The sequence below is a fragment of the Dipteris shenzhenensis genome, chromosome 15 (assembly GCF_047967505.1).
Source record: "Dipteris shenzhenensis isolate YYH24624 ecotype China chromosome 15, Dip_SZ_1.0, whole genome shotgun sequence".
Classification (NCBI taxonomy): Eukaryota; Viridiplantae; Streptophyta; class Polypodiopsida; order Gleicheniales; family Dipteridaceae; genus Dipteris; species Dipteris shenzhenensis.
Window position 1 is genome coordinate 4,943,520 of NC_141610.1, and position 128,384 is coordinate 5,071,903.

Consider the following 128,384-nt stretch of genomic DNA (forward strand, 5'->3'; position numbering starts at 1 on the left):
TAGTGAATGTAAAGGGGGAAGGAGTAGGAAGTGTGTGTGTGTTGTGTGTGTGTGTGTGTGGTGTGTGTGTGTGCATGCGTGCGTGTGTGTGTGTGTGTGTCTTTTTCTCTCACTCTCTCTCTCTCTCTATGTAAAAGAAGAGGGAGAGAGATCTACAAAAATGGGGTAGGATTGATGTACAAATTTGGAAAAAAGTGAGTGTAAGAATTGAAAGAAATAAAGTGAATTTGGACTAAAGTAACATAAAGAGTTCACATAAAGTGATCGAGGATAGGATTTCCTCCAAGTGGGTGCTGAAGTAGGAGCAGTGGTAGCTCACTTTCCTTCCCTCACTGTCCTCATTTGGCTACTTCTTCTTCCTAGATAGGGCCAATTACTACCCCGTACATTCCAAGAACTACAATTCTATCCTTAGATCCCTTCTATATGGATCCATGAAAGGAAAGTCCTTCCAAGAGGATATGTTACGAACTTGGTTGCTTGAATTGGACTCAGCAAAATTGGTGAATACTTCTAGCTTTTTTTTAAGTTTCATTAAATCACATAACTATTATGCTCATGAGCTAAGTTTCTGTACAAGATATGGTGGAGGCTAGATTTTATATTGAATGAGAAGGTGAGGATGAGAAAAGCGAGGAGCGAAAAGAGGAGTTATTGTGTGCTTTCAAGTTGGTGGAAGACTTAAAGTAGATGACAAGATTACAAACGCCAATCCAGGTTACGAATGGCTTGTGGATTTGAAGTCCGCTTGTTTTCATGAAGCAGTGTGATAGTAGGGACTTTGGAGGACTCATGCATTTTCTAATGGTGTAAGAGACAAAGAATGGAAATATACTTCCAAGAATGTATTTTCTACCCATTTTTAAGGGTTTTTGAAGATTTTGGCATCCGAGGATGAACTCTCTTTTTCTTCAAATTCCAAATATATATAGCATGATATTCATAATGTTTTGCTTTATCTTTAGTCCTTTTAATGACATCCTTACCTAACTTTAGCATTAATTCATATCTTCAGGAAAGTCTCTAGCTACTCAAATCATACATGCATTACTTGAACGCACTAAAACTTGGTGACACTATTATATACAAAATCTAATATGGGCAAACACTATCCCCAGTTAGTTTTCCTTTTAGTTACCTTAGCCTAAAGCACATTGTCAATGACATGATTGACCTTTTTGGTTTAACCACCATCACTTTGCGGATGATTCACAATGCTCATATTCAGTGAAGTTTCTAATATCATAAAACAAGCCTTATAGAATTGAGAATCTGTTATCCTAGCGACAATGTTGGCTAGTAGTGAATACAATCTTAAATAGGATTCACAAGTAGCTTTGCTAATTCAAGGGCTTGAAAATATTTTTAATTGGAATAAATTGAGCCATATTGCTCAATTAATCCACAATAACCCACATAAAGTCATGCCCCCTTTGTGTCTTAGGTAATTGAAAACAATAAGATCCAAGGAGATGCTTTTCATTTGCCAAATAGTATGTCTAAAGAATGTAGTAGATCACCTACCTTAAGACATTTAAATTTATTGACCTAGAATTTTGGACATCCATTTTATTTTAGTCCAAATGAAATACCTTTTATAAAGTGCATGTCTTTTAAATTGCGGAGTGTCCAACATTAGTACTACCATGATTGTCATTATTATGGACACATAATCTATCTTTATAGAGCAAGTAGCCATTTTTAATATTGTAATGAATTTATTTGACTCCTTTGTTAGCAAGCTTTAGTGTGTCACCTTTATGTGACTCCTTAATAAAAGCTCAACATCCCTCTTAATCGTTGTTTCCATATTTTATAAAAGTGACGTTTTTTCCACATTTTCTTTTTAAGGACTCTAGAAAGTCATTTTGGAATTGAGTCAATCTCAATCAGTTTACCATTGGCATCAACTTAGGGAATCTATTACCACATTGACTTTACCATTGAAATCAACTTAGGGAATCTATTACCACAGCTTACCAGTTAGGTACGTCAATGGGATGTCAAATACTTGCATTAATTTAGCCCATCTAGCTTTTGTTCCTCTTATTTCTAGCTACTTAGAAATTCATTTGATACTTTTGCATTCAAATATGATCTCATATTTAGCACCAATAGTTCTCTCTTTCATTACTACATAGACTATAGCATGTAGTTTCTTCTCCATATGTTGAGTACTTCCATTGAGCATGGTCTAATTTCTTCCTTTCAAAAGTTGATTGTGTTATAGAAGTACTACCCCAATATCAAAATCACTAGTATTTATCTCAGCCCATGAATAGTTTGTTGAGGTCCACTACCATTAAGACAAAAGCTGGAGAAAAGCTATAGCTATAATCATTTTCATTTTTCAAATATCTTCCTTTGAGGTTCATCCCAAAAGAAGATGTTCCTTTTGACATCTCCCCTCTTCTCCTCTCCCCTCTTCATATTTTGTCATGGTATCAGAGCATGGTTTAGCCTTTTGATGAGGCGCCATTCTTCTTGTGAGAGTGTGAGAGAGTGATTGAGAGATTGAGAGTTTCTCTTGAAAGATCTTCATCCATTCCTTGTTGAGAGAATATTTCTATCATTATTACGATTCCGTCCATGCATTTTGTGAGGGAGTTCTTTGAGAGCATTTCTTATTCATTTCATTGAGAGAGAGAGTGGTGGAGAGAAAGCGAGAAATAGAGAAATAGGTACTTCTGAGAGAAAGAGAGACCTATATTTTTCTCCTGGAAGATAGAGGGAGAAATTTCTAATACTATCCTATACCGAGAGAGAGAGAGAGAGAGAGAGAGAGAGAGAGAGAGAGAGAGAGAGAGAGAGAGAGAGAGAGAGAGCCTATTGGACAACACACACTCAAACTATGCAAGCAAGGCACACTAAAGCTAAGCTACAAGCAAGTCAAATGCCAGCAATAAGCGACTTCAAGGGAGGATCCCACAACTATCCTGTAGAAGTAGCACCTTCAAAGCCTTCAACACGTGAGCTCTAGATAACAAGAACAACTCACAAAAGCTCCACCAACTCTACGATCTCCTTAGCCAACTCTACAACTACATACTGCTAAAAAATCTAAAGGTGATGCAGAACGATGGCTCTTCAACAAGACATGCAACAAGCTCCTCTGCAGGTGACTCCTTCACGACGGTTGGCAACAAAGCTCCTCCATCAACTGCAATGGCTCTATATCCCAACAGCACATAACATAGCCTTCCATCCTTCCTTCTCAAAGGGCACCTCCACAGTGGCTCACGCATAGCTCCAGCACTCACAGCCATGTGCAGCACCTCAACTATGACCTACAACACCGAGACGTCCCAAGCAACCTCGAGCAAGGCTTCAGACTAGCTAGTGCCCAATCTCATCAGTCCAACTCAACACTACCACATGGTAGCACCCCTACCTGGTAGTCTTACCCCTCTACAAGCACACTGTGCACACACTACATGTGACCACACCTACCACCTCAGCACAAAGATCCACAAGCACAGTCCCTTCTAGGCACAATCACTACATGTGACCCCCTGAGTGCCACATCATCACTGAGCACATTTTCACCCTTTTTGCCCCTCTACCTAGATCAAGACATATCTCTTGATCTAGGAAGAATTTGAGGGCGCTTCAAAAAGAAAAATCGTTCAAATTTTTGTGCTCTATGCACTCATTACATCAAGCACACATTTTGATGCAAGTATCACTCACTTTTGAACCTCACCAAAAAGTCCACTTCTTTCACACACATCAGCCTCTACATTGATGCATCTGACCCAACACCTAAAACGAACAAAGAAAAGGAATTATTTGTTGTTCTTTCATCACTCAATGGTTGGTCTAGTTCTAGTTTAGAGTAGATTAGATCATCCATAGCAGAGAACTCCAAAGCAACCAATTGAAGCCAGGCCAAAAAATTTCTAAATAGTTCCTACTCGGAGTCAGTCCCAACACTCACATGCGGTTTCACATCATCACATTACCTAAAACTTGATGTTTCACAGTTCAGTGAGTAGAATTTAGAGTGTTCAAAGGTATTGATCAACTGATCAGTGGGCAGATAGCACATGATTTGATTTCACACACACATGCCATCATTGTAAAGCCTATTTGACTATTTTCGGCATTGTTCACATCATTTTCAAGCCTTGTAAAGCCTCATGGCTATACCCGAAATCATTTGCCACAAGCCTTGTAATGGATCAAATTATATATTACAGTTCTATCTTCACTGACAATTCAAATTTCAGTTGATACAGTCAATGTTTTGCAGTTGATTCAGATAGAGATTTCACAAACACTTTGAGTACATTTCTTGCACCATGTCTACGACTAGCAACCTCAATCTGGAGGCATCTGCTAAGCTATAAAACTCCAACTACGACACATGGAAATACCAAATGGATACCATTCTTGTACTTCAAAACAAGTGGGAGTATGTCGATGGATCTACACCTAGATTGTTGGATGATCCAACCAACAATAGCTCTGCTCCACCTATTGTCACAGTACCAGCAGTGGGATCTCCAACTACACCAACTGTTTTTGTACCTGTAGCAGATCCTGCCATTGCCCGAGCATAGGCAAAATGGGACAAGAAAGACAAGTATGCATATCATTTGATCAAGCATAATGTGCAAGATGTCATGCTAGGATAGCTCAACACTGTCAAGACATCAAAAGAAGCATGGGATATGTTCACAGCTCTCTAGGAGTCCAAGAACACTTCCAGGATTCTCAGTAATAGCAGTGAAACAGGTCATGCTTACGTACTTAGGATCAAAGATTACAACAATCAACTACAGCATTAGCAAGGGAGACCATGAATCCAACAGAAATGGTTCAAGTCATCGTGGATCAACTAGGAGAGAGATACAAGAATCTAGTCTAGAGTATTGCCATCCAATGGCAAATTTCAACACTAGAAGAACTTCAATCAGCCTTACTTGGTGAAGAACTCAGGACTCAAGCCAGAGGTAGATCATTCCTATTAAGTGGTCATCATTAGCAAAAAAAAATTAGCATCAAAGTCAAACTCAGCATCAACATCATCCTTAGTAACATCAGAATCAGCAAGAGGAAATTATTCCAATCGAGGAAGATTCCAAGGATGAGGGAATACATCCACTAATGTGTCAAACATTCAATGCAACTACTGTCATAAGCTTGGACACTATGAAAGAGATTGCCATAAGAAGCAGTATGACCAAGGTGGTCAATCCAATAGCAATCGAGGAAATTATTGCAGAAGAGGAAATCATCGTGGTGGACATTCAAGTCACAACCATTATGCAAATGAACTTTAGAACATGTTTCTTGCAAGCGAGAAAATGCAAAAGACTGATACAGTCTATCTAGAGTCTATCTAGACACTAATTGCAATTCAAAAGAGGATTTTAGCTATCAAGTCGACCAAGCAGATCAAGATTCTTGGTACATCAATAGCAATACATCATCTCATATGACAAAACATCAAGAATGGTTCACAGAGATGAAACCATTAGAAGGTTTGAAGAATGTCATCTACATGATAGATAATACACCAAATCTAGTTCAAGGGAAAGGCATTGTCCTTATGGACAATTTCACTGGTGCGAAAGGATTGGTGAAAGATGTACTCTATGTTCTGAAGCTCAACAAGAACCTTTTGTCAGTAGATCAAATGACGAAACACAACTACCGAGTCATCTTCGACAGAGATGAATGCACGATCAGAGACAAATCTTAAGGATTTTAACTAGTAGGAGAAGCAGTCAAGGAAGGACACTTGTTCAAAATGCTAGCCACAATACCAGATTTGCATGCCATGTCAGCTCAACCATAACAAATGCTACTTTCCACAAAATGGCACAAGAGATATGACATGTCAATTCCAAAAGCTTCATAGAGCTAAGAAGTATGTCAATTTCAAATGCTTGATTGAGTTTCTTGGAAGAGTTTGCGAAGCATGCTGCTTGGGTAAACAAAAGCAAACCCACTTTGGCAGAAGTACCTCTCGACCTAGTGGTATTCTTGATTTGATACATACAAATGTATGGTGTTATGCCCAGACCCGCAGCATTAATGGTTCACTTTACTACTTGACTTTCAACGATGACTATAGTAGATATTATTGGGTCTACTTTCTGAAAGAGAAATCTGAAGTCATTTTCATATTTTAAGAATTCAAAGCCATGGTAGAAAACCAGACAGGTAGAAAGATCAAAGTCATGAGATTAGACAGAGGAGGTGAATACATGTCTTCAGCATTCATGAACTTTTGTAGAACTCATAGCATTTGAAGACAATTCACTTATGCATGTACTTCTCAGCAGAATGCAAGATCTGAAAGGAAAAATGGTACTTTAGCAGACAGCGCTAGAGCAATGCTTAGTGCATCTTCCGAATTAGTATTGGGCAGAAGCAATAGCCACTGCAAACTACTTGCTTAATCGGTTTTGTACCAAACCGATTCAGGGTACGACACCTGATGAAGCATTCACTGGACATAACCCATGCATTGGGCATCTTCGTATATTTGGTTGCATAGCATATGCCCACATACATGATGACCATCGCAGAAAATTGGATGCAAAGTCACACAAATGCATCATGGTTGGCTACAGTCAAGAAAACAAAGCATACAAGTTGTATGATCTCATCAACCGAAAGGTCATTATCTCCAAAGATGTAATCTTTGATGAGGAATCAGAATGGAAAACCTCAAATACATAGGAGATAGACGCATCGATCTCACAATCATCTACAAACAAGGTTAATGAAGAAGAGCAAGAATTGCCAGAAGCACCCCAAGAAGAACCACAGGAACTCAGACAGGTCTACTAGGAAAAGCAGACCACCTCCCAAATTGACATATGCTCAAAAAGGCAAAGCAATTTAGGTTGAAACCACCAACTATGCTCTTATGACTAATAGCATGGCTATAGAAGAGCCAATGTACTTCAAAGACACAGTTGACAAGCCAGAATGGCAAACTACTATGAATGAAGAAATGAATGCTTTGTATAAGAATAATACTTCGGAATTATGCGACCTTCCACCAGGAAAGAAGGCCATAGCAAACAAATGGATATCCAAAGTGAAGTACAATCCAGATGGAAGCATTGAAAGATACAAAGCCAAACTAGTTGCAAAAGGATTTGCACAGCAATATGTTCAAGACTATGATTAGACTTATGCTCCAGTACACTCAGCAGATATGATGTGTACCAGCTCAATGTCAAGAATGCATTTCTCAATGGTTACCTAGATGAGGAAGTCTACATGCAACAACCAATAGGTTATGTTGAATCAGGTTTGCCATCTCAAGAAAAGTCTCTATGGCTTAAAGCAAGCACCTAGACGTTGGTACAACAAAATTGACAAATATTTTGCTGATTTGGGATAAAATCCAATGCAGATCATACTCTCTACTACAAAGTTCAAGGGAAAGACATTACTATTGCACTTTTGTATGGAGATGATCTGATTGTGACCGAAAGCAAGGATAGCTTCATCAAGAAATTAAAACAAGACTTATCTGCAGAGTTTGACATGAAATATCTTGGACTTATGTACTATTGTCTTGGAATTAAGTTATGGAGAGATTTAGACAACACCTTCATGAGTTAGCTGAAATATGTTGGCAGTCTCCTGAAGAAGTTTCATATGGTAGATTGCAATATTGGAGCCACTCCCATGGAACAGAGTTTGAAACTTACAAAAGATTCAGAAAAGCCTACAGTCAATGACAAGTACTACAAGCAGCTCATCGGATCTCTTATATATCTGACTATCACACGGCCAGATATTTGTTATGCAGTAAGCTCACTTGTACAGTTTATGGCAAATCCAGTCTCATTGGAATGCAGCCAAAAGAGTCTTGAGGTACATCAAAGGTACAAGATAGTTTGGGATAGAATACAGAGGAATTCATCCAAGGTTGCATGGATACTATGATAGTGACTATGCAGAGATCATGAGACCAGGAGATTGACACAAGGATATGCATTTTCCCTGGGTCAAGGTGCTATATCATAATTGTCAAACAAACAACCAACTATTTCTCTATCTTCAACTGAAGTAGGATATAGAGCACTCACTATAGGTGCATGTGAGGCCATATGGCTTAGAAGACTATTGTCAAAAACAGACTACTTTGATGAATCAAAGCCAACAACAATATACTGTGATAATCAATCGGCTCAAGCTTTGCCCAAGAATCTAGTATATCACTCTAGGACAAAGCACATTGATTTCACAGAGCACTTCCTCAGAGAAAGAGTGTTACTTGGTGACATCACACTGCAGCATTGTGATAGTAAAGAAAATGTTGTAGACATCTTTGCCAAACCATTCGATAAAGATCTTTTCAAGAAGCACCGACAAGCTCTTGGTTTGACACAGAGGAAGGGCATTCCCATTAAAGGGTGTGATGGAATGTAATGCTCAGTCCTTCTTCAATTCCCCAAAATCATCATCTTGAGGAAAGGCCTACTTCGTGATGTTAATCTTGAGGGAAGGTGTTGAGAGACCACGCTCAACATCATGTGATTACATGTGCATAGCACTAACACATATAGAGTGCTAAAAAGGAAAGGGTTAGATGCCCTAACCCTAACCCTAAATGGGTTTGTATATATTTTACATTTTCAACTAAATCTAGTGTACAGTTAGTCATTTGTGGTGTGCTCTCTAGTTGTGCCCTCTCTCCTCATCTCCACTCTTCTCCTCTCCCCTCTGCATATTTTGACAAGGGAAAAGGTTGGCTGCGAGGGGGAAACTAAGGCAGTAGAGATAGGGGAAGGGTTGCTAGGAGAGTTGGGCTCATCAAGGAAGTTGGTGGAGGTGGCTCAGAGAATGTCACCGTTTTGAGACCCAAGGTCAATGCAAAATGAAGTGATCAGCTTGAAGTCATCATCTGCAGATGCTTTCGACTCGAGCGTCTCATCAGAGCTACTATCATCCACATCCATGACTCGCGGGTCCTTCTTGCTATGTTTGGTCTTCTTCTTTAGCTTATGCTTTGAAAAATGCTTTCCCACCTTTGACGTCTCTGTGGGGTTTGCTTCCATCTCTCCGACTATTGGTGGCACTGAGAAAGGGAACTAGGATGGAATACACCTCCTGTCTAGTGCAACTTTGCGCATTGCGCTCAATGAGGCGTTTCACTTGATGTAGGAAGCACTCCATAAACATATGTGCCCATGCCATGAGTGTTTTTTCTTCTACCTGCATTAACCAAGAAGCTTACTCGACAATCCCTCGCATCCAATTTGTGTTCCTGAATCATCAGAATGTCCATGGGACCCCTAGTAACACCTGGATGAAGTTGGTTACGAATTAGTTGCCTGCGGCAACGGTGAGGTACACCCTCGAGGCCTTTAACATTCCAACTAATAATCCTCATCTACGAGAGGAGGAGGCCGGATGGAAGATCCTACCTAGCAGAGAAAGCCCTCTCATGCGAAAAATTCCTCCTATCAAGAGGAGGGAAATCAAGTGGGGAAAGCACACCCCCCCTGCTGAGGGGGAAATTCTGTCCTGGAAGATGTGCTCCCCAAGCCTGGAGGGTACAAACTCCTCCTCTATCTCAAACTCGGCCAACTCTGCCAGAAGTGAAAATGAATTCCTGCGAAGTACCTCTGGCGCTAGAGTGCGAAGGATCCTTGCGGAAGGAGGAGTGGAACCAATAATCCCCTTACCTCTGTCACGTGTAGGTAGACACATCTGCCTGATCTCAGCCACAATTCTGTCACTCCCCTCAAGTAAAGCACAAGCCTCTGCAGGAAGTTTCTCCCTAGATGAGCACTCCTATATTTGAGCAGGGTCAGGAGAAACCTCATCTGCACATGGAATCGGGACAGGGATGTCTCCTGCCTGAAGAGACGTGTCCGTGGTCCCATAAGTGGTAGCCTGAGGTACTGGCTCACCAACTCTGACAAGCATCCAACAGGCGATGATCGGAGCAGGACGTGCGTGCTGACTGTCCTGTACGCACTGTAGAAGTACCAGGATGAGAGGCTGAAGGTCTTGGCTATAAAGTCAAAGGTCTAGCAGCGCGTGAGGCAGTAGGAACTAGTCGTGAAGAAGGTCCACAGGTCGGGTGAAGCTATGAGGCGCACCCGTGGATTTTTTTGGTCTTTTCTTTTTCCTTGGGCAATCTCTAGCAAAGTGCCCAAGGGTCTTCCAAATCCTACACTGATCCTGACTCCCTACAATCTCGACTCTCTGTTTGAAGAAAGAGCCGTCTAGACGTTGAAGCATAATGTGGTCATCCGAGATGTTAGGGTCAGAGACAATGACCCTAACACACAGTACCCCATCAGACCTGACTGTCTCTGCTGCTAAAGTAGGCATCTCAGGGAGAGGGGGGATCTCAATAACCACTCCAAAGGCAGCTCCAATGGAATGTAACAGTTGATGGTACACCTAAGGAAGGCCTGGAAATCTAATGAAAAGTGGCATCGTCTGGCTGTCTTCCTCGATAGGATTAAACCCCAAAGAAAAAGGGGTCAAAAAAATCCTCCTGGAGCTCAGTGCTAACGAGCTAGCCTGCAGCACTATACGAGCTACCTTCGAGGAGTCAAAAAAAACCTGGAAGAAACCTCGCCCAAGCAAACGAACATCTATAAGGTGCCCTGCGAGGTCTCCAGGTAGAGTGGCGAGCATCCAGTCTGTAACCTAGAAGGGTGGGACCCATGGATGCGAGCAAAGAGTGATGTCAAGCTCTCTTGCTCAATATCTTTTTTGAGCTGCTGCACCTCGTCTTTTGAAAAAACAACTGTTTTCGCGGCTGGTGGAAGTGGACGGAGATTGGCAAAGCCATCACTAATCGAGGTGGGTGAGGCTGAATCGAACACGATCAAGGCTCCTTCCGCACTAAGCTACCCGGGAGAGAAGAAGGAGGAAGGTGAGCTGAGGAGGAGGAGGAGGAGGAGGGGCTGAGGAGGAAAGGAATGAAGGGGAGGATGAGGAGGGAGGATGAGTAGGAGGAGGAGGAGAAGAGGGGGAGGAAGGAGGGGCAGGGAGCGGGAAGAAGGGGTAGAGGAGGGGGGTAGAGGAGAGGGCTGAGGCGAGGGGGTAGGGAGCGGGGGAGAGGAGAGGGCTAAAGCAGAGGGTAGGGAGCGGGGGAGAGGAGAGAGCTGAGGCAGGGGGTAGGGAGCGGGGGAGAAGATAGGGGGGTAGAGGAGAGGGCTGAGGCAGGGCAGGGAGTGGGGGAGAGGAGCAGGCTGAGGCGGGGGGTAGGGAGGGCTAAGGCGGAGGGTAGGGAGCGGGGGAGAGGAGCAGGCTAAGGCGAGGGGTAGGGAGTGGGGGAGAGGAGGGGCCGGAGGAGGGGGAGAGGGCTGAGAGGGCGGGGAAGGTGGAGCAGGCTAAGAGGGGAGGGGGTGGGGAAGAGGAAGCGGGCTGAGAGGGGAGGGGGCGGGCTGAGAGGGAGAGGAGAGGAAGGGGGAGCGGGCTGAGAGGGAGAGGAGGGGGAGGGAGGGAGGGAGGGGCTGAGGGAGGTGGCAGGGGAGGGGGAGGGGCTGAGGGCGAAGGAGGGAGAGGGAGGGAGGGGCTAAGGGAGAGGGGCCAGCAAGGGTCTTAGAGGAGATAAGTTAGATCTTGAATAGGTAACACACACATTTCTATAACCTTGCATTTTATTGGTATTACCCACCATTCTAGAAATAGAATATATTATGCCTTCTATAGCCAAATTTTATTATGAGAAAGGACTCATAAAGACCAACATATTTGCTAGAGCCATGTGTGGATGAGATGGCTAAATGCTTGATCATACAAAACAAAATTTGCTATTATAATTGGACACACATTTTCAACAGTGTTAACCCCTAGGCTTTGTAAGGTTTAGATATGGGGGGTTTAAGTCTTTAAAAGACTAAATAAGTTGTAACTCTAAAAAAGAACCAATAGGTTGAGGCATAAGGGCAAGGGTTGGATATTTTTGTAGGATTACTTATTTATTTAATGTTATAGTGGCCCAATCATTTTGTTTAAGCCTTGTAAGCACCGTTATTTTACAAAAACAAGATACTACTAATAGGTATAACTCACACTCATGGAAAATGGTGGATTCCTCAACCCAAATGGTTCCCATCACACTTTATTTTACAATATTCTTTGGGAACGATTGTAGACTTTGACTTGTTAGAAGTGTTGCATTTGAAGAGGTGTTAGAACTATTGTAGACTTGTTAGAAGTGTTGCATTCAAAGAGGTGTTAAAAGGTATGCAAGCATTATGTCCACTTGTAGAGTCACAATTGTCATGTATACTTCAAGCCTTGCACACTTCTAAGACTTTACCTTACTTGTTAGGTAGTTATAAATGTTTGTAGTGTCCAAACATTGTGCACACTATTATTGTTAGAAACCTCCTTTGGTGGAGTTGAAATGCTACCCAACGTGGTGGTGGGTAACTACGTAAGACACTTTCTTAGCTCTTGATGACAATCCTTATAAGCCAAATGGTTAAATCATTCAATTTTTGTCCTTGGGGTCCTTATATGCACAGAATGTCTCTAGAAAAGCTCTTTTTTTTCTTCTATGTTGGCTCCAATGCATCCTTAGTTTGCACTGGCACTTGTGTTTTGCTAAGGCATAGAGAAGTAACATAACCATTAATATTTGTCGATCATGTAGGCTTGCCCTCTCCCTTCTTCAAGTGTTATATGGAAATGCTCTTTCTGGATACTAAGTAAGCTTAGCAATACTACAAGGAATTGAGCCACATAATGATAGAATATGGCTAAGCAAGGCTCCACCTAACAATAGCTCAAATTGTTTGTAATTCTACATGCATTGGTACTAGGAGAGCTCTCCAAAAAATATAGCCTATTAAGTAGAATGCTAGGCAAGCTAAAAATTGGATGGAAGCCTTTAGTTATTACAAATGTTTGTAGTGTGCAAACATGATGAGAAACCTACTTTGGTTTGGTAATTGAAATGCTACCCAACATGGTGGTGGGTGACTAGGTAAACCACCTTCTTGGCTGTTATGGATAATTCTTATAAGCGAGATGGTTTACTCACACTTTTTGTTCATGGGGTCCTTCTATGCATAGATGGTCTCTAGAAAAGCTCTTATTTTTCTACTATGTAGGCTTCGATGCATCCTTGGTTTGCCCTAGTACTTGTGTTTTGCTAAGGCATAGAGAAGCAACATAACCATTAATGTTTGCCGATATGTAGGCTTGCCCTCTCCCCTCTACAAGTAGTTATATGGAAATTCTCTTGTTGGATACGTAACATTTAGATGCTTAGCAAGTTATTCCTTGACTATAGCCAGTCGTAATCATGCGATCATGCCGTTAGTTCTGCGCTCTCCTTCCTGCTGCCATGACTTCTCGTTTCTGATCCCTCCGCGGCTTTTTTTACGTGCAGATACTAAGCCACGAAGGTTGTGTGTCCGTCCGTGAGCTTGGTAGTCCTTGTGGACGCTTCCAAGGGAGGAGTAGAAGACTCGGGACAATCCAGAAAGAAGGAATTACATACATCATTCACGTGGAGCATCCTGTGACTCAAATGTTGAGGTGCCACATGATGCACCACCATCCAAGGTCGATGTATTTTACCATTATAAATGGCTTATGATGTTGTGACATCAATAACAAGTGGAGTTATGCTGTGAAGCCTGCAATCCCACAAGTAAGGATCCTTGTTCTAACCTGTCTTTGTTGTGGATGGATGCAAGTAAGTGGAGCTCCTTCAATATCATTCGGTATTTATAATTTTGTAAATTTAATCCCTCCATGTAAAAATTGTCTTGTCATTGATAAGACTAAGATGTATAATATTTGTCTTGAAATGCACACACACTCACTCACATGTGCACGCACAGACGTGCGCGCAGACATACGCGCACACACACATGCATACATTTTTCCTTTAAATGACAAGTATTTTTTAATGTTTCTTTGGAAAAACCTAGAAGGTATACAAGTTTGATATCAACATTGACTTGGCTTTTTGCTTGATATGAACTTATAATGATCTTATTGGATTTACCTTTCACTTAGCTTCACCTTTTACTTAAATGTTTTTGATGTAATGTTAAGGACATTGGTAGAAGGGCCTGATTTGGATTTTTGCTTGATATGAACTTATAATGATCTTATTGGATTTGTCACTCACTTGGCTTCACCTTTTACTCAAATGCATTATCTTTGTTAGACCTACTCCTTGTTTTCTTTGGCTCGCTCTATCCCATCTATCCCTATTCAACTACCTCCTATTGACACCTCTTGCCCCTACAGTTTTGAATATTGTGTTAGGTCTATAGTGGGACTTCATGAAGACATGGAGATATTGTGAATCTCTTTGGTATTTCCGTACAAATCCAATGGGAGAAGTTTTACATGACCAACGTTTATTTAGACTTAGACCCTTCATCACTTTAACACTAGTTTAGTAACAGGACATAAAAGTGTCCAACTAAGCGACCATGTTTGAGGAATTTTGACAAGCTACATGCAATGAATTTTCTTATCCTATCTTCATCATGTCCTTTCTTATGATCCAAATTTTACAAAAAAAATATTGTAGGGTATAATTATGTGTCTTAGGATTAAAGTTTATAAAACTCTCCACCCTAAAATCTTGGTGGTCAAAACAACACCCCACAACAACAGGTCCAAGCTTTGTGAAAAGTGGGTCTTACAAGGCCAAAATGCATAATTTTTTGGATCTATAAAAATTATAATCATTGCTATATGGTTAAAAGCATCTTATTTGAATAAAAAAGTCCAAATTTTAGAATGTATCTAAGATTTGATTGCTATTTTCTCTTGTTTTTGTTGCCAAATAGGCTAAAAATGACTTGTAATCAATTATTTTTTCCCCAAAATAGGTATTCTATATATGGATGGTCACTTCTTTATATATCAAATGTATTGTTACTGTTTTGAAGTCCTTAAATTGGTTGAATGTAAGGGTTTTATCATCTTTTTTTTGGGCTTCGTCATTCAACTCATCATCTATACTAAACTCGCCAATCATGTTCTTCGTCATTCAACTCATCATCTATACCCAAAATACATAGTAAGAAGTTTGACTATACACTCAATTGCACAATAACACCAATCACACTAGCGTTGTCAGTATTAACTAATCATTATCCAAGATACCAAATAAGCTTGTTGGCAAACATAAGTCTGATCAGATGTCCCTAACTGAGCCTCATAAAACATGTCCTCTGGAACCATCACTTAAGGTGCAACAATCCCATGGATTACTATACCATAGTCCCATAGTGGATCTTATTAGAGCAAGTACATCAATATCTACGCAAGAAAATAATGAAAAATAATTGTCGCAACATGAAAATTATAAATTTTTATCGGATTTGTGTTAGTTTTTAATCATAAATAAATATGATTTGTTGAAAATTACTATGATGTCTCTTTTCTATCCATCACAAAGTTTTTGATTAAAATAAGTCTCATTCATGTCCTTTTTTTAGAGGAAGAACTTCAAATAGTTTCCTACCTACAAGTCATAATATTTCATCCTCCTCCGAGTATAATTCTAATTAAAGATTGTTATCAACGTCATCCTAGTACTTGTGCTTGATGAAGAGAGTTAAGATCTAGAGCACATATGGCATATGACTCAATAGATTCTCGTTTGCTCAAAGTAAGGTCAGATTCTTCTCTGACTTGCAACCACTCAGTATCCCATACTACTACCTTTGTAGGTGCCTCCAAAAATAGACTACTGGCCAGACTTAATGAAGGATTTGAATCAACAATAACCGACTTGGAATACCTCTATGACTTGACACCAGTTATCAACAAGATAATTACCATGAAGTTTCAGTGCTATCCTCCACGTAAATATTGGCAATGACTACGCCCTTTTGTTAAAGCTCAAAATGTAAAATTGTTTCTAGTCTTACCCTCTGGAGGATAGGATGCATGTTGCAGTCACTTACCATCAATATTATCATTCACACACCACAACCACTTGCTTTCTTGAGCGCTCAATAGGGACAATATTAGTAGTATTACCCTGTAGAGGGTGTAGTATGCACAATACAATGCAGACATTGATCAGGACAAGAAAGAGAATTAACTGATCATGCCCTACAGTCAGTTGCAATCATACCTACCTACCCTGTGGATTCAGGACATACGTTCTGGTGATTCTGAGGCTGCTAAGGACATAGCAACCAGATTCTTTGGCTAAGGGACGGCACCAAATCCTTCAATTACCTAGGAGGGTGTGAGTTGATTCACTCGCTAATATGTATGGATTTACTTCAGGATGGAGACTCGCCTATATTTGCTCTTCTATCCCATGTAATATTATCGATAGGGATGACTCAGTGATTGTATCCATATTCTCTTTTCTGAATGATGCAGATTTCTTCAATTGCTTGTTGACATTGAATTATTTCACACTTTAAAACATTTGGCAACTAAGATGAACTCTTCTACGCAAGCCACACCTGAAGCTATCATACAGTTTATGCCCCAAAAGCATTCCTCGTGGTTGCATAAAAATAAAGACCTGCATCGAAACACGCATACCTCACACACTTGGCAGCGGATCAGAAATGCATACACTTACATGTACTCATGCACACTCACAAGCAGACACGATCCATTTGTCTTAAATGTAAAACTACGGAAAGTGGACATAGATCTAATGACACAGCAATATCAACTAGATGCAAAATAAATCATCCTCTTTAGACATCAGGCTTAAGACATTTGCACACAGCAGAAACCATTTCATCTGTCGATCCCATGTGATCTCGTAAACATAGGATAAAGCACTCTTGATTCAGCCAAAATTTTCTCAAACCTTTCCCATTCTTGGTTCAAATCCTCCAATGCAGAATGACTATGATACAGCTCAAGAGGTTTTGTTTCCCCACTTTGGATATGTGTAGAGAAATGCCTGAGGGATGGCCCTTGCAACCTTAGCTGCTCTGCTGACAGGGACAGACCTGTACAATTCAAAAAATACCATAACAAGACAAACCTCAGTTTCTGCATGTCCAGTCCTCGCATCATTGACCACTATAAGATTGAAAGAGATGTTCTCGGGAGCCATGTGAACGTTACCATTTACTAAATCAAGAATTGTACCTGCTGCCTCTTGTCGTCGTCGCCGTTTAGAAGATCTCAAGATCTGGCATTCAGTCTCAATGCCATTGGAAAAAGAATGGCCAGCAACAAGGCTACTTATAATTTCATCACCAGCAACTCCCCTTCCAGTGCTTGACGTTTGAACTCCTAGTGACGAGGTAAAAGGCTGCACAGAGTTGACACCACACGAATAATCTGACGGAGTTCCACCTATCTCACAATGTATATTATCACAAGCAGGACTCGTAACCTTAAAACATTCTTCTGAGCTTCTGCAAGTTGGAAAACCTTCATGATCTTGCATTTCTGCATCTATTGGCATTGAAATCCTTGCTCTTGCTTCGAACTGTATGCTACCTGTGTCTTTAGTTTGCCTGCCCAAAGCATGTGCCGCTTGGTCTAGCAATGAGTTTTTCCTTTCAATGTTTGTACTGTCAATTAAGTGTTCTTTGCCTCTTGAGTCACCTTTATTTATAGTACTTTCCAGCTTACGTTCAAAATTTGGTCCCCCTTTTCTATTTCCTGTTGATCTGGAGTTCCTGTCAGATTGTCTATCATTCGTACTTTTGCTAGTAGGCTTCAGGGTTTGGCCTGAAGAGGCAGAATGCACAAATTTTACACCTTTACCACAGCTATCCTCTTTCTTGCAAACAGGCTTCATCCTTAGTTGTGTATCTTTATCATATTTTTGTCCACTGTTGGAAGCAGAAAATTCAAGCACAGTTGACATATCCTTATGCTGCCCCTGACGTCCTCTTCCTTTAGCTGCAGATTCAACTGGAGTTTGATACTTTACTTTAGAATGCTTGTCAGATGGACACTGCAAGATATCCTTACATTCATTGCTATCATCTCTTCTCTTTCCCCTTGATCTTGAGACAACCCACAAATCCTCATCCTCCTTACCCTTCATCACTACTCTTTCAAACTCATTTAATTCCTTACTTGTAGCTTCCCTCCCTGTCTTTGTTCTATTCTCCTTGTAAGTATGCAAACTTTTCCTTGATGCCTTGTCTCCCAGTAAAAGTCCCAGGCCAGGACTAACAGATGGCAAATTCCTGCTACTGTACCCAAAATCCTTGTCCGAATCGCTCAGACAGCAGCTGTCAAAGAAAGATTTGTATGGACTTTTGATAGTGTGTAATACCTGTCTTTCTTTAGCATTGTGCAGGAGAGAAGCCCAAGAAGAGTCCATGTTCAGGGTGGCAGCATTACATACAACCCACAATGCAAACCTGGCACGAGTCAGAGCCACATTCATCCTGCGAACATCAGCAACAAATCCAATACCTAAAGAATTCCGTGCATTCCCAGTTGGTGCCCGTACAGTAGAAAAAATAAGAATGTCAACTTCCCGTCCTTGGAATCCATCAACCGTATTGAACTCCATATCCTCTGTTGCTCTATGCCCAATCGATCTAATAAAACGGTCACGAAGCAGAGATAGCTGTTGTTGATAAGGAGTTATGACACCGACGCGTCCAGGGTATACTTCATCAGGATACCTGTAAATAGCAAGAGCATGCCATAATGATATTTTCACACATGGTAAATCCAACTTACAACTACTCAATGACATGAAAAATATCATGGCTTTTCATTCATTCACAATTGAAACATTCACTGTCCTTCAAAAAGAATCGGCATAATGGACTGAACAGTTGATAAAGAATCCGCCAAAGTAGAACAAAGATCAAGTTCGAATATGCTAGTCATACTACTAAGCGGGACTCATGCTCTTCCCTGTTCCGAGCCCACCAGGTTGTATAAAAGATGTGTCCATGTGGCTTGGATGAACTGCTAATAAAAAAAGAAACTAGACACACAAGAACTGTCTATTTCGCCTGTTGTAAGAACGCGAAAAATCTTCTATCAAAAGGACATCACATTAACGTGCCATATTCGGAAAGAGGGAGCCTAAGGAAATGTTTCTGACACATGATCGACTCAGTCCATCAAAAGAAACCTTGGTAAACAGTAAACAGTTCCCAATAATTATGTTCAAGCCTTGTGGTTACACGGTAAGATGCTTCCCCTTCCCAGGAACACTGAAAAACTAAACCAGGAACATCCAGGCAGTGCAAATATCCAAAGACACAAGAATGGATATTCGGAAGCAGTCTCAAAACATCATCTTGGATGTCTAGAATACCCCCATTTTCTAAACTTGACACTCACCCCTGCCACCTCCAGGGGGTTCCATTTTCCGAGTGAGAACCCACGAGCAGCCAAGAAAAGTGAGGGAGGAGGGTGTCAAATACCAATTCTAACTAGAATTTTACCACATGGAAACCATAATATTTTTTCAAGAATTATGGGTATCTTAATTTGAAACCAAAATTTTATGAAGCCTTAAGCAGCTCCCAGATATCCCTTCAGCATATTTCTCCAAAGGAATAGGTAATATATGATTATATCCTTTTCAACACCTTGAAAATTCTAAGTTCATGTATTTAATGACTTTTGATTTCGAATGTCCTTTATTTTCTTTCACCATTGGATAGATCATAAAATTTTGAGCAGCTTTCCTTTTTATAGCTCCTCCCCCCAAGCCACGGAGCAAAAGTTATGAACCCTTCTTTGAAGGCCCTCCGAGGATACTCCACCACTAGAATACCCTCGGAGAGAAGGGTTCATAACTTTTGCTCGGTAGCTCGGATAGGACCTATAGAAAGGAAAGCTGCTCAAAATTTCAGGATCGATCCAATAGTGGGTTTAAAAATATAATTTCAAGAGAAATATACTTTTAAAAGCTCCTCCCCCGAGCTACGGAGCAAAGGTTATGAACCCTTCTTTGAAGGCCCTCTGAGGATACTCCACCACTGGAATACCCTCGGAGGGCCTTCAAAGAGGTTCATAACTTTTGCTCCGTAGCTCGGATGGAGGAGCTATAAAAAGGAAAGCTGCTAAAATTTTCATGATCAATACAATAGTGGGCTTAAAAACACAAATTCAGAGATATAGACTAAAACAAGGGATTTAAAGATGTACATGTGAGTTGCAACCTCCCTTGACTTCCTCCATAATTTATCATATAATAGGAGGGGTTCAAGAGGCCCCCATTCCCTTGAAAAAGTGCTTAGGTTTGGAGCATTGGGAGTACTTCCAAAATCCCTCCCTTGCCTTTTCATATTTGATGATACAGTAGAGATGAATTTATAATAGATTACAATGGCTTTGGACATGGGGGTTTTCAAGCGCTCTTTCCTACTCATCCAAGGAATATGGTATAGATGGATACATGAGAGCTTCTTAATATGTCAAAAAATATAGTAGGGACGGACTTATAAGAGTTTCTAAAGGGTTCACTTTTTGTTTATATATAGATCATGTTTTCTAAAATCATGAGGAGTATAATGAGAAATAATTAAATATATGGTTCCATAAACAAGAAAGTAAGAAAGTATCATAGATTCCTTTGAGAAATGTTCTAGCATCCTTGGTGCCAAAATTTGTTGCTCGTACTCTGCTAATGGGTTTAGAGGAACCTTGGAGGATTGCTACCTCACTCCACAAAGCATCAAACAAAGGGCATTTTCTGTGCAATTAATGATCCTTGGGAGTAGAAGACTCAGTGCAAGTCTCAGGCCAAAATCTCCAGGGGCAGCAGCATCTTCTCTGCCTCCAAAAACATGTCTTCTTCAAAGCCCGACTGGTTTTTCTTTAGTTTCTCCTCATTCCCTTGACCATTTGTCCTTAAAATTCACCAGTAGGTGGCCCATAGGTTCTCCTAAAAGCACCTTAGACCATTTTTGAAATGGTGGCTCCAGCAAGCTAAATTTAAAGAAATGGCGTAGAATGGAGTGAGTCTTAGCACGGGCTGTAGAGGCAATATTCCTTCAATTCCTCTCAAGTGGAAGTGCAACTTAACTAGGGGAATCTACACCTGAAAGGGCTAGAGCAATGGTTCAAAGAGGAAAGAGAACAAGCACTTGGAAATTCCGTGGGAAGAAGAGGATAAAAAGCTTCAAAAACTTCATGGTGAAGAAGATGATGACATGGCACTCAAGGAGGTCTCAAGGAGAGTGAACCAAGGCTTTGATTAAACTCTTTTGAAAATCAGATGAGTATATGGAAAGAGTGGGCAGTAAATGGATTTTGAGGAGAGGGAAGGTTTATAACTTGCCAGAGGCTTTTTTTTTGTTAATTTATCTTTCTTGTTAGATGAAGGTTGGTTCAATATGGCTACATAAGATACCAATTTCCTAGCAGAGTTTTTGACTACTTTATATAGTGCATGTAATGAGGCCTAGTAAAGAACAAAACTTAATTGATCCAAAGCATCATCTTAATCATGTAAATAGAACCCTTCACATCCCTTTTCCTTCTTACCAGTGGTGCACATCCTGTAATTACTTTGGTAAAGTGGGAACATGAGAAAAATTATTCAATACAAAAGTAAGTAAATGTTGATGAGATAACGGAGCCTCTAGCTAAAGATTAAACCATTCATATTGATTTCATAGTTTGACATGTTTGTTAAGAGCGATTGTGAGGCATATTTGAATGATCGAATTTGTCTGTATGACCTTGAAAATATGTAACCAAGTATTTTGACAATCTTGTCTCATTTAATTAAAGGCTATGAACAACTACTGTAAGGAGTCATGTTATAATATTTCAAAACGCGCTTTATGGATCTCTTCTTGGAGTAGTGCCATATGAGACTTGTAGACCCTATGAAAACTCCCAAACATAGGAGTAGTCACTTTCATGGGGGAAAAAACAAGACAAATTCCCATTTCTATTGACAATGGTAGAAAATCTTGGAATATGAAGATCCCATGCTTGTCTGTCAGGACTCGGAACTATAGAATGATTTCTCTTTTTTTTTTTTAACTAGATAAAAATGTCTTCCTTAGAGATAGAGCTTTATGACAAAATTCAGACTCCTAAGGTGGTTACACCGTAAGGCTTAGAGTTTAAATTTGTTGTGGACTTCTTAAATATAGATGCTCCTATTCTAGAGATCTGAAATCATTCAATATGCACTATGATCTCTAAGAAGAACTCATTCTACAACTTTAATTGCCTGCTGATCCTTGAAAAACGACCCTGTGAACCGCGATCTCAAAGAAGAAATCATTCTACGACTTCAATTGCCTGTTGATCTTCGAAACATGACCCCACCAAGGCCAATGGTCAGTAAACACTTCATTCTTGAGGTGAGAGCAACGTTACTTTCTTTCGAAGATTTGAACTATTCCCCAATTGTATGTTTTGTTGCTTCCAACTTCATCAAGTGTGTCCAATTCATGTTTGCATCGAATTGCCAATGCTTGGGGCCATAGCAACTCACAAAATGGTTTATGATTGCCAAGACATTCTATCTAAGCATACACGGCTTCTTAGGCTAACATTGATTGAGGTATACTTTGGGGCCAAAATACCACTTTCTTGTGACCAGGTAGCATTCACCTCTTGAGTTCTTGGAAAGAATCTATCAGCCCTTGCACATATTAAAGCAAATATTATCCCATACATCTTTGATCACCTCTTAGCATGCCTAAGATTCTTCTTACTGATAAGCTGAGGTCTGTGCCGCATATGGAGTTCGATTTTACAAACATTAATGAATTTATGATGTTTTCGCCCAAAGTACGCTCCTAACCAACCACTTCATCATTTTGCCTAATTTGAATGTGATGGTTATTCTAGGATTGAAAGTCATTTTCAACAACAATTGCAAGCATTCTAGAAACAATTATTCCAAACCTTGGCTTCTCCAAATCTATTCTTGTTTTTCTTACTTGACTATCGAGAAATTTGGGATGTGCACGCATTGACCTAGTAGTAATGCCATGTTGACATAATAATTTCATGATGGTGTCAAGCGTTCTATTTTTATTTATTTTTTTCAAAAAGATTACTTCATTAAGTATGAATGAAAACCGCAAGAGCAAAAGTGGGAGTACATCATGGAATGCATGAGAAAAAAAAAACCAGCTTAAAAAGAGCTAACACAAATCCAAGGTGGAGGCTGAAAATGCCACCTCAACCTTGAAGGAGACTCAGAGAGAATTCTGCAAAAAGTATCTCTCTTGGCTGTAGCTACTCTGGAGAATCCCTGCCCATCAGTGTGTGTATAGTATCAGTCCATATACTAGCCATAGACTGGGAAGGGTGAATCTGGGAACTCTCCATCGCCTCCGTACATCTGGCCCTCCAAATATGCCAAGCTGCAATGCTAGCCAGAATCTCCCATGATGTGTCTACCATGGCGCTTACATGTTCCGGCTCCCTCTTGTTAGCTCATCCCCTCCTTTCCACCTCTTCTCCCAACTTTGTGCCCGCCTTTGTCGTCCCCATCTCCCTCCCTTCTTCAGACCATTCGGATTGTTACCTCAGCTCGTTCAAGGCTATGTCTCGCCATTTTACATTATGTCCAAAATCCATATCTTTGCTGCCCCACATGTGTTTGCTAGGTCATGAGATTGTTGAGGCTTTAAACAAGCCTCTGCTTGCTTCCATTGCACCTAGGGCCTACCAACACTAGCCAAGGGATGTCTCAGGGATCGTGATCTTGTTGGTGACTTTTTGAGAGGGACCTCCCTTGATCCCCCCATCCATTTGGATCTCCCTTTCCCCTACGGACAAGCAGCAACAAATGCAATTAGCCACACAGTCCCTTTAGGACTAAGCAGTAGTGGGCAGCATTGTGGGCTTCACGCCCACTCGAACTCAAGTTTGAGACTAGATTCACGCAAAGATTGACACTAGAGGGTGACCGCATTTAGGAGATCACCATCTATAGGAGAGGAGTCCTCCTCCAACTAAGTTTCCCCCTCACTACCCAAGCCCTTGTGGGTAGAGCCCGTCTTCCTTGGCCCAACCTTGGTCTTCCTTATACCATGGTACCACCGTTTTACAATAGGCAACATGGAGACGACACATCCTCTGCCGAGCTTTCCAATGATGTTACGCTTTGTTGGGCTTTCAAAGGAATATAGACCCATTCTGTCTCCCATCGGGGTCTGTGCTAGAGTTCCCACCCTTATCAACCTGGTGAGCACAAATGATGATCTTCCACAACTCACGGTGATTGCGGAGTTCCTAAAGTCCCTGCCCAAGGAGGTTCATCTAGAGACCCTAGACAATGGCGAGTTACAGAGGGTTGAGATCTCATGCCTCTCAGGGCATGCCTCAAGTGTAGACAGATGGGGCATCTGGCAAGAGCCTGCCAACACAACATCGAGAGACCTCCCCGCAGAGACAAACGTCAAGAGGAACCTTAGACCCCTTGGTTTGAGCTATCCGACGGGGTATGGATTCGCATGCACTGCAAGAAGCTTGGCAAGACCCAAAAATAACCGAAGAAATTAACAAACACGAGGCCCACACCAACCACTCCCACCTAAGAGGAGAAGGTAGAGAGGGCTCCCTCTGGATGCCCTCCGACACCTAAGGGAGAGGTCTTCTTTGATCTTCGAATAGATCCTCTCCCCTTAGCACAAGGTTACTAGCCAACCAAGGAGATTCTCCCAAGACCACGTGCAAGAGAGGCACTGCACTTGTTCCATGTATTACCATCATTACTCCCCTTCCCCAATCGCCTCGCTGCCCTCTTCTTCTTCTCCCATGGCCCATTCCACTCTCCCCCTCCACCCCCTCCTATTGCCCCTCAAGCGCAACCAATGATCACCCTTTACCACCTGCCCCTTTACCACCTGCCCTCCAGTCATTCTTCCCCTCCCCCCCCCAGGTCTAACTTCCACCCCCCTCCCGGCTTCTCCCACTTTACAACGCCCACACTTCTTCGTCTCACTTCTGGCCATCTCCTTCACTGAGCAAGGACACATCTCTCGTAGTGCCGGCACAAGAGACTCCCCCCCTTTTCTCTCGGTCCCCGAGGCCAAAGCCTTGCCTAGGGAAGCCCCTCTCGAAAGAGTTCTAGCGGTTGGAGCCTTGGTATTATCTCAACATCCCACATGATTACCCCACTGCACTAGAGATGTATGTTGTCATATAGGGGACAACTTTTGCATGTCCTGCTCAGTGCGCCAAGGCTGGCCAACTCATCTATGGTCAAGGATCTTGTTCACACAAAGTGCAAACAATCAAGAAGGAAATGATTGTAGAGGAAGATACAAAGGCAAATAAAACTAACATTCATACTAGAATCAAGGAGCATGAAGCCAAAAACAGCAATGCACTGAGGATAAAGATAGGGCCTTCTTGAAGGCTGGTTCAATGATGACAACAATTACAAGGAGACTCTAGCACAAATCAAAGCAGCCACCCTAGGAATTGGGTGGAGACGAGGATGGGACAGCTCCCACAACTAACATTTGTGACTCTAGAGGACATGCTATAATGATATTTAGCACACGAGATACACGAATCAAGCTTCTTCGCCAATCTGATAAGCTGAAAGGTACCAAGATATGGATAGCCGAAGAATGGCAATGAGCTCACTTGAACGGAAAGGTAATGGAATTAGCCAAGATCAAGGCTGCTAGGAAGGATGGGAAATGGGCAGTATATCGTGAGGGCATGGGCCTCATAAAGGAGTTCAAGTCCAAACCTAAAGACCCTCAGTATTAAACCAATGTATGACCATTTATTGTGTTCATTTTCAAAATACAATGTAGGTATCTTATTATAATGTGGAGTCACTTTATGCATTCCTTCTTTCTTCATTCCTCTTCGTGGCAAAGGCTTTCGGCTATCTTCTCTATTCTTAGGTGTCAAACCTCATAGGGATGTGCCTCTTGATCTTGCAGGCAAAGCTACTTGACTATAAGTTTATAGATGATATAACCCTTGTTGTGGCTGGCGGTTGGCGCTCAAGGCCAGAGGATTAACTATAACAAATCAGTCGGCGGTTTCCTCACGGCGACGATGAAGGAGACTCAGGAGGTCTTGGACTGGGGGACCTCCCTTAGCTTCGGTTGGAATTGTTCGGGCCAGGCGATCCAACACCTAGGTTCTTAGGTCAGCATCGACATTTCAACATAGCAGCAAATTGCCCCAGTGCTACAGAGTGTGCAACGCAAGCTTCCTTAATAGAGCTTGGCCAAAATCTCTTTAGCACAGAGGACCCTTGTGGCCAACAGATCCTCCTATACACAGCTTGGTACATAGCATCTTATTAGTGCTTTCATAGGGGATGCATGGGACAGCTCAAGCCCTTAGTGTGCAACTTCGTGCAGGCACAATCGGTCGGCGCATGGAACACTAGAGCCAAGGTCACTTGGCAAATGATGATTTTGCCCTAGTTGGAGGGAAGACTTGGCATCATCAATACAGAGATGTGGAGCCTTGTTGGGCAAGACTTATAGTGTGTGGCCTCACCCCATCTTCAAAGCCTTGGAAGCTCTTGCTTCGGCGGCAAGGGCTTCTTAAGAATACCCCTTGCAAGGACGGACAATGACCACAGTCTCATCATTGGATCTTCTCAACGGCTCTCCTCACACAAGGAAAGGGGTCATCCTTAATGAGGAGCTTACATAGGGTGTAGGGGAATCATATGAGTGCTAGCTCACAGTGTCAAGGGGAGTTTGAGTGCCAATCCCTACTCTGGCCTCGGCAAGTTTGAAATCAAGAAGGATGTATGGGGCGACGTATACACATCTCGTGGGCACAATGGGCTTGTGGCCCGGCTTGATCCTTTACAGCATAGAGCCAGCTTCTCTGGGACACAAAGTGAAACCAGCCTCAACAACGTAAAGGGTGGTAGGATCCACTTAATTACAGAGCATACACAGTAAATTGACAATTAAATATGCACCACAAAACAAATCACAAGGGAGCTAGAGCGCTCCTACTCAGAAACAAGGAGCCCCTTGCAGTATTTATTTAACATTCATTTGAAGCCAAGCGGCAGATTACAAAGGTCTCTGGGAAGCTGCACCACAGGCAAACCAACGCTCGCAGACTCCTCGTCCAACCCACCCTGTAATTCCCTGCACAACTTCAAACAGTGAATGGCATCCAATCACTAGACAATCCTGTATCCTTAGCCAACCAAAGTATGCAACAAAGACCCCAATAGCATCCACTGTCTGATCCACACCTGCACTCGCACAACCAAGTGCCCAACCAACCAAACACGGCTGAACAACTGCAAGACCAAGCCCTCAACAGCTGAACTCTGGTGCAATCAAACAACCAAAACACTTCCCAACAGGTTACCTCAATCTATAGCCTCCTTGGCCACTGCCCAACAGCATAAATCAACCCTTCTTCGCGAGGAATGAAACCCAAATGCAATAACTAGCCAGCAACCAATCAGGGAACGGCAAAAGCAAGCCAAAAAGCAAGCCTCCTTCTACCCAGTATCTACAGAGCTAGGTCACCGGGGCTAGAAAACCCAAGATCCTACAAAGAAAAGCTAATTCCGCCCTGGCACAGCCCAGAAGCAGCCTAGAATAGAACACCCACGCCTGGAAAGATACCAAAACCAGCCACAACACCCAGAAAGCTCCAGAAATCAGGTCGAAGCCTCCAGCAGAGCCTGAAATCCTGAAAAAGCAAGTCGCAGTTCACCAGGAGCAACCTGGTCAAATCCAGAACTGCTGGAACAGCCTTAGAACCAATCGCAGGCACCTAGAACAGCCTGGAAGAGCCCAAAATCAAATCGCAAACCGGAACAGACACCCTGGCAGAAATCGCCACCTGCAACATGCTCTTGGATCAATTGCGATTTGCTTTGGCAGGCCCTGGATCACCTGCAACTGGCCCCTAGGTAAAAACGAATTTCCCTAGCAAGCCCTGGATCACCTCAAACTGGCCCTTCAGTAAAAACGAATTTCCCTGGCAGGCTTTCGAACCTCCTGGTAAAAGCGATTTGACTCTAGCAGCACTTGGCAGGCTCTGGCAGCTCCAAACTGATGATCTGGCTCCACTGGAACTGATTTGGCCAACTGCCTCCTAAAAGAGGACTCCCCCCCCCCCCCCCCCTTTAAAGCCCTGTGCTCCCAAAAGCAGTGTTTTTTTATTGCACCACTCTTTTTGGCCCCTAAAAGCAGTTTTTTAATTGCACCACTCTTTTGGCCCCCCTGTTGCACACTTTGGCCCTAGGAATTAATTGCCTAGTAACTGAGCGCACATTCACTATTTCCAAGGGCCCACTAGGAGTTTTAATTCCCCAAGTCCCACCCCATGGCTGAACCCTCGCGTCCCAGAGGCTCAAGGCAGTCACGCGCAAATTACAGGAGTCGCAAATCAAAAGTCCCATAATTTCACGTCCTCGTGACACAAAGGCACAGGCATGTGCCCTCTTGTACCTGAGAGGGACAAGTATGAGGATGTTAGAGATAGATGCCATCATCCTCAGAGGGGTGGTTTGCACAAAGCCTCATATCTCTCAAGTTGGTCCATGATCAAGAGGCTTGTGGTGGTCGAGCACACATGCGATGCTTAAGTTTCAACACTACCCATCATGATGCCATTTGGGTAGACAAGAAGTTCTTTCAGGCTATGACCTTTTGCTCTGAATCTACAACCACCCTCTGCTGAGCAGAGCCTCTACATTCCAGCCCATACTACAAGCTCAGCCTGTGGAAAAACCTCTCTAGAGAATTTATTTCTTCTGCCTAAAAACGCCCATTATATTGATGGCTGCCATCCAATCCAGTCTGCTACTCCGGTCAGCCCCTATTTCTGAGATTCCCTAGGCAGTGAGCTCGGTTCTCTAGAATCAGGCGGAAAATAGCCAGCACAAACAATGCCACACAGATAGCTTGATTTGTAAGGCTGGTTCTCTCAAGCAATAAAGAGGTTTTTGACTTTGGGGGGGAAAAAGGGTGTTAGCAAAGCCACCAACTTAAAATGAGGCACTTAAAATAGTTTTGCTTCATATACCTTCTAGTGAAATCATTAGAGCTTGATTAAAGGGGATGGCAGAAGTATGTTTATAACTATGTGTTACCCTGAGGTGAAATTATTAGAGACGGAGAGATGTATCTTTATGGTAATTGGCACACGTTGTCTAGAAGAAAGATGAATTGAGGATGGAGACCCAAATTGATAAAAAAAATTACTTACTAACAGATCCTTGATATTGGATTTTAGAGATTGAGTGATGACAAAATTTTGACTAAAGCTCAAAAACTAAGCTCCTACTAGCATCTGAGCTTAGTGGATCAGCCTTGAAATGATGGAGAAACTTAAGGATAGATCATCCTAGACAATATATCAAGGACAAATGGCTCATATGGCCACGAGATTGGAAAAGGTACATCTCAAAGTAGGAGAATTTGTAATAAGCATACAGCTACACCATAGCTTGGTTATGCTTATATGGGAAGTTTACTCCAAATGTATTTCTCTTTAACCTTACAAGAAAATTTGATTGGAAGCAATTATAATTCATACGAAAACAGCACACAAGTGCAATAATTGAGCAAGAACTCATTTGGTTGGAGTTATCAAACATAGGTATCCCTGTCATTTACAATACCTAGTGACCAATAAATTTAAAGAATTGTGAACTTCCAAAGTGATCACTATGCAAATGTGTTAGACCTTAATCTTTTGCTCACTTTAGTGATATGGCTTATAGCTAAGAATTCTCTCGTCTTTTGCATTCATCTTATTTTAAGTATGCATTAGAAGAATAAATCATTTGGAAGACCTAACGTATATTATACATGAGCTTCTACCAGCCATAGGAGGTTTGCTTGCCTCAACATACTTGCAGGCATGGGAAGAGGACGATGTAGACACATTTGCAGTGCTCATTCAAACCACAAAGGATAACATGATTGCACCAATCCATTTGGGTACTAGTGCCCATGCTACGTGGGTCATTAGCAACGGGCAAGGGCAAAGAAAAGTAAGGGATTCCCAAAAAAGGACAGGCAACAGTTGGATCTCTAGATTCCAAGAACAAAAAGCAGGTCAAGTGCTTCTACAACAACAAGATGGGGTACTATGCCAAGGAGTGCACGAAGAAAGTGGCCCTCAAAAAGAGTGGCAAGGAGACCAAAAGCAGCAGATAAGCATGCAATTTTAAATTTCTCTTATACCAATATACCACAAGTACAATGATTTGTTTCCACATACCATCTGAACATATCGTATCCAAAAATGTTCCGAGGCATTGGAAAACTCAGTTGAGGCATTCATTTTCATTCAATTAGGTCATTCATCTAACCTCACAACTTTATGCATACCTCTCTTGCAACATACTTTAAAAAAAATTGGTTTCACAACATACTAATACTAATACTAGGTTCAATGCATTCATTCCCATTGGCTTAACTCATCTATTTAATTTCACAAACCTTCAATACCCAAAGCAATCTTGCGACTAAAAGATGTGGGGAATGTTGATAGTGGTTCACTAGGCACATGACTAACAAATGACAGTTGTACAATTCACTCAGACCGGTGGACCCACCTTCAATCACATCGGACGACAACTCAAATTATCAATGGCATAGGCATGTTCCTTTCAACAGGGAGAAACGTGAGACCAAGGCACTTATTGATGTGCTTCTAGTTCCCAAATTCTACACAATTCTTCTCTTAACAGAATAAACATAGCGTTTGATCATCAGAGCGTTAGGATTGTTAATAAGTAGAGAAAAGTGCACAAGGATGTCAAACAGGAATCCCTGCAAGATCAAGATAAGCGAAATCAGGAAGAGAGCTTCTAGTATGATGGGCACGAAAGCATTCGTTCCACTGTCCAAGAAATCCAACATTGAGACACATGGAACCCTCCAGTCTATACACTCTATTTTTTGGGTTACTTTCTCAGGATTGAGGTGAATCAAGAGGAAGATGTCGAAGGAATTATGCTAGAGAGATTATGGAGGCTTATCAGATGGAAGAACGCCTTACCAGCATCAACTCCAATGGAGGTGAATGCAAAGCTGTCCAAAGAAGATTTTATCTCTCTGCATGACATCATAGTATCAGAGGTTGATTGGCACTTCATCTCTCTCTACAATATAAGACCCAACATTAGTTTTGTACTCAAGTTGCTGAGTCAATTTTCAAAAAACCAAGGGAGAACCATTGGCTTCCTGCCATACAGGTTCGTAAGCATAACAGAGGATCTCAAATCATCAGATACAACTCAAGTGACATTCTCAGTGGTCTTTGTGACTTGGATTGGGCAAGAGATCTAGATACCTGGACGTCTACTTGTGGGTATTGTTTGATGCTGGCGGGGACTGTGTCTCATGGTTCAGCATGAAGCAACCCACATTTGCACTCTCTTCAAGTGATGCAGAGATACTTGCATTGGGACATACAAATCAACATGGCTCAAGCGGATGTAGGTGACATAGGTTCTGGCTAGGATGATGCGACGATCCTAAACAACGACAATCATAGTACCATTGTAAAAAACCAAAGATTTCCATGCTCGAGCAAAGCATAGTGAAGTTCAGTACATTTTGTTGGAGAAGATCATTACCATCCAACAAAGAAGAAGGCTTCAAATATCTTCAAGAAGATACTGTGTCATAAGACTGCTAAGTTCATGCTAAAGCTTCTTGGTCTCGGACCAAAGCAATAGTCTTGACTCTTAAGCGTAGACATTGAGGGGGTTTTTCAGTGTCAATGCCCCATCCCCTTTCCCCTCCCCTTTTTTCCAACCCTTTCTCCTCTTTACAACCTCCTTTCCCCTCCCCGTCTTCCCAACCCCTTTCCTCCCCCCCCCCCCCCCCCCCCCCCTCTTCTTCCCTTCTCCCCCTCCTCCCCTTTCCCCGCCATTCCTGGATTGAACCCCCCCCCCCCCCCCAACCCCTGCGGCCAAGGGCAGCCTGCTCATGTGGTAGATCAGACACATATACTGCTGATAGGTCAGATGGCAGCACACGTGGCACATCAGCTACATAGCAAGGGTCAGCAACATGCTACAAAGATCATTTCCTTTACCTTCATTTAGGCACTCGTGTGGCTACAAATGCACCTCTCACATGTAGTACAAATAGCTTTAAGCTAGCTTCTGACATCATACAAACGACTGAAGCGATAACTACAGATCCATCTCTCACATGTGGTACAGATAGCCTTAGGCTAGCTTCGGACACCATCCAAACAATTAAATATCAAGGCAGGGTGAGAGGCTACACAATAATTGAAAAATTCTTTTTGCAGGAAAAAAGAGCCATCTATTATATGCACAGAAAACAAGCTGCAATGCAGTCTGCTTCTCCCAAAACCCATCTCAATACCTATGGTGTCCCAACAATAGATGAATGGTGGATCATTGTCAATATGGGGTGTATGAAAATCTTGGTATGGAGTGAGAATTAATTGGGGATATGATATTATGAAAATTATAGAAAATAGGAAAATTAATTCGTATAAAGACGTAGTGTTCAGGTTTGTTCAGTAATGTAAAAGAGGCCACATGCTAGGTGCGTGAAAGAGTGTGGAGCCGTGTAAAGAGACTCCCACCATTAGAATGCATGTTGTTGTAGTTCTTACTTCCCTAAGTTTCTTCTATGAGCTTCTTGTACGCCATCTTCTGGTGGTTCTAGTGATGCCCTATAGGCCATGGTATGTGCCTTGTAGGCATAAATATAGGCACTTATAGGGTTAGTGCCTTTTAGGCCACATAGGACACTTAGTCCTATGTGACACCTAGGACACTTAGTCCTAGGTCTAGGTACTTGTACCTTGTACTGCTCTTTTTTCTATTATCCAAGTTTGACGTGACGGCTAAGACGATTGCTACCTGCACTCTCTCTCTCTCAAGCGATCCTACAGTGGTATCAGAGCAGCGTTTTAGATTCGTCTCCTGCACCCGGACTCGTATCAGCTCCCTTCAACTTCACTGCCCCTTCATCCGTACAGTCGTACGATACAGCTTCGTACATGTTTCTGTATTGCACTACGTACGTCCCTTGTACCTGTGCCGTACAACCGTACGGTTCTGTATTGCTCCACTCCATACTACGTACCTACATCGTACAGCCTACACACAAGATCTGCATCGTCGTACAGCCGTACAACAGGCGCCGTACACATTTCATACTGCTCTCTGTACCTGTGCTGTACTTACGCCGTACGATGTACATCTTCCATACAGTTGTACGGAAGGTCTTGTAACTGCTTCGTACTGCATTCCGTACTTGCATCGCCGTACAGCCACATGGGAACGTACCTACATCCATACAGCCGTACATGTTATTCTGTACACCAGGTTTCCGTACAGTAGACGTACCTGCTCAGTACAATCTCCGTACATTGTACCTGTGTCGTATATTGGATTCTGTACTGCGCTCAGTACTATCCGTACAGTGGTACTTGTCCCAAGAGTACCGTATAAGCTTGGCACGTGTGAATGGGGCTTTTGTGTTGGGAGCTCAATTTCAACTTGTGTTTGGGACAGTAAATCATACTTTTGCAGTTTAAGCCTTGAGGCTATACATTGGGTCAGATTTGCATACATTGGGTCACATTTGCAAAAATTTCAGCAAAATTTGGGGTTTTTTTGCATTTGCCCTCTTTTTGGCCTATTTGCCCTCCATAAATTTGGGGCTTTTGCCAGATTTGCTGTCTTTAAAGTGAACATTGCATGCCACAATCACATTTGGGTCAGATCTGCATTTGCCCTTTGATTTGGGTCAGAAATTTGCAGATATTTGCTGTCATTTTTGGACAGCCAGCTTTTTGCAGTGATAGCCTTGAGGCTTTTGGGTTTTCAGGTCTCTTTCAGGTTATCACATTTGCTATGGCTGGGAACAATCAAGATTTAATTTGAGTTCTTCGTGAAGATGATAAGTTGGATGGCACCAACTATCCGATGTGGTCTTATCTCATGAAACATATTCTTGTTGCAAAGCATTTGTGGAATATTGTTTCTGGGGTTGATCAGAGGCTAGCCAATGCTACAGCGGTTGCCTCTACTGCTGGTCCCTCTGCAGGGGTTACTCCTCTTGATGCCTCATCTTCTAGCACTCCTGCTACTACTCAAGAACAGACAAGATGGGATGCAAGAGATGCAAATGCACATTCATGTATTGCTTTATCATGCAAGAGAATCATTATTCCACACATCCGGTCTTGCAGGACAGCAAAGGATGTTCCAATAGTGGGTGTATACCATAGTATAAAAGTATGCTCTCACACATAGAAGTGCACACACCCACACACCACATTAAATGGACTGCCAAATACATATCAAGGGTTTGCTACAACCCTTCGATTAGTGGCCATGGGTAATCCAGACCACTATTCTTTTGATCAGCTAGTGACTTTGCTTTTGCAAGAAGAGCAAAGTAGAGCTAATAGACAAGCCATTATTCCTGATCATGCATTTGCTTCACAGCAGACAGGAAGAGGCAAGGCTTCCAAGCCTATGGGCAAGCCAAAATCTGCGCATAGCAGCTGCAATTTCTCCCATGCATCTAAAATACAGCAGATAAGTCAAAGAAGAAAAGATGCAACTATTGTCACAAGCCTGGACATGACATTTCAGAATGCAGGAAGCGCATTGCTTCGGAGAAAAAGAAAGCAGTATTGACAGTTAATACCTCTCATGCTATTGAATCCCATGAGCCAAAAGATGCTTCACATGCACATGCTCTTCAAGATGATTGGGCATGGGCTGTCCATTGCTTATTTAATCCCTCCAAAGCTGACGCATTCTTTACTGCTAATGATGCTCAGTCCTGGTACTTTGATAGTGGTGCTTCCAAGCATGTCACATCTTGCAGACAGTTGTTTCATTCTTTAGCTGCACCTCAAGGGGGGACTGTCACATGTGCTAATAATGCTTCATATGCTATAAAAGGAATTGGAGATGTGCAGCTCACATCCATTTCAAGCCATCCTGTTACTCTGACAAATGTTCTTTTTGTGCCTGGAATTGAATTCAATTTCAGCAATTGCCACTTCAGGTTTCAAAGTTATTTTTTATGGCTACAGATGCCTAGTTTATGATCTTCGAGATGACAATGCCATAGTTCTCACTAGCACTTTGCAAAAGGGGCTTTATCACCTTGATCATCACTCAACTGCACTTTCTATTGAAGCATTGGCTATTTCAGATTCACAACTTGCTGAAACTCATCTTTGACATGAGAGAATGGGCCATCTCAATTATAGAGCTCTTGCAAAGCTACATTCACAACAGATGGCAAATGATGTACCTCAAACTCACACAGTTTCCAAACATGTGTGTGAGGGTTGTCTTTTGGGTAAGATGCATCAATTTCCTTTTCAAAAGAATTGTCCAAAACTCTCACAAAGGAAATTGCAGCTAGTGCACAATGATGTCTATGGCCCAATGAGGACAAACGCCATTGGGGGGTACAAGTATTTCATGACTCTCATTGATGATTTCACAAGATATTGCTGGATATATCCTTTAAAAGCCAAATCTGAAGTTTTCTTATGCTTTCAGAGATGGCTGAATATGGTTGAGAATGAATCAGGATGCAAGCTTGTCACCCTCAACACAGATAGGGGGGGAGAGTATATGTCAAAGGAGTTTGATGGATTTCTGTCGTCACGGGGAATTATTCACTCATGTATTACTCCTTACACTCCTCAGCAAAATCCCGTTTCTGAAAGGAAAAACAGGTCCACAATGGAGATGGCCAGATGCATGCTTAAGGCCAAGTCTTTGCCCAATAAATTTTGGCTTGATGCAGTAATGTGTGCCAACTATGTGCTGAATAGATCACCTACACGGGCATTGAAGACTGTTACACCTTATGAAGCATGGAAAGGCAGGAAGCCTTCACTTTCACACATGAGAGTTTTTGGGTCTCTTGCATATGTTCATGTACCATCTCAGCTGAGACATAAGCTTGATGACAAGGCCATCAAATGCATATTTATTGGTTACAGCCAGGAGAGCAGAGGATATCGGTTATATCAACCAAATACTGGGAAGATTATTGTCAGTAGAGATGTAATCTTTGCTGAACATTCAGCTTCTCCTCTTGTGGACTGCAAAGCTAAGCCAGATGTTGACATGTTTGATGCCTTTGAATCTTGGTTACCTCTGCCATCCTCAAAAGAGGATTTTGACCAGCAACATGAGCCTCCTGCAGGCCCTCCACCAAGCAATAATCAGCCACTACCTCATGCTGATTTGCAGATTTCTCTTCCGGTACAAAATGATCACACTACTCATGATGCAGTCATTGAAGAAAGCTGCATCATTGAAGAAAGAGCTGTCAATAGACAGCAAAGGCAAGTTCCCATATGGCTTCTTGATACATTGAGGGATAGTAAACAAGATCAGCCTTTTGCTGCCCGGACAAGATCAGGGAATAGACAGCATGGTCACTTTCTTGAGTTTGCACTCCTTGCTACAGCTTGCAATGAAGAGCCTCTGTGCCATAAAGATGCTTTTGACAACAAAGAGTGGATGGATGCAATGAGAGCTGAGTTACATTCCATTGCTAAAAATGACACATGGGAATTAGTAGATCTCCCTCCCGGCAAGCATGCCATTGGAACCCGGTGGGTCTGCAAATTAAAAAGAAAATCTGATGGCAGCATAGATCGTTACAAAGCCCATCTTGTTGCAAAAGGGTATGCCCAACAACAAGGCATTGACTTTGAGGAGACATTTGCTCCCACATCCAGGATTACTACCATTAGATGTGTCATTGCCATTGCAGCCCATCATCATTGGCAAGTGCACCAACTTGACATCAAGACTGCCTTTCTTCATGGGGATCTACAAAAAGAAGTATATGTCACACAACCTCCTGGGTTTGAGGTTGTTAATTCTGAAAATAAGGTATGCCGGCTTGGAAAATCCCTTTATGGTTTGAAGCAGGCACCCAGGGCATGGTATGCCAAAATTCATGCACACTTACTATACCTTGGTTTTCAGAATAGTCCCACAGAACCCACTCTTTATGTCCATGGGAGTGGATCTGATTTTTTAGTGCTGATTTTATATGTGGATGATATGCTCATCACGGGCCCAAATACTCAGCAAATTGCAGCTTTCAAGGCTGATTTGCAGCAGGTTTTTGAAATGTCAGACATGGGACAGGTCCGCTATTATTTGGCATCAATTTGCTCATGTTGAGGGGGGTATCATGATGTCTCAGTCCAAGTATATTGGACAGCTCCTTGATCGTTTTCAGTTTGCAGATTGCAAGCCAATTTCTACTCGAGTGGACCTCGGCTTCAAATTCTCAGCTCATGATGGGAGCCCACCATGTGATATCACTCTTTATCAGTAGGCTGTTGGATGCCTTATTTATTTATGTCACACCAGACCTGACTTACAGTATGCACTATCTCAGCTCAGCAGATTCATGCACATGCCCAGTTCACAGCATTGGCAGGCAGTGAAGAGAGTCTTCAGATATCTCAGAGGCACTCATGATTTAGCCCTCTTCTATGGTGATCAGGGTTCACTTACCATGCATGCTTACACGGATAGTGACTGTGCAGGATGTTCCAACACCAGAGTGTCACATACTGGCAATTGTTTTTTGCTTGGCAATTCATGTATCTCTTGGCTCAACAAGAAGCAACCAACAGTTGCCACATCTAGCTGTGAGGCTGAGTACAGGGCAGCTTTCACCGCTACAGTAGAGTGTGTTTGGCTTCAACAGTTTCTTACAGATCTTGGTATTCGCCAGACATCCTCCACTATTGTCTACACTGACAGCCAGAGTGCTTTGGCCATTGCGTGTAACCCAGTGTTTCATGCGCGTACCAAGCATATTGAAGTTCATTATCATTATGTTCGAGAGCGGTTGTCAGCAAGAGACATAGAGTTGTCCTATCTTCCCACAGAGGACAACATAGCGTATATGTTTACAAAGGCACTTCCTCGTCCCAAGTTCAAAGTCTTTCGACAGACTTTACACTTGGTTCCCTTTGTTACATGATCTGACATCCCTTGTACATTCATAGGTGGCTATATCCTTTTGGATAAACATGTGCCACCATGACCAGAAAATACCAAGTATTCTGAGACGTTTCCAGAATACTTCAGCCCATCCCATGGAGGGGGGTTTGTAGGCCATCTTCTGGTGGTTCTAGTGATGCCCTATAGGCCATGGTATGTGCCTTGTAGGCATAAATATAGGCACTTGTAGAGTTAGTGCCTTTTAGGCCACATAGGACACTTAGTCCTATGTGACACCTAGGACACTTAGTCCTAGGTCTAGGTACTTGTACCTTGTACTTCTCTTTTTTCTATTATCCAAGTTTGACGTGACGGCTAAGACGTGTGCGACACTTTGCTACCTGCACTCTCTCTCTCTCAAGTGATCCTACACTTCTTCTCTCTCCCAAGTACTTCTTGGTTATAGGCTTGCAGTACTTCCTTTGAGTATGAAATCTCTTGCTTTTAGGAGATGAGCTCATTGCGTTTTGCAAGGCCTAGCCTGTACGTATCTCTTATATTTTCATAGATTGAGAAATTGGTTGGTCATGTTTTTTCTTGATGCCAGTTTGTTTCCATGTTATCCTGTGGTGCAGAAGAAAGGGCATGGGAGAGGTTCTTTGCGAAACTCCAATCATTCTTTCAATCGCTTACAATATCTTATACAATGCAAAATAAAGTAACAGCTGCCAAGCCGCTGCTTGATCACCCTCACTTCTGAATTTGCAGGTTTCCAATTTTCCCATGATTGATCTAATATTAGAAGGTGAAGCCTTCAAACTAGAATCCTTTGTTTCCTAAGAGTCAAACACCATTTTTCCGAGTTAAGACGTGGGTGTTGTAGTATAAAGTTGGAACTTCACATTCTTAGCTCTTTGCTTCGTTTCACTCCATAATGAGGGTTCTCTCACCTGTGACCTTCTCAATGACACAAACAAGGACACAACACTCCTCTCACATGGGTTAGGAAATGCAGTATTCATCCAATCTCAGTGTCAAAGAGGAGAGCAGTACTTTGGTGAAAGAAGATATTTCTGCTCAATAGTAAGATGACTGAGAGCTTGATGTGGCTGGATGGGTTGACTCAAGCAAAACATCGGAAGCCCTTCACAAATGCCTCTAAAAGAAACTCAAGATCGTCATCCAAATTGCCATCTTATACAATGAACTACAACTTCGTATACAAGCATCACCCTCACTTATAAATTCGCAACATAATGAGGTTTCCAATTCTCCCATGATTGATTTAATATTAGAAGGTGAAGCCTTCAAAAAATCTAGAATCCTTTGTTTCCTAAAAGCTGCCTTGCTCTTTGCCCATTGCCTATTCAAAAATGAGCTATCAAAATGAGCTATGTCACGCACTCATTTTTTGAGTCAATATCTGGGTGTTGTGATAATAAATGAACTTCACACACTTTTTAGCACTTGCTTCATTTCGCTCAGTAATGAGGTCTATAGCCATCTAACTCAATGCATTGGGTACGACACCATAGTTTCTTTCCTACTTTACAAATGTCTATTTCATGCCGACAATAGTATAGAGTTATTTCTCATATGCTGAATAATTTTTCTAAGCTAAGTCTAATTTGTTACTTTCAAGATCCATCCGTCGTCCACCTTGGATCAATATGGAGACCGCCAACTCTATTACTTGCATCACTTTCAAGTACAAACGGTTCATTGGGACAACCACCTTCAATACTGATGGATCAACCGCTATCAACATTACCAAGCAGAAAACTTCTTCCTTGTTTCTTGCTCCACGCAAAGGTACTTTCCTTCCCCTTAACATAGGCCCTAATACTAGTGTTAGATCACCCACAAGCGTAGGTGATAGAGAAGAAAGCATAATTGGAAGTGTCCACATAGCCTCGACAGTTCATACCATGACTCAATACTATAATGTCCTAGATGCGCAATCTACCGCCCCTAAGCCCATGGTCACTTACTAAATCTACACTATTCCACTCTTAGTACACTTAGGACCTAGCGCTAGCAATAAGTGTCCTAACTATTCTCACTAGGGACTACTAGACCGAAAGATCACTCTAATCCCACTAACTAGTGACTGTTGTCTTTACTTCCAAATCTCCCAAGACGCTCCCCCATGATACACCACCCTATTATCGATGCTGCTGCATCAGCCACAACTTTCCACCCAACCGGCCCTTAGGAGCCAAACAACAAGGGACGGAGAGTTCCATCCTTGCCTTAGCCAAACACATAGCATACCACAAAGCATTTGCTTAAGGCCGAACCAAAACCGAACGACGCAGATATCCATGACTCCTACCTTGCCTAAGCCGAACAATCAGCCCCTCCTCTATCTACCTCCAAAATCGAGACAATAGACTTTATTTTGCAAAGCATGCTAAACAAGACAGAGAGTAAGTCCGTGCCGTGTCTCCATCCAGCTCCAAAACTACTACAAATTTGCAAATTCCAAGAAGCAAAATAAGAATGGAATGGAAGCTTGGGGATGGGAATCAAAAAACATTTAAGCAACTATAACATTCTTCAAGGCTGTTGCAAAACAAGAATGAAATGAAATACCCACCAGCACCAAGTTTGGCTTCTTATAGGTTTCATTGTATTTAATCCAGAAGAGACTTAATCTACAATTGAGATATAGAGACACTCAATCTAACTTTCATAGATTGAGTTTTTTAGATCTCAAATATAGATAAATTGAGTGTCTCTATATCTCAATCTATAATTGAGATATAAAAACACTGAATCTATTCCCACAAGTCCTAATTAGCCTCCAATGGACACTGACAAGATTATCATTGCCCTCTCTCTCTCTCTCTCTCTCTCTCTCTCTCTCTCTCTCTCTCTCACCCGATCACACCAGCTGCAGATTGAAATAGGAGGATGGAAAGATATGCCAAAAGAGAGCAGAATATGCCAATTATGTGACCAGGGAATGGCAAAAACTGAAGAACACATGGTAATGATATGCCCTTACTATACTCACATCCGGAAAGCATTTAGCTCTCTTCTCGAGGGACATAACAGACTGGCTGATATGCTACATAGCAGGTCACCCCCAGCTTTAGGAACGTTTTTCTATAAGCTTTTCAAGCACAGGAACTCACCTAAGACATAAAGGTAGTTTCTCTTAATACCCTCCCCTCCAAGGGAGGAGTCTTTGTGTACGAGGATTTTGTATTGCTCAGGTCCCATAGGCCGATTTTTGGTCTTCAGAGGACGATAATATATTCTTCTTCTTCTTCTTCTTCTTCTCTCTGTGTGTCTCGGACACGACCGACATGGGTTACAGTGACTCTTATCAAACGTAGGGCCACTACCAAGAGACCACAACGAAACACAAGCGCAGACCACTGCCAGCACTCTATCACACGTTTCTTGTCATCCTAACCTCTCTCATCACTGCATCCTCCTTGAGCTTCCACCCTGGCCACACGTCTAGACTTCTCTCAGCTATTAGATCTGATTATGTTGTATTCCTTGTGGGTGATGATGCCCAATTAGAGGCTCCACCCTTTCAACTCATTGTATCAGGTTTCTCTCGGTCTCACACACCCTTCGGTCTTTCAAAGGCTTCTAATAAAAGCTCAATCTTAATCTCTCTCGAAAGGTACTATTCGAGCAAAAGATCATTAGGGTCTATGCACTAAATTCATTGCATATGGGATTAATAACCTAGCCCCGATCCTAGCAAAGCTCTTCAATGAAGTTGTTTGCCTTGGCTTCCCACGCACCTGGACTATTAATACTATCTCGCGCATCCACAAGACAAGGGATCCCATGAGCCTGGGGAACTACAGGACCATCATGATCGGGCATGTCATGTCCAAGCTTTATGCATCAGTGCTTGACGCCGAGGCAAGTTGATTTACAAAGATGCAGGGGCTTAGAGCATATGGACAAGCCGGATTCCGACAAGATCATGGGACCATGGATCACATTCTCACACTCAAATGTATTATTAAGAAGGCGAGGGAACGGAAGCAGAGGGTTTATTGTTGCTTTGCGGAGTTCCGCAAAGCCTTTGATACAGTTCCGAGAGCCCACCTCATCAAGCGCTTGCAGGATTTAGCTTATGATCAAGAGATTATTTGGGTTGTCATGGCACTTTACGAGAGAGTATCAGGCAGAGTTCGGACAAGGTCTGGATGGACAGGCGAGATTTTGAGTACTATTGGGGTCAAACAAGGGTGTCCTCTATCACCAACCCTCTTTGGCCTCTACATTGATGAGCTTGAGACAATTATGCAGACACTAGGGGGGGTTGGTTGCTCTCATGCAAGCACTCTAATTCACAACTTGCTATATGCAGATGATGTGGTACTTTGATCGTTCTCAACAGAGGGCCTCCAGAAGCACTTAGATGCGCTACAGTCGTTTTATGAGTCACATGACTTGAAGGTCAACCTTGGTAAAAACAAGGTTATGATCTACAATACATCTCAGTCACTATGCATCGGGAGCAGTTTACCTTTGAGGAGTAACCGGTCGAATTGTTTCATCATACACGTATTTAGGGATTATCTTCTCCGAACCTATTTTCACCCTGAGACCGGCAATGCAGGCTTGCTTGAGTAGAGGGAGCACCTCGTTGGCTAAAGTGGAGAGGTAGTGTTTCCGCTCACACTTTCAGGGCCCTCGGGCGGACCAAGTGCTTACTTTTTGACTCCTTGGTCTAACCAGCGGGGATGTATGGTAGTCCTTGTTGGAGGCAAGATCTGTCAGATACAGTGTGGGCTCGTCTGGAGCGACTACAAATAGTCTTGTTATCACGGATGATTTGCGATAAGCCATCAATTTCTCACCAAATCATCTAGGCTGAGTTTGGTTCATCTCCATTGCAACTCGACGCAGCATTTCAGGTCATCACCTACCTATATTGAGTTAGGGCATATGGGGATCGCACCTCGGGGCGCAAGCAAACTACTGGTGCCCTTTCTTCCCACAGTGAAAGCACTCATAAACCCTGTGAGGTCCAGGTCTACAACTGGACTTCTCCCTATCCAAGGACTTGTCTCTCCCACTAGACCTGCAATCCATGAGTGTAATGGAGCTCTCTGTAGCATCCACATCCCTATTCACCTGCTCAATGAGAAGACTGCTTTCTCCATAAAGATCATAGAGCTTTGACCATACGCCAAAAGCACTGCACTGATCCATGACCTTAAGACAAACTTCCTTTGTCAATCAGAGCATAATTGTAGAGCGGGCAAGCTCATTTAGCTCTTCCCATGCCTCTACATCCATATCCATAGGCTTTATCCCTTCGCATTTTATAGGCTCTACCTGCCTCTCATGTACCAAAACATGATACACCATTCCTTGCCAATAAGAGTAGTTGGTGCCATCCAACATCTCAATGTGGAACAAAGCATTCTCAGAAGTGGTACCCATGTTTGAAAAGCTGTAAATGCAATGCCAAAACTAGTGCCAACCAAGAAAATGAGGATTCCCCTCAACAATGCATCCAAAAGTGTAATATTTGTGCAACCTATAACCCTTTCACAGCATGTGAAGTATAGAGCATCAAAACCACATCAAATAGCATCCACAAATGGCACCTTTGGACATAAACCTTGCACTTACTGTTGCATATGGGCCAAGAAACCACTTTCTGTAATTTGTGCCAGGAAATTGCAAAATGGGCATATGTTGCCTCAAACTTTCAAGTATGGCATCAAAATTGCTTCCAAAAAATGTGCATAACCTTGTGCATCAACCGAGAACACTTGCTCTTTGGCAATTTAGCACAATCCCTTGCATCCAATGCAAAAAATTACTTTCTGTAATTTTATACCAGAGAATGAAATTGCCCTCTTTAGTGCATCAAAATGGCATTTACTACATCACCAATGTATCACCTCACGTGTGCAACCCTTTGGCATCAAAATCAAGCATTCACCAGTTGCCAAATGTGCCAAAGTGACTTGCCAAAATGCCAATAATGCCCTTGGACTGAAGTGAGTTCCCAATTCACTGTTGTGCAAAAGAAATTCCTACAAGAATACCTCACATCCACTTTGGGCAAGATAACATGCTGTCCCTGTTTTTGAACAGCGATATCTTTTCACCGAAAGACCGGATGCCAAAGCTGTAAACAGCAAAGTTGTAGCTTGTAGAAAGATCTACAACTTGTCAGTTGACCTCAAGAGCCAAATCCTTGTGGATTCTCAAATATTCTCACCTGAAAACAGCTTCCTGCACATTGGTCACAAATAGACAGTAGACTGCAACTTTCTGTGGTTTTGCAGAGGCTGTAACTCCTGCAGCGTATATCGGATCACCTTGCTTCCAAAAGCAAAGTTGTAGTCTGTTTTGCGAACTACAACTTTCCAGTTCGGCACAAAGTGCAATTCCGCACCAGGAAAGAGATATTCAGTCCTGAAAATGACTGTTTTGTCATAAAAACAGCAACAGCAGCTTCCTTGTATGCTTGCTGCCCTTTACAGCACTCATCTGCTCCAACAAAACAGCCCCAAACAATGCCAATCTGACAGGATCTCAGTACATCACCATACCACCGTATGTATCTAACATAGGCAAATAACCATGCATCAAACGAACTATCAATGCATCTCAACCAGGCATGTACCACTATCAAAGCATGTGTGAACTTTCAAGCATATGATCAAGGGCCTCCTACAGAGAGCACTCCTAAACTGGTGAGTCCCAATGCCGGCCTATTGTGGCTTGAGGTGCCTAACCATACCCCCGAGTCAAGCCAATCACGGGAAATACTGCCTATCTAGGTGTCCAACATGGACATAAGCACCAGAAAGATAGGCAACATGCCTCAAATGCACTGATTTGATTGCGAAGCTTTACCATGAGTGAAGAAGGCTCCAAGAGGCGTTAGGCACAAGGAACGTGCTTCTCCGTGTGAGCCATGGCTTGGAAGTAAACACTTAATGATTTAATCATTAAGGTTATTAAGGTTACTAATAACCTTATCTCAAACAACTGGCAACGTCTGCAGCAATGGCGGTGAAACAGGGGACATCCAATGGTGGTGTGAGGCGGTGCTGGACTGCCACAAATGCCAGCTGCTTAGTCGCCCCACTCGACTGTTGCTGGTTATCTGCCATGCACCCAATGGCTACTCCCAATGGCAAATGGGTGCTGCCACAAACCCATCTGTTGCTTGCATCCCCAAGAGCACAATGCTCAAGCACCTGCTCTGCTGCTCAATGGTATGCTGTTGCCATGCCTTTGCTGTCGGGACTATCGCCCACCAAGAGCTTGCTACAAGCTTGATTGACCTGCTCAATGCTTGCAGCCCGATAATATATACGATGTGCCTGTAACCTTTTATCAAAAACCTCTTGATATTATTATGCACACATGTTATAGCTGTCACCCTCACTGATGTAGTGATCAACTACTTCATACCTCCAAGTCGTGGTGATCAATCATACCTCTAAGACCTTCCCTACCAGGGTGTTTAGACATTAATCATCCTTACCACTATAATGACTCAATCACCTTCTTAGATGAGGTGAGCTAGACCACATGGTGAATCTCATTCCATGACATCGGGGCAATTCCAAGCTTCACTAGACTTTCGAGTCTAGTACTATCAAACAACCCTCCACCAATGCAACAAGACTGAAGCACATCCACAGCACTTTTGTGTCCATCTAAAGATGTAGACTAGAGGCTGATTAGATACCTTGATGAACCTTAGCAGGTATAGACTATTTCAACCTTGACCATTTCATAGATGTACTTCGTTAGCTAGAGCACTGACTTTGCCAATCGCACTAGTACGTAGTGGAAAATTTATGGTCAATATCTGAATTTACAACAGAGTTCACAAACTGTGGTTTTGAGTCAGAGAATTTCGGTAAAATGTACATTAACACCCTAGACTATAAGGTAGAGGGGACAAGTGGAAAACTTAAAGGACTGGTTATCTGTACCTCGATCTACAACCATAGATTAACTAGTTGTACGGTATAACCAGATTAGAAAACAATCAAAATAAAAGCAAGTTGTGAAAAGCCCTTGCGCATTCAAGATGGTGTAAACAACATACTCTAATCAAATGACAGCTCTAAGCAATGCCAAACAATTACTCCCATTGGCAGCGCCTTGAAACACATGCATACATACAATACTGTTCTGAAAGGGAAATTTTACTAAACAATTACTCCCATTGGCAGCCCCTTGAAACACATGCATACATGCAATACTGTTCTAAAGGATCTCAAAGCTCATCTAGTCATTTATTCATCATGAACGAGAAATAAGCTCATAAATCTTTTTAAGAGAAACTTGAATGAAACAATTGAAAGGCTGATTTCAAGGGGGGAGAATCGACAATCACCTTGATTTTAGGCTTTTGAAGATTTCAAAAGCGACTTCTACTTCAGCTTCATTGCACAATGATTGTGACGTGGATCGGTGTTTGACTTTTTCATAACCTTCTACGACATCAAAAACTACATATGGTCCAAAGTGCTCATTACCATGAAATACAGTGCTCCTGCTCCCACCTGTCACAGCTTCTCCATCTCGCAGCTGCTTATCGTAAAAATGTGCTGAAGGAAACAGGCATATTTCTGGGTGCATACGATACTGCAGCATAATTTAATTTTTTCAGATGTTCCCTTCCCAAAACAAATAGCCTCATTGACAAAGACCCATGCAGATTCACATCAAAAATTACTTCCATATCTTCAAATATTGCACCAGTAAAAATTATTATCAAATCAGATTGAATACAGAAGATTTATGGAAGAAACTGTGTGCCACTTATGAGAAGGAAACTGCCTCTAATAAAGTTTACCTCATGAAGAGGTTGTTTGAGCTGCAGATGAAGGAAGGGGTCTCCATTGCTTCTCACTTGAATGAATTCAATATTATTTTCAGCCAGCTTCAGGCTCAGAAAATGAATCTTGATGCGGAGACTAAGGCAATATTTCTCTTATGTTCATTGCCATCCTCATGGGATATCTTCCGTACAACTGTCAGTAACTCTGCACCTGGTGGAGTACTGATATTTGATGATGTTGTGGGTAGCTTGTTGGCCGAGGAGATTAGACGGAAGTCTATGGATGGCAACAAGCAGGATGCAGCCTTAAATGTGCAAAGGGGCAGATCATAGTTCAAGGGGAAGTCCCAAGAAAGAGGGAAGTCTCGTAGCAAATCCAGGGCACGGAACATTGAGTGTTACCATTGTGGCAAGAAGGGCCATATGAAAAAGGATTGCTACAAGCTGAAAAGAGAGCAAAAGGATAAGAAAAAGAATGCAAATTGGGGTGCAAATCAAAAGGAAGAGAGTCTAAGGGAGGACAAAGGAAAAGTGAAGATCGAGGAGATCAATGCAGTCACACATGATAGTGACAATGACGTTCTCTTCATGTCTAGTTTATCTGCAGAGTTGCTTACCACTTCAGATGATTCATATTCCCAGGATTGGATTTTGGATTCTAGTGCTTCATTCCATGTTACTCCCCATAGGGAATGGTTCTCCACTTATGACAGTGGAAAGACAGGTTGTGTGCATCTTGGAAATGACTATGCATGTGACATAGTGGGAGTAGGTGACATAAAGTTTTCTTTTGCAAATGGGTCTGCATTTGTTTTGAAACATGTGAGACATGTGCCTAAGCTAATCAAGAGTCTTATTTCAGTGGGTCAGCTAGATGATGCTGGTTTTCACACCACTTTTGGCTTTCAGAGTTGGAAAATTCAGAAGGGCTCTATGCTTTTGGCCAGGGGTGCCAAGTGTGGGACTTTGTATCCCTTACATGTATCAGGGGTATTTGATCATGTTGTTGCAATAACTGAGCACCCAAGCACTTCTTTGTGGCATTGCAGGTTGGGGCACATGAGCCAAAATGGAATGAAACTCTTATGCCGTTTGGGTTATGTACCGCATTTGAGTTTCTCTGATTTTGAATTTTGTCAGCGGGTGCATTCAGACGTATGTGGTCCCATGCCTACACAGTCATTAGGCGGGGCTGAATACTATGTGACATTCATTGATGATGCAACTAGGAAAGTGTGGGCTTATGCTATAGCTTGGAAGAGTGATGTGTTCTAGGTATTTCAGAAATGGCTGGCCTTGGTTGAGAATCAGTCAGGTAGAACGCTTAAATGCCTACGGATTGACAATGGTGGAGAGTATCTCTCTCATGACTTTCAACATTTAAGAGATACACGTGGGATTAAGAGGGAGCTCACATCCCCTCATACTCCAGAGCAAAATCCAGTTGCAGAAAAGATGAACCGTACCATTCAAGAAAGGTTGCAATGCATGCTTTCCAATGCGAGTCTTTCTGGTGGTTTTTGGGCTGAGGCAATGAAGACTGCAGTGCATGTGATCAATAGATCACCTAGTAAGAGTTTGGATGGTGGTATTCCTGAAGAGGCATGGAGTGGCAAGAAGCCCTCTTACTCTCATTTGTGTATATTTGGGTGTGAGGCATATGCACATGTGCCAAAAGAGCTTCAAAAGAAGCTAGATCCTAAGTCTAGGAAATGCATCTTTTTGGGTTATGGTGAAAGTGGAGAGATGGGCTATCGTCTCTGGGATCCAGAAGCAAAGAAGATCATACGCAACCATGATGTGGTCTTCAATGAGAAGAAGATGCATAAGGCACCCATGAGGGATGTGGAAATGAGGAGAATCACTTTTCAGGATGTGAATCCACGTGCCTATGTTGATAGACAGCAAGCTGTCCATGCACCAAATGTGCAAGAAATAGTACCACCAAGTACTCCCACAGGTATACAATCAAGGGTAGATGATGGATCATCTATTGGTGGAAATGATGAGCCAAATGTGGCTGATATGCACGTGGGACAGCAAGCTGAAAGGCCCTTGAGAAGATCTTCTAGAGTGTCTAGACCGCCTGATAAGTTTATTCCAGGGGTAGACTATGTGATGCTTACTATTTGCGGGGAGCCTTCTTGCTACAAAGAGGCTATGATGCGCGAGGATCAATGCAAGTGGGAGTATGCTATGTAATCAGAGATGAGTTCACTTATGAAGAATAAGACTTGGGACTGAGTTTCTTTGCCACATGGAAAGAAAGCATTGCCATGTAAATGGGTCTATAAAATGAAGGTCACAGGTGACGATGTGCCTAGGTACAAGACCCGTTTGGTCGCTAAAGGGTTCAAGCAAGAAAAGGGTGTGGACTTTGATGAGATACTTACATCATACAAAGCTATGCTATTATTTATACAACATCTATTTATATAGTAATAAATGATGGTTCATTGAAGCATGTGTGGGAACCATCATGTCACACATTATGGTGGAAAGCTTGTGCCCCATGGAAAATTAAAAGACTACAATGCAGAACAAAATCCCTTTGCCAAAGGGTAAGCAGCCTATGAACCAAGTTCCTCAGTGTGCAAGCATTGGAAAGTAAAAGTCTTCCAGCGCACACCCTTCACCTTGATTTAAAACAGGAGGAAAAGATCAATAAGCCTCTCTTATGGTGACAAGCATCTGTAAGCACAATTGGTAGTGGACAGAGGATCACTTAGCACATGTGACGGATAGAGTTCAGAGCTGGCCTTGGTGCATTTCTATAATATCGAACCAGGTTTATAAATTTTTCAAATTTCGTACACATATTAAGTGTTTTTGGAATTCTAGAACAGCTTTTCAGATCTTTTGAATAGTTGGGGTGCTACCGATTTTGTAAATAATGTAATGTTGCTGTCATTGTACCATGGTAGGGTGAGAATGTGTCATCTGTATGAGCAAAAACCTCTAATCAAAGCATGTTTTAAAAGAGATCTTAAAAATAGTATTTCTTTAGGAAACATGTTTTTTGCACTTTTATTTTCACTAGAACTAGATCCCTTTATCATAAAAATATATAAAACAGTCACTCATTCACTTTCACATAAGTAAATTTCCTTGTTCATAGACATCCTTTGTACCATATAACTACCTTAAAAAGATTATTGAAAGAGAATTTTTTTAAGAAACATCCCTCACAATCACTCTCAATGTAACAGTGTTATACATATGTAACTACTTATTAAACACATTTATATCAATATGACGAGATTCCTAGTGTATTTATAACATAAATAACAAGATATGTATGAATACATTTCTAAAGAAGTTAAAATTTCTGTAAATAAGATTTAACTTCGGCTTATGTATCTACTCTCATAAAAATAAATATATAAATATGCAATATTTTGCAAAATATAACCCCATAGATGTGCTCAAATGGCCTTTTTTAGTCAATTTTGAGTGGCTGAATGGACATTGGATGTGAAAGTTACATTACGTTGAACAATGTTGTCCAAGTTAATTTCGCTAGTGAAACTCCTTGGAAGACCAAGGGGTTTTGCTAGCGAAACTACCTTGGATGGCTTGCTTCAATGAGAGTTCTTTGGAGAAACCTTTTGTGAAGATAGGTTGAGAGGGTTTTCAATGATTACCCCCTATTGTAAAAGTTGTAAGAAGGATTATAAGAGCATTTTTACAGAGAAATCCACTCTACATGTGGGTTTCTACAAAAAGCTATCCCATTATGTTATTCACCATCCCCAAAGAATTATGTAAAGAATTGTGTAAAAAATAGGCATTCCTATAATACTTAGCATATTTATAAGGGAAACTATGGTTTTTTTCTATCCATTTTTGCCACATTTTTACATAGTTGGAAGCATTTTTTTTTCCTGTTCTCAGATGCTTGGAAGATTTCGCTTTAAAAATGTCATCCCCGGTAGCGTGATATCACATGTTAATGTTATCATTTATGACATGCCCCATGTTCTTCGCAAGTTTTCTTAAGTTTGATGCTTCATTGATTGTTTACTTGTCCAAGGCCTTCCAAAGTTGAGATTTACTTCACAAGCTCCATATGTTTGGTGAGGCAGTACTCTCTGGTTTTTCAAGCTTAATTGCACAAAAGAGGCAGAAGCCTCGACTGCCTCACTGATCTTAGCAGTACTCAAATCTACTTTGGGTTAAGAGGCTAGTATCTATGCCGAATGATAGCAACTCAAATATTCTACCCTTGACTATTATAAGAATGCCTCACATTAACTTATGGTCTTTGGTATTTCATCTTTTTGCATGTGTAGGATCATAAAAAACAGAAGTTAACTCAATGTGGAAGCTTTAAAGCCTACTTACTTTCTAGTCTTTAGGTCTGTACCATTTGTGGATGTGAAGCTAGTGTGACGTGTCAAGTCGTGCATTGCTTTGATGTCATGCTTTTATCTCCAGAATTGTTTTGTCTACGTTGTTCCTTTCGCTGTAATAAATAGCATTTGAGAGGGGCTTTTTTGTTAGACCTAGCCCTGGTATAGCCTTGTAGGCCCCAGACAATTAGTCCTAGTTAGCTTTCAGTCTATTTCTGCTAAAACAAGCCGTCTTTTCTTGGTGGTCAAGGCCAGCTGTGTTCAGCACCTGCAGTAACTGAGTCGACACAAATTTGGTGGATTTGGAGTAGGCATTTACTTGATAGGACTTGCAGCAGTCAAAGGTTTTCTTTGACTGAAATGTGAAACACAGTTGATCATGTGCTGTCCTGGTGGTCTCTTTGTCAAATCATTGACGCTACAGTGCTGGTCAACAGAAATTGCATTCAATTAGCATGTGCTGTGCATTTCCTCGGAGGCTTTCCTAGTGGAGGCAGTTGACATTGGGCTGTCAGAATCGGACATTTGTATCAGAAAATATGTGCGCAATTACTTGGTTCAGTCAGACTTTGGCTTGCAAAGGGTTAATGAGAAAGTACAAAGGGGTGGCCTATACAGCCCCAAAGTCAACCATATGCTTGCCCAGTCAAGTCAGCCTAAGGGTTGACTGAGTCCTAAGACTAGCCTACAAGGCCATACTAGGGCTAACAAACCACCCTCCACGGTATGGCTGAAGTATCCTCGAGCATACCTGGAAACTATATCATGGTTGCACATATTCGTCCAAGATGGATATAGCAACCTATGGCAGTACAAGGAGATCAAAATCACGTAACAAATGGTGCCAAGTGTAAGGCATGTCGAAAAGAGTCAAAATTAGAAGGTAAACAATAGCAATAGAATCAAGCAATGATTTCTGATTTCTTGATCTAGATACCTTCGCCTCCTCTGGGAGAAAAAGTATTTTCTAGTCTGATTCTACTGCCAATATAGGAGGGTTTTGGTTTTGAGAGATGTTAGCTCCAAGAGAAAAGAAAAGAGAGATTGCAAAATATAGAATTTTTTTGATTAATGGAATTTCAAGGTGCAAACATTCAAGGAGGGAATGAGTGACAGAGAGAAAGTGGCAGAGCTAGGATGGGAGTTATATCACCTGTATACTAAGCATTGTAACTGGATGGCCTCCTTTCTGAAGGCGCTCAAACATGCTGCACTCGTACGAGAATCTACTAGCCATTTGTGATAAAACTGTAGCTGGGAGCTGCTTGGGATCACCAACCTGTTAATAAGAGGATATAGCATGACAAATATCAATTTAGTTCATGATGACTGACAGCAACAGACATCCCCTGACCTGAAAGGCGTCCTCATCTGACATAACAAGTCTCTCAACATCTGATCAAAAGAATTAATAAACATACAGCAAATTACTCTAGGATAAAGAAACCAACCATTATGCAGCTTGCATGAGGCCGTTTTAGGAGTTGCAAAGGTATGAGAGTTGCTGGCTCCAAAGCCTTGCAAGAAAAGACAAAAGACTAAGATACATGGAGCTATGTAAATAAAAGATTTAATGATCTCTCCATAAAGGTTGCCGATTTGAATGCTGGAGATACCTGGGCTGCTTCATCAATCACAACGGCATCAAAAAAATAATCATTCAGGTCTTTCATCTGTTTTTTCCCTCCAGTAGTTTCCATACATGCAGAGAAGACATCGCCACCACATCCATTTAATGTAGCCACGACCACTTCAGCTTGTCGAATTATATCCCTTTTAAGTAACTGTCGCTTTGTTCTGTCTTCCTCTAAGGATCGTTTCTCTTCAGCCTCTGCAATAGCTAGTTCATGGCAAAGTTGCCTCCGCTGTTTATAGAGCATGTTTATCTTTACTTTCAAAGCTGCCTCCCCATCAAATACAGCTTTAGTTTCTTTCTTTGCATCCATCAACTGCAAAGGCCAGGCCTCTTCAACTCCAGCCAAATCAAAACTGTCATTAGCATGACTCTTCTCCCCCTTTCCATCACACTTCTGAGACTTAAAAAGTTGAGTTTCAAGAGCTTGGATACTCTCTAAAATTTTGTCAAGCTTGACCCTCAGCAGTTCTCCAGTATTTTTTGCCTTCTCCACTCTTCCTTCAAAACCATTTTCTTTGTAAGATTCCATTTGTTTTGCAACAAGAGTGTCAATAAAAACTGGCAATGAGCTTGGATGCAAAGTCTTTGCATTCCCCACTCGGATCAAATAGGGTTTGAAAAAGCCACCATTTGAGTCATAAAGTCCAGCTTTGCACATTCGAGAAACTAGCTCATCAACTGCTGCATTTGATTGTGCACATACAAGGATTCTGGCCCTCTTAGTTTTCTTGATGTGCAGATCCTCAGACTGTTCTTCAATATCCTCTTTCATTTGCTGTTTTGCAAGTGCTGCCGCTTGCCAAGATCTTGCAATAGCTACCGACTGACTAACAGACCTGTTAGTATTAGAATAAAGTGTTGTCCCAGAGGCATCATTGTCCTTTCTGCTCACTTCATGGCCTTTTGAGACACTAAATGAGGCAATCAGGGCACTCACTATGGCAACAATTGTTCTAGTTTTTCCTGTTCCTGCAGCAAGATATGTTCCAGTGTTTGTGAGCATATTACTAGTAAAGAAATTATCCATTGAAATTAGTGTGAACTAACATAAAAGCCAGATCATGTACCGTCTCCAGGATAGCCTGGAAATTAAGTTGATACAAAGGCCATTACAGATTTTTTTATTCCCAACCTATTGGATAGCTTGTTGTCTCAATTTTTCATGTAGCCAGAACCTTATCATATTGATAAGGAAGGTTCCATAAATATATATATCTAGATGAATCCAGGAATATGCCCAATCTCATCCTCTAAAAACACAACATAGTGCAGTTTCAATCTCATGATAGTCACTCATAAGGCTCAAAACCATAAACTCCATCACGCATAGCAGGGACTAGCTCCTATGACATCCCCACTGACGTCATCAGCGCCCAACAGTGGGTGTAGACCATAGTATAAACATATGCTCTCGCACATACAAATCCACACACCCAGACATACTTGAGCATCCACTTATACAAAGTCTTCCTACTGAGTTTCTGTCAGGACTCCAGAGATGAAGGGCAGACTCAGGCATGACGAAGGCTAGCACTAAAGGAGAATCTAAAGAAAAGTAACAACCCTACAGTAAGCAATTTGTTTTAAGTTTGGCCATACAGAATCTAATTCTCAGCTAACAGGGGCTTGAGGAGGGCAAATACCACCACTGGAGCAAGGTCATCTCTCCATAGGCGTGGGAGAGAGCTATCCACATATAGCACCAGTCATTAAAATATGCTCAACGTCATAACTCATACCTATACACTGGTAAATGAATCAGTTCTGGCAGTCTGAGCAGTATCTTAAACCTTATTGGATGGTCCTGTTTCAGATTCTTCCGTAACGCATTACATTAAAGATTATTTAATGCAAGTCATACTGCTCTGGAGGCTTTCTATCCCCGTGAGAGACTTTCTGGCTCATATCCCTAGCCCTTAGATACTTAACAGTCACGTTTTCAATCCATCAGAGGAAAAAGCATGACAGAAGTAATCTGTTAGAGCCAGAATGTTTAATGGGAGCTTTTCAAAAAAAATTGCATACCTGGAGGCCCCTGCACTAGAGAGAGCTCATGACCATCTGCAGCCACTCTTGACTCAAGAACAGCATTAATTGCCTGGAGTTGGCTTTCATTATAATCTGCTCTTAACCGCTGCTGTAGCTTCTCTGATAGCCCTCTCAAAGGTAGTAGATGATGCTTCTTCCGAGGTTGCTGGATGCTGGAAGAGCCCACCTTACAAGATGCATTGTTTAAGACAACTGGTAGCAGAGGTAGGTTTTCCAACGATGAAAGTGCTTGGAATTCTCGTAACTGTGGGGTGATGCTCATCAATCGAATAACATGCCACTTGCTGTAGTCAATTAGAAGGCTACGGGCTTTTGCCAACCGCTTACTTCCAGAGCGAAGGAAAAATTTCAAAACCAATATAGCAGATTTACTCTTATTATCCCTCTCTTGTCGTTCAACCTGCGCACACACACACACACATACACACAGGGGGCAATGGGGGAAGGGGGAGGAGTATTAAGATAGGTCACCAGCACATCCCTCAAATTCTGGCATGGTAACATACAGAACTGTCAAAGTCATCTTTAAGCTCTAACCTGTAGATTTCCAATTCAGAGTCCCACATATTAAACAAGCCAGCAATAAAACCAGACTCGGTTCATGAAAGGCAAATACCTTTCCGATCATATGAATACTTTGGGGAATGTGCTGAAAAGGTTGGCGTGAAAGCAGCAGCAGATCATTTTCAAAGCATGCCCTAGCAGGACCATCTGCACCAGCTTCAGCTGTGAACCTGCCAATCTCAAAATCATCCACCTTTTCCATGGACATGAGCCGCAACACACAAGTGGCCATTCCATCTGAAAAACCCAATTGATCATGAGTGCGCTGTAGTTGTGCTTTAAATTCCTCCAAAACCAATGGTCGAAACACATTCATATAGTGTTCAGAGGACCGAAAATTTATGGGGACCTTTAACATAGGCTCAGCATGTATACTTTCTGTATTCGTATCTGGACTTAAACCTACAACAGAGAAATAATCTAAACTTAGAATCCGCTTGTACCATTCATCAAGCCTTGGAGGTGCTAATCTTGCTGCTAATCCAGGCTTTTTTGCACTACTTTTGATGTGTTCAGAAGGCCATTGTACCCGTATAAGTTGACGTTTAGGATGGGGAGCTAGGCTCTTTCTCAAAGCTGTCCGAACAGACTTTGCCACATTCAGACTATTTTCAAACAAGTCATTGCAACCGTCAGCTACCAGCTCCTTCAGAAGAGCATTGTGACCTCCTTTATGAATGGCATCGTTCAAGTTTACATAAGCCTGATTTGTTGTTTCTGAACATGATAGTTCAGCATGTGGCGAACAACCCTTCCCCTGTGCCTGTATTCTCTCTTGAGGCTTGCTCTGTGTTACTCTTTCTGTAGCCACATTCAAATCCCTTTCCGTCTCTATTTGTAACGAACCTAGCTTGCTAGTACTTTTACATGCATTTGGAGTAGATCTTAGAGCAGAGACTGTTTCCTGCATAGATCTCCCAGTAGTCTCTGAGTTCCCTGCAAGCATGTTTTTGGAAGAAAAAAAGAACTTGTCAAGGGTCGCATTCCTTCCATGACCACCAACAAGAACCCCCACTTGTTTCTGTGTGCAAGGAGGATATTTGTGACTTGGTAATTCTGAAGCTACAACATCAGCTCCATGCATGGAGGAAAGGTCCTCAAAAAATGTCCCTTCAGCTGTCTTATCTTGCTCGCAATGATTTTCTGCAATCGATAAGATTTCCAGCCTTTCACTTGAAAGGCAATCATCTTTTGGATACTCGACGTCTTCAATGTCATCATCAGAAAGTACAATTACCTTGGGATCCTCTGAGGCTATCTCAACAGCAGCTCCATCTTTTACGCAAATTACCTCATCTTTTCCAGTCATGTCAATTACTCCTTCAAAGAAAGGCTCAAACTCCAGATCAACCATGTCAGAGTTCTCCCCTGCTCCTCTTATGCACAATTGTAGCAGTGCTTCTAGCTTGCCCCTCGTCTCTTCATTCAAATAATTGCCTGTATTGCAGCCACCCGGAAATTAATGTCAAATGTCCCAGAGAAAATAGCAATATTCCATGCCATAAGATGAAAAGAAAATTCAGCCCCTGGGAATTCAGAACACACAAAATTTTCATCACCCACCTCCGGCTAGCCAATCATCAACCTCCTTTGAGAGTAATGACTCTTGCAGATAATGCAAGTCCCTCAAACTGTTGATGATGGAAATCACTGCTGCTTTCCATCTCCTGTGAACACTCATTGTTTGAACCTCTCCCCATCCAACAAAATGAATCAACCAGGCCGAAGTATTAGCAACAGAGGACAGCTGAAGGTCATCACAGTTTTGAAAGACTCCCTTGGTTGAAAGCTTCTTATTCCAGGCTGAAAATATGCTTTCAAAAACGAAAGGGAACAAATCGAACACGCGTGTAAAGATCATCTGGGAGAGACATGAAAGTGAGTCACTTTAACTAATTAGTAACAGTCAACAAATATAAATCCAATGGACCATGGTCCATCATTGACGTATAACTATAATGATAAATTCTGTATATGTAGTTAGTGAAAGCAGCATTGCATGAAAACAATTTACAAAAAAAAATTATCCGACGGGGTGGCAAAACTATGCAAACTCCAAGAAGAAATTATATAAATGGACTGGGGGGTTCTAGAGAATAAACTCATTGCAACTGTGAATCTTCTAGGTCTTCCATTGACACAGAGCTACTCTTGGCACTCTAACCGATCGATAAGGTCTTGAGCATGGATATTGGTAAAGTCAAAAGGAAAAGAAAAGACGTGCATGTACTAAGTGCAATAATCATGTCTACTACAGTAACCAACAACCAACATGTGTGGATTTCTTTTGCATACCATATAAGCACTGTCTTCAGAAACCTGGCGTCCCTCTTTCAGCAATCTTATAAATAGTGGCCAAAAAAATATTGACAGCTGGCTATGCAACGTCTTCCACGTTGCTTGACTTGTCCCTTGAGGAACACTGACATTTTCCCTGCTGGATTGTTGATCATACTCTGGCTGCTTCAAAAAACCTCCTTCCTTGCCGTGTGAAGCATTCAGAGACCCATGTGTTTCTTGGAATCTCCCTTGCCCCAGAGTAAACAGTTTCCAGGCAATGAACAACAGGGTCTGAAGAGAAGGTAAAGCTTTGGGAAAACTGTTCTTCAAAAGCTGCATGAACCAGATCATATACAACGCTCTCAAATTGTCAATTCCTGAATTGCAAAGCTGTCAGTTCATAAACTTATGAATCATCTGTTCTCACACACACAAAGATGGTGTTTTCTAGTATTGCAAAGTCAAATTACATTCTTATGTAGCAGCAAAACATGTGAGACAGAAAATCCAAGGGAAGCTCAATATTGCAGAGAACAAGCATACAGCATACAAAAAAATGCTTGGAATAGTAATACCCTCCAGAGGACTCCTATATTTAATTCTCTTTCACTACTATTACCTCAGCAAAGACATATGCATAGTTGTCAACTTCTAGACCCTCAATGCTTTCAGTCTTCATTTGGTGTTAAATTTAGACTGATTTGGTCAATGCTTCTATAAAGATGTTCCAAACTAAGAATCATAGAAAAAGCAATTTTATATGATGGTGAATCAATCACTTTGCTAGGCACCACTTACATTTACCAGGCCATAAAGGGTAATACTGAGTGGTTCTTCCTAGCACCAAGAGAGAATGCCATGTCCAGCTTGCTCAAATATATGACCAAGGAGATGCACCATTACATATCTGACTATTGGGTTCAATCAATAGCTTTCAACATATAAATTCAGTCCATGATGTAGCACTTTTGACAGAGTCATGACATGGCTTATCTTCATACACTATGGGGTTGTGTGCCTGCTTTCTCTATCCGCCAAAGCACAGAATGCCACTCTTCTCCCAAGATCGGTTAGATGGGTCTACATCTGGGACCTCTAGCTTCCTCCACTTAATTTGAGAATTCGTTTGGCAGTCTAAAACACATGCGCAAATCTATGTTCCTGTGAACGTTGCCTGCACATGCCTTGTCGTTTAATCTCTTTTATGTATGCCTCTGTATCTTAGTGTGTTTGTTAAAGGCTCGCTGGAACTCATAACTCCCTGGCATACTACAATTCAGTCGCTTTTGTTAGGAAGCTCCAAGACTGACCGGCATAGCCCTTAGAGCCTAGCCACTGGGCTCCACCATGTAAGAGGAGGGGCAACTATGATAATATTATTTACTACCCACCTACAAGATTGATATAAGAATTAAGCTTCATAAAATATTTGAATTTTAGAAAATGCATGCTGTGCTATAAGCAATAATCCTAATTACTGCAGTACTGATAGCTGAACATACCCATAGATGGAACCTGAATTAGATAAGTGCTCATTAGCCTGTGAAAGGAACGAACCAGCTTGGTTGCATAGTGTAGCCCACTGCTAACGCATTGAATTGATGAGTGAGTACTGCACATGAACTGTAACCCAGCATCCAGACTAGAATCCTTGCTAAAGAAAGCTAAAATGTATCTGCTAGAGTCTCTCGTCTTCTGCCAAAAGGGCCACAAGACAAAAAATGCAAGCCTTAAGAGAGAAGTCATTGCAAGGAAGCTAATTACCACAAAGATATTAGACCACACGGAAAACATCATTTCGAGACTGTAAGCAGCACTGCAGCTACACAACAACACTACATATTCAAAAGAAGGCATGGAAAAATAGGAATCTTTGAGAATATGTACTTCATATTCTTACCTCATTAGAATCCAGGAGAAGAAGAATCAGTGCCTCTGCAAAGAATGGGTCCCAAATCCAGTTCTCCACAATCCTGCAATTTTGAAGATGGCCAAGAAAAACCTCTGCATACCTTCATGCATCATTAAGCAAAGACTTTAGATATCTTGCCTTGCTGCATACCATAATGTCACTCATCTTACAATTGCAAATTCAAAAAGCATTGAAAATATGGGGAGAGTGACCAAACAACATCTATCAGACCAACACTCAGGTACACCAAAATAGCAGTGACTAAAAAATGCAAAAAAGATTATGTTTTCCTATGCTTCACTCTTCGTCAAGCTCAAACATCAGAATATTATGCCCACCTTTTCAATAGGCAGATAAGATGAGAACCGTGATGCAACGCCTTCAACATGTTCGCACACATCTTTCCATCAGCACCATCATCACAACCTTTGGGAGTTTCCCACTTGAGGGAAGAGGCAATCTCCTTGGACAATGTGACCTCAGGATATTTGCCTGAAATTTCAATTGACGGTAGTTGGTTGCTCAGACTAACCATAGATAAACGGGAGTGCGCCCACAATATAGCCTGTGAGAAAGATCCAGGAAGCTCTGAAGGCAGCATTCCCCCTAATATATCCACCCACAGAAGAGGAATGCAGAACCAATTGTCACATTCCTCTGCCAATCTGTCTAATGCCTTGCACTCCTTTAGGAAACTGCTATTAGGTATTCCAATTTTAGATTTGGCAGGTAAATCATCACAATCTTGATCATCTAATTCTACTACATCCTTACAAAAATTGCTTTTGATTTTAAAATCCCTTGAGTATAAACAAGCCAGGTTCACTGCATCAGCAATGATTATAGTCTCAAGAAGAGAAACTGCAGGCTGACGCACAGAAGCATAAAGTCGTGTATCTCTGACCGAATCAACTAAAGGAGGACCCCTGCAGAAACCAGGGAGAAAGGGAAAGGGCAGAGCACAACAAATTAGCAAAGATAAAATTGTGAGCAAAAGGATTGGATAGTGAAATCAAAAAATTCAGAAATGATAGCAGTTACGTAGCAGAAAAAACAGTATTTTGGATATTTTTATTCATTACCGTTAGCATTTGTTCTGATTATCTGATAAATAACAGATTCGAGAATCCATGATTGTGTCAGTTGGACTTGGTTCATATCATGATGCAATTACAACCCAAAATGTCAACTCCAGAAAAGGAATTCAAGTGTCGGTTAAAGACGAAATGCAAGATCATTCCATGCTTGTTACAAATCCCCATAGCAATGCCATGTACCTACTAAGAATTATATGTGTAATGGTTATAGTACATGCATACTAGGATTGATAACAGACATGTATGTGCCTTTTTAAATCCCCAAAGCGTCCTGATCCTGTTGAATTGGAGTAACATTACCCAAGGTTATGCACCCACAAGCTTCAGGATGACTTGCAACATCACCAAAGATTAAAAGATCGCATTAACGAGATAATACATACCACCATACCAACACAAATTGTAAGATATATATTAAATTTTATGTTGTATCTTTGGCATTAGTGCGACTTAAAGACCCACATTGCTTGCCAAGATACACAGTAAACAGTTCAGGCCAATTTAATTAACTCCAAGCTCGTAAAGAGGCTGAAACTAAAGACTAGTCCATCAGATTATGCTTATACGGTCTGAATGGCAGATGGAAGTTCTATTGAAATATGGGACAAAAGAGTTACCAAGTTAGAACTTTGGATTCATGAATATGCAGAGAAGCTGGACTATGAAATGACCAGACTTGTTCACGCAGATATAGCCCTAGGAAAGGCTTGGCATTCTAAGAAGAATCCAGCCATTGATTGGAAAAAGCACATTTATCAGTTCAAGATGAACGATGTGCTATATGTCTTGCGAGGTGAAAAGGATTTGCCTGAAGAACCATTAGCTTCCGTGATGGAAGTCCAAAAAACTCCAAGAGAATTTTTGTTTCTTTGTACAGTGTCGATAGAGTCCATTAACAGTCCATCGACTAGCACGGACGCTATTCAAGATGAGGGGATGGCCAAGGCCCAAGAGTTTCCTAATTGTTTTAGTAATGAGTTGCCTTATGGGTTAAATCCGGAGCAAAAGGTTCAACATAATATTGAACTTAACTCGACCGCAAAACTCGTAAATAGGCCTTCCTATGGATAAAGTTTTAGTGAGGAAGCTGAGGTGCGAAGGCAACTGAAAGAATACCTCAAGTTGGGGCAGTTTCAGCCCAATTTCTTACCTTTCGCTTCCCCAGAGATATTGAAGAAAAAGAAGATGATACCTTTCGTCTCCGTATGGATTACAGAGGACTAAACAGTATCATTGTTAAGCACAAGTATCCAATGGCTCCGATTGATGATTTGCTAGATGCACTACACGGAACCATAATTTTCAGCAAGATAGATCTTCTTTTTTTTCAGCAAGATAGATCTTAAGAGCGGCTACCATCAAATCCGGATTAGAGCCAAGGATGTGCATAAAATCGCTTTTCGAAGCAAGTTTGGACATTACGAGTTTTTGGTAATGCCATTTGGACTTACCAAAGCTCCCGCTACATTAGTCATGCTTATGGACGTTTCTACTTCCATATATCGGAAAGTCCATAGTACATTTTATTGACAATATCCTTGTTTACAGCGAAGTATTGTTGAGCATCATGAACACTTAAGAAAAGTGTTCGATACAAAGCAAGTCTATATGTGAATAAAAAGAAAACCATGCTTTGCATGATAAAACTTAAATATTTAGGGTTCATTATTACTCCTTATGGGGTGGAAATGGATCCGAAAGAAGTGGCTGCGATACTAACCTGGCCTATTCCTCAGAGTCTGACCGCTTGCAATCATTATTAGGATTTGTCTAGTTTTATCGAAGGCATATTAGAGGATATTATTTCCGGTGGGGACAACATCAACAAGAGAGTTTTAATAACATAAAGAAGGTTGTCGCCTCTGGTCCGGTTGTCACGATCTGTGACGTATTCCTTTCTCTTTCTAGACTTATGGATGGTTTGATGAATGGACACTTGTGGAAGGGTATGCCCTTTCGACGGGACACTTCCTAATGAGGCACAACCTTTCACAAGAGACATTCTAATGAAGAGACATTCCTATTGTAATGTACCCTCTCATCAAGGGTCACACCCTTCACAAGGGGTACACACCTCTTCATGCACATACCCTTTGGAGTACACACCTTTTCATGTGTGACTCTTCACTCTCTATATAAGAGAGGCCAAATTGTATGGATGACAATCACATCCACCCTACAGACATTCAAGCAATACAGTTATTCCTTTGCTCTCTGCTATCTCAGTCTCTTTTCTGTTCCTTAGCACAGTTCTAAATATAGTAAATCTAGGATTTCTTACAGTGGTATCAGAGCAAAATTCGCTCCTGCCTGTAGGAAATGCCCCCCACCTTCTAGCGCTGATCTGATACATTTTTGCCGCTAGAAGGACATCCATGCACATAGTGCATGGAAGAGATGGAGAGGATGAGCGTAAAATTTTTAAACGCCTAAAGTCATCCTGGCCTCTCCATCTCCCTCACATCACAAGTTGATGTGAATGGACACGACAAAAATCGTGTCTTTTCAGGTGCTTGGGCTGTCCCAAAACCAAGGGACGCGCCTTTTCCACCATGGGACACACCTTTTGGTGACGAGTCTCGACTCCTCACTCATGGGACATACCCCATCGTGGGCAAAGGGACATACCTATTCATGCACGGTCGCATCCCTTTTAACAATAGGGACATATCCCCTCATGAACAGGTGCACCTATTCCAAGGGTCACACCCCTTCGAATAGGCACACCTCCTAGGCCCAAGTACCTATAAAAGGGAACCTAGAGGGGTAAAAAGGGATAAAAATTAAACCCATCCCCTAACCCTAGGTTACCCTAACTACCCTAGGGTTAACTTAACCCCCAAATTAATTTGGGGCAAATAGCCCTTAGGCAGCCCAACGAAAGGGCGTACCTTTCCAGCCAATACAAACACCAAACAACGGCCGTACGAACTTTCTCGCAGCCTGCGCAAGCATCGCAGCCATTCCGTACAATTCGTACAGCCCTGCGCATTCTGTTCCGTACCCAGCCGTACAGCCTGCGCCTTTTTCCGTACCCCCCCCGCAGTCCATCCGTACCCTGCTGCGCATCCATTGGTATCCTACTGCGCATCCAGCCGTACGGCCAACCCGCAGCCTGCGCCGTTTTCACGACCAGCAGCCTGCGCCATCTACCGTACGAACCGTACGGTACTTCCGTACGGACAGCCAGCCTGAATCCGTACAGGCCGTACCGTCCTTTCTGCATTCAGCCTGCGCTGCCAACCCTTGCTTCGCCATTCTTGCTGACAGCCCCCCTCGCTATTTGCAGCCCTGGCCTTGCCATTGCAGCCCTGGATACCTGTTTTTCCTGACAGTCTGCTGCCTCTCCTTGTTTCGCCATATTTACCCTGCCAATTCAGCACCAGTTGCCTTTTCTCGCAATGAAGAAAGCCCGGACCAGACCAGCCTCGAGCACTCCTCACAAAACACTGCAACATGGACCTCCGGACAACGATTTGCAGCCTTCTTCTACGCAATCATTTGGCAGATTAAAGTATTGCCAGGTGGAGTCTTTCCAAATTTGCTTTTTCAGGATTCTTTTAACAAATTACAGCAAATGAAAGAATCCATATTAAAGCATGGAAACCCCTGGTAATTCACCCGGCCATTCAAGGACACCTCAGGCACCTGCTACTACACAATATCGTGTTCAAATTGCACAGCCAGCCCATTTTGGAGCCTTTGCATCTTGGATCTTCTGTGTCACGTGCCCTCCGAGTGACTTGGATCACATCCTCTACCTTCTGCGTGAGGCACCTCAGTTACATTATTTCCTCAGCACAGTACAGGTTGTGTTCCACGAGACACGAAGATATCCGGAACACGATATTCCTCAGGAGTTTGCTGTTCATTTTTGGAGAGAGTTCTACCCTTCACCTTCGGCATCCCCAGGGTACTCTCCACCTCCTTCAGCTCCCCGATATCCTCCTCTACAGGGTGTACCTTCTCCCAGTCCAGTATTTACATCCTGAAGGCACTCCCTCTCCTGGATATCCTCCTCTTCCGACAGCAGCTCCTTATCCTTTTTCAGATCCGTGGACTCTGCTACCTACCCCTGTCTTATCCCGAGCAGTAACACCTTTTTCAGAATCTCCAGTGTTACCTCCGACAGGACCTCCCTTACCAGATTCCCACGGGTGGTTCCATCCTGCCTCGCCTGCCCCCTCCAATATGAGCAACCTCAGGGAGCAGCCTGAATCCTCTTTCAGGGATGGTTCAAACTAGAGCGCAAGTTCGCGCCTCTCTCACAGGGATTTCCGACATGTCGCACCGCTCGCGTGAAGCCTCTCCCGAGATTAAAGAATCAAGTCCCAAAAAGACCCCTGAAGGCAACACCCAAAGTGAATCTCTATTGCAACTTCAAATATCTCAGCTTCAGGACAGCATCTCCGACCTGGTTCAAAAAGTTCAACAACTCCAAGATTCTCGAAGTCCAGCACATACAGAGGACGACGTGACGCAACCCGACGACGATGCGGACTCTTTCCCCCCGAGGTAGAAAATACTGAACTACGTACTCTCTACCGATTACTTCAAGCTTCCAAAACAAAACGACTTGACGTCAAACTTCCGGAAGCCTACACTGGTCAACGTAATCGCCGAACTGTTGACCAATGGCTCGCTAAAATGCGCATGTATTTTGACATTGTTGACCTCACGGAAGGCAAAAAGATCGCCTTGGCAGCCTCCCTCCTGAAGGATACAGCATTTCTATGGTGGCAAAGACGCTTAAAGGACGGAAAAAGTGTGTTAACTTGGGAACGTTTTGAACACGTGCTCCGTAAGCAGTTTGTACCTGCCAATGCGGACTTCCAAGCACGATCAAAACTTCGACAGTTGGAGCAAACGGGTTCCCTGTCTTCTTATATCTCTCAGTTCACCACATTGGTGCTAGAGATTGATGGTTTAACTGAGGATGATCGCCTTCATGCTTTCATCTCAGGCCTACAACCCTCGTTACGCATTGATGTTCTTAAAGCCAATATCACCACCACAGATGGCGCTATTGCTTACACAGAGCGCATTACAGATTTCCTCAACACAGGGAAGCAGAGTGCTACTCGTACACAGAACTCTCCTACGGCCAAAGGTGCTCGCCCTCAAGATAATACCAGGTTTCGCAAAAACTTCGGTAATCAAGGTCAGCGACAGTCTCAAGATCCCCAGAAGCCTCAGAAATCATTTGCTGGATTCCAACAGAAGCAGTCCCCCAAGGATCGTGTTTCTTCTTCTTCACAAAGTCATTACCGACAGCCCCAACATAAAGGTGCGGCCACTGACAAGAAGAATAACTCCAGCTCAAAAGGACTTTGTACCATCTATACAGGCGACCATAGATGGTTCGATTGTCCCAAGCGACCAAAGCAAAATTCTAATATGGAACCTAGCACTTCCCCAAAAGAAGATGCTACCTCAGCACAAGACAAGAAAGACAAAGCTGTTCGAATGGCGAATACCATCCACCTGAGCCTTGCCAGCAACCTCGAACCTTCCCTGGCCACTCAAGTACTTTGTGTTCAAGGATCGATTTGTGGAACAACGGTCACCATCCTCATCGACAGTGGCTGTTCTCATAATTTCCTAGCCAGTTCTGTGGTCGATAAACTTCGGTTGACCACCAGTCCTAGCCTCATGGACTATCAGATTGAACTCGCAAATGGAACAACTTTCTTGTGCAACACCAGGATCAAAAACTTGTCTTTTCGCATCCAACATTATACGGACAAGTTAAACTTCGACATTATGCCTCTTTCTCGGTACGATGTCATACTCGGACAACAATGGCTCTACGACTATGATCCATCAATCAGTTTTCGCAGCCATACTATCCAGTTTGTCCACCAGGGAAAACTTATTGAGCTAACTGGTTCTAGGGATTCTCCTTCAACCCCAGTTGCCTCTGCCCTACAAGTAAAGAAGTGGGTTCGTAAACGCCAAGCAAAGACTTCACTTCTGTTGGTTACGGCAGTCGAGGAGACACCAACAAAGGATCCTCCTGAATACCTCAACCAACCTTTTTTCCAGCCTTACCTGGATCTTTTTCCACAGGAATTGCCAAAGCAGTTACCACCTCGACGACCAGTGGATCACCCAATCGAACTTATTCCCGGCAGTAATCCACCGTCGAAGCCTCCTTATCGGGTTTCTCACACTCAAAATGCATAAATCCAAAGACAGGTCACCGAGCTACTCGACAAAGGTCACATTCGGCCCAGTCGCAGCCCTTTCGGATCTCCTGTATTACTTGTGGAAAAAAAGAACAAGTCTATGCGCCTCTGCATCGACTACTGAGCCCTCAACAAGCTCACTATCAAAAACAAGTATCCATTGCCTCGCATTGATGACCTTTTCGATCAACTTCTACATGCAACACACTTCTCCAAGATTGATCTTCGTTCAGGTTATCATCAAATTCGTATACGAGAAGGCGATGAATACAAGACAGCTTTTCGAACAAAGTATGGACACTATGAATGTTTGGTCATGCCTTTTGGGTTAAACAATGCCCCGGCCACATTCATGACATTAATGAACGACATTTTCAGGCCTTTCCTCGATAAGTTCGTCATCGTTTACCTCGATGACATCCTCGTTTTCAGCAGATCCCTACTTGAGCATAAACAACATCTTCACCAAATTTTTGAAGTTCTCCGCGCAAATTCTCTCTACATCAACATTGAGAAGAGTGAGTTCTTCAAGACCCAACTTGAATATTTGGGACATGTTATTTCAGCTCAAGGTATCTCTGTGGATCCCAAGAAGGTCGAGGTAATCCGAAACTGGCCTACTCCTAAGAATGTTCATGATGTCCACTCTTTTCTCGGATTGGCAAACTTCTACCATACAAAGGTCTATCAGTTTTCCGAAATCGCAGCTCCTATGTCCGAATTATTGAAAAGCACAGCAATTTTTCAGTGGCTTCCCGAAACAGAGTATAGTTTCCAACAACTCAAGCAAGCACTCACTACCACACCAGTTATGGCTATTGCTGACCCAAATCTTCCATTTGAGGTCATGACCGACGCTTCCAACATCGCTACAGGAGCAGTCTTGATGCAAGAAGGCAGAGTTATTGCTTTTGACAGCCATAAACATTCTGATATCCAAACCCGATATCCAGTTTATGATAAGGAGTTTCTTGCTGTTGTACATGCTTATCGCTCTTGGAAACATTATCTCATGGGTGCCGACTCTGTGGTCAAGACAGACCATCACTCTCTCAAGTACATCTTTACTCAGCCAGTCATGAACGCTCGACAAGCACGCTGGGTTGAGTTTCTGGCCAACTTTCACATGACCATTGAGTACATACCAGGACTACGCAATGTAGTTGCAGATGCTCTCAGCAGGTTACCTCTAGCATCAGCCATGGTAATCTCTACATTATCTGTGGATGTTCCGAACTCATTCAAAGGAAAGTATTTCAATGATAAAGACTTCGGCACCGCAGTACAGGTTCTTTCCAAAGATCAACCTTCGACTTCCGAACAAAAGATTTTCTCATCCTATTCTTATACGGACGACCTTTTGTATTATCAAGATCGCGTCTGTGTACCACATGACAAGGATGTTCGACGTCTTTTGTTAAAAGAGCATCATGTAGTTCCTTATGCTGCCCATCCAGGCATCAATAAGACTTATCGGTTACTCAGTGCAACATACTACTGGCCTCAGATGAAAAGAGATGTCATCAACATGGTTACATCTTGTCTCTCATGTCAACAAATGAAAGCAAGTCGACGACTTCCAACAGGACTTCTTCAGCCTCTTCCAGTTCCAACTGAAAGGTGGGAAAGTATTTCCATGGATTTCATTACAACACTACCACGATCCTCTAGAGGTAACACTCAGATTATGGTAATTGTTGATCGCTTGTCCAAAATGGCACACTTTGTTGCTTGCAAAAGCAGTGCACAGGCCCCGGACATAGCCAAACTCTTTATACAACACATCTTCCGACACCATGGATTACCCAAGAATATCATATCCGACAGAGATCCTAAGTTTACCAGTCACTTTTGGATTTCACTCTTCGAATCTTTGGGTACAACTCTACTGTTCAGTTCAGCTTACCACCCAGAATCAGATGGACAGACTGAAAGAGTCAACCAAGTTCTTGAAGAAATGCTTCGACATTATGTCCAGTCACGCCTCGCAGCCTGGGAAGAGTATCTACCACTCCTCGAGTTTGCTTATAATAACTCTTTCCATAGTGCCATCAGTATGACTCCATTCCAAGCAGCTTATGGACACACTCCGATTGTACCAACAAATTTTGTACTTCAACATCGAGTGGCCCTAGCTGATCAATTGGTTCAAGAAATGCAAGACATTCTACTCCCTTTGGAGTACACACCTTTTCATGTGTGACTCTTCACTCTCTATATAAGAGAGGCCAAATTGTATGGATGACAATCACATCCACCCTACAGACATTCAAGCAATACAGTTATTCCTTTGCTCTCTGCTATCTCAGTCTCTTTTCTGTTCCTTAGCACAGTTCTAAATATAGTAAATCTAGGATTTCTTACACCGGTGTTAAAAATTATTGATCCCCAGAAATCGTTTTTCCTAAAAAAACGACAAGTGGCATTGCGGTTGCCTTGCAAGTAGCAAATTTGTTTATTAAACATGTGTTTCATCTGCATGGACTACCTAAATCCATAGTGTGAGACAAGGATGTTAAATTTACCAGTCATGTATGTTTGAGGCACTAATGAATGTATAGTGGGGATCATCCTGGAACGGATGGTCGGACAGAGATAATCAACGGAACTTCAGAGGAAATGCTCAGAGCATATGTGTCATTGAGTTAACATGCGTGGGACAAGCGGTTGCCATTGTTGGAGTTTCCTACAACAATAGAAAACATTCCTCTAACGGGAATGAGCCTGTTCAAGTTGAGCTATAGTTATAGACCAACAAATCCAACTACATTTGGAATACTCAAAAAGTCTCTAGTGCCCGCGAACTATGTTGTTCAAATGCTAGCACTTGCGAGAGCTAGCATCCACCAAGCTATGGATAGAGCTAAGATACATGTATGCAAATGAAACTAGATCTTTTAGAGAATTTAAGTAAGGAGAAAAAGTTTTTCTCAAAATTCCTTCACACTCCAAGTCTTTGATTGCAGGAGAGTGTGCTAAGTTATCACCCCGATATTGTGGGCCGTGGCTAATTCTTAAAGAAGGCAAGGTGGCCTATAAATTGGAATTACCACGAGGTTGTAAGGTGCACCCAGTGTTTCAAGTTTCTTGTTTAAAGAAGTTTTTGCACCCAGGTGACTCACTAATCAAGGGTGTTGTTTTGTTTCACAAAATAGAGGATAATGCAAGGCGAAAAGATAGAGGATAATGCAAGGCACAAACCAACAAGAATCCTAGACCGAGGAACAATGCAAATATGCAATCAAAAGATACCCACGATGTTGGTTGCATTGCATGATTTACCTCTATCTAAGGCTACTTGATCTAAGGCTACTTGGGAATCCGTATACCAGATGCGGAGAGTATTCCCAAATTTCATCATCAAGGATGTTGACGCCTGAATTATGCTCTAGTTGAGATAACATGACCTCGGAAGGGTCGGTGGACATTTTCCTTTTTGTGTGGACCGACCTTTGTATTATATTTTATTATGCTTCATGTAAGCGGTTTTAAGGAATCAATGTCAAGGCGGCCTAGGTGCACCTAAATGTGTGAGTTGCCGAGGGGCAAATGGAATTAACGGTTATACCAAGAGAGGGGTAAAAAGGGTGTATGCTAGGGGCTTCCAATTATTGACATGTGGCATCCAGATTCATTCTAGGGATTTGTTGGCTCTGGAGAAAGCATGCAGGAGGAAATACGTGTGATATCTTTTTCGAGCTTGCTTTTGCCAGAGGTTGTCTCGGTGGAATAATCATGTGACGACGCCTGTGATCTACACAAAGAAATCAGTGTTGTGTTTTGCACGTTTCATCTGATGCATCCTTCCACACTGCACTCTACTCTCACATTCCCCAGTGAATACAGCAGAAGTCCAGCACACCTCTCTTGCATTCTCTTTGTGCATTTCCGCTCTCTCCATTTTCACATATGTCCGCTACATCTCCTGACATAGCATCAGAGCACAAGGTTGTTTAAAGCCTTGGACACGGAGAGTGCTCAGGACTAAAGGGGTTTGCTGCTGATCAGAGCAGTAGTGGACTGTATGGGATGCAGGAGGCATCACTACAAGACAGCCACCTAGCAAGCAACAATCGCCTCTTCTTCCTTTTTTTTACCAACCACCCTCCCTCACAAGAGCAAGTTCAACCACCCGAGATGGCAGATTAGCTTGAGATAGCTCAGAGGCCTATGAAGATCTCCATCCTTCCTACTTTCCCAATGGACCATCAATTGGATGGAAGCAACTACGGTACTTGGAAGGTAATGATGGAATCAATGTTGCACTATTATGTCTTTGCTGATTTCATTTCCGTTGGAGTTCCACTGCCAGATCCGAAGGAGGACCACCTTGGCCTGATAGTCCAAAAGGAGCTGGAAACCCTGGCACAGTTATTGGATCCTGTTAATGCCCAAGTTGACTCCATTGCCTTCATCCCAAGTGATCAATCACATAAAACACATGATGCTGGCTCTGGGAGCATTTGGCCTCTCTGTACAGCAGGGTATCACCCATAAGGAAAGTCTCCTTGGATGTGCAGATGCTTGTGCTGAATCGTACAAAGTCCTACAATGCAGGTGCACATCAACAAGCTGCAAGCTCTTCAGCAAGAGGTTCTTCAAGCAGGCAAAGAGACCATCAAAAGACATGGCCATTACCTTGCTGCCTCATCTCTCCTCTCAGTACTCAGATTTCTAATCTTCTTTGATCACCAGTGGGAGAGCCAACACCCTCACATGGGAGGAGCTTGTGCTGGTGGTCCAGTGCCAAGAACAGCCGTTCCTGAACCCTCCACAGGGCAGAGGTTCTGAGGCCTTCACCACTCCACAGTCGAAAGGGCAGAACAACAACAACAAGAGTAAGTGGAAGTCTTCCCAGTCAAAACCTTCTGAGAAGAAGTCTGACTCGCATTACCATCCACACTTGGGAACATCTCTGGCATGCCTCATTCACAAATGTGCATTGCCATTTGTTGTCACACCTCCTCTTTGTAAAGTTGATTTCAGGACACTAACTTTTTGATGCTCCAGTGTATAAGACTCGTGCATTGAAACAAAACCATGCCATAAACCTTTCTAGTTTAAACAACCAAATGTGTCTTTTCAAGTCTTAAAGTAAAACTTTCTTTCATTCCCAGAAAAATGATCTCAAGACATCAACTTAGGCTACCTGTCAAAACATCTTTCCAATCCAGGGACAGGAATGCATTTTAAGGCAAGAAATGCAACACACCTACAACCCTATTTTCATCAAACTGCATAAAACAAAGGCTCACAATCAAGACTTATTACCACATATGTGCACACTCGAAAGGCGGACAAGCTGGACTCATCTTGAAACCCCGCAAGATAATGTGGAAAGCAATCTGTCAGAGCACAAGTCCATTCATTATACATCTAGCAATTAAAGACAAACACGTCAAAGGCTTGACAGTTCCGGATAGCCAACCTGGCGAGCCTTTTTGCTCATGAGCCCACCAAAATTGCTGCTGTGAGGAACTTGTTGAAGCAGAAAGTAGAGCACATTTCTTCGCTGCCGCTCATATTCTCCGTCCTGAAGAGCCTCCAATGACTGCCTCGTCACATTCAAAGCATGCAGAATCAGTAAAGAGTAAACATAATATTACATACTAAAACCATTGAAGAAGTATATGAGCAGCAATAACTTCACATGCCATGCTCTAATATATGGAAACCTGTAGAAAGGGCTGAAACAGGTCAAATATAGCTTTGTGCAACTTCTCTTCATGAGTGTGAAAACATTGACCTATCAATGTGCTACGCATCACTCCCGGGGAGAATGTAGTTTTTATCCAGAGTTTATAACCTTCATGCAAGCAACATTTACAAGCCTATCAGCACCAACCACCGTGAGCAAAGACCACAGATCTTTCCATCAGATTTTGATTACTTTTGCAATCCTGAAAGTGAAATCTGGTACGTTACATTTCTGATCACTAGGTAATGAGACAATGAAAATCAAAGGGTCACAATACAGAACATTAAGTATTAAGACAGTCACATATGACAGAATTATAAAAGAGTCCAAAGCTATAATTCATGTGAAACTCACCTAGAATTAAAAGAAATAGCTTAAGGCAATGAAAAGCATACCAAAAGAAGCAGATCAAGAGTCTAAAGCTGTAATTTATTCACATGAACCTCACCTAGAACTTGAAGAAGTAGCTTAAGGCAATGAAGAGCATTCCAAAACACCAGAGTAGATTCACTGGCATGGTTCAGAACTATGCTCAAAAAGGAAGGATACCGCTCTACCACTCCCTCCTCAAAAACATCTGGTTCTAGCAAGCCAAGCCTTGGAGGCCAAAAATCATTATGAGGACATTTCTCGGCTTCATGTAAAACTTATCAAAACTAACATAACCATCATGATGTAAATCTACGAAAAGATTTAAATAAAAGATATACATACAGCGTTTTCAAACCCATCCAAAGCGATTCTTTGGTAAAAATTGCTCTCGGTCTATTACTTCCCACTAGCTCTCTCAGTGTTGCAGACTTGAGGTCCTCTCTACAAATCCCTTTGCCACTCTGAAGCTTTCTTAAATCAAAAAGATCAAACTCCAGACAATGCATATGCTTTTGGAGCAAAGGCTGGATTGGGTCCAAATCAGCTGCAGTCCTGTCAAAATACTTGACCCTATTAGATACTGTGAAGAGAGGCCATCAACATACCAACAAAATTGAAGTATGTAAGCCGTGTTAAAACACATCTGATGCATAAGATATCCATCGATTACTCAGCCATAAAAGCCCTTTGAAGTTTGTAAAGTAAAAATTATGACCTTAATTTACCCAGAGAAGTAGCTAGGCGAAGAGCGATTCCTCTCGTGGATTGGTCAGTATGAAACAACAGAGCATAAACTCCCTGCAATATGCCAATACAAAAGCTATAAACTTTCATTCACAGAAAAGGAAGTACAATTTCACATTTTACTACTTCTAGAATATGAACACTTTGGCCTTATCTTATCAAAAATCCATCTTGCGGACAAAAATGGGACTAAAGAACTGAAGCAATGTACATTTGACAACCACATTGACTTTATATGCAATTTAAGTGAAAGGTGGTGCCCACAAGCTTTCAAAATTTTGCCACACTTGAACGACCAACATAATAAAGCTACCGGGTAACGCTGATCGCCTGCAAGCGTGAGATCGTAGTTGTTTTCAACATATTGAAGGAATGGAACAAATTTTGTATCTATTTCAGCATCGTCCAGCAGCATAGGGAACATCAAAACCTGTATATAAACGGAGCAAGCCTTCAGATAAAAGCAACTCAGGATGAAGTTCCACATTAGAAAGCCTTTATGCTAACAGAAGCATACATGCTTCCATCACACTAATCAGAAGAATATCAATGGCATAACTAGGAAGAGTTCAAAGTGGAATTTTGCAGATGAGAACTTTTATGATTGGGACCTTGTACCTCAAACAAGACACAAATCAATTCCCCACAATCCTTCCCAGCATCCAGATTGTTGTTCCTCATCTTGTACAAAATGTCATTCAAGTGTGTAGCTATCCTTTCCTCATCAAGCGTTTGCAAGACCCCAAGAAGAATGCTGACAACCTCTTCATCGAAATCCATGGCATAGATTTCCTTTGCTTTATGATACTGCAATACACACTGTGTGCACCTCCCCAGCTCGAAAGAGAGCCTTTTCCACAAAATATTGAGAGATGTACTGCTCTCAGAAGCTGTAAAATAGTTGTAAAAAGGTTCCAGAAGGGGCCAGATAACATCACTATGTCCACACCAACAATGTTCCTCTTGAGGAAGATCCTGGAGAAATGAGAATGCTTGACCAAACCTGCAGTCAAAGTATGGTCATAGAAAATCTATCTATACAGGAAAAGAACAATATACCAAATAGATATGTGAGAGGAAAGAGCCAGCCACATAACAAAAGCAATGCCTGTATTAATTCCTGGCACAATAAAAGGGGCCTTGAAGAAGCCCATATCTATCTCATATTTAACATTTTTCCACTGAACTACAGACTACCAATGTGCTCTCTTTTTTAAACCAGCACATGGAAATTTATCTCACGGAGAGATCCCATGGCCACTTAATTCTCCAAGAACCTTGAGAATTTATATGGGATCTACATCGGTATAATGTGACAAACTCAAAATCAGAACATATTGCTAATGATTGGCCATAATAATTATCTATCTGTGCGCGTGCCTGCAGTTCATGTGTAAGAGATGGAAAGGTGAGATAGAAAGCTAGGCTAGCAAAGTTGAATCTGAAAGCATTGTCCTGGAAAAAAGACACCCATCTGAAAATTTGATAGGCAAGTACCACACATGGTCTCATACTAGGACTGGTGAGCTGAAACGCTGGAGAAAAAATTCATCAAGCTAAAATCTCGTTTAAGAAAAGCAAAGATTTCTACTCACACCATATTACTAGAATTCTCAGGTAAGACAATGGCACTTCAAAGAAACTTTATGTTCTTGTCTTCCTGGTGTAATTTTCATCCACACAACTCAAACAGAGGAGATCTCTCAAAGTGCTGAGCTAGTCCACTCATAAACTGGTTGTTATAAGTATTCCCATGCTCTGATAAGCAACAAAGCATAAGCTGCTCTCGAGATTTCACAAAAATTCATGAATCTCTCCGGTAAATCAAATGCTAGAATTGACAAATAAGAAAGACCTCAAGCAAAGAAAGACACGGAAAGAGACCCCCCTGCACAAACACACAGATGAATGGAAAGAGATGTTCTTTCATTAACCTCTGGAGAGCCAACACGATCTCTAGGACAAGCACGATGAAGATAAGCATCGTCATGTCTTGTTGCAGCTCTAAGTAGTGCTGCCACTCATCACAAATTATGAAATCTGGGAGAAAGTAAGAAAAGAGAAAAAGTCTATTTACATCCACAAGAGATCAACAGATCTATGGGAAAACAAAAAACCAGCTAATACATCGTTCAGGGACGGCACAAGGCAGCTCCCAAGAAGTGTGTAAAGCGACTGAGTTATATAGAACACCAACAGAGTATTTTGAAAAATAAGACAATAGACAGCCATAAATCAGTTTAAAACTGAGCGTCTTTGGCTTTGATTTAACCTCCTTGTTAAGGGCCACACCCTCACAAGATACTGCCAAATTTCTGCACAGACCTTGGCCAACTTGCTTGCCTTCTGACTCAGCTATGTTCGAGTGAGCTCCTCGGCTACCCATACTTCTGTCTCTTTCAGTTTATTGGATTGACAAAGAATGTTCTGTCTTGCCACCCGTGTGGTAAGAGTAAGTACAGCGTCGGTCCCAGCTTGGTCCCAGCTTGATGGACGCACATTACCTCATCTACTTCATCTTCATCATCTTCTAGCCATTTAGTAGTTTGGACTGCTGTCTTACGATGTAAAGGTCTTAAAAAACAAGTCTTCCTCCTTGTACCAGCCATCAAGTAGCCCCTCCATCCTAATTCTAAGTGCATTATCATGCCTGCCCTCATGTTCCTTCATTCCTTTGTTGACTTCTGTATCCGCCTCTACAGTAACGTCTATCTTTATGAATTGCACTTCTGCATTAATCATATCCTTGACTGTGGAAGCCAACAGAGGGGTAGGGGGAGATGTTTTGCATGTTTGTATTACCTCATCTATCACTGCTTGATTCCCAGGTCCCTCCAAATTTTGGAGTTGTGATTCTATTGCTACAAATCGTAACTTAAGCTCTTGAATGTCTTGCTGTAACTGAAAAATCTGTTCCTAGTTTTGATAATGTTTTGATTTTTCCTCTAGTAAATCTTTGCGTATGGAGTGGGTAAGTGACTAACAATTTCAGAATAGGAGATTCTGTTCAATGGAGTCGAGGCAGGGGTTTGTGACATTGGGCATTTTTTAGGAGTCTGGTTGCTCTATTTTGCCCGTGGTCTCTAACTGCACCCCCTAGCTGGAGCTCACCCGGTGTTCAGCCCAACTTGGGGCTGAGGACAGCAGACGGGAGAAGCGAAGCACTTAGGGGACATCAAAAGCAGGAGGAGCGGAGGGGGAGATGGAAGGGACTTCTGAGGTGGGTGGTCCTAAGGGGAGCAGCTATGCAAGCTTGAGCCGAGCGGAACTTGAGCGAAGGAGAGGCTGAGCGGAGGTGTCTCTTCAAGCGTCCGCTTCCACCAATGACAATCAGGAACGATTGACAATAGGGAACAATTAACAGTGAGTGGCGACGACCAGTTTTGAGTTGAAGGTTACGATGACGATAACGACAATCGATGAGAGAGAGGGATGTGAGAGAGTGTGGGGTTTTGTCTAAGTGACAAAACTCTATTCTATCCACTAACTGTAGTTAGGGATTGGAATGTGGTTAGGGGGGAAAACCTCAATGAGGGAAAAGTGCCCCTAACCTACTTATTACAATACATTGGCCACTGCCTAGAATATAATAATAATTCTAACACCCCCCTGCATGAGAGAGAGGGATGTGAGAGAGTGCGGGGTTTTGTCTAAGTGACAAAACTCTATTCTATCCACTAACTGTAGTTAGGGATTGGACTGTGGTTAGGGGGGGAAACCTCAATGAGGGAAAAGTGCCCCTAACCTACTTATTACAATACATTGGCCACTGCCTAGAATATAATAATAATTCTAACACCCCCCTGCAATGCCAATGTGGTGTACAAGGTAGTGATCAATCACCAAAAGGAGATAAGTTTAGGGCACTGCGAAATGCCTCAAACTTCTCACGTGGAAGTACTTTGGTGAAGATGTTTGCAACGTTATCGTGTATTGACACATAGATCATATTGATCTCCCCTGCATGCAACTTCTCTCTAACATAATGATAATGAACCTCAATGTGCTTCGAGCTAGCATGAAACACATGATTCTTTGCCACTGCTATCGCACTCTGACTATCAGTGAGAATTGGAGGAGGACCCTCCAAGAAGAGACGAAGATCAGCGAACAAACGGCGCAGCCAAACACATTCAACTGTCGCTGTGAAAGCTGCCCTGTACTTAGCTTCACATGAGGAAGTAGCCACTGTAGATTGCTTCTTGCTCAACCAAGAAATGCAAGCTTTGCCCAAAAAGAAACAATTACCACTAGTGGACTTCCTGGTATCATAGTCTCTAGCCCAATCTCAATCACTAGTGGACTTCCTGGTACCTATCAATGGACCCATCTGGCTTCTTTTTCACTTTGAAAACCCATTTGATACCAATGGCATGCTTCCCTGGTGGCAAATCCACAACATCCCAAGTTTGATTTTTCTCAATGGACTACAATTCATTGTGCATGGCATGCATCCAATGCACATTATCCTTGGCTTCTTCAAAAGAGTCGAGTTCTTCTTCATCAAGAAGAGTACCTGCATAAGCTATCTCAACAGAAAGAGCCCCCCTTGCATGCCTTACTGCACGACGAGTCCTCCCAGGCAAAAGTGCCTCAAGCCTACTCTCCCTAAGAGTCTGTAGCAACCAATTCAGAACTGTTTTAGCTGCTTGTATCTTTTGAATCTCTCGCCTGACAACTTCATCCACACCCTGTGGAGGTACAAAATCAACATGTGGTTGAATTGGGACATGTGGATCAGGAGAAGATAGCTGTAAATTCTGATTTTCAAAATGAGCCTCAGCTGGGGAACCAAATGCTATAGGAAGCATCCCCTCAAAAACATCATCTGAGGAAGATGGAATAGTAAATTCAGCATTTGTATGTGCTGAATTCTCTGAAAATATAGCATCTCTACTCACAAAAATCTTGCGAGAGCAAGATTGTAGAGACGATAGCCTTTGCTTTGTGCACTATACCCAACAAAACTGCATTTAAGTGCCTTATTTGACAACTTATGTCAAAACTCCACAGGCACGTGGGAATATGCAACACAACAAAAAACTCTGAAGTAATCCACTGAAGGCTTTCTCCCATGCCATGCCTCATAGGAAGTGATTGTCTTCAAAGCCTTTGTGGGAGCCCGATTCAAAACATAATTTGCAAACAAGAGGCCTTCAAGCCAAAACCTATAAGACAACTTCTTACTAGTGAGCATGCATCTATCCATCTCCATAAAAGTGAGATTCTTGCACTCAGCTTTGCCATTTTGCTGAGTTGTAAGCCTCACTGTACGCTGATGCATGATGCCTTTCTTTTTCGAAAATGCCTCAAACTCATGAGACATATACTCCCCCCCTCTATCTGTGCGAAGTTGTCTGCACCTTAAGTCCTGTCTCATTCTTAACCATTGCCACAAAGTGTTTGAAATGCATAAACACATCTGATTTTGCCTTAAGACCATAGACCTAAGTATAATTGGTGAAGTCATCTATGAATGTAACATAATAGAGATAACCACCAAAAGCAGGTGTCTTCATGGGACCGCAGACATCACTGTGTATAAGCTGTAATTTTCAAGTAGCTCTTACTGCACCATCCTTCCTAAAAGGAAATCTATGCATCTTGCCAAGGATGCATCCCTCACATGCATGAGGAGGAGGTGACTCCAAAGGAGACAATGCATAAACCATAGCGTGCTTCTAAAGTGTCATTAAGCTGCCATAGCTCATGTGCCCATACCTGGCATGCCATAACTCCGCATTCTGCATCGCAGCAGTGGGAGTGCTCACAGAAAGTGCAAGATCGGATCTTTTCTCATATATGTCAAGCTGAAAAAGACCCCGATACAAATTGCCAGACAACATCAAAGCATAGTCATTCTCTTTGTCTCTGACTGCACACGCATCATCGAATATAACTTGAAATCCTCCTCTATTAAGAGAGGACACTGAAAGCAAATTCTTCTTTATACCTGGCACATAAAGAACATCTGTAATTCTGAAACATGTGCCATCCGTGGATGTGAGGATGATGTCCCCCACTCCACACACTGAATAAGAAGAATTATTTGCACATGTCACCTTCTTTTTAGTAGGTGGTGCATGCAGAGATGCAAAAAGGCTCTTCTTAGAAGTGATGTGGTTAGAAGCACCACTATCAAAATACCAAGTGTTCAATGTCTCATTGACACTGAGAGAGCATGCATCCTTTGAAGGGTCGTAACTGCAAGTCAAGAAAGCATATGGGTCATCCTCAATAGTGGCCGTAGTATCTGAACTATCCACTGAAAAATCTCAAATGCAAGACAAAAAGGCATAGTGCTCTTCCACAAAGTTGGCTGTAACATCCCCTCCATCATGTGCATTAGGAGCTGATGCATCTGACACAACCATACCTGAATCCCTTTTCTTTTCTTTAGCTATGCGCTTCTTGCATTCACCAATGTTATGGCCTGGCTTCTTACAGTAGTGACAAATGCCCTTCTTTTTAGGCTGATGTGCGGGCTGATTGGCATGATGCTTTTGCTGACCTTTTCCTAGAATCTGGTGGCAGCATCCTGTAACACTGTGGCAGTGTGGCTGAAGTGTGGGCGAGGTCTAAATCACCCTCCAGTAGGGCCGGAAGTTCTCTGGTTAAGTGACACACATACACTGGATCAAGGGCACGGTCAAAGTGGATCTGGGTACGGCCTGCGGTAGGAACTCTCCCTGTGACTGGCGTAGTATACTTTCCCCTAGTTTCTTTTGTATGCATTCAATCTCAGCATCCTGAAATTTACACACCTCCTTGATTGTTGATATGCATCCTTTGATGTTCTTGTCTTCTATTTTCTCCGATTTGGTCCAGATCACACTATACTTGCGCTCCTTTTCGCCTCTTGTTTTCTGGTCCTATGGGCTGCCCATTGATCCCATTTGGTCTCTTTCTTGATCAGTGCTAACGGGCTGTTTTGTATTTGCAGGTACGATCAGTTGGAGAGGCTGTAGCAGCCCCCCATGCGAGGGAGGTGGGTAGTTCGGTGGAGAGGTTTGTCGGGGCAGGCAATGTACCTACCAAGGGGCCTGTAGCGGCTACTCCTAGCAGCCAAGAGGGCCGCTGAGCTACCAGCTGTTGTTACCGAAATTCAAAACGTGAATTGTTTTACAAGAGCTCATGGCTCATTTATTTGGCAAGTTGCCACTTGTCTGATTTCTAGCCTAGTTCTAATCCCATGTCCATGGGTAAGGTCTTCTGGGGTCTTCTTAGCACTTGGTCACACGAATAGCTCCTAATCGCTCGAAGGGCTCCCCAATTATTAGCACTTTGCATGCGAAAAATAAACTGTGGACTAATCCTAGTCACTGTGGGCGTCCCCACTAAAAACATGTGAACACAACATAAAACATTTCTCTGGTTGATCGAGGTCAAGCCTCTTGATCATGATTAAGGGGCTTTGACCAACGATCGAGGTTGAAATTGTGACATCTAGGAGCTCCTCACTCGCTCTTCAAAAGCCCAATTTGGATGCTCTCGGCAACTTCACCGAGTTGATACAGGAGTTGAACGTGAAGGAGGGACAAATAGTCTGTCAAGGTCAAAAGATTACCATCACTGAAATCATGGTTGAAAATGAAGTAGGCATTCCTAGAGGCAATTTGCAAGCACACGTCTTCGAGAAGCAATGGAAGAGACAAGATTTTCTATATGTGTATCCCAATGCTCATATTAGTAAAGATGGTGAAGTCAAGCTTTCTAGCTTCCCAATAGACCTCCAAGATGTGCTAAAGAAGACAATGCACTTCTTTCCTGATATGAGAGGAACCGTGAAGTTCTGGAGAGTTCATGGTACCAAGGGATGAGGTAAACCAAATGGGGTCCCAAGAGGATAGGGCTACGCTCCACGAGAATCAGAGTGGCATCCGGGGAGCCTAGCTAGAGGAGAAAAATACAGCGTCCATAGATAGTGACCTCCTGAATGTGGTCACTAATCTACCTAGATCCAATCCCGAATCTGCCTCCGCAAGGGAGTGAGGCCTACTATCCTGCCTATGACAGCCATGTCCTGTAAGAGATTCATTGCCTACTGTACCTATTGCTTATCCGCTGGTGACAGAAGAACTTTGACAGTTGGGGGAGTCGAGGGTGCTGCCATAGAGCCCCTTTGGCCAGACCTAAGGTTGCCACCGAGGTCCCAATCACTCGCTTTAAGCAATAAACTGCACCACCCACAAAAGGCGGGAAAAGAAGGAGAATGCCCGTGAGAGGAAGGCCACCAAGGAACCGGCCCAGCCACAAAGAAAACAACCCCGAAGCTCTTCCACAAGCAAGCTCTCGAACTTGAAAGAATAGTGAACTGCGCAAGGGAGCTGTCAAGAGGAAGAGCAAGCCACAGAAACTTTGAAGCTTTCCAAGAGCTCGAGAATAGCTTCAACTCTTCTTCTTCTTGAGGGGGCTGGTCAAGCTGTTGAAGAAGACAAGAAAATGGGCGTACAATGCCAACCGCTACGAGTAGGGGATCACGATTGAAGCAAGCTGGAGCCTTACACCGAGGGCTAGAGCTGGAGCTGACAACCACGGGATGGAGCAGCAGACGGCCGCTCGCAAGGGCCGTGGCCTAAGCAGCCACCATAGCCACAGTGGGCTAAGGCAACTACCAACTACAAAAGACGAGGGGGGTCATGGGAAGCGCGCCCCCAAGGACAGCTATCACTATCGGGTCAAGGCAATAAAGGTCAACCACCACATTCAAAAAATTACCCAAGGGTTGACTTTGCGGTGGGCTTAGTGCACAAGGGCCATGTCCTAGAGTCATAGATGCACCTTGATGTCCAAAAGCACCCTATCCTTATTGGCCTCCTTCTTCCTTGAAATGCATGGCTCAGGCGGTGAGCCATAAATGTTGCTTAGGGCCTTTCCCACTAACAGTTAGGTTGTATTAGTGAGCTTTACATAATCAATTCCGTTAAGTTAAAGATAAGCTTGACACAGGAATTACATTCCCATGGCACCCACTATGTTATGCACTAGTCGGCCTTGACTAAAACTTTTGGGGCTCTTTTCGTACAAAATGGTTTATTTGATTCATCCAAAGTCCGTCCTTTAAAGTTAAGGTCACAATGGATTCTTCTTTTCAAGACCTTTCAAAGTAGTGCCCTTGTTGTATAGTTCAGAGATGCTCTTGATCATGAAAAATTTTTAACAATAATCTTTCTTACAGTGGCATTCTCACTGCTCACCCTTAATCACTAAATTTATACATTCCAACTGCTTTCGCTTCATTAAGTTCCAACTGTTCCTTTCAGTATCTCTTTGGGAGGGGGTAAATTTACAAGCATTTTTAGCAAGCCATTATGAGATTCAAGTTAACTAGATTCTCTAAATGCCAATGGGAATGTGAACACTACATTAACAGCATTAACTAGAGCTCCCTAACTCGCAGTGGGAATAGGCCCTTATTAGAGTGCAAATGCATGAACTAGAATACAAATAGCCAGGTCCATTTGCATCCATAGCATTGCTGCATGTGACAAAGGCTAGTCCCTATGGCAAGCAAATACTCTTGACAAGGTGGGCCATTGTTTGATTCCATCTTCTCAAAGATGAAGCCAGCATTCTATTTGTAACAAGACCAACAGGTTGGCATGCATGAACTACTGTTTAACATGCCGCCAGGCACCGTTTCGAAAGCGTTTCAAAAGAAGCGTGGTCACCCTCTGGCTTTCCATTTCATAAATACATAATCCTCCTATAAAACACAAAAATCAGCAAAACGGCTGGATTCAAATAACAAATTCTTATAGGCAGTAAAGTGGTTCGCTTATGGTTGGGATCAATTCAGCCCACGATCATCGAAAGCACGAACACACATCGCTAATTGTAACGCAGTTCAAAATGTAGGGCTTTCATGAAGCCACGTGTTTGCATCCAAACCCTTGATCTCTCTGATGATTCATTAGCCATATACTTAGAAACGGTCTGAGGGTAAGCAAGTGTGGATTCGCAACTGTCGCACAACCTTGCTTTCCGTTGTTTTTTCCCCGATTATTTTATCTGAAATATCAAGATAAACAAACGAAGTTACTCAAGTCTCACCAGGTTTCTTTCTGGCGAGCAAATTTTTCTTCTGAGACACTCTCCTCGCTGGCATCCAATGCTTCTATCTCCTTCCATTGCTGTATAAGGATTTCCTCGCGTTCTGCAATGCAACGCTCAGGCGGATCTCGAGAAAGAGAAGCCATATTACCGTATCTCAATTACTAGATCAGCAATACAAGCAAGCGCCTCCAGCAAGTCGGAAACATGTCGTTCTGCCCACTATCAAAATGAAGTACCCGCCGTGTCATTGACAGTACTGATAACATCAACGACTGTACAATATATTACAGCGATATCATATTCATAAGATTTCCGCTGCGGGATTGTACAATGCATACAACATTAGTGCGTCTTGGGGCGTTTCGTATCTAATCCTCGTTTCACGAGCACTAAGAGGCGCTGTTTACACACTAAGAGGAGAGAGGCGGCCATCCATTGAACCAATAGGCCCCAACTCGCAATTAATTTAATTTCCTTGTGTTTGGGGCGTGCACAAAAAATTAAGCTAAGGTAAGGCAACCCAATGGTGCATTAAGGTAAGGTGACATAGGAGGACAAGACCCGATGGGAAGGGGGTAGTCAATTAGTGGCGTAGCATCCAAATCCATAAGGTTCTCCAGTCAATTAGTGGCATAGCATCCAAATCCAGAAGGTTCTCCAAGATAGTATAAAAGGAGGAGGGGGTTAGTAGAGCGCAGGGAAGGGGGCCATGAAGGCCTCTCCAAGATAAGGAGGAAGAGAAAGGGAGGAAGGGGGAGAGAGGAGCAGAAGGCGCACGAGGAAGGGAGAGGAATGGGAGGAGAGAGGGAGGGGGAGGAAGGAGGCAGCGAGTGTGAGTGGAGCAGATGCGAATAGGTATGGAGGGAGCTAAGGGGATGAAAAGGGGAGGAGCCGAGGGAGAGGAAGAGGGAGAGGGAGAGGGGAGGGTGGAGAGGAAGAAGGAGAGGAAGCGAAGGGAGGAGAAAAAGAACACTAGGGAGAGGGAGGCGAAAGGGAGGCAGGAGAGGAGGAGGGAGCGCAGGGAGCAAAGGAGCGAGATTAAAGTATAGTAGACATTAGGTTAATTGCGAAAAGGGGGGGAGCGAGTTCAGTTAATCAGTTAATAGGTAATGGTTGCAGATGCGAATAGTGTTGCAACTGCCGCACTGAATCTGTCTGTCCCTCCATTGAACCAATAGGAAGGAAGTGAGTTTTTGAAGATGGGCCGGCAATGGGTACACATCTCATTACGGTAGGTAGCCTAGAGGGATGTTTTAGTTTTCTTAGCCCTCATGAAGCCACGTGTCACAATCTCTTAGACTTTGATCTTCATGAACATCTAATGGTGGATTTTTTTTTTTTTTAATGAGGTCCCATATTGCTCAGCTTTTCAAACTCAAAAGAAAGCTGCTAGTACATGCCACCTTTACTCACCCCTAATAATCTCCATGCCCCTAATCCTCTCCATGCCCACACTCGCCCAAATTCAGCAAGAGGGATGAAATCGCTACGCTTGATCCAACGTTTCTTGCATAGCTACCTCCATGTCGCTTCCTATATCTTTCAGGCTTCCATAGCTGCCTCTATAAACTTGCCATAGCACCATTGCTTGTCTCTTACACCTCTAAAGCCACCTCCATCACTCTCAACTTCGAGGGTTGTCCAAGGCTCATCCCAAGCTCAAATGAAGATCATTGGGTCCTATGCTCAAGCTTGTCTACTTCCACCTTGAGGCTCATATGCTCTTGTAGTAACCACCTTCCATGCTCATCTCTTGCTTCGGTCACCTGTAGGTTTCCCTTCTATATCTTCATGTAATATATGAGATTGAAAAAAAGATTGTATATTGTCTGCCTAAACACAACCTCAACCTACGCTCATACCTATCTCTACATACATGGCTTGCATACTCTTTTTAGTTCTAACTCATCCATCTCAGATCTTATAGCTTTTTGATGGTTTAGCGCTTATCGAAGTTATCATTGTAACCCCTGTGAGCCTTGATCTTCACCTACAAGTGTCTGATTTGTACAGGGCATCGCATGCAACAGCCTTAATATTCTTCTTTGTCAGGGTTTTGTCCGTTTAAGTACAACCGCCTTCACTCCAAGGCTTTTATCTCTAATGTTTCAGACACCATCAGATATGAGGTGTGGAAGGAATGGACTCGAGAGAGAGTGAGAAGGGAGGATTTGAAGAAGTTTTTGGGCTATGGCACGGCGAGGCTAGAGTCTAGGAGGGAGGCTCAGGATTCAAGGAAGGGCAACTTGGCCAGTGGCAGAAGGCGATACATTCAAAGCAATGGTGATGGGGAAAGCGAGGGCATGAGTAGAGCATTGCAAAGGCTTCGATTGCAAGCATCAGAGGAAGGAGGCCATGCAAAAAAGCGATGGATAGAAGAAGAATAAGCTTTTGTTGGTCGATATCCTTGAGGAGCTATGTTTAGAGCGATGATTGGAAACATGACTTTAAAGAGCCGTGAAGATTTTTTAAAATACTGTGCATTGTCCAATGTTCTTTAATATGATTATCAACATTGTAGTCTATAGTCACCCTCTTCACTTCATTATGCCACTCTCTTCACTTGATAGCTAAACAACAAATTTTCTTACTGCTCCCTAGGGCCTGACCATAAAAAATCCGAATTCAAGCGTGTGGCATTGCTACACGAATTGTTGATAAAGTTGGAAGCCCAAAAGCTAAGCATGATCTTTGTAGGATTATCAAATGAACAAAAATAGCTGATATCACAACACACCACTTGATAATAGAAAGTATTTAATAGTTTGGAAGGCCGCAACTTTGCTAATATGTAGCAACATAGTTACCACATCACACGTAAATAATAGTAGGTACTATAACATGCCCACCAATAGTGTAAGTTCCTTATGTTGGGTGTAGACCATTGTATTAAACACATGCACTTGCATGAATGCATATCCCAAACCCACATGTACATTGATATAAATCATATTTGCTTTTTAAAATAGCAATTATAAAAGGGTCGAGGCGGCTATCGTAAGATCCTTATGTTGGGTGTAGACCATGTTGTATTCGACTCCAAGTGAGAACAAATATCAACTACTATAAAATAACCTATAGCAATGCTAAAGCAACTCTAAGGAGGACGTGCTACAACCAACTATCAATGGGTGGAATATTTTCCTCTTGATCGTGCAAAAAAACAAAAAAGGAGTTGAACAACGTGCCCGAGGTAGTGGACGGCTATCGAGTTGAGGAAGGCTACCCAAATCTTAGCGGTTTGCTTCTTGTAATGAGGGTGATGGGGCCAACAGTGAAGCAATTTCTTTCAAGCTAGCAGGATTCACTTTCAGATCAAGGAAAAGGATGAATAACATACGCTTACATCAGTCAATGACCAAGAGAGATATGCCCCATAAATACAACAGATGTGGTATAAAGGCAAAGCTTGCTAGCTAGCTGTGCACACATCTATTCCAAGAAATAAATCAGCATGGCCATGCTTGAAGAGAGATTCAATCAAGCAGTCATGCTTCACCTTCTAATCAGACAAGACAAGAAGGAATAATCGATCCAGTTTCCACCCCAAGTTGGTTCTTTTCTTGACTAATTGTTGTTGCAAACTCAACTCCAACAGTGAATGAAGGTACAGACTTTTATTTGTTGTGTGCCTCTTGATCTTAATTCAATTTCAAATTGATAAGGAATTCAACCTTTGCATTTCAAGATTCTTCCTTGAAACTCTCAAAGAAATGCAATCTTGTTATTTGATTATTTTATTTCGATTTGGCACAACCGCCTCCTCTTCATCTTCGAGTCCATAGTTTCCATTCATCCATACATCTAATAAGAATCATTGCAATGCATATTGGAGTTAATAGTTTTCATTCATCTAATAACAATCATTGCATCATAGATTCGATAAAAATCACTAAAATGAATAATGGATGAATAAGTCATTCAATTCATCTAAATATGTGGTAAAAAATAGTTCATTTTGGCAAGGTGTCTTTCTTAGTTTAATGGCTAACGTATCCTCCAAATTTTGCCTTTGAAGCCCAACGATCCACCTTGAAGTATTGATAAAAGCTAGGTTTTAAGAAAAATGGATATCGTGTTTCAAAATGCCTTCTATTTTGAATGTATTTTTGCATGTTTGCAAAAAGTGAAAGATATCTATGTGACTAGTGTGCAAGATACTGATTTCTGAACTTGCGATACAAATACCAAGAATTGATATTCAGGTAATATCTCAAGTATCTTATCCATTCATGAGACTTATTCATGATGTTACTCTCAATGTCCTCAATCTCAATGCACAGGAAAGAGCCCGTTCCCTTAGGTTATAATTCTTTGGGGAAGGAAGCATGCCACCTCCTTGCCCACACTATGTGGGTTGTAATAATTATATTATATATTATTATAGATTTTTTTTAGTTTATTTCCTTTCCCTATAAATACTTGCTTTAATCTAAATTCTTACAACATTCCTGTCTTTTGATGCAGGTTCTTAATACGAGAGGAGATTCAAATCAACAACAAACACAACCAACTTGGACGCAAGATCTAAGGATGACAGTTCATATGATTATAGTCCATGTTTTAAAAAATATGTAGGTTGCAACCAATGATGAATTAGGATCTCTTATGAGCATAGTCTTATTCATGTATTTGTTGGGCTTCAATTCCCAAAAGGCATAAATTTTTGCACATTACCAAATCAATAATAAAACATAACCCTGACATTTGCAGGGACCATCGAGTTCTAATGGACCCTATGTCGTGTCTCATATCTATAATTTTACGCATTTTTTTTCTTTAAACAAAATTCATTAAATGATAGGATTCAAGTGCAATTTCAAGTCAATAATTATGTGCTCCATGACAAAAATGGCACTCTAAAGTATAGGGAGCGAGCAAAGAATGGATGAATGCCAAGGTCTATGAAATATAGGCAGTGATCAATGAATGAATGCTTGGTAAGGGCAAAAAAGAGATGTGATGATAAGTGGATTTAATTTATAAGAGTCTCTCATGCATTTTGCTACTCAAAAATCCATTTAAAGCACCATAATCTCACAACACTCTATTTTTAGTGTTATTGTGATATGTTGTTGTCTTTTTTTTTCTCTTATTTGTGCTTTGTTAATGGCAGAATTACTCTTCTACTCTATTTTAAAGGCAACCTACTACACCCTAGTTACACACACACCACACACACTTCCAAATCAAACAAATAGTAGAAAGACAATTGGAAAAGTTAAAACTCCCTTTACAACATGAAAGTTGATGCTAGCACATCGTGCTGCCATGCCACATCATCTAATCATCTTGCCCATCTCTCCCAGTCATTTGGCAGTTGCACAAACCAGAACAACCATGTGTCATGTCACACTCATTGTTGTGAAGAAGAGAGGTGTAGATAAAAACATTCACATTCCAAAATAGAGTGCAACAAACCAGAACAGTCGCACACTTGTGAGCAGTTGCACAGTCTAGAGCATTGCCACTCACATAGTTGTGCAAAGCAATGGCAGAGTGCCATGTCACACATGACCTACAACATGGTACCCCGCAGTCTAGTAACACACCAAGGAGTCTGACCACAAATAGTTGCAAAGAAGTGCTCTCCACTCTTGTCATGCCACATCACTCCCCAACTCTAACCGCAAAGTAGTGCACAAAATGTAGACATGTGCTAGACATGTATATAGCAGATGCAACATTTCGCACACGTCATGTGCTGATTGGCATGACACACAATTATCGGGATGTGGATGTAACACTTGGCACATGGTGGTGCAATAAAAGCCAAATTTGTTTCCCAAAAAACTTGAATTTACTACTAGTCCCCCCTCCCTCCATACCTTGACCATCGAAAAGTGCCTTGTTCGCACCTTTCTAGCTAGGAAGTCACCACGAAATGATGGCAAGCAACCGATACTTTCCCAGGAAAGTGTTGCCTCTCCAACCTTCCAGTGGGAAACAACGTTCCATCCCCACATGGACTCCACATCCTACCCTCCCCAGCCCTACTGTGGATGATGGTGGGGACTCTTCAAACCTACCACAATCACTTGTGTGTTCAAGGTTCGACAAATTACAAAACTATCGTTGGGCAGTATGAAAGGGTTGCCCATGGGTGGGCACTCAATTTTTGAAAACCCATGATGGGTAGCTACTCTGTAATGGGGTGTTCCCATTCAAGACTTCCTGGGACTCTTTTTGGATGCTTACACATTGGGTTGTACTTTGGCACCCTTGGGTGGTGTGTAACTAGCCTTATTAGCATTGGGTAGTGCTATAGTGGAGATTTGGCACCCTTGGCTAGTGCTATAGTGGAGATTTGGATACTCCTTTGTGATTTTTTCACTTGTAAGTTTTTTAAACATTAATTGAGTTGGGATTCCTTTTATGGAGATCATTCTACAAGGTAGGCTAAAACTTCCTTTTAACAGCCTAGCATGCTATAAAAATTGGTTGCTTCCTCTGTGCACCCAAAACACGCTTACCCTTATATTATGAGAGCTCCCCACGTGCAATTGTGCACTCTTATTTACCACTTTCTAATTGTATTAATATGAAAAATAAAAAATTAGTAAGAAGAGACCTTGTGGCTCACAAAGGTGGGTGTAAAAAACCTACATGATGTGCAAAAAATTAGTGGTTGTACATGGAGCAAGCATTACCATGAGAAGCATATGGGACATTATGACATAATCTTTCTCGTATAGTCCCAAGTGGCATGAAACCTCATATATGAAAGAGCCTTGATTTGACTAGGAGCCACATCCATGCCTCTATAGCCATCATGCCATTGCCATTTGATGAAGGAGCAATCCTACTTAGGCTCCAAATATGGCTCTTTTGGGTGAAGTATGTGGTGTAGGTAAACTTAGTAGAGCAAACTTTGTTGTAACATTAACAGACATTAAGGACCATTTTGCCATTGGAGATCAAGAGATTCAAGTACATCAATAGATTGGAACTGAAGATGTTGCTATTTGTCAACCTTTAGTGGATTTGGAAGGGGGAGAGAAAGGGTTCAGATTGGATGGCCGAACCCATCAACATTTCATGGTGGTCGTAAGAAAAATAGTGTCAAATGCATCAACTTCTGTTGAACAGGTGAGTGTACTTACAATGTTGCAAAGGCTTCCATTGTCTAGCTCTTTGCATGTTGCCTTTTCACGTGCACAATCGATGCATGTCGTGCAAGAACTTCCAGCGAGATATGAAGGATATGTTTTGTTTGAGCTACCACCAATAAGTTCAGGCTCTCCTATGAAAGGAATGGATCAAAGGCATGATGGGCATATCTGGACAGAGTATTGGAGTTTGATGCAGCACATCACCTGACATAGTTTAGTCCCACTCCACATGCATTTCTCTTTTACTAACTTTTTCTCACTTTGAGATGACTTTCAAACCTAGGATCCACTCAAAACTTATGCATGAAAGATGCAATGGACTAATTTGATCCCTAGTTGCAAGATTATTGTTATGAAAATGGGACCTATTAGAACTACATGTCACCTTTATTGGGCAAGGTAGACACTTTGCCAAGCAAGGTTTTTCAAGCAAGATTCATGAGTTATGATTATCCACAAACCAACACTTACTAAGCACTTGAGACCAAGTGTCTTCTTAAATTTGCACATTAAGGGCTAAGATCTTTTCTTCACAAATCCTTCTTCTACCACATACACTTCCTCTTAAGAACTATAGACTTACATCCATTCGATGCAAGTGTAGCCCCATACTGCACACAAGAGAGTAAGGTGCATTGTCCCCATCCTTGTGAACGGTGTAAATGTCTCATTCTAGTCAATGTCCTCCTGCTGATCATATATAGTGTTACTGTTTTGGTTTAGACAAGGTCCCCACCTAGGCAAGCTAACATTCTAGTGGACCCAGACCGTATTAGCTCGTGCATCGCTTCTACGATGACACATTTTTACTTGGCACACTTAAGGGCAAACTTTTCAAAAAACCAATTAAGGCTACTGCCTTAGGCCTTATTTTGGCTCCATGCTGCCATATCCCTTCCCCAAGAATCAAAAGATGAGCTAGTCATAATGGCCGCACGTGTGGATTTAATTTGGCCACATGCTGAGTCACCAAATGACAGGACACGCTCTAACTTAACTACAATTTGTAAACTACTATATCCCAAAAAAAAGCCATCATCACCCAACATGCACACAAATGACTCCTTGCCCTCGCATGTCCAATTTTTATCGCCATCATTCTCTTGGTCATTTGCAACCCTATGCATCACGCTTTTGCTCTTCCTACTCTCTTACACTCTGCTTCTAGTTGCCACCACGGTGACTTACACTCGACTGTCGACCTTCGACACTCCTGCACCTATGGTTGACGAATAGCTAAAGGCAAAACATCTCAAACATGCAACGAATCTACCATGGAGACCAATCCCCATTCATCCCAATGCCAATAGCATCACGGGCACAACTCTAACAAGGGAGAATCGTGCGTGTAAACTCTGAGGAGTATATGCTCAGCACTAAGCTGGTGGCTTGAGCACTTCATCTCCCCCCCAGCGCGGCAAAGTCCGCTACTCCAATTCCAAATCCAAAGACATAGAGGTGATTTTTGGCAAGAAGACCACCCAGGAATACCTGCTTAGCAACCATGCCAAACCTCCTCTCATCCCCTACTATAAATTTTTTCTTGAGTCAATTTGATTGCAAGCAAATATTGCTAATATTTTGACTATAATGACATTGGACATGGGATCATAGTCCCTTCCAGAGCTCAGTGGATTATACTTTTGATTGATGGGCATAAGGTTGGTCTCTTGAACCTTTATGCACCCAATTCTAGAGGGGACTGTGTTCTTTTTTAGAAGGAACTACTTTCTTGGTCACATATTGCAGATGCTTGGATTATAGGGGGCGATTTCAACATGGTTGAAATGCCTTTAGACAAAAGGGGTGGTAGGGAAGGTGGTCTTTACTCCGTAGAGAGAGCAGCATGGGATGCGTTCCTTTTTCAGAATAGCAGCAGGGATGCTTGGCATGATGAAGCTTTTCACACTCATCCACATTCTCTCTTGTTTTCTTGGTCGAATAGGAGATTACAGATCCCCATACATGCATGGATTGATAGATTTTATGTGGGTGATTGGGCTCTTGAAAGAGGTGGTACTGTTTACATTGCAGCTGGGGTGTCCACTTCGGATCATTTTTTGGTGGTTTTGATGGTCTCAGATCCCCATGTGAGGCGCCGCTCTGCCACCAGTATGAGGATTCCAGATTCTTTCTATGCAGAGGAGGGCCTTACAGAGACAATGTTGAGGACCTGGGTATCTCATTTGTAGGATGGACAGCTTTCTCGTTTAGATTTAGCCCCGCAGCCCTCTCTGATATCAGTGACTTTTATCTTTCAATTGCTCATATCAGAAGGGGTGAGATCCTCAAGCAATAGATTGGTATCCGCCAGTAGTTGGCTGCCCTCTAGAGGGAGGAGCAGAAGAGGCCTACATATGCTTAGATTCAGGAGTGCCTTGCTGCCAGCAAGGGCTTAGCAGCGATCACTTTTAGATCAGAGAGCAGAGTATACCTTTCACACTAGAGAGTCATTTTGGACACAGAAGAGAGGTAGGGTCAACAAGTAGTTCTTCTCTACTCTTGGCCCCAAACATAGTAGGGAGAGCATCTGACAGCTTGTTGACTCAGGTGGTGTTCTTTAGACACATCCAGAGGCTGTCTTGTAGGTTGCCACTGATTTCTATGCCTCCCTTCTTATAGCAGATCCAGACACTCAGGCCACAGATGATACTAGAGTGGTTATTTGGTGACACTTACCTAGGTTGGTGACAGGGGATATGATTGTTTCACTTGATGCACCCTTCACCAATGTAGAGTTCAGGACTGCTCTCTCTACCCTTCACAAGGGCAAGTGTCCTAGTTCAGATGGACTTAACCCCTTATTTTTTCTTACTTTTTGGGATCAGATTGGGGATCATATTACCTCAGCCTTGCAGGGTGTACGGGACTCGGGTGAGATGCCAGACTAGCAAGAAGGGTGTGGCTCTCTATCTCTCTCTCTCTCCCTCTTCCGTTGAGAGCACTCTCAACTGGTATCAGAGCCCGGGTGATCTAGCTGAGCATGCGTGAATGCTTGGAAGCTCAGCAGCTTTGTGGGAGGAAGGAGAAGCTCTGTGGGAAGCTTTGTGAGCGACTTTACTTGCATCCGAGTGTGCAGAGACCTTGGAGAAAACTTTGGAAAAGTCACTTTGGTTTTGCGAAGTGTTTTTGAGAGTCTATTAAGTGTTTTCAAAGAAAAAGTCGTTTTTTGAGCTTTTCCCTATTCCGTTCGATGACAGAGACTCCGTATTGACTTGTAGAGGCAACTATTGCTTGCTTTTGGTGTCCACTTCACTTTAGGAGCTTGGAAACACCATTCTTGAATCTGGGATCATTTCATTGGATTTCTGACTCACTGTGTCAGTTCCTGCGTTTTTTGCCCGGGTGTTGGAACTCAAGTTTGGAGCAACCATTTGTAGATCTGTCAGTTCCGATGGACTCAGAAGGTCCTAAAACTTCTATGTTGCTCATCATTCACACTCCAGTGGAGTTTACAAACAGCTCTATTTCCAAAAACGTTTTTCAGTCCGTGTGTTGGACCCAGTGATTGAGACCATGGTTTCCAAAACCGTCTATCCCATTGCATTCTGGACGCCCAAAAACCCCTACCTATCGGTTCTTGCACGATTCGGTGGAGGATTTTCAGAGTTATAGATCTCTGTGTATTCGATTTCGTCTCTCTGTTATGCATTTTTCATTCTAAGGTTTTGAAACCTTAGATTTATGCCACATGGCAATGGATAAGTGTTGACTCCCATTTCTCACTCATCAGTTGGGATTTTGGAGTTCTGCAGAAGAGAGATATTTGCAGATTTTCTTGTTGATTCCGATTATGCAATGGCAACCATGTTTTGAGGCATCTCAGGTTCTATTTTCAGTAGCGGTCATTACCGTGGGACTATGATTTCTTGAGCATACCTTATGTAGATCACTCTGGTTGCAGTTTGAGCAGTGTGCGCTCATTTGTGGTATGCATTGGGTTGCAGTGGATGATTTATAGGCCATTTGGATGCATTGCGGTCCTTATTGGATGCGCTGATAGGCCCAAATTGCCTTATGGGATGCTATTTTTTATGGATGCTTTGCACGTAGATGCTATTTTATGCTAAGGGACAGCTTTGACACATTGCAGGTGATGCACTGATAGTGCTATGCTCTCTTGGATGAGATATTATTGATGCATATGCCAGTGGACGGTGTTTATGCTTGAGTCATTTGGCACTTATTGGCATTTTCTTTTAGGCCAGATTTGCTCATATGGATGCATAGTATATGCACATGAGTCAGATGCATCTTTTGATGCTTTGAGCTTTGAGTTTGGGTGATATTTCACTCTATTGTGACATACACATTTGGGTGCACCTGGTATTTGATGTGATTCTCTCTTGCAGGCACTAGCATTTGGGATTTTGTTTCATTTGCATCATGGCATCCTCTTCCATGTCTGAAAAGGAGTTTTTCAGTATTAAAAAGTTTGATGGGACAAACTTTTCTTTGTGGAAAGAACAAATAAGGGATGTGCTTATTCAAAAGAAGTAGATTAAGCCCTTGGCAGGGATTGAAGCTAAGCCTGCAAATATGTATGAGGATGATTGGAATGAGTTGAATGCATTAGCAAAGTCTACTATTAGACTTCATCTTGCGAGTCGGTTTATTTCACAGTAGTATAAATGAGCAGACTACAGAAGATTTGTGGAAGAAACTGTGTGCCACTTATGAGAATGAAACTGCCTCTAATAAAGTTTACCTCATGAAGAGGTTGTTTGAGCTGCAGATGAAGGAAGGGGTCTCCATTGTTCTCACTTGAATGAATTCAATATTATTTTCAGCCAACTTCAGGCTCAGAAGATGAATTTTGATGTGGAGACTAAGGCAATATTTCTCTTATGTTCATTGCCATCCTCATGGGATACCTTCCGTACAGCTGTCACTAACTCTGCACTTGGTGGAGTACTGAAATTTGATGATGTTGTGGGTAGCTTGTTGGCCGAGGAGATTAGACAGAAGTCTATGGACGGCAGCAAGCAGGATGCAGCCTTAAATGTGCAAAGGGGCAGATCACAGTTCAGGGGGAAGTCCCAAGAAAGAGGGAAGTCTCGTAGCAAATCCAGGGCACGGAACATTCAGTGTTACCATTGTGGCAAGAAGGGCCATGATTGCTACAAGCTGAAAAGAGAGCAAAAGGATAAGAAAAAGAATGCAAATTGGGGTGCAAATCAAAAGGAAGAGAGTCCAAGGGAGGACAAAGGAAAAGTGAAGATCAAGGAGATCAATGCAGTCACACATGATAGTGACAATGACATTCTCTTCATGTCTAGTTTATCTGCAGAGTTGCTTACCACTTCAGATGATGCATATTCCCAGGATTGGATTTTGGATTTTGGTGCTTCATTCCATGTTACTCCCCATAGGGAATGGTTCTCCACTTATCACAGTGGAAAGACAGGTTGTGTGCATCTTGGAAATGACTATGCATGTGACATAGTGGGAGCAGGTGACATAAAGTTTTCTTTTGCAAATGGGTCTACATTTGCTTTGAAACATGTGAGACATGTGCCTAAGTTGACCAAGAGTCTTATTTCAATGGGTCAGCTAGATGATGCTGGTTTTCACACCACTTTTGGCTTTCAGAGTTGGAAAATTCAGAAGGGCTCTATGCTTTTGGCCAGGGGTGCCAAGTGTGGGACTTTGTATCCCTTACATGTATCAGGGCTATTTGATCATGTTGTTGCAATAACCGAGCAGCCAAGCACTTCTTTGTGGCATTGCAGGTTGGGGCACATGAGCCAGAATGGAATGAAACTCTTATGCCGTTTGGGGTATGTACCGCATTTGAGTTTCTCTGATTTTGAATTTTGTGAGCACTGTCTCTATGGGAAGCAGACTAAATCAGCCCATAAAAGAAGGGGAAAGAAAGAGTTTGAAAAGCTTGATTTGGTGCATTCAGACGTATGTGGTCCCATGCCTACACGGTCATTAGGCGGGGCTGAATACTATGTGACATTCATTGATGATGCAACTAGGAAAGTGTGGGCTTATGCTATAGCTCGGAAGAGTGATGTGTTCCAGGTATTTCAGAAATGGCTGGCCTTGGTTGAGAATCAGTCAGGTAGAACGCTTAAATGTCTACGGACTGACAATGGTGGAGAGTATCTCTCTCATGACTTTCAGCATTTCTGTGATACACGTGGGATTAAGAGGGAGCTCACATCCCCTCGTACTCCAGAGCGAAATCCAGTTGTAGAAAAGATGAACCGTACCATACAAGAAAGGTTGCAATGCATGCTTTCCAATGCAAGTCTTTCTGGTGGTTTTTGGGCTGAGGCAATGAAGACTGTAGTGCATGTGATCAATAGATCACCTAGTAAGAGTTTGGATGGTGGTATTCCTGAAGAGGCATGGAGTGGCAAGAAGCCCTCTTACTCTCATTTGCGTATATTTGGGTGTGAGGCATATGCACATGTGCCAAAAGAGCTTCGAAAGAAGCTAGATCCTAAGTCTAGGAAATGCATCTTTCTGGGTTATGGTGAAAGTGGAGAGATGGTCTATCGTCTGTGGGATCCAGAAGCAAAGAAGATCATACGCAGCCATGATGTGGTCTTCAATGAGAAGAAGATGCATAAGGCACCCATGAGGGATGTGAAAATGAGGAGAATCACTTTCCAGGATGTGAATCCACCTGCATATGTTGATAGACAGCAAGTTGTCCATGCACCAAATGTGCAAGAAATGGTACCACCAAGTACTTCCGCAGGTATACAATCAAGGGTAGATGATGGATCATCTATTGGTGGAAATGATGAGCCAAATGTGGCTGATATGCAGGTGGGACAGCAAGCTGAAATGCCCTTGAGAAGATCATCTAGAGTGTCTAGACCGCCTGATAAGTTTGTTCCAGGGGTAGACTATGTGATGCTTACTGATTGCGGGGAGCCTTCTTGCTACAAAGAGGCTATGATGTGTGAGGATCAACGCAAGTGGGAGTATGCTATGCAATCAGAGATGAGTTCACTTATGAAGAATAAGACTTGGGACTTGGTTTTTTTGCCACATGGAAAGAAAGCATTGCCATGTAAATGGGTCTACAAGATGAAGGTCACAGGTGATGATGTGCCTAGGTACAAGGCCCATTTGGTCGCTAAAGGATTCAAGCAAGAGAAGGGTGTGGACTTTGATGAGATATTCTCTCCGGTTGTGAAGATGACCACACTTAGATGCATGCTTGGACTAGTGGCATCAGAGGATATGGAGATTATACAGATGGATGTCAAGACAGCTTTCTTGCATGGGGATTTGCATGAGGAAATTTACATGTTGCAGCCGGAAGGCTTTGAAGAAAAGGGCAAAGAGCATTTAGTTTGCAAGCTGAAGAAGAGTCTCTATGGTCTTAAGCAAGCGCCTAGAGAATGGTATCAGAAGTTTGATGCTTTCATTCGGTCCCAGGGATTTAGAAGGAGTGAAATTGATCACTGCTTCTACACTAAAAGGGCTAAGGATAATAGCCTCTGATAATCTTGGCACTATATGTGGATGATATGCTATTGGCTAGCAAGAATACTTATCAGCTAGATGCATTAAAGGCCAAGTTGCATGAGGCCTTTGATATGAAGGATTTGGGACTTGTAGGTCATATTCTTGGTATGCGCATCACGTGTGATCGGAGTAGGAAACTCCTTTGGCTTTCACAAAAAGAGTGTGTTACAAAAGTATTGCAACGTTTCAATATGGAGGGGGGGAAGGCAGTGAGTACTCCATTGCCTCCATATGTGAAACTGAGTCATACAGATAGTCCCAAATCAGATGAGGAAAGGGCCATGATGGCCAAGGTACCTTATGCATTAGCAGTTGGGAGTCTTATGTACGCTATGATAGCTACTAGACCAGACATCGCATTTGCAGTGGGAGTTGTTAGCTGGTATATGGCTAATCTAGGAAAGAGGCATTGGGAGGCAGTTAAGTGAATCATGAGGTACATGAAGGGTACCAAGGAGATGTGCATCTGCTTTGGTAAAGGAGACATGCGTGTACTTGGGTACACAGATTTAGACTATGTAGGGCATATGGATAGTAGGAGATCCACTTCTGGTTATGTGTTCACCTTTGCAGGTGGTGCAGTGTCGTGGATGTCTTGCGCACAAAAGTGCGTTGCTTTGTCTACCACAGAAGCTGAGTATGTTGCAGCCACAGAGGGTTGCAAGGAGGCTATATGGCTTGATCGGCTAGTGGGAGATTTGGGGATTCATACAGGTGTATCGACATTGCATAGTGATTCCATGAGTGCTATTCAGCTAGCACGGAATCCGGTCTTTCATGCAAAGACCAAACACATTGAGGTCAGGTACCATTTCATTAGGGAGGTACTTGAGGACAAGCGCATAGAGCTTGTCAAGGTTTATACAGATGATAACCCTGCAGATATGCTGACGAAGAGTCTACCTAGTCAGCGGTTTGAGTATTGTCGTGTATTGATGGGCATTGGATAGTATGCCCATTGGTTGTTCTCCCTTAAAGGCACATTTTCCTTTAAGTGGGAGGTTGTGGGGGTTAAAGGTCACTGTGCCTTTACCCCGGTTATGTACAATACTCAAACACATATATAAATGAATGAGAAAGAAGATTAGGGTGGTTCTACACCCACCAAAACTTGTGGCTCTCTATCTCTCTCTCTCTCCCTCTTCCTTTCTTGCTTCCGTTGAGAGCACTCTCAAGACTCACTTACAGAGGGCCTCATTCATTTGATTCCGAAAGGGGGTTGCAAGAATCTAGTGTCTCAATGGAGACCGATTACCTTGCTGGGTACCTTATACAAAATCCTAGCTAAAGCTATCAGCCTTTGTCTGCAACCTTTTCTACCAGATCTTATCCATGATACATAGATGATTTTTGTGCATGGCAGGAGCATCTTGATAACATCTCATTTTGGGAGGCTTCGGAGTGGGCCATGTATAATTGCCACAGGCTGGCCATTCTACTCTTGGATTTTGAGAAAGCTTATGATAGGGTAGATTGGGGCTTTCTGGAGGGCACACTTACTCGCTTTGGCTTCTCAGATGCATGGATCAGAGGAGCCCTCTACAGATCAGCCCATAGCCAGGTCCTTATTGGTGGAGTTAGGGGAGACAGGTTTGAGATTACCAGATCAGTCCGTCAGGGTTGCCCCTAGCCCCCTTTTTATTCCTCTTTGTGGCTGAGGCTATGAACTATTACATTAGAGCTCAAGCTAGAATTGTAGGGCTTAGGCTTCCTTTGAGGCAGGAGGATGAGCTCTTAGATAGTGAGTTGGTAGATGACACTCCACAGACACTGAATTCATTTAGGACAGCATTCGATTTGTTTTGCATTGTGGCAGGTGCACACATTAATTGGAACAAATCCAATGGCTTTTGAATCAGTGATGAGGACATTCCAGTCTGAGGGATTGACATAGGGTTCACTTGGATTCAGAGGGGAGTCTCTGTCAAATATCTGGGATGCCAAGTTGGGTTGGGCATCTCTCCAGTGCAGCAGTTCGCTTCCGTGTTGGAGAGTATTAGGAGCAAACTCATCTTTTAGAGTTCAGCTAGACTGGAGCTTGCATCCAGAGTTGTGGTTGTGAACCAGGTATTGTTGGCCACTGCTTGGTTTATTTGCTCATGTCGGTGCAAATCTAGAGATTGTATCGCTCAGCTCATGAGACCTATCAAGACTTCCTATGGAGCGGTTTAGATGGCACCTCAGATGTTGTATCTAGGGTGGCTTGGGAGACCCTCATTCTCCCCACAGGAGAAGGGGGTCTCAATATTATTGACTCGAGCTTGTAGAGTATGGCCTTGCTCTGCAAGTTTGTAGTATGTGGATTGATGCCTAGTTAGGAGCCCTGGAAGGATTTTATCTCATGTAGCATTCAGTCTTGCACACCTTCTCATGGGGGAGATTGGTTGGACATCAGCAGCAGATGGATCTTTACTTCAGCCCACCTCAAATCCCCACCTTCCCCTCTCATGGCTACTATTTTGAAAGCTTGGGGCTGCTTCAGAAACACACTTCGTAGAGTTCCACCCACTTCTCATGAAGAGATTCAAAGGCGGCTCAGTCATGTGGAATGACTCGATTTTGGATCATCATGGCAAGCCACTAGGAGTGTCACATTATATGCAGTGGTCTAGATGGGAGAGGGGACCTGCCTCTACTATAGGTGCTTGGCAGGCATCCCGCAGAGGTAACTAGATTTCAGCAGGAGATCACATAATTAAAGGACTCGTTGTCTTCATCACTACTTGCCAAAGAAAAATCAGATTCTCGGGTGGCTGAATTGGAAGGGAACCGTTCATCCATGGAGGAAGAGTTCACAGACCTTCGGAAGTTGACCACCTTCAGATTTGCCATTCCACCTTTCAAGCGCAAAAGGATCATTACTACCGGCTATACCATCGGTATAAGACCAAGTATCAAGATTTGAGAAATGTGATGGACACTCACTAAAGGCCCTTGAGTTGGTAAAATTTCATAAATCAGACTTAAGCTAAAGTAAGTGGTTGCATAAGAGTGACCAGTTTAAGCTAAAGTAAGTGGTTGCATAACAATGACGTCTTTATCTTTAACAGAAGTGGTTGCATAACAGTGACATTTTTAAGCTTAAGTAAGTGGTTGCATAATAGTGACATCTTTAAGCTAAAGTAAGTGGTTGCATAATAGTAACATCTTTATCATTAACAAAAATTCCTTGTGCTAAGTTCATAAACAGTTTCTATGGCATCATAAGATCTATCAAACAAAAAGAAACCCAACTTACATAACCAATGAAGAGGCCTTAGCCAGGTCTATGAAAGAAAAAAAAATCAATGGGAATGCTGAGGGCTTATGACACAACCCGATGTAAAAACTAGGAGGAAAATCCATAAATATGAGCTATAAATGAAGGAGAGCCCTCATTGACTAGGAGAATAGATAAACCATACCAATGAGCCAAAGATACAAAAAATATAGTAAATAGTAGACATTAGTCCTCCGATCCACAAACTTGGGGGAACAAATAAGAAACAACTAACAAATAAGCTGGCAACCTTAAAAAATAAAAGAAACAAGGACAATACTATACCACATGATTGAGAGCGAAGGAGGATGGCAAAGGAACAAAGGAATAACCAAACACACCACACAGGAAAAAAGGTGATCGGAAGGATAAGAGAACAAACATCCAAGGCCACTACCACTCCAAGAGCGAAAAACAATCAACCACACACAAAATCTCAGGAAATAGAACACCGATGCAAGTGTAGGAAAGGTTGAAGTAGGATAATGGTATCCAAGGTGAGGAGGCCTACAACTTCTCTATAGAAGGTAGCTCCTCCCCAATAATTTTAAAGTTCTTTTAACTTTAGTGCTAGTTCTTGAGAAATGATCTCAACATTCCCTCCCTTTTCATTTATGCAACTGTGTAGTTTTCTTGTAATATATTCTTCGTTTTTTAGAAAATTGAAAATCCCTCCACTAGCACTTCTTGCAACTTTTCCACTCTCATTTCAAAAAAATATCGATACCTCATACTTTTCTTGCCCATTACTTTGTTTAGGGGCTACCATTACTCGCCCCTTTCTCCATTATCTTACTCCCTTCATGATGCATAGTCATGTTTCCTATTTATAGCAAACTTCATTCCTAGTTCATTTCTTTTTGTACATTTTTCAATGGTAAGTGAGGTGTGAATTACATCCTTTCCAATAATATAATTCTCTTTTTCATCTTTCGTTTCTTTCTCTGCAAAAGGGTATGAGTATATAGTCAATGTGAGTACGTCTTCTTTTTTAAACCATAAGAGAGGTTTTTTTCTGTCTCATTTATTCATCACTTTACTTAGTGAGGGGTCCCTTAAAGAAAGGTACACGTGTGTGTGTATGGTTTTTCCCCCCAACCGTTTTCCAACAGTCGTAAAGAACCAACCACAAACCATGTGAGGGAAACAATATGCGCATCACTTTGGATTGGGTCACACTGATGCCCTAAATTTTGGAAAAAATTACATAATACAAGTGAATTCATCTACAATAAAGGGTTGTAAAGGTTAATGATTTACCTAGCTAGCATTGAATCTTTCTCACTTCTACATGGGTGCTTGGGAAATCCTTGTTTAGAAATGTTGCAATCCATTTTCTACAGTTTTTTTGGTTGAAGCCATTGTTCTCAAACTTTTTAATAAATTTAGTGAATTGCAAAAAAGCTAAAAGTGTCTTTTTGTATATATAAAATAGGCATGACTTGTGATATTATCACTTTTTCTATGAGGGATCTAATTCTATTACTATTAGCCCAAATATATTGAAACACATGTTAATTTAGATGCTCTAATTCTTGAATTTGTTTGTGATAGCCATATTGTCCTTCCCTTGAGGTCACAATGAGGATCATATTCAAAAATTTCACTTTCGTTCCAAAAGAACCCCCTTTTGTATTAATCTAAGTTGAATTGATGGTGTATTTTATTTCTAAAAATTAGAGGGGGTAAATCCAACAACATATGGTCTCATTGTATTCAACCAAAGGTTGTAGGGATTTCTTTGGGGGGGAAACATTTACCATTAGGATATCATCCATGTACCTAAATACATGTTTAAAGTTCACTAGCAAGGTCCATTCTTTTAGGGCCCAAAGCCTTTAAGGGAACTAAACTAGAGTAGGAAAAGATATAAATTGCACCACAAGGTTCCTATAGGTATATCAAAGACTTGTTTAAATATGCATCTACCCACTTGGACATGCATATTTGTTAGCAAACCAATTATCTAAGTGGATCAACTCTAGTTGTGATAAAAAAGGAGAGGGTACTCTTTCTCTATGTCCACTTAGCTTCCTCTTCTAATCCCTTGGGAGTTGATCTCTTTTTCTTATTTCTAAAGAATAAAGAAATCACTCCTATGACATTTATTGTTCCCCATACTAGGAGGCACTGGCTAGTCTATTGTATCCCATGGTAGAAGATCTTTTTTCCTCAACATATCATGAGTGTTTGCTTTGTCCAACAATTCATAAAAATGGTCATAGAAGAAAATACATGTTTGAGCTAATTGAGCTGCAAGTTTTGCCTTGATATCATAATTCTCCTATTGCTCCATGCAAGACATCCAAGAATCCCAAACTGCAAACCATCGGTTGCCATTCTTCATATGATGCTGGATACAAATTTAAAAACTAACACATTTTAGTTTACACAGAAAATAACAATGTTTTAAACTACCATTCCAAAATTGAAAGGTTTAGAAACTCACAATTGGGCCTGTGCCGTGGAAGATAATGTGGATAATCAGGTAGCACAAGTTCATTGTGCATATATATATGCTCAACTAGTATTTCCTTAATACTTTTTTTACCATTTATTGTTCTAAAATCTCTAATCCCGACTTTCCAAGAGGTCAAAAATATATTATTTGACCATGGTTTTTTCCTCCTTGTTTGCTACATCACCACCCAACTGCCTTTTGACACAACCATCTTTGGCCAGTGACCCTTTGCATTCACCCTATTGGCGAGCTCTATAGATTATATGCATGTTGTAGCTTGTCGATAAACAACTCTCACCTCTATGTCAAGGTCTTTTGCATTCTGAGTTACACAACACTTCACATTGGGGCACCCTCGGTTGCTTGTTGCCATGGATGATTCATGAAAGAGAACCAAACTTCTAAATGGGTGAAATGCAAGTGAGAGGACGAGGAGGACAAGTAAGAATGCAAGCAGCAAAGCCCATTTAGCGAAAGAAAGACTCTTGGCTTGCCTATTACCATGGATGGAACCAAACTTGCAAATGGGTGAAATGCAAGTGGGAGAACTAGGAGGAAAAGCAAGAATGCAAGCAGCAAAGCCCATTTAGGGAAGAAAGACTCTTGGGTTGCCCATGCCATGGATGGAACGAAACTTGCAAATGGGTGAAATGCAAGTGGGAGGTCTAGGAGGAAAAACAAAAGAATCCTAGACTCGTAAAACACAAGCAAGAAAGCTAGTTTAGGCAAGAAAGGACATTATTCAAATCTTTGATTTCATGTTTATATAGTTGTACATCCATAAAGTTTTGTTTCTTTCTCTTATTATGTGAAATTATTTTGTATATTCTTAATTTTCCCAATGTTATGTTGTGATTGGTGGAGAGGGATTTTTCATTAAATTGGCCAAAAGGCCCCAAAATGAGTTCCCTTTTTTCCTATGCTTATGATCGATCAGGAGACTACCATCAAGTCCACCTCAGTTTTCACCACGCTCACTTGGGGTGTGTGGTCTTTTTGGTCACATGCTTTCTGGAGCATGTGGAGTTGCTTCTTTCAAAGTCAGCACCCAGGTTTTTGGCCTCCTCCTTCCTATAGAAGAAACTTTGGTCTTTTGACTTGGTAGCCTTTCTTTGACTCTTGTTCCACTTTGTGGATGCTACAATGTTCGCTTTTATTATTGTACCAGCAATCATTGGCCGTATAGCCCGAGTGGTTGCAAATTTAGTACCATCTTCTTAACCAACACTCATTCGCTATATGACCCTCTCTTTTGCATTTTTGGCACCACGTCTCTCCCTTTCTGGGTTCTCTCTCTCCTTAGGAGCGTCTTGAGCTCCTCCTTCTCTACCTTGATGTCGTTTTCTGACATTTTTCTTCTTCTTCTTCATTGCTCTCTACTTTTCAAATGGGTAGCTCCTTTTTGTTGGGGCTCTAAGTTCCCCTTTTCTAATGGAATTGATCGTTGAAGCAATTCGTCAAACGTCCTCATCTGGTACGCTATCTCCATGTCGTGTAATTCCCTTTCTAAGGTGAGGCCATTTATCAAACAGAGACCACAACGACTTGCCGTCTTGTGTGTTAGTGTACGAGTTGGTTAGCACCCTCATCTTTGCTAACGAAGCCATACATCATTTTGCTTCGTATGGTTGAGGTGGTTGAGCTTCAACAATACATCCTCCTTGTGGAATATGTGCTGGAACCTCTTCATGAACATAGCCTTCAACTTTCCCCATTTTGCAAATTGTTTATCTGGGTATTAATTGTACCATTTGATGGTCTTGTTGGCAAACATGGTGGGGAAATTCTGTACATGAGAGCTGTGATTCTCTCCCTCGTTCCCTTTGAAGTTGTGGAGCTTCATCCTCATTGTCATTCCTCTTGCTCCATCGGCTCCTTGGTTTAGGTGGGTGATTGGTAGGGAGACTTCAACTCACTCACCTCTATCCTCTTGTTCAACTCAAGCAAATCGATCGAATAGGTTGCCTATGTTAGCCCACTTGGATGACATAGGCCAATGTCAGCCCACTCGCCTATGCCAGCCCACTTGGATTCATCTTGGTTGACTTTGTTGAACCATTGGTTTGCTCTTCCTAATTTGACCTTATTTTTTGGAATAGGGATGAGGATCCGCTCCCTTGTCCTTGCCAAAACTTGCCCGAAGTCATTGGAGGGAATTGTTGACTCCCTCGACCACTCCCTTCTACCTCTCTTCATTCGGCATTGGTGCTGGCAAACAAGTTGGCCTACTCACTTCCCTTGCCCAAGGATTCATCTTCTTCTCCAATCATTTCAAGCCTTCTCGCCTCAACCTCAATTCCTTCAAGCAACTCCCCTCTGCTCGGTTGATATTTTAGTTGACGTCTCGTTCTTGCATCATTCATTAAAGTTGATTCTCTTACTCTCCACTGGCTTCTATAGTGCATAAATTTTAATACTCCCAAGTAGGATCACCAAATGTTAACACCGAATGTATGTAATGATGATTGCTTTGGCCCTTCATTTGTCCGAATTTGTGGGGCAATTGGTTTTTCCAAACAATCCGGAGCGAAGTGAATGCTTCAAGAGAAAAGGAAGGGAAGTGTGCAATCATTTTACCTCAAAGGCATTTCTTTTACTTAGCCCTAATGGCTAGGATACAAATAGCTCTGTGCTACACTCCATGCACATGAGTAAACCTATATTAAAAGAACAACCCATCTATACGTACAAGAATCTAGTCTGACACATTGATAGTGGGTTCATCTTGCTCTTGTCGAAAGAGCAGGTACCTTTATTTCTTATCAATCTAAGCTAACATACTTCCCTTGGATAATCCTTGTGTAAGGCCCGCAATGACATCCTCCATTCGGTGGGTTGAACTGTGGGTCAATTGGTGTAATGGAGTGCTACGTCGGTCACTCACCTCTGACTCTTTTTGTCTTTCTTTATTTTTTAGCATGGAAATCCTTGGCTACATCACTTAGCACCTAATGCACATGGTCTTGCTGACCTCAATGCGCACTTGCTTGTGCTCTAGGCATCTGGCACACTGTGTGGACCAATGGATTCATGGTGCTCCCTTCTTTTTCAAGCTCAACAGTTGTGTCCTTCACTGGGGAGCTCCATCTACCCAGGTTGTCTTGCGATCTACAAGCTTGCCTTAAGTCACAGTTGGATCCCTGAGCCATCGATTTTGGGTTCAATAGAAAGTGACACAAAAAGTAGGACCAAGACAAAGAATTACTCATGTATGAAGTTTGATTTTATAAGAATAGGGCATGTGTCGAATGTACTTGGTATACAAGAACAAATTCTCCCCATTTTGTCAATTACACATGAAGGAACACATATTAGCGGGTATACGAGGATAAGTTAGATCCCCCTTTTGTCAATTACACAAGAAGGAATGAGCATTAGTGGTTTGCTACATAACAACAACGATAATCAAGGATAAATAGATTGATGCCTACAAATATATTACTAAAACTTGTTGTTAAAGAAATAAAAGAACCACAACCCACCAAGAACCACCTCATTAAGAACTCACAACTTGTTGTTAAAGAAATAAAAGAATCACAACCCACCAAGAACCACCTCATTAAGAACTCACAAACTTGTTAAAAGGTGAGAATTTAGAATGGTAAGCCATTGACAAGCATCCTCGAATTGGCTTACCCCATCAAAAACAGCTTACCCCATCAAAAACATGTCTCTTCCATAACAAACTTGGTCGTTGAGCTTTTCATATTATGATGGCTTGAGCAAGTACGCTAGAAAATGTTGCTTGAAGAAAAAAAAGGGTTGCTTTGACAGTTGAAATGCGGATACATTCCTACTTGAGAATAAGCTAGGTATATTCTGCGAGGGTGGGCCTTGCATGATTGGAAGCCTTGTGACTTTGTTCTTTTCATGCACATGATTTTCATTACATGCAAAGTGCAACGCTTGCCTTCAAATAGAAAGAGAGAGAAAGAGGGAGGAATAAGTGGAGATAATCAATCATAAAAAACAAAAAACACTCAAGTGGACCAATCAACAATTCACAATAAACTTTAAAAAATTTTGAATTTTGCCCATCTCAAAATTGAAGCATTCACTAACGCTACCTACGACAGGCCAAAAAACCAAAACGTTGTTTTTTTTTTGAACCATGGATTTGAAACTTGTTGCCCTGTGTGAAGAGGCTCTAACTCTCACCTATTGGTCTTTAGAGGACCTCCCCGCGTGGAGGCTGAGGCTGGGGAGGCCGCCGAGTGAGCAGGTGAGGGATGAGGGTAAAGTGTTGTCTTTGTGTGTCTGCTACTGGAATGAGATTCCAAGTTGCACCGGATGAAACCTGCTTTGCAGATCTCCATTGCAACAAATGAACAATGCTACAATCATCATCGATGGACATCAAAGAAGGGGAGATGAAAATTGACCGAAGTTCCTAGTCTAGCAGTGGACTGCTGGCTTGGAATCCCATTTTGAGCTCAAGCTGGGTTGGCAGTGGACTCCCCGAGCTCACAGCCGAGCCAACCTTTTCTGTTCATGGGGCTCTGCATTCCCTCTGCCAATGGCATTGAACCAGAGCCACTGGCTGGTGCGGGGAAGCCCTCTTAGATGCTAGATTCTAGGAAGTTGTATTGGTGTGAGTCTGCCATTTTATAATGGGAAGGTTTTAAACAAGGTCTAAAATGTCATTGGAAAAGAGAGGTGGTAGTGAAGGAGTACAAGTGAGGGGTTTTGTCGCACTCTAAAGCAATATAAGCATTTGCCACGAAACAATGAATCATGGATCAAACACCGCAATTTTGCACACAGAAGCCTACGTATTGAAAGCTTGGCAGCAAAGGAGGGTAGGTGACAGTGGACAGACATGCCTCGGGCCGTATGATGTATCCTTTGGCGGCGTGGTCGTGGAGTGTGTTTGGTAGGGCGTACGTGGCTGAGTTGCAAGGTTCGGCGCCACGTGGGCGCGGAGAGAGGTGTGCACCCATGGGGAGCGAGCGCATATAAAAAACGATGTAATGTAATGTAATATATAATGGGGACTGTGAATTGGTCATTCTGGGGGTCGTTTAAAAGCGTCATAGGATGCGCGATACACAGCCAAGGACGTGGCAGGCCCCCGAGGGTATAGCTGGTTACTGAACCTCTTCAGAATCCCGTGGGCCCTAATTAAAAACTGCCAACTCTGTCTGATTTCTACATTTAAGAGAGCCTTTAATATTGTAGCCGCGGCCGGCGACCACCTCTCTTCAGTGGTTAACGAGTTAGCGCGGTCGTATTAAAAACCACACGGTTGGCATTCCAACTTGGTATGTTAAATCTCACTCTACGTTAAAAAAGTAGATGTGAGAAATTGAGAATGGAAAGAGTCTAGAGAGAAGATTTGTATGTCTATGTTTGGTAAAAAGACCAAGACCTCAAATGAGGCAGGCATGCATTTGATGGTGACTCTTTGGGGCTGAGACGCAGAGGCAACAAGCAAAGTCCCTATGGAGGAGCTGACTGATTTTAACAGCAAAGTGGCTTGAGGGCAAGCGGTTGCTTCCAAGTTGCAACCAATAAAGGCTTCTGGTGTCTGCAAACCTAGAGGAGAAAAGACCGTTCCTCTTCAACTAGGAAGAGGAAGAGAGGGGCTGTAAAAGAGAAGAAGTAAGCAATTAATAAGGAGCTGAGAGATCCACGATCCCCTCATGTTGGATTTGGGTAAGAGTAAAGAAGCATGGGGGGGAGAGAATGGAGATCCAATCCATTCTCGATGGAAAGCGAGAGCGGGATGGGCGGATCTTCATGGGGAATGAGGAAGGTGAAGGTTCTTTATCGGTAGAAAGGTCGCGCAGGCGTCCGTTCTGGAGAGGAATGTTACTACACGTACCGTTTCTATCTAGTCTGCACAGCCTCTGATGAGCCGATTTTACCGTTTGCCGGCAACACAGCCCAAAGCTTCTCATCATCTTCATCATCTCGCACGTCTCAAGTTGTATTTTTACTGTCAACATGGGTGTCTTCATCTTCTCTTCATCTCTGCTACGAAAAGTTTCAACTTGAAAGCTTCTATATTCAACTTATCGCACGATTTCTGTGTCCCTCTCGTACTTGCTCGCTTGCTTCCCGCTCTGCTCTGTCGTTGCACGCTTCCGTCCACCTACTTTCGAAATTCGGCCGCTCTCCTCAACAGATATTCATCCCTTGCTCCCATCTCAAGCTACTATCACCATCCATCGCGACATAGCTGTAGCACAATAGACTTCCGCATGGACCACCCTTGCTGCTACCACCCGACAAGCTCTTGCCATTATTATGAGCCACAATAATCCATCGGTGGCGCAGCGCGCATCCAGCTTTCAGTCCTTTCCCTCGAGCGATTCTCCGGGCGGCGTCAGAAATTTCATCGGCCGCTCGGCTGGGCGTGTGAAGGATGCAGCTGGTGAGCTGCAAAAGCCGTGAGTTTTTTATTGCACAAATCAGCGTACATGATATCACCTCTAAGGGGCTGAAGTGTAAACGAGCGGCTGCTCGGAGCAGCAGTTTGTGAGTACCCGGCTGCGAGCAGGGAAAGGGTTGAGCTGCAAGCTGGTCGAGGAAGAATTCAGGACACAGTTCAAAGTAGGCAAGGTCCTCCGAAAGAGAGATTTGGAAGTCGAGATTACTTCTTTGCGATCATGAAGCTAGGATGCACCGGCAGGCGGCCAGAGCAAGGGGTTCCATAGCTGAAGCTGCGAGGAGGCGACGATGGCAGCAGGAAGTGAGCCAGCGAATTCACCAGGTGTTGTCGGGCACAAGCGAGCTTACGCATCTCTTCGTTGGAGCAAGAATCGCTTGCATATCTGTCGATGGTAGCAAGAATTGACACCCCGAGCTTGTAAATCCAGAGAAAGAAAAACTGCAAGCTTGCTCGCTGATCTGATTCATCATCTGCTGCATGGTATGCGTCTCCTTCACCATGTCGCGCGTCAGAGCTATGGGCTCTCATCTGCATCTTCGTCTCCCGCTACTCTTTTCTTTCTTGCTGCTCAGCGTCTTTCTTCACCGAGCTTCAAGCATCGACTCAGCCAACGACACCAGTATCTTGCTTGATTTCAAAGCAACAGCTGATGCTTCAGGCTCACTCCGCAGCTGGAACTCCTCCGATTGCTGCTCTTCTGCGAGCTCCTGGACAGGAGTATCATGCCAGCAAGGTCGTGTTTCCCGCCTCATCTTGGCCAGCATGAACCTCCGCGGATCCATCCAATCGCTAAGCGCCCTCACCGAGCTTCGTGTCTTGATGCTGCTCGACAACTCCCTCGATGGCCCTCTACCAAATTTGACCAACTGGAAGCTGCTATGGCTCCTCAACTTGTCTGGGAATCTCCTGTCTGGGCCGATTCCAGACTCCATTTCCTCCCTTCGACGCCTTTGGAGGTTGGACCTCTCCAAAAATAGCTTCAACGGAAGCATTCCGCCTTCCATCAACGGTCTGACTCGTCTCCTCACTCTCCGCCTTCAGAACAACTCGCTCTCAGGCAGCATTCCTTTCCTGAGCATCACTTCACTAACCGACCTGTCTCTTCAGGACAATTATCTCTCGGGTAGCATTCCGCCCTTGCAGCTTGGTAATCTTTCGACATTTGATGTCTCTCGTAACAACTTGAGCGGCCAAATCCCCCCCACTTTGGACAAGTTCGCTTCGTCGTCCTTCTCGGGCAACATTATGTTGTGTGGGGCGCCTTTGATAGTCTGTAACGAAACCCAGATTAGCAGCAACCCGGCGACGCCGATGATTGTGCCATCGAATCCTAGTAGCTTTGGGTCTGGGTCTGTACCTTCGTCACCCTCTAAGGGGGTCCAGAAACTGAGTTTGGGAGCCATCATAGCAATAGTGATTGGGGATGTGATAATACTTCTGCTCCTGACGCTTCTCTTCCTGCTATACTACTGGAGAAAGACGTATAAGAGAAGGGATGAGCCAAAGCCAAGTAAGAAAGGAAAGTTGGAGAAAGGGGACTTAGCATTGGGGCAGTATGGGGCGTTGCAGGTCCCGGATACAGAAAAGAGCAAGCTGGTTTTCTTCAATGGTGGGAAGAAGTTTGAGCTAGACGATTTGTTGAGAGCTTCAGCGGAGATGCTGGGGAAAGGAAGCTTTGGGACAGCTTACAAAGCTGTGCTGGAGGATGGATCTGCAGTTGCTGTGAAGAGATTAAAGGATGTAAACTCATCAGGCAGGAAGGAATTCGAGCAACAGATGGAGTTGATCGGAGGGCTTCATCATTCGAACTTGGTTCCCCTCAGAGCCTATTACTATGCCAAGGAAGAAAAGCTTCTTGTCTACGAATACATGCCAAATGGAAGCCTGCACAACCTTCTCCACGGTCCTTCCTTCTCCCCTCGAGCTCAGTTTACGTGATTTGATGCATTAGGATTAATTTTGATTCTGAGTGTAGTGTTCGGTCCCAGGATTTTGGTTTTGTAGTATTGTCGTGTTTTCTGCATTGCGTTCTCAACGAAGCATACGACCTTCCACCCTTCAACCTTCGTTTGCTCCAAAGAAGGTTTTTTTTTTCACACCGAGGTCTTTCATGGGCAATGAATACGGTTTGTTGCTCATCAATCATCTCAGCCATGGTGCCCCAGGAAATTGTGCTAGCCTGGTTCGAGGTTGTGATATGTTTGTGTAAGGAGATAGCGTAGGTTTCCGTCAAGTGATTGCAGTGGAAGAGACAGTCCAAACAATAATTTTGACCATTTTAATAGCGTGCTGGGTCGGACTCTCTGTCTACGTATAACAATGTTCTTGTCTCTCTGCACTTTCTTTTCGAGTTGATCATCCATTTTAGTGAATAGCATGCTCGGCTTATACTAGTAACTTAGGAATGTTTTAGTTTGACATCGACTTGACTGATTCCTTTTTATCGTTTTCTACCATGGTCCTCCGATTCTGCTAACGTTCAAAGTACTTGTTTGGTGAGTTTGATTTCCAAAACGAAGGTCTACATCTGTATCCCTTTCTCAAGGCTGCCTAAGGTTCTGTCCACTAGGATGTGCTCCATAACAAATGTCCTGGTATTTTATCCTTACTTTCTATAGTATGTAAGCCCGCCCTGTTGATGTTTCCTGAGCTAGCGATGGTGGGGAGACAAGATGGTACTACTCTTCAAGACCTGAAATTGGGGAGAAATGGATGGCACGAGTCTTGAAGATTTTCCTCTTATGGCGAGGATTTTTCAGCTTTGGTTTGCTAAATGCTTTGTATGGATGGTTGTACTTTGGCAGGAAACCGAGGCCCAGGCCGCGTGCCTCTCGACTGGACCACCCGCGTAAAGATCGCTCTGGGAGCTGCTCGCGGCCTTGCACACATTCACCACGAATGCAGTTCACAGAAGATCCCCCATGGCAACCTCAAATCGTCTAATATCCTTCTTGATAAGCATGGCGCGGCCTGCGTTTCCGATTTTGGCCTAACCCTGCTCATGAACCCTTCAGTGGCTTCAGCTAGAGTGTTGGGCTACAGGGCTCCCGAGCACACCGAGAGCAGGAAGATATCCCAGCGTGCGGATGTGTACAGCTTCGGAGTCCTTCTGCTGGAAGTCCTGACAGGCAAGGTTCCAGCTCAATCTCTGCAGGACGATGGGATGGATCTCCCGAGGTGGGTGCAATCGGTAGTGCGGGAGGAATGGACAGCGGAAGTGTTCGATTTGGAGCTGATGAGGTACAAGAACATAGAAGAGGAGATGGTAGCGATGCTACAGATAGCTATGGTGTGCGTGTCTGTGTCGCCTGATCAGAGGCCAAAGATGAATGAGGTGGTGAAGATGATAGAGGAAATCAGAGGAGAGCAATCTCCAGCTCGAGAGGAATCAAGGGGAGGGTCTTTTTCGCAGTCCCCAGCTTCCATGTCGGAGGATGCTGGAACCACCAGTCATTGAAGCAACCTCAACCTTCATTGCTACAACAAGGTTGTGCCTGGAGAGCTTCCAAATGTTGTGAGGCTTTATCAATCAATATCAGTATCTTAACATCTGAGAGTCAGGTAGATTTTCTTTTTTGTCTCAAGCACGAGAACTTTGTAATTAGACATTGGAAAGCTTAGTAGATTTCCCTTTTTTGTCTCAAGCAGTAGAGCTTTGTAATTAGACATTGCAGAGCTTAGTTTTGTCTCAAGCTTAGCTTAGTAATTTTTTGTTTTTGTCCTAAGACCTTTGTACCAAGGCATAGGAGAGCTTGGCATCGGATACAAGACAAATCTTAATCGATTGATTGCCTGTAGAAACCTGTTTCTAGCTTACAAAGAAGGTTTAGCTGCCTGTTTTTTGCCTTAGTCTAATCGCGCATCACCGGTAAGTTCAATGAAGCTTTCCTCTAAACGCCTATTACATCATCAATCGATCATGAATAAGGATGTTTGTTTTTCCTTTATTGGGCTACATAGCCTGACAATTTGTTAAAAAAAGCTATATTCAACTAAAAATCATGCAAAAGTAGAAAGGCGAACGCGACACTGATAATCGGCAACAAGGCAAATGTGACACTGGTTAATGATGCAAACTCTTTCTAGCCACAAACGACACGAAGGAACTACTACTCTGCCTACACCAATTGTATGATTCCAAAAATATCTGCCTACCTACCACTGTGATACTGAAACGGGGGAATGAACAACAAAACATATGATGTGCCCAACACCTACCTATCCTTCTCTCTCTCTCTCCTAGAAAATATGGATTTGCACAACGTCGTACAAGGTAGAAATGGCAAGTGGCGTCAGCCACGTGCCAATTTCCTTTGCAGGAAAATGGCACTGAGAGCATTTACAGTGTGTCAAGGTCCGTGGGCATTGGAACCAAGATTCGAAATCCAGCTTGAATACAATCTGCGAATCATCTTCTCGTTGTTCTTGAAAATTGGATGGGAATGGGATAGGCTTTAAAATTTGACAGCAACTCATCGCATGCTCAAATGGGACTTCTGCATAGGAAAAGTTGTTGATCGGACGGTTGGGATCTTGTTTCAGCTGCCTGTGGACTTTGACGCCTATTAAGAAATCAGGAGGGGCACGACACTAGGGGGCTAAATCTTGGTCATGAATGAGAGAAAAAGGGGTGGAGGGAAGGGCACACAAAGTGGGGTGGAAGAGAATAGAGACTAGGGAGGATGGGAGTGCTGCCTTGTAAGGTGCATTGGAAGGGGGAGAAAACATACATAGGCTAAGGGATGACATAGGGGAAAGGGGGGGGGGGGGGAGGAGAGAGAGAGAGACTAGAGGGGAGGAGAGAGAGAGAGAGAGAGACACAAGAACATTCTTGAAAAACATACCTTAGAAATAATTTTAATTAGTATTGGAGTCCAAAGTAGAGTAGGTAACATTCGCACTCTCCAGTTAGCCAATGTTATGTGCCTTCTAACCTCGGGAAAATGGGAGTTACATCATTGTTGTAAGTCGAGCTTTTAGGTTTGTGAGAGTAGAGCATAAGGTCATCGCGAGGCTCTCCAAAGCTTTACATGCTAATAGGTAACATTCGCACTCTCCAGTTAGCCAATGTTACATGCGTTCTAACCTCGGAAAAATGGGAGTTACATCATTGTTGTAAGTCGAGCTTTTAGGTTTGTGAGAGCAGAGCATAAGGTCATCACGAGGCTCTCCAAAGCTTTACATGCTAATAAGCCCAAGCTTGTAAATCAAGTAGACCATGTCTTCAAATCTAATAGGTATGAAATGTTTATATAGTCTTTTTATTGTGAAAAGCACCTATATGCTTTTAGTGCTTTAGTCAAAAGCTTAGCTTTTAAATCAAAGGCATAAGAAGAAACCAAATCAAGGGCTTAGATTCATGATACATGGCTCAAGGGGGTGTGAGAAAACCCAAACATCTCCCTAGGTTGCCTCTCGTAAATAGAATGTTGAAAGGGGTTGCAAAGCCCAATCCTTTTAATCAACCTAAATTTCTAAAGTTATGTTAACATCCACTAAGTACAGTCGTCGAATGCAAGGTAATCAATGATTAAAGGTGATCAGGTCGCATGATCTAGTGCAATGGACAAGCTCAAAAGAGTTTGACCCCCAAATATCCTAAGGCCAGTGATTACAAGCAATGTGCACATGGAAGGAGTATATAGCTTAAACTCGAGGAGTTTGATCCCCAAATACGCAAAGTCTACCCCAAAGTCCAAGGATTCAAGGATTCCAAGCACAGGTTGTATGTTCCAGCTAACACCAAGACCAAAGAGTGCAAGCAACGTGCACATTTCAGGCCTATGTCCACAAAAATAGCCACGCCAATGAAAATAGCCCTGAAAGGAGTACAGCTCAAACTCAAGGAGTTTGATCTCCAAATATTCTGAAGCAAAGGATTCCATGCAACGTGCATGGTTTTTCGTGGAAGTTAAGCCTCGCCACATCAGGTTTTGAATCACATTCACGGGGTTCGAGTCTCAAATGGTTTAAGACGTGAGGGTGCTCGGGGAGTTTGAGTCCCAAATCACTTAAGCCTAGGAGGCATGAGGCTAACGCAAGCACTATTTGGGAACTGGTTAGTACCACCTTCTAATTCCAGGTTTGTCCCAAGCGCTTTAATATGGTTAAGACAAGTGCTATTTTCGCCAGTGGGGAGAGATGGAAAGAATAGTAATATGTCTTGGCACCCTACGGGCCTAAGAGCCTTTGGTTGTAAAGAGAGGAAGAGTGCTAAAAAGGAAAATGGTTGGCTCTCCCTTCAAAAGGTGACTTGTATAAAAGGCCAAATGGTTGACTTTGGTCTTCATTATTGTTTGCACAAGTTTGAACACAAGCTCCCTCTTCTCTTCCAAGAGTGTTTTGGGTGTTCTCTTGTTTCCATTGTAGTGCCCTTGTGTCTGTCACTCCATCCCCCTTCACTCTCCTCTTCCCTTCTCCTTTCCCTTCGATATCTACCAATTGCACAAGTCTTCAAGCTTAACTCGGAGCTTGTTAGTGGAGTGGTAGGAGAAAAGAGAGGGAGAAAGTGAAAGTGAGGACGGAAAACTGTTTTTTCTTATGGGAAAGCCATTTGCGAGCATTTGAAGATTGTTTTTGATGCTTTTTAGTATTTCAAGTTGCTAGAAACCTAGTGGGTTTGATTGCTAAGGTGTGTGTGAGGTCCAAACACCTTAAAAAACAACAAAATGAGGATTGTTGAAGTAGTTTTGTGTCTGAGAACTCACCCTTTATGAAATTTTGCATTTTTGCTTTCAAAAAGTGTTTTGTTTTCAAGTTTTTCTCATTGAGTAGGTAGATTAGGTAGTTTAGCATCCCCCCCATCACAAAAAATCATGAACGGAAACTTCCAAATCTTCAAGAATAATAAAAAATCAGTTGGCGATATTATGTTTTCCTATCTTGTCGAGTCGACGCCATAGAGCTATCGTGTCGACCAAATATCCCGTCGATCGGTGCGTTAGCCGTAACCGGCCGATCAAACCACATTGACCCAGCACCATAGATCTAACCCATCGACCTAACTTCTGACCACAGCCCTAACCTACCGCCCCGATTTAATGTGTCAGAGTTACTATCCCACCGATCTGACAGTCATTGACCCGTGGCTTTAAAGCTATCCCGTCGACTGTTGCTATCTTGCTACTCTGTCGTCGGTGCAGTAAACCCACCCCTACGCTCATGGTCATAGTCGTATCCCTCCGCTCGTCGTGTTATGTCCATCACGTCGACTGTCGCTATTTTTATTCTGTTGCCCGATGTGCGCTAACTCCACCGCTGTCGTGATCCCACTGCACATGTGGCAAGATCTATCTCGCCGATCATCGCGATGCATCATCTATCCCACCGCCTGCTATCATTCTTACTCCACCGTCATTGCTATATGCTTATTTCGTCGATCGTTGCCATTTCGATCCCCACGCCCGTCGCGATAACTATACCGCCGACCGACGTGTTGGTAAGATCTCACCGATTCCCTATCCCTCTGCCCATTGTCTTAACTGTTTCCCTACGCCCGTAGGGATAGCGCTTGCAGCTGTTCTCGTTGACCACGTGGCAAGATCTATCCCGCCGATCGTCACGATACATCTATCCCATCGCCCGTGGTTAATCGATGTCGTCGCTATATGCTTACGCCATCACCCGTTGCTAAACCAATATGACGCCGCCCAATGCGATACCGGATCCCTTTGTCTATTGCTATAGAGCTATCTCGTCGACCGGCACGATACCTGGGGTAGCCAAAGAATTAAAAGAAAATTCCAGAACCTCAGTTTAGCCTGAGTGTGCCTAGCCAGAGGTATCCCACATGCACTTGAGGTCCGAAAGGATTTTGCCAAAGAATCCCATGCTGAAAGAAAGCGCTTCGAGCTACGCTCAACCCACCCTCTGTCCTAGCTGGGAATTCAGAAGCTTGATCCCGAGCCTCCACTCGTTAGCCCGACCAGAAACTCTATCGAGTTCTGACAAAACAGAGAGTCTGAAAGAAGTAATGCAAAGACCCCTTGGGTCCAAGCGATCAGAAGCTCCAACCACAAACCGGGACGGAAACGACCTTCGCCGATCCAAGACCCTCTGCCTATGCCAGAACTCCCCAGTGGGAAAACATGGATGATGAAGATCCATGGATGAGGGAATTCCAAAGGCAAGACCCAAGCAGAGGGGATACTGGGAACTTCCAAGGTGGAGTGCCTTATGAACCTCTAACAGCCCCGGTGCCACCAGCCTTCGTCAACTATGGGGCACCACAGTTTCCACCCTACCGCTTGCTGCATGGAACCAACGTTACCATGCCCTAGGACCCACCGCCTCCGAGGGTCCGTCCCTTCCCATCTATACCGGTTGCACCAATGAATGCAGGCCTTGGTACCTCCGTTCCAATGCAGGTACCAGCAACTATGTGGGGACGACCACTTGGGCCAGGCTTACCCTACGTCTCGTCAGGCCCACAACAACACCACCCCTACTAGCCACTCAAACGGTGTTGATTGATGAGGCAATGCATATTTTGGTGAAAGCTTTAGGAAGGGGGGCAACACCACCTCCACCCACCTTTGTTTCCTGCAGGGATGGCGAATCCCTTGAGAAGCCATCTCCAAGCTAATGATCGAGTTCTTAGGAGAAGGAGACCTGATCTCCCACGTGGAACGGTTTGAACAGGTTTGTGAAGCCTTTGGTGCTCCCAAAGACCTAGAGATGGCCAATGTGTTTGGCCTCAGCCTAGATGGCAAGGCAGGCCAATGGTATAGGGCACTCACCCTAGAAGAAAAGATCAACTGGGAGACTTTGAGAAAGGCTTTTATTGTGGGGTTCGCCCCCAATGGCCATACATGGAGCCTGATCAACCAATTGTATGGGGTAAAAAAGACGACAAGGAATCCTTGAGGGCTTACATTGCTAGGATCAAGCACCTCAATGCCCGCTGTAAGCCATATGAGCGGATGAGCGACGAACGACTGTTGCCTTGCTTCCTTATCGGATTGGCAGAACAAAGCTGCACAACCACCTCATGGTGATGAACCCTACCTCCTTTGATCTAATGTTACACCTGCCAGGGTCCCCATAGAGCAAGTGAATGCCCCTACCGAGGTACTTCAATCCCTCTGGTGTCCTGTTTCAAATGCGAGGGCCCACACTTCTTGAAGAACTGTCCATACAGGGATTGTACTCCCACCGCCCCAACCACGACCAACCCCACCCCGTTGTGTGCAGGATGTGGAACAGAGCATCTATACCAGGATTGTCCCATGAGGAGACCGACCACCCTAATCCTCCCGCCAAAGAGCACCAGTCTTAATCTGCTCAGGTGCTCATCCAGGATGGTTCTGATGAGGAGACAGCTACTCTTGCCACCTCCTCTGCTTCCGAACAATCTTCCACCCAGGGTGACCCTGAGGTACCCCTGATCCCAGAGGTGAACAAACGAGTGTAGGCCCAAGACCTAGCACCCTCACCCACCTATAAGGAGACCTAGCAATACATAAAGGATGCCTAGAACTTGGTACGGGATTGCTAAGAGAAGTTCGAGCATCAACTAAAGGCCAGTAGGGGGTCAAATACGATTCATCCAGCCCACCTGATGGGCCACCAAGGGGCGAAATCCTTCAAGGTGCCAAAAAGGGTGGAGGAAGAGGAACACCTCAGCTTTGAGCAGTTAGAAGCTCCGGACCTGATGCAAAAGGTGTTCCAGGAAGACCCAATGTTGCATAACCTCTATGGGCCGGCCCCGATCAAAGAGGTAAACCTAGCCCCGGAAGGGCAGGACCCACAACTTATATTTGTCATCGATGACCTCACCCCCAATGAGGAGAATGCCTTAATAGCTCTCCTACAAGAGTACAAGGACTGCATGGCTTGGAAGTACACTGACATGAAAGGGGTGCTTGCCACAGTAGTGCAGCACACAATCCCCACGATGGATGACGCCAGGCCGGTATGGTAACGCCCCTATCCTATGAATCCTAAATATGCACTCATAGTGAGAGAAGAAATCCAAAAACTCATAGATCAGGATTCATGTATGAGATCGAGCATACAGACTGGGTATCACCCATCGTGATAGTCCTAAAGAAAAATGAAAAAATTAGAGTGTGCGTGGATTTGAAAAAGGTTAATGCTGCCATGACATGTGACCACTACCCCTTGCCATTCACGGAACATGTTCTAGAAAGGGTAGCCAGAAAGGAAGCATATAGCTTCCTAGACGGATTTTCAGGTTACAACCAATTGTCGATTGCCCCACAAGAACAACATAAGACGGGTTTGTAATCGAATGGGGTGTATATGCAGCCAGGGTGATGATAGTCAGATTACCCAACACCCCTGCTACCTTCCAACGAATGATGATTACGGTATTCAAGGAATATCTGAGAGACTTTGTGGAAGTCTTCTTGGACGACATCTGCATAAACTCGAAATGGGATAACCACTTGGAGTACCTCAGGCTTGTCCTCGAGAAGTGCCGCTTATACCACATATCCCTCAACCCCCTTAAGTGCCAGTTTTGGGTCAAACATGGTGTCATCCTGGGTCACATAGTGAGTGTCTTGGAATGGAATCTCTACGGACCATAATAAAATCAAACTCATCTTGGAGTTACCGCCCCCCACCAATGCCAAGGGAGTCCAACGATAAACTGGCGACATGGGCTATTACCGGAGATTCATCTTGTTCTATGCGAACATAGCCCGCCCATTATACAAACTGCTAGTATCCTTTAAGTGGACCAAGGAATGCCAAACATCCTTTGAAACCCTCAAACTAGCTCTAGCCACTGCACCAGTGTTCAGGTCACCCGATTGGAATTTAATATTCCATTTCCATATTGATGCCTCTAACTTTGCCATCGGATGTGTGTTAGCCCAACCCAGGGAGCATAATTTAGATTTCCTGGTATACTTTGTGAGCTGCCAACCAAACGAGGCCGAGGTTAACTACACTACCAGCGAGGGAAGGTCTCGCCATGGTCTATGCAGTAAAGAAGTTTAGCACTACTTGTTAGCTAACAAGTTTTTCTTCTTTGTGGAGCATCAAGCATTGCTATACTTAGTCAACAAACCGTGCATGACGAGATGCATCACTAGGTGGATGCTGATCCTGCTACAATTCAACTTCGCAGTCATTGTACGTAAAGGCAAAACCCATGTTCTAACTGACCACCTATCGAGGATCGTGAACAGTGAGGCTCCAACGAGAGTAGAAGATGATCTCCCCGATGCTTCTCTCTTTTTTCTTGACATCATTCCTGAATGGGGGCCACCAAAATCGGCCACTACCTAGCCAATGGGTTTTCTCTAGGCCAGGCCATTAAGAAGGATAGAGCCTGTAAACTCATTAAGGACGCAACACCATATTAGCTGATAGTAGGCTAACTATACCACATCGGCAAGGATGGCATACTGCGAAGATGTGTGTGTAAACACGAATACATCGATGTGCTTGAAGAAGCCCACTCAAGAATAGCAAGAGGTCATTTTGCTACCGCTGATGTTACAACATGTAAAGTGCTGCAAGCTGGTCTCTGGTGGCTGACACTCTTTAAAGACGTGGGCGAATTCATCAAATGATGCGACCCTTGCCTTCGTATCCTAATCACACACAAGGTAGACATGATGCCCTTGACTGGAATCCTAGCCAACCAACCCTTTGAAAAATGGAGCATTGATTTCATTGGTCCCATAAGCCCAGCAGCTAGGGAAGAGCCACAGTGAAGGTTGATGCGAGATCCACCGCCAAATTCTTATATGAACAAGTCATTACGTGGTTCGGATGTCCATTGGAGTTAGTCAATGATCGAGGACCTCACTTCCTCAATGAAATGATAGCAATCCTGACGAGTGAGTTTATGATCATTCATAGGAAGTCAGTGCCATACTACCCTAGCACAAATGGCTTGGCCGAGAGCTCCAACAAAACATGTTGTAAGATCATCGCATGTACGCTAGAAGCCAGTCGTACTAACTAGGAGCATAAGCTCACAGTAGCATTATGATGTATAGAACCTCCTACAAAGTGGCCACACATTGTACCCCCTTTAGGTTAGCCTTCAGGGTGGAGGTAGTAATGCCAATGGAGTTTGTAGTACCTAGCCTCCGTCTTGCCATGAAAGAAAGACTCATGGAAAATGTGCTAGCAAAACGGCTAGTTGACCTCCTAAAGTTAGAATTGACAAGGTACCACTGACGTGTAGACCTCTCTAGTGTTTAATGCAAGCATCTTCACTAGGATCTTATAAGATGTATTATATATTTTTAAGATCTCTAAACCTATTCTACCTCTTAGGTAACAGTTTCATAACCATAGCATCAACATCATCTTTAAATAAAGACCCACCTTTAGTTATGGCATTTATAGTTGCAACATAATCACTCTTTAAGAGGCCAAATAAAATTACATTGTCAAACTATGCCATCCAAGAGCTATTAATAACCTTGTCCATCAAGCAAAGAGCTTGGAGAGGCAACAATGGGGTAAGAGAGAGGAGGGAGGGCGGTGGGGGTCAATGCTTCCACTCAATAGGAATTTATGACCCCGGGGGGGAGAGAGAGAGAGAGAGAGAGAGAGAGAGAGAGAGGTGCTTTTTGTTTAGGAGAGAGGGGGGCAAGAGAAAGAGAGATAAAGAAGCCACTTAGGACTTGTTGTGGGTCTTGACGGTGACTCACATGTCGTGGGGATGTTGAAGGTATGCCGATGGAGCCTCCACTCCTAGCTACTCCAATGCATAGCATGAGTCATCCACAAATGTCACTCGAGCAGCCTCCGGATTGTTGCAATGTGTCTCCACGTGAGAAAGAGGGAAGGGGAAGAGGGGGGAGGAGAGGGGGGAAGGGAAGGAGAGGGAGAAGAGAAGGGGAAGGAGAAGAGAAGAGGAGAGTGAAGGGGGATGGAGTGGCAGACATAAGGGCACTACAATGGAAACAAGAGAACATCCAAAACACTCTCTTGCAAGAGAAGAGGGAGCTTGTATTCAAACTTGTGCAAACAACAATGAAGACCAAAGTCAACCATTTGGCCTTTTATACAAGTCACCTTTTGAAGGGAGGGCTAGCCCTTTTCCTTTTTAGCACTCTTCCTCTTTTTACAACCAAAGGCTCTTAGGCTCGTAGGGTGCCAAGACATATTGCTATTCTTTCCATCTCTCCCTACTGGCAGAAATAGCACTTGTGTTAACGATATTAAAGCACTTGGGAAAAACCTGGAATTAGGAGGTGGTCCTAACTAGTTCCCAAATAGCACTTGTGTTAGCATCGCGCCTCCTAGGCTTAGGTGATTTAGGGCTCAAACTCCCTGAGTGCCCTCACGCCTTAAACTATTTAAAGCTCGAACCCTATGAACGCAGCTCAAAACCTTGAGTGGCGAGCCTTAACTTTCATGAGAGACTCCACGGCAACCGTGCACGTTGCCTAGAATCCTTTGCTTCGGAATATTTGGGGATCCAACTTCCTGAGTTTGAGCTGTACTCCTTTCATGGCTATTTTTGTTGGTGTGGCTATTTTCGTGGACGTAGACCTGAAATGTGCACGTTGCTTGCACTCTTTGGTCTTGGTGTTAGCTGGAGCATATAACCTGTGCTTGGAATCCTTGAATCCTTGGACTTTGGGTATCTGGGGATCAAAATTCCTGAGTTGGAGCTATACTCCTTCCATATGCACATTGCTTGTAATCACTGGCCTTGGGGTATTTGGGGGTCAAACTCCATGAGCATGTCCGTTGCAGTAAATCATGCCATGTGATCACCTTTAATCATTGATTACCCTGCATTCGGTGACTGTACTCTATGGATGTTAGCATGCCCCCTTTCCTGTTGTGTTGATTCGTCCTCGGGTGTAACCTTCCATACTCCTAGAGAGTTTCCTAGGACTCCTTGAATGGAATGGTCCACATTCCACACTATTGCAAAACCATACAAATTGCTCGATTATACCTTTGACATGTTGCATTCATCCCTTGAAGCAAGAGTCCCCAACATCATGTGTTGTAGTCCTTCCCAAATCGTTGATCCAAGCCTCACACCATTTCTTACTATCTGCTAAGAACCCAAAGCATATGACAATACGATGATCTCCAATTCTCCTAATTGCCCAATTGGCATCATGCACACGTGCCTCTCCACAAACTGCCTAGTTTGTTTGATTTGAAAAATCAAGTTGTCTTCTTTTCCCAATCACTCTGTTTGTTGTGATTGTGATGTACTCTGGTTGATGGTTGTCATGTTCCCCCACCATAATTGAATTTGTTAAAGCCCTTTTTCTCCTCACACTAATAGGTTCGTTCATCGGTCTGTTCATCTTAGGAGATTGAAGCCCTACCTAATCCATGAGCGAATGTGTAAGACTAACAAGCCTATTTCTATCTACTTTATTAGATCCACCATCTCTACCTCAACGTACCCAAACTAGGTCTTTTTCTCAAGTATTCTCCCATTAAGGCATTGTAATGGGCATTTTGTAAAACAAGGTCTACAGCACAAGCAACATAGAATAAAATGTGTCTTGCATACCCATGGGCTACCCCCTCATGCTAGAATATTTTATTTCTAATAGATTAGTTGTTGGAACAAAACCAAATCTTTTGTGATACTACAAAAACGTTCCTCCCCAATGACCCACTCTCATATCCCACCAAGACAACCAACCCTTAAGAGTAGGTATCTCACCTTGCTCCAAATAGCAATCTCTGCTTATAGATATTTACAATAGTCATAATGTTGGATTCTTCATGGAATTGAGGTAGAACACGCCTTCTTGTATGCTCAACCATGTTCATCTCTGAATGGAAACCACATGTTCTTTCTCTACCCTCCACCACATTCTTTAGACCACCATTGTAAAATGTTCAAACAGTAAGCCCCTGTGCCATCTTCCATGAACCCTTGAAATTCTTGTTCTACAAAGCCATTTTTGTCCATCATATATGTGATCCCCCATGGTCGACCAACCCTTAACACGATGGACATGATCAAGATGCACCCATTCAAAAGCTAAATTTCCTCTTCACCACATTCTATTCACAAGGTCTACACTAAATCCTAACCAATGGTGACATTTTTAAAACATGAGGTTTATGTTATTCTTGCAATTATCCAAGAAAAATATACTTTGCAAGTATGGATACTTACAACTCCTCTTCAAATGAAGCAAAGAATCCATTCCATCATTTCGTCTCCTCACTTCATTATGTGCACATTGCACCACTCTTTGTAGTCTTCTCCTTTGTGTCAAAGGTGTGATAGTTTCTAACACCTCCTAGAGCTTCTTGTTATCAAATTTGCACAACATCTTTGTGCAAATGAAGGGGGTTGCATATTATGTTGCCAATCCCAAAGAAGATTCTTTTTGTTTTCCCATTCATTCTCAAGTACATCCTTCATGCCAAATTAGGCCAATTAGACAAATTGCATTTAAATTTTAGATAACAAGTTAAGTGTTAGTTAAGCACATGGGTTTAACAACCCCCTTACAACACTCCACTTATAGTTGACTCCATTCATTCCAACTACCTCTTCAAACTACCCCCCAACTGCCCTGTGACCTCCTCCTCAAACTATCCCTTAACTCCCCCTTCCTCTCAACTACCCCCCAACTACCCATCGACTTCCTCTTCAAACTAGCCCTTGATTAACCCCTCGGCAACCCATCGACTTACTCTTCAAACTCTTCCTTCCTCTTGACTAGCCCTCTTTCTCTTTAAACTACCCTTAACTCCCTCAAAATCCTTCTTCAAACCCCCCCCTTAACTACTGCCTTAACTCCATGAGCTACATAGTTTCTGCAACACAACTACACCTCAATTCCCCCCTTCAAACCCCCAACTTCTTTTCCATTACTTTCTCTAGTGGCAACTCATCCCTTGGCCTCTACTTCCTCTACCTTAAATGCTCCTTCTCTACTATTTACTCCACATCTCACCCCTTGGCCTCTACCTCCTCCTTCTCCATTACTTCCTCTACCCAAAATTGTCTCCACCATCTTCTTGGAAGGAGCAAGCACCATGTAGCAGAAAACCATCAACATTTGGAATGTTTGGCCCTCTTCTCCCTCATCCCCTCAATCTTGATTGCTAGATATAAGACCTTATGGAATTTAGCATCTCTTCGATGCTAACTCTATGGCAACAAGGGCCAGAAGTGTAGTCTAGGACAACAACGATAAGAGCATAATGTGTGTAGAGTAGCGGCAAAGCTTCGCTTGTAATATCTTGAGCCTAAGAGATGGTATGATGAATCTTAATGGATGAGGATAGCCAAAAGATGGTATGATGAATTTTAAAGGATGAGGATAGCTAAAATCCTCTCTAGAAAAGGTTCAATCATACTTGCAAAATCAGGATCTAGAGAGAGAAAGTCTAAATCTAAAGAGAGAAAGCCCTTTGTGTAGAGACCCAAAAGGTCCTTTATGTAGAGACCCAAAAGGTCCCCCCACTTTGTGTAGAGACTCAAAGGCCCTTCCACTTTGTGTAGAGACTCAAAGGTCCCCCCACTTTGTGTAGAGACCCAAAAGGTCCCCCCCAAAAGTGGAGGGATTCTCGTCTAAAGGTCTCCCACAAAAGACGTCCCACCACGGAGGTACCTATAGATTGTGTAGAGACCAACATGTATAAATATCTCTCGATGGAATGAAGCAACCACTATTTGGAGTTCAGTGTTTAAGCTCACTATTGTGCTCATGTGATTGATCTCCATTGCGTCCATGCTTTCTTACACTATCGTGTTCTAGCATGCTCTTACCCTTGCACTCCCTACCATTGTACTCCTCCCCCTTCTCCTCCTCATCCTTCCTCCTCCCTCCTCCTACCTCCTCCACCCTCCTCCTCCCCCCTCTTTCTCCCTCCTCCCTCTTCCTCCACCCCCCTCCTCCCTCCACCTCCACCCTCCTCCTCCTCCCTCCTCTCTCCTCCTCCACCCTCCTCCCTCTTCCTCCTCCTTCCTAGTTGCTCCTCCTCAACCCTTACCCCTCGAATCCGCGAATAAGACTAGCTCTCCACTCCTCAACCTTGGACTCCTCCTAAACCCTGCAACCTCCTTTGAACCTTGGATCTCCTAAATAGCTCCCTCAACCATGTCCCCTTTTTGAACCCTCAAATTCCCTTCTAAACCCTTGAACTCTCGGGGAGGTGAGAGCTTCCATCAATTGTTATGATCAAGCCCTCTTTCTCACCCATACGTGCATGAGATCTACTTTCCATGCTTTACCCTACACTTCTCGTCGGAACACGACCCGAGGACCTATGCTATACTTGTGAACACCTATGCTACAATGAGCAATGACACGACCGTAGGTGATCAACACCCTCGAAACCTGCACTTGGGAGAAATAGTAACAACATTTTGGCCCCACTGTCGGGGAGGTTGGTGCTCGAAGTGAAAGCGGAGAACATGTTTGCATGTGTGAAAAAGAATTCCTTTCGAAAAACCATTCAAGACACATCCCTCAAGGCAAAGGAGTGAAAAATTGCTTCTCAGTGGTGCAAAAGGATAATGTTGCCTTACATAATCACATTAATACACTAAACCCTTAATCCCCCCACATCCTATGAAAGCAACACCCTCCCCCCCTGAATTCTTTCCCGACACTTTTCCAAGCCACTTCCATCTCCAAATTCTATTAAGCCTCCATATTTTCCATGTACCTCTATTTTCCGTCCTCCGAATTCTATCCACCATTTCCACCACCACTTTTTCCGTCAAACCCCCCCCTCCACCACCACTTTTTTTGTCAGGCCCCCTCCATCTCCATCTCCACCTCCCATCATCTTCCTCCCCACCACCTCCCATTTTTCTGTCCATCCCCCACTTGAGGTAATCATCCTTTCCCCATCCACCTCCACTCTACCATCTCTCTACCTCTCTCTACATCCCATCACCCTCCACTCCAACATCTGTCTACCTTTCTCTACACCCCCATCTCCTTACACTCCATATCACCTTTTGCCCCTCACCTCCCTTCCCCCCCTCCACCTTCACCTCCACCACCACCCTTTCTCCCCCCTTCCCCCTTCCACCACCACCACCCCACCCCACCCCCCCTTTCCCCCTTCCACCACCACCACCACCCCCACCCAACCCCCCCCTCTCTTCCACCTCCAACGCTTCCCCCCCCCCTCCTCCCCCTCTCCCTCCCCCCCTCCTACACCTCCCTCCACC

The 128,384-nt window shown here is 42.9% G+C and overlaps 2 protein-coding genes across 2 annotated transcripts; one reads left to right on the plus strand and one right to left on the minus strand.

The window, feature by feature from the left end:
- Positions 1–16,650: 16,650 nt before the first annotated feature.
- Positions 16,651–83,839, minus strand: LOC147893239 (P-loop containing nucleoside triphosphate hydrolases superfamily protein). The gene is made up of 22 exons (XM_087385544.1): positions 83,541–83,839; positions 74,106–74,490; positions 73,801–73,917; positions 73,459–73,541; positions 73,086–73,295; positions 72,820–72,968; positions 72,349–72,479; positions 72,102–72,224; positions 71,945–72,018; positions 59,727–60,314; positions 59,377–59,488; positions 59,034–59,171; positions 57,492–57,809; positions 56,760–57,057; positions 55,249–56,633; positions 54,609–55,032; positions 52,564–53,552; positions 52,399–52,464; positions 52,101–52,226; positions 46,149–46,399; positions 17,053–18,557; positions 16,651–16,910 (listed from the first exon to the last, which is right to left on the minus strand). Exons 1-22 carry the CDS (start codon positions 83,684–83,686, stop codon positions 16,693–16,695), a joined length of 7,836 nt encoding a protein of 2,611 aa, XP_087241670.1. The 5' UTR covers positions 83,687–83,839; the 3' UTR covers positions 16,651–16,692.
- A 25,990-nt stretch (positions 83,840–109,829) lies between these two features.
- LOC147893240 (putative leucine-rich repeat receptor-like protein kinase At1g68400) lies at positions 109,830–114,049 on the plus strand. The gene is made up of 2 exons (XM_087385476.1): positions 109,830–112,166; positions 113,068–114,049. The coding sequence occupies exons 1-2, from the start codon at positions 110,741–110,743 to the stop codon at positions 113,718–113,720; spliced, it is 2,079 nt and encodes a 692-aa protein (XP_087241602.1). The 5' UTR covers positions 109,830–110,740; the 3' UTR covers positions 113,721–114,049.
- The last annotated feature ends 14,335 nt before the right edge of the window (positions 114,050–128,384 follow it).

What these genes read in the sequence shown, in the direction of transcription:
- LOC147893239 (XM_087385544.1), bottom strand. Translation starts at nt 83,686, where the DNA reads ATGGCTTCTCTTTCTCGAGATCCGCCTGAGCGTTGCATTGCAGAACGC. An exon ending in CAGGCGATCAGCGTTACCCG is followed by an intron (nt 73,542 to 73,800) that starts GTAGCTTTATTA and finishes GGCATATTGCAG; the next exon opens with GGAGTTTATGCTCTGTTGTT. An exon ending in TGAGCAAAAAGGCTCGCCAG is followed by an intron (nt 72,019 to 72,101) that starts GTTGGCTATCCG and finishes GTGCTCTGACAG; the next exon opens with ATTGCTTTCCACATTATCTT.
- LOC147893240 (XM_087385476.1), top strand. Translation starts at nt 110,741, where the DNA reads ATGGTATGCGTCTCCTTCACCATGTCGCGCGTCAGAGCTATGGGCTCT. An exon ending in CCTGCACAACCTTCTCCACG is followed by an intron (nt 112,167 to 113,067) that starts GTCCTTCCTTCT and finishes GTACTTTGGCAG; the next exon opens with GAAACCGAGGCCCAGGCCGC.